This window comes from Bufo bufo, chromosome 3, assembly GCF_905171765.1.
Source record: "Bufo bufo chromosome 3, aBufBuf1.1, whole genome shotgun sequence".
NCBI classification, from domain to species: Eukaryota; Metazoa; Chordata; class Amphibia; order Anura; family Bufonidae; genus Bufo; species Bufo bufo.
The window spans coordinates 567,143,875-567,275,989 of NC_053391.1; the positions used below are offsets into that span (position 1 = coordinate 567,143,875).

At 43.2% G+C, this 132,115-nt stretch overlaps 3 protein-coding genes across 3 annotated transcripts; 1 reads left to right on the forward strand and 2 right to left on the reverse strand.

Moving 5' to 3' along the window:
- Positions 1–12,490: 12,490 nt before the first annotated feature.
- Positions 12,491–31,195, reverse strand: LOC120993692 (major intrinsic protein of lens fiber). The gene is made up of 4 exons (XM_040422168.1): positions 30,836–31,195; positions 20,593–20,757; positions 18,002–18,082; positions 12,491–12,676 (listed from the first exon to the last, which is right to left on the reverse strand). The coding sequence occupies exons 1-4, from the start codon at positions 31,193–31,195 to the stop codon at positions 12,491–12,493; spliced, it is 792 nt and encodes a 263-aa protein (XP_040278102.1).
- An 8,144-nt stretch (positions 31,196–39,339) lies between these two features.
- On the reverse strand, positions 39,340–60,604 carry LOC120993913 (aquaporin-4-like). The gene is made up of 5 exons (XM_040422377.1): positions 60,557–60,604; positions 48,387–48,734; positions 44,485–44,649; positions 43,921–44,001; positions 39,340–39,558 (listed from the first exon to the last, which is right to left on the reverse strand). The coding sequence occupies exons 1-5, from the start codon at positions 60,602–60,604 to the stop codon at positions 39,340–39,342; spliced, it is 861 nt and encodes a 286-aa protein (XP_040278311.1).
- Positions 60,605–96,940: 36,336 nt separating this feature from the next.
- SPRYD4 (SPRY domain containing 4) lies at positions 96,941–107,657 on the forward strand. The gene is made up of 2 exons (XM_040425615.1): positions 96,941–97,174; positions 105,990–107,657. Exons 1-2 carry the CDS (start codon positions 97,072–97,074, stop codon positions 106,526–106,528), a joined length of 642 nt encoding a protein of 213 aa, XP_040281549.1. The 5' UTR covers positions 96,941–97,071; the 3' UTR covers positions 106,529–107,657.
- Positions 107,658–132,115: the final 24,458 nt, after the last annotated feature.

Consider the following 132,115-nt stretch of genomic DNA (forward strand, 5'->3'; position numbering starts at 1 on the left):
ACATGCCCACGCCATGACACTACCACCACCATGCTTCACTGATGAGATGGTATGCTTAGGATCATGAGCAGTTCCTTTCCTTCTCCATACTCTTCTCTTCCCATCACTCTAGTACAAGTTGATCTTGGTCTCATCTGTCCATAGGATGTTGTTCCAGAACTGTGAAGGCTTTTTAGATGTCGTTTGGCAAACTCTAATCTGGCCTTCCTGTTTTTGAGGCTCAACAATGGTTTCCATCTAGTGGTGAACCCTCTGTATTCACTCTGGTGAAGTCTTCTCCTGATTGGTGACTTTGACACACATACACCTACCTCCTGGAGAGTGTTCTTGATCTGGCCAACTGTTGTGAAGGGTGTTTTCTTCACCAGGGAAATAATTCTTCGGTCATCCACCACAGTTGTTTTCCGTGGGCTTCCAGGTCTTTTGTTGTTGCTGAGCTCACCGATGCGTTCCTTCTTTTTAAGAATGTTCCAAACAGTTGTTTTGGCCGCGCCTAATGTTTTTGCTATCTCTCTGGTGGGTTTGTTGTGTTTTTTCAGCCTAATGATGGCTTGCTTCACTGATAGTGACAGCTCTTTGGATCTCATCTTGAGAGTTGACAGCAACAGATTCCAAATGCAAATAGCACACGTGAAATGAACTCTGGACCTTGTATCTGCTCATTGCAATTGGGATAATGAAGGAATAACACACACCTGGCCATGGAACAGCTGAGAAGCCAATTGTCCCATCATTTTTGGTCCCTTAACAAGTGGGAGGCACATATGCAAACTGTTGTAATTCCTGCACCGTTCACTTTATTTGGATGTAAATACCCTCAAATTAAAGCTGACAGTCTGCAGGTAAAGCACATCTAGTTTGTTTCATTTCAAATACATTGCGGTGGTGTATAGAGCCAAAAATCTCAGAATTGTGTCGATGTCCCAATATTTATGGACCTGACTGAATATATATATATATATACAGTATATATATATATATATGAGTGTATATGTATGTGGATATGTATATATGTGTGTGTATGTATTTATGTCTAAGTATGTGTACATATTATATATATATATATATATATATATATTTACACATGAATATACATACACATATTTATATACATATATTTACACACACATGTGCCCTAATGCATTTTGAATGGAAAAGAATCCCCTCAGAATGCATCAGTTTGCCTCCGATCAGTCTCCATTCTGCTTTGGAGGTGTACACCAGAACGGTACTTGCAGCATTTTGGTGTCCGCCTGATGAAACTGAGCCAAACGGATCCGTCCTGACACACAATGTAAGTCAATGGGGACAGATCAATTTTCTCTGGCACAATAGAAAACTGATTTGTCCCCCATTGACTTTCAATGGTGTTCTGTCACGAGGAGGTAGGGAAACGTCCACCGCTGACTGCCACCCACGCCTCTCTCTCCCTGCCTTCTTGCAAGATCCGTCCTACGTAATGGTGCACAACTGGACGACAGTCCCTAACCTGGGTAAGTGCAGGGAAGGGAAGCAACACAGACAAGCAACAGAACACACGGAACACCAAAGCAAGTTGAGGCAAGCCGAGGTCAATGCCAGGAGAGGACGTAAGTACACAAGCAATAACCAATAGGAGAGTAAACAACAAGCCGAGGTCAAGTAGCCAGGAGGTCAAGTCAAAAACCAGGAGATAAACAGGAGCGAGGTCGGGAACGAAAGCCGAGGTCAGAAATGCAGAGAACACAAACGTAGCAGGTAGGTAATACAAACTCAATAACAGGCAACAGGCTGTCTGTTAAATACCGGAGGTAATAGAGTCACATGATATGGCCAGCATCACGTGACCCATCCCTCCAGGTCTATTGTAGTCAGGGCCGGTGCAAGGATTTTTGCCAACACAAGTGAAGCTACATTTTGGTGCCCCCCCCCTCGCAGCTCACCTGGCCCTGGTCCCGTCTGCAGCAGCTGTCTTCTCCTCTGTGTGGTCCTGGTATCTTCTCTCTGCTTCAGACAATCGCTGGTTTGAAGACCGCATTTTCCACCCTCTAAGACGCACCGACCCATAAGATGCACCTAGGTTTTAGAGGAGGATAATAAGGAAAAAATATTTTCCATTGCACCTCAGGTCAGACCAGCAATCAGATCCCCAATGTTAATCAGACCCCCCAATGCCTCAGATCAGCCCCCCATGTCAGCCATCAGCCCCCCATGTCAGCCATCAGCCCCCCATGTCAGCCATCATGCCCCCATGTCAGCCATCATGCCCCCATGTCAGCCATCATGCCCCCCAATGTCAGCCATCAGCACAAATAAAAAATAAATAAAATTAACTTACCTCTCCTGCTCCTGGACACCGCCGCTTCTCACCACCAGCGCTCTCTCTTCTTCCTGGTTCTTGGCTGTCAGCTGTGAAGGCTGGGCACAGTGAGGTCACATGGTGCGCAGCCCTTTACAGCAGATACAGCAGACAGCCGAGTGGAGGAACAGGAAGTGGTGAGTACAGATCCTTCACTGCTTCCTGGTCCTCCGGTACTAATGAAGCGCTTCCAAAATGGAAGCGCTTCATTAGTATTCGCCCCATAAGACCCAGGGTCGAAAAATACAGCGTATTTCTGCCCCCCCCTCCCTGTCTCTGTGCCCTAAGACAGCCGCTTGGTCTGCCTTATTATAGCACCGGCCCTGATTATAGTTGAGCATCGAGTCATCAACCTCGGCGCTCAGTCTGCCTGCCTCCTGTCTCCTGGTGGAACGGAGGACGCCGGCCACGCTGAGGAAGTGTGCGCGGCCGGGTCCTCCCCGCCCCACCGTTGTCATGGGAGCTCGCGTCTTTGCTCCTCATCCCGGGAAGGGTGCCAGCGATGCTACCAAGAAGGCGCACGTCGCCGGGCTCTAGTAACTTGTTCAAGACGGATCCGTCATGGTTATATAAGACATAATACAAACAGATCCGTTCATGACGGATGTATGTGGTTGTATTATGTTAACGGAACAGTTTTTGCAGATCCATGACGGATCCACAAAAAACACGAGTGTGAAAGTAGCCTTAGGCACATAGTGTCGCTCTTCCTTCTATTCTAAAGTTGGGAGGTATGCTAAAGCACTGATGAAATGACACCTAAGGTGCTGTTGTTACTATAGTATCACAGTTGGCCAGGGATGTCATGTGACCACTCCTCTGAAGATGCTTGCTGTGATGCATGCTGGGATTTTTACTTTCACTTTGCAGCTACTCCACCCACACAGCCTCTCATTAATGGGAGCATGCTATGCTAAATGCAGTAGAAAAATTATATATATATATATATATATATATATATACAGTATATCTGTCATGATACAAATTCATCTTGGCTTTAGTTATTGACTGGGGCACTTTTTTTGTTTTTATACTTACGGTGGCCAACCCCTTTAAGGTCTCTGATGAAGAGCGTGATCGCAGATGCAACATGTAAAGATGTACTCTCTCCAAAACAGACAGTGTCATTGGTTATGTCTTGCAGTAATGTCCATTTCCCCAAACATGCCTTTTTGGACTCTAGTTCTGCATCAGGCTTTAGTTTCCTGATACTGCTTACCCACTCTATGTCTGGAGAAGTCCTTGGCTATGCCCTCAGTCAGTGGAACCTATCTTGTACTCTAATGATCTCATGGATCTACTGTCATGGTACCTTCTGTTACAGAGGTTAGAAGATCAGAGAGACTGACTGCACGTGAGGTTAACTGACAGTCTCTTAATTCTCAGTGTTGTGGTTTGGTAATGACCACACCTCTTGTCAGGTGCAGCCCGTGGTCATTATTTGCGTTTGATATTCTCTGCTTGGATTTGGAAGAGTTGGTGTGTGGACCTTACCTGTGTTCCTGCTCTACCATTTTCTATAAGATAAGTTGTACTGCTCTTTGTACTTGGTTGCTCCCCTGTGCTTGTTGTTACTAGGCCTCAGGGAGACGCTGGTTCGTTCACCTGGGAAGGAACCAGTAGTCTCATTCCCTGCCACTACCTAGGGCATTTCAGGGCTCCTAGGGTCTAGGTTCCGGCGTATGTATTTTCCCACCTTCAGGGATTATAAATACTGACAGGAGTCAGGGCCAGGTTTAGGGGCTTCCCAGGAAGTGGCCTTTTTCCTCTCCCTAGCCTTGAGGCCTAGTTCTGTGTCCCTCCCCTGTATTCGTGACATCTACAATTGGGGGTTCTCCCTGAATCCATTAGTTTATTATTATTGTGGTTACCTTGGCTATGACCCCATGCTCCTGTTATTGATTGGGACTCTGGGCAAGTCCTTCATTGGGGAAGGGGGGTGTCCATGCCACTCAGGCTGTCAGGCTACAGTTCACCAAAATCTGAGGTCTCAATATCTCCAGGAACTACCTCATTAATATAGCAGTTACGTTATGTGCATGCTTTTGACAAGTTGGAGTCCTCCTAGATAATATGACTGCCCCTCTGACCTATTGCCTGGCACCACTCCTCCACGTAGTTGTGTATATCCACTGTCCCTTTCAGAGACTAATGCCACATCATTTTATATAACGGAGAACCAGGAGAGAGTATTAATTTGCAAATCTGCCTCCCCTGCTGCAGTGCACCATGTAGTCATAATGACCCTCTGTAGTGTACCCTGTATTATAATGCCCCCTGTAATGCCACTAGATAAAAGACACCCGCCTGTAGGGCCCATATGTATAATGTATGGCCCATATGTATAATATATAATGTCCCCCCCCTGTATTATTAGAATATATAATACCCCCCTGCATTATTAGTATATATAATGGCCATTATATACACTAATAATACAAAGGGGGTCATTATATATAGACAGAGGGCCATTATATATTCTAACAATACAGAGCGGCCCATTATATAAACTAATAATACAGAGGGGTCATTATATACTAATAAAACAGTGGGGCCATGATATATTCTAATAATAGAGAGCGGCCATTATATATATTAATAATAAAGAAGGGGCCATTATATATACTAATAATACAGAGGGGGCCATTATATATATTCTAATAATACAGAAGGGGGCATTATATATACTAATAATACAAAGAATACAGAGGGGGCCATTATATAAACTAATTATACAGAGGGGGTCATTATATAAACTGATAATACAAGGGGGCCATTATATATACTAATAATACAGAAGAGCGCATTATTTAAACTAATAATACAGAGGGGGCAATTATATATACTAATATTACAGAAGGGGCCATTATATATACTAATAATACAGAGGGAGCCATTATATAATCACGGTAGGATCAAGACGCTAAAATATAGCTTTTATTGGTATACTAAAAAGTATAAAAAAGGGAAAAAGGGGAGAAACAAACAAACACCCATAAAAAAAACCTGTAGACAGATTCACACCTATTCTCAGAGGACTTGATTAATTGATCATGAGAAAAGGGGTGGAGAGTGATATTAAATCAAACACCACAGTAAGCAGTTTCAATATCAGTGGGCACTATAAATTTCCGACGGCACTGGTATGCAATCATGTGCACCTACGCACACCAGAAGCATTATTCTGCTGCAAACACCCAGGGAAAAAGAAAAAAGGGGGGGGGGCACGGCTTTGAGGTCCCCTGGTTACAGGGAAAGTAAGACAAAACCTCAAAAAGAAATAGGTGGATACATGATTTAATATCACTCTCCACCCCTTTTCTCATGATCAATTAATCAAGTCCTCTGAGAATAGGTGTGAATCTGTCTACAGGTTTTTTTTAGGGGTGTTTGTTTCTCCCCTTTTTACTTTTTTTTTCTACTTTTTAGTATACCAATAAAAGCTATATTTTAGCGTCTTTATCCTACCGTGATTAGTTTTCTCATAGAGACGTGTTACCTATATTACACCTTACAGTCCGTCGGGGCATTATATATACTAATATTACAGAGGGGCGCATTATATAAAATAATAATGCAGAGGAGGCCATTATATATACCAGGGATGCTTAACCTGCGGCCCTCCAGCTGTAGTAAAACTATAACTCCCACAATGCCCTTCTGTAGGATGATAGCTGTAGGCTGTTAGGGAATGATGTGAGTTATAGTTTTGCAACAGCTGGAGGGCCGTAGGTTGAGCATGCCTAATATATACTAATATTACAGAGGGGGCTATTATATATACTAATAATACAGAGGGGGCCATTATATATACTAATAATACAGAGGGGCGAATTATATTAACTAATAATACAGAGGGGGCCATTATATAAACTAATAATATAGAGGGGCGCATTATATATACTAATAATACAGAGGGGGCCATTATATATACTAATAATGTGGGAGGGGCATTATATATTCTAATAATACAGGGGGGCCATTACATATACTATCCATACAGAGGGCATTATACATATGGGCCCTATAGGCGGGTGTCTTTTATCTAGTGGCACTATAGGGGGCATTATAATACAGGGTACACTACAGAGGGTCCTTATAACTACATGGTGCACTGCAGCGGGTCTTTATAAATACTGGGGCTACCACAGGGGTATTTATAAGTATTTGGACCACTATTGGAGGCATTATAACTGCTGCAGACACTATAGGGGACTTTATTACTACGGCAAACTGTTATAGGGGTTCCTTACAGAGGGGCCTTGTTACTGCTGGTGGCACTATAGGGGGGTTTATTTATACTAGAGGCCCTATGGGGCATTATTAATATTGGGGGTGCTGTGGGGGCACTATTATTGAGCACAATATGGAGGACATTACTAATAAAGGGGTTGCCATTGGTGGTACTGCAGGGAACACTATTACCATTGAGAACAGTTTGGGAGCATATTATTATGGGGGACTATTCATATATCACTAGCACAGTATTGAAGATATCAGATGGATGACAGTGTTGAGGCACCAGGAATCTAAAAATAAATTCTGTAATAAACTTTGAAGACATGAGACACGGCTGAAGGAAGTTATCATGGTGGTCTTATCACTGAATGAAGACGTTGAGGAAAGAGTCTACATCACAGGAGATGTCACTGGATGTAAGAGGTATGTGGTGCTGTATTCTCCTGTATATTTTATAGCGATGCATGTAGTTTCCATCCAAATATCTGTTTCACAGTAGGATTGGGGGAGGGGGATTAAGAATTTGACCCACACTGCTGCAGTCTGGCCCCAGACTTCAGGTCACACTGTGTGTGTTCTGAATTCTAGGATCTCCCACCCATCTACTACACTATCTGTACTCAGAGAGTTATCACTGTGTTATCTGTGGTGTTACATAGGACTGCAGGTCACGTGTACTACATTATCTGTAAAAAAAAAAAAAGGAAGAACCAGCTGTGTGTTGGAATTGTGCAAGTTCATTGCAGTTAGTATATTACAATTTTTTTTTTGCACATTTTTGGCATTAAAACTTTATAGGTCTTAGCAAAAGATTAGACCTTCTAAATCTTCTTGACTGTCAGCTTGAGGATGAATATGTTTCTGTAGTTGTGACAACCATGTGATACCAGCAGCGGTCCGCAAATCTGCAAAATACGGATGCAGTCTGTGTGCATCCCGCACTTTTTATGTGGGCCCCATTGAAAAAATGCCTATTCTTGTGCGCAAAATGGACAAAAATAGGACATGTTCTATCATTTGCAGTTCAGCTGAAGGGATGAGGACAGCACATAGATGAAATCTGTGTGCTGTCCACATTTTTTGTGGCTCCATAGCAATGAATGATTCTATGTATTATGTTCTAGTTACTCTCAAATGCCTTTCTTCAGTTCTCTGTGTACTCTGAAAATAAACATTTGAGGGAATCAAATATCATTTGCCCTAAACATAAAGATCCTGATGGGGACATCTTTTTAAATGGGCTCTTCTGATTTGAAGTTTTCCTGCTCCTGGATACAAACTTTCCACTCTCTGGCACAGGTTTGAGGCCTTCTAGCATCTTGATTTATTATATGGCTTTTGTGTTGTCCAACCAATCTTTGTTGATTTCCACGAACCATTAAAATGAAAAGAGAAACTCATTTTCTGAAAAGTGGACACTATTGCTCTGTCAAGTGTAATTTTATTTTCCGTTTGCCACTTGATCTTCCAATTTTATGTACCACACCTCAAACAGTCATATGCAGGAAATAGGAAAATGATACAGGCTGGAGCCTGACAAACAACTACAGATAAAAAAAGGAAAAGATATAAGATACAATACAAAAACAGAGAAAACAAATCCTGCTCTGTGTCTTCTTCTTCTCTCTGTAGCATTTTTTCTGGCTATACATAAGTTGATATTGTTCTGCTATAATTCTTTTTAAGTTTTTGTGCGTTAACATTACAGACAGCAACTTTTCCAGACAACACAGGGTAAGTAGCATACTGTATAAAAATAAAGTATACAAGGAACTGGTAATCATCTTTTAGTTATTCAAGTGTTTATTGGAGGTTCCAAAAAAAGAATCAGTTAATTTAGATGAACACTGAGAAGTCCCTGTGTCCTGTGCTCATCTTATTACTACAGTTGTAGATAATATTGAGATATATACAGTACAGACCAAAAGTTTGGACACACCTTCTCATTCAAAGAGTTTTCTTTATTTTCATGACTATGAAGGCATCAAAACTATGAATTAACACATGTGGAATTATATACATAACAAACATGTGTGAAACAACTGAAAATATGTAATATTCTAGGTTCTTCAAAGTAGCCACCTTTTGCTTTGATTACTGCTTTGCACACTCTCGGCATTCTCTTGATGAGCTTCAAGAGGTAGTCCCCTGAAATGGTCTTCCAACAGTCTTGAAGGAGTTCCCAGAGATGCTTAGCACTTGTTGGCCCTTTTGCCTTCACTCTGTGGTCCAGCTCACCCCAAACCATCTCAGTTGGGTTCAGGTCCGGTGACTGTGGAGGCCAGGTCATCTGGCGCAGCACCCCATCACTCTCCTTCATGGTCAAATAGCCCTTACTTTCAAAGTTTTCCCAATTTTTCGGCTGACTGACTGACCTTCATTTCTTAAAGTAATGATGGCCACTCGTTTTTCTTTACTTAGCTGCTTTTTTTCTTGCCATAATACAAATTCTAACAGTCTATTCAGTAGGACTATCAGCTGTGTATCCACCTGACTTCTCCTCAACGCAACTGATGGCCCCAACCCCATTTATAAGGCAAGAAATCCCACTTATTAAACCTGACAGGGCACACCTGTGAAGTGAAAACCATTTCAGGGGACTACCTCTTGAAGCTCATCAAGAGAATGCCAAGAGTGTGCAAAGCAGTAATCAAAGCAAAATGTGGCTACTTTGAAGAACCTAGAATATGACATATTTTCAGTTGTTTCACACTTGTTTCTTATGTATATAATTCCACATGTGTTAATTCATAGTTTTGATGCCTTCAGTGTGAATCTACAATTTTCATAGTCATGAAAATAAAGAAAACTCTTTGAATGAGAAGATGTGTCCAAACTTTTAGTCTGTACTGTATTTATATGACTGCATATACTGTGTATGAGTATGCGTTGTATATACACTCATATATACATAAGTATATTTACATATTTATATCATATATTCACAGGGAACTAAGGGAAATTATATGATTCTTACTGATAAATATAATACTTTTTATTTCCTAAAATAACATACTGTGTGTTGAGGTCACTAGAACACATTAAGTATCAAGTATGAATTCCTTCCAGTTCCACTGATTTAGGTATTTATTTCCTGATATGTATTTTAGCACTTCCAAATGAGTCACATGTTAGTGTGAATACATAGTTCTAACACATATCTACACTACTAACACTGAAAAATCAAGTAACTTAATATTTATGCACATAGTTAATGCTGTAAACATCACATTTTACCAAAATCAAGTCAATTATTCAGATGTATAGGTAACTGTATGTATGATTCTCTGTGTGTGATGATGTGTGTCAGTCTTTCCATATGCATATTCAATTTTTTTCTGTCCCTTTGCTACTGAAATATGCAGTCTCCAAAGACAATGGAGGAAATGTATCATCCCACTACACCAGTTTTCTGGCATAGAAAAGTTGCAAATCGCAGATTTGGGACTTCTTAAACACCATTGTGCCTAAATCTACGCACAAATGGCGTTTCTACACCACCCTTACCACTTTCCAAAAACGAGGAGTGACGAGGTGGGGTGTGAGCGGGGCCATTATTCTTGGTAAATTTATCATCTTTTACACCAGTTTCTTGGCGTTAATGATGAAGGAAATCTAAGTGAGCTGTGAGAAGGTTTAGGCACACAGACTGCCAGAGGCTGTGCCTAATTTATGATGAGGGGAGTGCCTTGTCATAAATTAAGCACATCCTCTGGCTGCTCCGGTGTAAAATAATGATCTTTGGTAAATAAGTTAACAAAACCTAAAATAATTAGATTAATGAATTAATGTGAAAAATAAGTAAAATTGGAGGGGGTAATATTAGTTTTGCTTGAGTCTCTGTTGGTTTACTTTATGCCACATTTATCAAGTGTTTGATAAATTTGTCTCTTCCCTAAACCTAACATTTTTGTTTAGAAAAGCTACTCCAGTTTATCTACTCCACCCTCTCTTCTAAGCAATAACTTATTTTCTGAACAATTCCAGAAGAACCCATGTGTTTGATGTCCAATACTGGCCATTTTTCAAAAGTGGTGAGAGTGGCGTAAGATCACAAAAAGTTGTTTGTTTTTTAGTTTTTACCACCAGAAAACCAGCATGTAGGGCTTTATAAATGCCGCCCAATGTCTGTCCTATGGTACTTCTTACTGTATGAGTATAGTGTAGAACAGGCCATATGTTTGTACTCAGTAAACATGTTGTCACTGAATAAAGTACGTCCTTAAGAATTGTAGCTATAGCTATATTACAATGTTTTTTCATATGCTTTGTTTTCTGTGTGAAATCCTCAAAGAATGCCATGAGTTTTATGTCTTTTCATGTTGACTGCACCAATACATATATATATATATATATATATATATATATTAAGATGTAGCAATTTAATATTTCATATTCTAGAGATCAAAAAGTATTAAGGATTCTGACCCACTATCACCCTTAATTATTGTTTTTATTACTATCAGAGCTGTGTTAGGACAGACATAGTAACATGCAATTAAACATTTTTGGCCAATATTTCAGCAAGATTCCCATTCAGTGACATGGAGTCCCAGGCATATCTTTAAAACAGGAGTACCTTTTGTTATTTCTACATGTACTAAACATTTATGCCATTTACAGAGGTGAAGACAATGGTCTGGATGTTTAAAATGAAGCGATATATACCACAAAACAGAATTTTTTGCTAGAAAAGGTTGTATTAATGGTGTGATCAGACCCGAACAAAAGCTAGCTTAATAATAGATATATCTAGAGTGAAAATCAGTTTTAAAAGACACACCTACTTACCCAAAGATTTGTGTTTATAATCAAACCAAGTATTACTAAGTATATTAATCAAGTATAATTAAACACATTGTTAACTCATAAAAGTCCTCAAGAAGCTGAATCCTGTATGCTGAAAAAATCAGCACAGGGAAATACTTCTTACAAGATGACTATCTCAGAAAGACAGATGATTGAAGGATCTATGGAAACTGGGACACTCAACAAAACATTTCCAGTTTGACAAAGGGGAAGATTGCTGTTAACTGTTATTGAGGGTTTTGATATACAAAATAAAAAGTGCATCTTCCTTTCTGCCAAATCTTTGGTAGTTAACCCAATGTATTCCAAAATACTGGTAATTGAAAGAAGAGAAATACATATTTTTTGCAAGCTGCCCATTACTGGCATTACGCCTGGAAAGCACTAAGGTTTTCTTTGAGACTACAGGGCACACAAATTCCACACAGAGGGATATAATAAGTATAAGTTGTGTGGGAAATACCTCCATTGTTACAAGATGTCTACAGAGTATTTTTATGGAACTCATTGTGAAATAAAAGAGGTTTTGGCCCATATTTTTCCTCCACCCTCTGAAAAAACACAAAAAGAAAACATTTTCTGAAACCAGCAAAAAAGTAAAACGCAGTATAAAGAAAATAAATGTCTGAGATGTACAGCAGCATCAGAGGCGCAATTAGGAAGGTGGGTGGGAAGTTTGATGGGGGCCCTGCTGCGGCTAATTAGATATCAATAACTGGCAATAAGGGGATGCATTACTATGCAATGTTTGCCTAAGCTCTACATTTTTTTCTGACAGGGAGAAATGATCCCTTTGATTCAAGCAATAAACATCCTTCAGTGGGATATAAATGCTATATGAATTGCCCCTGAGTTGTATGGCCCCTTCAAACAACCCAACTTTCTTTACCTCCATCTCCACTTCGATGAGAAAGTCAAGCACATTAACTGTTCCTTCCTGTTTCTACTTCAACACAATACCCACAGCCCGGTAAGAAAAGAAACATCTTTCAAAGTTTAACCCTAGCCTCAACACACTTCCCATGACGGATATTACGCTAACTATGCCCAAATTGTGTGCATGTGTGATGCTTTTGTGCTGCTATGAAACTGTGCATTCTTTATTTATAGGGATTGTGTTTTTAACTCTATAGGCTCTCCCGTTGCTTCTTGCTGGCCTTCGGGTTCTGCAGGCCTTGCTCCTTTTAGGATTGAAAGTCTCTCAGAAAGCCCCCTCATTCTTGGAAAGAGAATGAAGTCATATATTAGACCTCCAAGTGCTCCACCGATGATAGGACCAACCCAATAGACCTGCAGCAGGTAAGAGGAAAAATAAATTGTGCATTTTAAACTCATTGATATCCTGATATCATCATTTCACATGAGAAAGTGTAAAATAAGATAAAAAATGACACTCCACTACACACCACAGCTTCTAGCCCCATCTCCAAGACTTTAACCCATTATGAAGGGCTGATAAAATAGCATTATTAAAATATATAGTTTATTAATCATAAATACATTAATAAAATGGTTAAAAACAGTGCAAAAGAGCAATCCATATGTGCAATGCGTTTCAAGAGTGCTCCGCATTTCCAGGGGTTACGTCTAGTGATGAGTGAAGTGAGCTTTGAATGCTACATCCGAAGTTGCTTTGCTCAAAACTTTGGATTAATACTGTACAGAGATCCGTCTCTGTACAGTGTTAAAATGTATGGGCTCAGGTGAGCCGAAGTTAGTTATTCGCGAAGTCGGTACCAGAGGTACCAGTCGGAACTGAAGTTCAAAGTTTTAAAGTGGTTTCCACTTTACCGGAATTATTCAACGAAGTCTCACGCGACTTCACGAATAACTAACTTCATCTTATTGTAGCCCGTACATTTTAATACTGTACAGAGACGGATCTCCGTACAGTATTAATCCGAAATTTTGAACGAAGTGACTTGGGATGAAGCATCCAAAACTTGCTTTGCTCACCAATAGTTACAGCCACCAATCCACCATAGGAAAATTGCTGGCTTCTCTGGTAGCCCGGAACTGTAGGAGTGCGCGTAGGCATGTACAGCATCTCCCGTACCAGCCACCTCGTATCTGCCCTGGAAACGAGCAGTGAACAGCATATAATGTGATGGAAAAATTAATCAAGCCAGCAAAGGAGACAATATGGACAATCACAATACATTAGTAAGTGCCTTGTATTAATTTTGTCTATATGATAAATGTCATTTGCTGATGCGAGACAACCCCTTTAAAGGGGTTTTCCGATAATAATTACTTTTTGTGTAATGCCCGAAGCCTGCCTCCTAAAATCGAAAATACACCTGCTCCCCACCACACCATTCCTCGGCACTGCCTCCACTGTGTCCATGTTCTGGTCCCCGGATTGTTTACATCCAGCACTCAGGGGCATAGCTATAGGGGAAGCGGCTGCCTGAACTCAGAAGGGGCCCACCCAGGAGGAAGACTAAAAGATTTTATTGGCAGGACCCCCTCAACAGTATAATACGATTACATTATATACAGTGACACATGACATGCAGTATATATTGTGGCAATGTGAACAGTGATATGTATGGTGAAGCCCTGGAAGGGGTGTATATCTCATCTAGGTGAGATAAGTAAAGTCCAGGAAGATGGAGCTGGCTTTAGCAAACCTAGTTGCTGAAGCTGTTTTCTTTATTTGTTCAGGGCTGGATTTTATTGGATTGGGATGGTAGGTTTGACAGTGGGACCTCCCAATCCACCCCCTCATTCCAGGGCATGTTTTCCTTTCACCTGAGGTGATCACTGGTGAGGCCTGCTGTAATCAGGCTCATATAAAGCACCCCCCAGTGTGTCAGTCTGGGGAGAGAGTGAACTTGGGATACAGAGACCTGTCGAGGCTCTGTGTGTGGTCTCAGTCAGGAGGACTGAGAGGCCACGAGGCTGTGTAGTCTAATCTCTTCCCTGTGGGGAACTGTGTGTGGTGCAGTGACAGCCTGGAGGCTGCTGGACGATTGGCTGAGAAAGCCGCACCTGAGACAGCGTGTGAACTGTACCATGTAGGTGAGTCAGGGAGACACGTTATTTGTATTAGTTAGAGCCTAGCCGAAAAGTGTTTATTATTTTGTGTGGATGTCACACGTGTTTAGGTGAAGCTGCGACTTCATGATGACCTGTATTGGTTGGAGTGTGTAAAATAAAGCACAGGTTTGGACAGTATATCCATGTCTGGCGAAGTAACCTGTGATGATGACCCCTGGAAGTAAAGTGATCCCTTACAATATGTTTAGAAAACATTAGAAATCCACATGATATCAGTCAAGGAGAATGAAGTGACGTACAGGGTGGGTTCACATCACGTTTTTCATCTACGTTTAGGTTCTACATCAGGAAACCTCCAGACGTACACACTAAACGTGTCCATAGGGTATTTTATTAGTCAGACAGAGGACAAAAGAGTATCCTTTTGCCCTCCGTCTGGCTGGTATGTGTCCATATACTGCAAAAAAAAAAAACAGCATGGAATAGCGTAGTAGCATGGAATAGTGTAGTAGACTGTGGTATTCCATCCTGCAGTGTCCTGTAAAAAAAAAAAGGATCTTTTTAACAGAGGCTATAATAGCCTATGGGGGAAGGATGCCTCTGTATGGTATCCATCACTGGCCTCAGTTAAACGGGCCCTTCAGAGAGCTCCTGTGACGTCACTGCCCATATATGGACAGTTGTCAGAGGATCTCCCAGGCAGAGAGAGTGCGGAGAGGAGCTGCTCCGTACAGTATTAGAATGTATTGGCTCCGATGAGCCGAAGTTATTACTTCACAAAGTCTTGCGAGACTTCGCATAATAACTTCAGAAACTGATTTATACTGTAAAAAAACATTTCCCAAACTTGGGTTTGGTTCCAAGTGATTCCAGAGTTCGGGAAATGTTTTTTTACAGTATAAATCAATTTCTGAAGTTATTATGCGAAGTCTTGCGAGACTTTGCGAAGTAATAACTTCGGCTCATCGGAGCCAATACATTCTGATACTGTACGGAGCGCTCGCTTTGTACAGTATTGAAACAAAGTTTTATGCGAATCTACTTTGGATGTTTCATCCGAAGTCGATTCGCTGATCCCTAGCTGCGACCTGAGCTATGCATCTGTTAAGACACTCAGATCATGTCTGCCAGTGTTTGCAAGAAGAGGGGGAAAGGAAGGGCCTCTGACAGGAGGGGAAGTTTAGCAGCTTGTGAGCTGCAGAACTGCCTTGGGAAACGGTTAACCTAAGGATCGTCATGTAACTCCTCTCTAATCTATGTTCACTGCTGCTGGGAGCCCGCTGCTAGGTAATACCTTTAGGCCTCATTCACACATCCCGCATTCTCGTATGATCTATACGAATGTATTACTGTACAGCGGCGGCGGCACGAAGCGCGCGGCGTCATAGCAACTAATGACGCCGTGCGCTCATGCACTCAGCAGGACGACAGGACTGGTTTTCACGGACCATGGTCCGTGAAAATCCACGTATGTGTGAATGAGGCCTTAAAGAGAGGGAGGGAAGGTGTCAGTAAAGTATCCCACTGTATGCTTATACTGTGGCATACGTTACAGCCTTCCATCATAGGTATATGTCAGGAATCCTCCTGGCGTATACCATTGAGGGAAGGCTCATAACATGATGTGAACCCCCCCAATCAACTTATTTCCTTAGGTAAGATCCTCCACAAATGAAAAGAAACCCACATAATGTCACTCCAGGAAGATATGAGGGATGAAGTGCTGAGGATGAATAGGTAATCACAGAAAGGGACATAATACATTTTCAAAAAAGACAGACAAATATATGAAATATATGAAACAATACAATTGTTAGGAGAATTTCGCCCTGAATTAAAAAGGCAAAAATGACATCAATGTCAATCTAAAGACAATGGGAAGAGTGAGATGTTGAAATTAGTTTTTAACGCATTCAATTATCCCATTCATTCCTTTTGGTTGCAAACTGTTAAGTCTGTAAATCCATTACAGAAAGGGGGCATAATTAAAAAATATACAGTGGACATTCAATGATTGCTTAATTCTGAACACAGCTACATCCCCAGTTATAAGGGTTGTGCACACTTATGCAACCACATTTTTTTTTGTTTTGTTTTGTTTTCTTCCCTCCACCTAAAAGATTTCAGTTTGTTTTTCAATTGAGTTGTACAGTTTATAGGTCACATTAAAGGTGGAAAAAGTTCTGAAATGATTTATCTTTGTCTAATTTTTTTAAATCACAGAAACCTGACATTTTAACAGGGGTGTGTAGGCTTTTTATATATACTGTATATATTTTTTATTTGGAAGCTGTAGTATTAACAAAAAATAAAAAAGAACAGACATTTTCATTTTTTTTGTACATTATTCTGGGTATATATAAAAAATAAAAACTTTTAAAATAAAAAAATGTAAAATAAAAATGACAAAAATAAAGCCCCATATATCACAGAAAAAAAGCCGCAAAAATTATTTACATAACTGATCAGAAAAAAAAGTTGCATGCACTAAAAAAATGAAAAATATGTCTTACTGGTCAGTAAGGGGGTAAATGGCCAAGTCTTGAACTGGTTAAGTGTGCACCAATGCTATTATAAAATTACTGATCTAGCTTTCTCTCCTAGGTGTTAAGCTACATGTAAGAAATCAATTCCCCCAGGAGTATATAAATGGTAGGAGTTAAGGGGGAGCACAGAATCAAACAAAACTTGCTTAGACGCATTATTCCAGTTATGTAGCAAGGGTTAAATAAATAATTCCAACGCACACAATTTTTATTATTCCCTATGTGGGACATAGTTAATTTTTTTGCGAAACTGACATATGTTTGCGGAAAGTACACAAATATCCATGTGCTTTCCGCTTCCGTTATGTCTGTTCCGCAAGAAGAAAGGACATATCCTATACTTGACCACAAAATGGGGACCACAGATCCATTAAAGTCAGTACTGTAGGTCAGCAAAAAATGCAGATGCAACACGGACGGTATCCGTATCTTGTAGATCCACAATTTTTGGACCATAAAATAGATACGATCATGTGCATGAAGCCTTAGTCTTGGCCCAGACGGTAAACGGAACCTGTTTGTATTCGTGTTGGCCAGCATGATATAGAACTGATTTATAGTACACTGCAGGGGTGGATTGGCCATAGACGTTACAGGGAAATTTTTCAGGGGTCGCCTGGGCCCTCCTCACGGCCGGCCAGTGGAAGTTTTTGGAGATGTATTCTGTGCTGCTGGCAGTATTTTGTAATGCACTGAGTTATTTGGCTCTGTTGTGCTGGTATAATTTGTCCCAATAAGGTATTACTGGCCCTGCCTTCCATCAATTTGGACTCTGGGACACTTTTAGTATTTTTTCCAGAGCCACTTTAAGTTCCCAGTCTGCCCCTGGTACACTGTGTTGTCCATTAAAGGGTACGGCCACATGTAGCATGAAATAAACACAGAAGTTTGGCATGAAAACCATGCAAATTTGTTGCAGATTTCAGCCTCTGCAGCACATTTCAAGTCACATGCGGATTTCACAGCAGAGATTTTTAAAATCTCATCCACTTTGTTGCTAGTATAAATGCCATTTACACTTAATGTGTCTGTATCTTGTAATAAACATGACAAATTATGGTCTTACCCAGTGGTTAGTGAAGTTTCTAGTGAGTACAGCTGGGGCAAATGATCTAGCAGGATTCATGCCGGCTCCAGTATAGTACAACTGTAAAGACAAAAGAATAGTTCAGCTAGGAATATGCCTTTTACAAATGACCGCTACTTATCACCATGCTAATGCAGTGTTAATAGGTTCATATTTATATCACTTAACACGACCAAGATAAAGGTTTAATCAAACTGATGCTATTATAGTGGGCTAAACCCTTCAATCCAATGACTATTCACAATAATGGGTAGCTTATTAATACTTAACGTTTAATTATATCAAAAGTTAAAATGATAGGCCCTTGGTATATAGATTAAAAAATCTGAACTGAGTGCAATTAGGATACTGCATACAGCTCTCCGCTGGCTATTGCCAATCCAGAGAGAAAAATATGGACCAAAAAATGAGGAAGGGATAGATATAATGATAGGTTGAGAAGAAAGGATGCGTAGTAAGAGGGACACACTGCTGGGTCACAAGCCCTAGAGGTCCCTTATCCTGACTCCTCAACACACTGTATAATCTATCACTAACCCTAGATGGCCCTACCTAAACATGGACTGCCCAGCTTTGTCCGAGAGATAGTAATCCTTTACTGTAGAGATTTTCTTCTGTATGGCCATACAGTATTATCGGAGGCTTTTCAATGCAGGTACATCACTTGGTGAAACAAGTGATGTACCTGCATTGAAAAGCCTCCGATAATACTGTATGGCCATACAGAAGAAAATCTCTACAGTAAAGGATTAACTATTCTTATCGTCGAAAGCTGCACCAAAGGAAATTGCGGAACAGAGTGGCAACTCCTGCGATCTTTGGAACTCCTGCGAAATTTAAACCAGCTTGCTGTATGGAGCGACTGAATAAGCCGGCAAATATTTAAAGCTCCATTGAAGCAATAGGGAGACAGCAGACGCTAGACGGTAAGCCAAATATCGATTTAAAGTTTTCTTCAATCCAAAGCTCATATCGAGCTTAAAAGGATATGCTATAAGAGACTTTTCACATTATCAGGATTCCTGTGGACACTTTATGAACATATTTCACTCCCAGTGAATACACCTACAGAATTTTCAGTGACATTCAGTTTCCCAAATTGGGATAGAGTGCTAGAAGATAATACCCCCTCTTCCCAAATAACAGCATATACTTGAAGTTTCTTGGTGTGATATATATTATTGAATTTATCGACACTATTGAGTCATATGAATATAGTGTTGATCATATCTACCACAATATGTGACTGTAATGTTGTATATTATTGCTACATTGTTCTTATAAATTTTATTACTTGTATTTTATGGGGATATAATAAATATTTTCTGCACATGTCAATTTGGTTGCCAAGTGTATGAGTGCTCGCTCATTACTCTATTACTACATTTGCCTTTAAGAGAGGGTGGGGTGATTCCCTCTATATGAGCTTGCAGCACCATACCTTAACTACTTGCTAGTGAGCCACCACAACCTACCACAACCTTTAAATGTATCGGTCACTACTTTGGCTGAATTATAGATGTCACAAATTCAGTCCAATGTATCAAGTTCTGCAAAAGGTAGCTCTCAGGTATCAAGAAAGTAGCCACACTAGTAGTATATTTATAGTAGTAATAATAATAATGCAATTTCAGTGAGAGATACGTTCATCAGGTCACATTTTTAATTTCCCCAACAGCATTGGCTTATATCATAATTTTTTTTATTTTAATAAAGCTCCTTATTTAGGCTTAGTCTACTTTCACACTAGCGTTTTGGCTTTCCGTTTGTGACATCCGTTCAGGGCTCTCAAAAGCGGTCCAAAACAGATCAGTTTTGCCGTAATGCCTTCTGAATGGAAAAGGATCCGCTCAGAATGCCTCCGTTCTGTCTCCATTCCGCTCTGGAGGCAGAAACCAAAACGCTGCCTGCCCGCCCGACAAAGCGGAGCCAAACGGATACGTCCTGGCACACAATGTAAGTCAATGGGGACAGATCCATTTTCTCTGACACAGTCTGGCATAATAGAAAACGAATCCGTCCCCCATTGACTTTCAGTGGTGTTCACAACGGATCCGTCATGGCTACAGAAGACATAATACAGCCGGATCCGTTCATGACGGATCCGCAAAAAACGCTAGTGTAAAAGTAGCCTAAGGGTATATAATGTGGTTTGCTGGATGAAAAATAGATCATAAACTTAATGTTGTATAGCAATGCATTATATCATTTATTTTTTTGTAAAATTATCTATATACCTACAAACTCATTATTCACCTCCAAGAGAGACATATACAGGGATGCACCTAGCCTTTCTGCTGCCTGAAGCGAAAACTAAAACGGCGTTCCCCCCAATGTCAATTTCTTAACCTAACCCCTTTGCCACAATGAAAGCGCTCATTGCCCATGGCCCTTCGGCTGCCCCTCTCTTGCCAGTACCTGGTGCTGCCTGAGGCGATCGCCTCAACTGGCCTCATTGGTGGTGCACCCCTGGACATATATATTGTGACTAGGTAAAGTCTGATAAAATAATTTTATTATAACAAATAGCAGTTCTAGTGCCAAATGGAAAGTTCAAGGAAACAACTTACCCCAAAAAGATGTCCCAAAGTGAGGGAGAATCCAATGGCCAAAGATACAGAGCCCAGGCGTCCATTCCTCCTCTCATCATAGGTGGCAAAAATACAAAGCACAAACTGCAAGGTGAGGAAAATCTCCACTGTTGTTGCCTGACCAAGGCTCACACCAGGATGTAGCTAGACAGAAGGCAAGAAGAAAACAATATACATTGAATCAGCTATAATAAGATGACATTGTACATACATTCCTGCATTTACAGGCTCTCCTCAGATGTGCTTTACAGCTATACATTGTGGTTTCCGTACTTATAAGGATTACTCTTACAGAATTTTTGCAGAAATCTATGTGATTGAAAATCAGTTCCATTCATCATTAAATTTAAATGAATGAGACGACTGCAGAAATTTCTGCAACAAATCTGTTAGGCCTCTTTCACACTACAGTGTGTCGATTTGAGTGTTTTGCGTTCCGTTTTTCACGGATCCGTTGTTCCGTTTTTTTGTTTCCGTTGTGTTTCCGTTCCGTTTTTCCGTATGGCATATACTGTATACAGTAATTACATAGAGAAAATTGGGCTGGGCATAACATTTTCAACAGATGGTTCCGCAAAAAACGGAACGAATACGGAAGACATACGGATGCATTTCCGTATGCATTCCATTTTTTTTGCGGACCCATTGACTTTAATGGAGCCACGGAATGTGATTTGCGGCCAAATATAGGACATGTTCTATCTTTCAACGGAACGGAAAAATGGAAATACGTAAACGGAATGCATACGGAGTACATTCCTTTTTTTTTGCGGAACCATCGAAATGAATGGTTCCGTATACGGACCGTATATGGACCGTATACGGAACGCAAAAAACGGCCCACAAAACGGAAATAAAAAACGGTGGTGTGAAAGAGGCCTTAGGCCTCATGCACACGACCGTTGTGTGCACCCGTGGCCGTTGTGCCGTTTTACGTTTTTTTTCGCGGACCCATTGACTTTCAATGGGTCCGTGGAAAAATCGGAAAATGCACCGTTTTGCAGCCGCATCCGTGATCCGTGTTTCCTGGCCGTGAAAAAAATATTTTTTTCACGGCCAATGGTTCACGGACCCATTCAAGTCAATGGGTCCGTGAAAGAACACGGATGCACACAAGATTGGCATCCGTGTCCGCGATCCGTGGCCGTAGGTTAGTTTTTATACAGACGGATCCGAAGATCCGTCTGCATAAAAGCTTTTTCAAAGCTGAGTTTTCACTTCGTGAAAACTCAGAACCGACAGTATATTCTAACACAGAAGCGTTCCCATGGTGATGGGGATGCTTCTAGTTAGAATACACTACAAACTGTGTACAAGACTGCCCCCTGCTGCCTGGCAGCACCGGATCTCTTACAGGGGGCCGTGATCAGCACAATTAACCCCTTCAGGTGCGGCACCTGAAGGGGTTAATTGTGCTGATCACGGCCCCCTGTAAGAGATCAGGGCTGCCAGGCAGCAGGGGGCAGACCCCCCCCCCTCCCCAGTTTGAATATTATTGGTGGCCAGTGCGGCCCCCCCCCCCTCTCTATTGTAATAATTCGTTGGTGGCACAGTGTGCGCCCCCCATCGGCCCCCCCTCCCTCTATAGCATTAACAACATTGGTGGCCAGTGTGCGGCCTCCCATCTCCCCCCCCCCATCATTGGTGGCAGCGGAGTTCCGATCGGAGTCCCAGTTTAATCGCTGGGGCTCCGATCGGTAACCATGGCAACCAGGACGCTACTACAGTCCTGGTTGCCATGGTTACTTAGCATCCCATCCCCCCCCCCGATCATTGGTGGCAGCGGGTTACTAGCAATAGTACAATAGTAGAAGATTCATACTTACCGGCTGCTGCGATGTTCGTGTCCGGCCGGGAGCTCCACCTACTGGTCTGTGCGGCGCATTGCTAAATGAACTGTCACTTACCAGTAGGAGGAGCTCCCGGCCGGAAGCAGACATCGCAGCTCCCAGGTAAGTATGAATCTTTTACTATTGTACTATTGCTAGTAACCCGCTGCCACCAATTATCGGGGGGGGGGGGGGGTGAGATGGGAGGCCGCACACTGGCCACCAATGTTGTTAATGCTATAGAGGGAGGGGGGGGCCGATGGGGGGCGCACACTGTGCCACCAACGATTTATTACAATAGAGGGAGGAAGGGGGGGGGCGCACACTGTGCCACCAACGATTTATTACAATAGAGGGAGAAAGGGGGGGGGGTGCCGCACTGGCCACCAATGATATTCAAACTGGGGAGGGGGGGGGGGGGTCTGCCCCCTGCTGCCTGGCAGCCCTGATCTCTTACAGGGGGATATGATAGTACAATTAACCCCTTCAGGTGCGGCACCTGAGGGGTTAATTGTGCTGATCACGGCCCCCTGTAAGAGATCGGATGCTGCTAGGCAGCAGGGGGCAGTCAGGTACACAGTTTGTAGTATATTCTAACTAGAAGCGTCCCCATCACCATGGGAACGCCTCTGTGTTAGAATATACTGTCGGAAATGAGGTTTCACGATCTAACTCATATCCGACAGTATATTCTAACATAGAGGCGTTCCCATGGTGATGGGGACGCATCAAGTTAAAATATACCATCGGATTGGAGAAAACTCCGATCTGATGGTATATTAACTCCTGACTTTACATTGAAAGTCAATGGGGGACGGATCCGTTTGAAATTGCACCATATTGTGTCAATGTCAAACGGATCCGTCCCCATTGACTTGCATTGTAATTCAGGACGGATCCGTTTGGCTCCGCACGGCCAGGCGGACACCAAAACGACTTTTTTTTCATGTCCGTGGATCCTCCAAAAATCAAGGAAGACCCACGGACGAAAAAACGGTCACGGATCACGGACCTACGGACCCCGTTTTTGCGGACCGTGAAAAAAAACGTTTGTGTGCATGAGGCCTTAGGCCTCCTGCACACGAACGTATTTTTTTGCGGTCCGCAAAAACGGGTCCCGTTTTTCCGTGATCCGTGACCGTTTTTTCGTCCGTGGGTCTTCCTTGATTTTTGGAGGATCCACGGACATGAAAAAAAAGTCGTTTTGGTGTCCGCCTGGCCGTGCGGAGCCAAACGGATCCGTCCTGAATTACAATGCAAGTCAATGGGGACGGATCCGTTTGACGTTGACACAATATGGTGCAATTTCAAACGGATCCGTCCCCATTGACTTTCAATGTAAAGTCTGGAGTCCCTTTTATACCATCAGATCGGAGTTTTCTCCAATCCGATGGTATATTTTAACTTGAAGCGTCCCCATCACCATGGGAACGCCTCTATGTTAGAATATACTGTCGGATATGAGTTAGATCGTGAAACCTCATTTCCGAAAGTATATTCTAACACAGAGGCGTTCCCATGGTGATGGGGACGCTTCTAGTTAGAATATGCTACAAACTGTGTACATGACTGCCCCCTGCTGCCTAGCAGCATCCGATCTCTTACAGGGGGCCGTGATCAGCACAATTAACCCCTGAGGTGCCGCACCTGAAGGGGTTAATTGTACTATCATATCCCCCTGTAAGAGATCAGGGCTGCCAGGCAGCAGGGGGCAGACCCCCCCCCCCCTCCCCAGTTTGAATATCGTTGGTGGCACAGTGTGCGCCCCCCCCCTCCCTCTATTGTAATAATTCGTTGGTGGCACAGTGTGCGCCCCCCCCTTCCTCCCTCTATTGTAATAAATCGTTGGTGGCACAGTGTGCGCCCCCCATTGGCCCCCCCTCCCTCTATAGCATTAACAACATTGGTGGCCAGTGTGCGGCCTCCCATCTCCCCCCCCCCTTCCCCCCCGATCATTGGTGGCAGCGGGTTACTAGCAATAGTACAATAGTAAAAGATTCATACTTACCTGGGAGCTGCGATGTTCGTGTCCGGCCGGGAGCTCCTCCTACTAGTAAGTGACAGTTCATTTAGCAATGCGCCGCACAGACCCTGTCACTTACCAGTAGGTGGAGCTCCCGGCCGGACACGAACATCGCAGCAGCAGCCAGCAGCAGGTAAGTATGAATCTTCTACTATTGTACTATTGCTAAGTAACCATGGCAACCAGGACTGTAGTAGCGTCCCGGTTGCCATGGTTACCGATCGGAGCCCCAGCGATTAAACTGGGACTCCGATCGGAACTCCGCTGCCACCAATGATGGGGGGGGGGGGAGATGGGAGGCCGCACACTGGCCACCAATGTTGTTAATGCTATAGAGGGAGGGGGGGCCGATGGGGGGCGCACACTGTGCCACCAACGAATTATTACAATAGAGGGAGGGAGGGGGGGGGCGCACACTGTGCCACCAACGAATTATTACAATAGAGGGAGGGGGGGGGGGGCCGCACTGGCCACCAATGATATTCAAACTGGGGAGGGGGGGAGGGTCTGCCCCCTGCTGCCTGGCAGCCCTGATCTCTTACAGGGGGCCGTGATCAGCACAATTAACCCCTTCAGGTGCGGCACCTGAAGGGGTTAATTGTGCTGATCACGGCCCCCTGTAAGAGATCGGGTGCTGCCAGGCAGCAGGGGGCAGTCTTGTACACAGTTTGTAGTGTATTCTAACTTAGAAGCGTCCCCATCACCATGGGAACGCTTCTGTGTTAGAATATACTGTCGGTTCTGAGTTTTCACGAAGTGAAAACTCAGCTTTGAAAAAGCTTTTATGCAGACGGATCTTCGGATCCGTCTGTATAAAAACTAACCTACGGCCACGGATCACGGACACGGATGCCAATCTTGTGTGCATCCGTGTTCTTTCACGGACCCATTGACTTGAATGGGTCCGTGAACCGTTGGCCGTGAAAAAAATAGGACAGGTCATATTTTTTTCACGGCCAGGAAACACGGCTCACGGATGCGGCTGCCAAACGGTGCATTCTCCGTTTTTTCCACGGACCCATTGAAAGTCAATGGGTCCGCGAAAAAAAACGGAAAACGGCACAACGGCCACGGATGCACACAGCGGTCGTGTGCATGAGGCCTTATGCTTATATATATATAGCCCAAGGCCTAGTTCACACTTTAGTGATTTGATCAGTGATTTCCATTAGTGATTGTGAGTAGTGTTGAGCGAACTTGTGTTTTAAGTTCGGCGTCTAAAGTTCGGGTTCGGGTTATCGAAGTATCCCGTTATGGATTCCGCTACCACGGACCATAACGGAATTTAGAATCCATAACGGGATACTTCGATAACCCGAACCCGAACTTTAGACGCCGAACTTAAAACACAAGTTCGCTCAACACTAATTGTGAGTCAAAACTAGGAATAGAAGCTACACAGGGATGATGGAAAGATTTGCCTCTCTTCTGCGTTTTTGACCCACACCTGGATTTGGCTTAAAAATTGCTGATAAAAATCACTGACCAAATCCCTGAACTAAGGTTAATTTGGAGTGGCACAGTCTTTTTGTTGCATGGCCAATTACCGCATAGCAAAACTGCTCGCTTTTTGTTCCATAGCTCTGCATTATGATTTTCGGCTGCACAGCATCTACAGGTCAAAAAAGTTAAAAGAATTTGGTTCACCCATGGAAGCTGTGCAGCCAAAAACCACAAAGAATTGAGCCCTTGAGGACAGGAAGATTTTCCATTTTCGCGTTTTTGTTTTTGACTCCCTGCCTTCCAGGAGCCATAATAACATTTTCCCATTCACATAGCCGGATGAGGGTTGGTTTTTGTGGGTCATGTTGTACCTTCTAATGGCACTATCTTATATTGAATACAAGCTAGAAATTCCAAATGGGGTGAAATTGAAAAAAAAAAATATTACATCATAGTTTTATGGGTTTCGTTTTTTAAGGTGTTCTCTTTGCAGTAAAACTGACCTGTTACCTACATTCTATGGGTCAATATGAATACAACGAGAGCGCATTTATATAGTTTTCCTTGTGTTTTAATACTTAAAAAAAAAAAAAACATAACTTTATTTTATAGTTACAATCACAGACATTAGCACCAGCTATCTGCTGTCTAAAACAGCAGAGACTCAGCAGCTATGGCGCCCGTCGTGCTCTGGAGTGGACGTGGATTTTAATGACTATATGGGCAGCGTCCTCAAGGGGTTAATTATGTTTGAAGGTGTTTATAAGTTTCTTGCTTCATATAGTATATGATTTAGCAGAAATAGAATCCTATATGTAACGTAATAAAGCTAACTTAACATTTATAACATATTCACTCTGCCCACATTACCCATAGACTTCAACAGAGAATTGAGTGCTGCAGTCTTTACGGCAGTCTATGGGAATAGCAAAAAGAGCAAAGCTTTACTCAGAGCAAGTGGCGAGCAGGAAACAGCCAAAAACGGTCATGGGCCATGGCATTTTCCAATAGATGAGGGTTCTGCAGGTCGGGCCTGTATCTTGCAGGCATTGGAATACCCCTTTAATCCTTCACGCATCAGGCCATTTTTCATGTTTTTCTCCATGCCATCCAAGAGCTATAACTACCGTATTTAAATTTTTTGTTAACATAACTACGAGTTTTTATTTTTTTGTGGGCCAAGCTGTATTTTTTTTATTTATCTTGTATTGGTAAACATAAAAAAATGATTTGTGGGTGGGGTGAAATTGAAAGAAATGCAATTCCACCATAGTTTTTTTTTGCTTTTGATTTTATGGCATTTACTGTACTTTAAAAATTACTTGAAAACCCTGTGCTGTGGGTGAGTATGATTACAGTGACACCAAATTTATATTGTTTTTATTATGCTTTACTACTTCAAAAAACCCTTTTAAAAAGTTTCTTTATATTGCCACATTCCCATAAGTTTTTCATATTTCCAATTGCAGAGCTGTTTGAGAACTTTTTTTTTTTTTGCATTTTGCATTTTTAATATTTTTATATTTCAGATATTTTCAGATGCGTCAATAATTGGTATTGGCGCATCTGAAATATTTAAATATTTATCATGTATGGTGCGTACTGTAAAAGAAAAAGTATGGCCATTGAATTTGTAATATTTTTTGTGTTTTTATAATTTTAAAAACATTTTTCTACTGTAATTTTTAATCCCCTCAGGAGACTTGAATATGACATATGCCAGACTGCCATAGTAACCAACTGGAACCCCACGATTTCACCATGGGGGCTCTAATCAGAGAACAAATAGCGACCGCAGCATCTGAGAGGTTAAATGGCTGGAATCAGAGTTAGCTCTGATCTCAGTCATTGCTTTTGGGTGTTAGCTGTGTATGGCGCAGGCTCAGCTTATAAGCCCCCTCCTTACACGAAAATGATGTACAGATACATAACTTTGAGTTAGGCCGAATGCACACGGCCGTGGAACACAGACATGAGCGGTCCGTGGTATCCTGGCCTGGCATCCTGCTGACAGCAGGAGCGCACGGCGTCATTGGTTTCTATGACGCCGTGCGCTTCATGCCGCCGCTGCACTACAGTAATACACTCATATAGATCATACGAATGTATTACTGTAGTGCAGCGGCGGCATAAAGCGCACGGCGTCATAGCAACCAATGACGCCGTGCGCTCCTGCTGTCAGCAGGATGCCAGGCCTGGATACCACGGACCGCTCATGTCCGTGTGCATTTCGGCTTTAAGCGGTAAAAGGGAGTCTGCTATCAGCGACATCGCTGTGCAGCAAAGCATAGTGCCAGACGGGCTTAGCTCATTGCATCTGTGCCATTCTTGTAGCCATCTGGGGCTCCCTTGCAGGTAGAATTGGCTTTCTTGAAATATGTAAATGATACCTTAACTGAAATGAGGATGGCGCTATTGCTCTCATTGCACAGAAGCTCTACACCATTCACTGGCCAGCCCCTCCCATGGACCACTGACAAGGCCAGGCGCGATTCTGTACCTATTGCCTGTCTGAGGTAGGGAATGGAGCTTTTGTGCAATGGGAGCATCGGTGCCACCCTCATTGCACTAAAGGCATTATTTGCACATTTATAAAAGCCAATTTTATCTGCAAGGAAGCCATGGATGACTATAAGAATGGCACAGATGATATCAGGTGAACTAAGCCTATCTGGCACTATGCTTGTTTGCATAGCTATGTCACTGATGACAGACTCTACTTTTGTGAAAGTCTTTGTATTGCAAATTCATTTAAACAGAGAGTACTCTCTTGTGTTGTCAAACCCCCTAGATAAAAAAACGGGCAATATCAATCTTTAGCGATTATTTGCACTATTAACATTCAGTCCAACAAACGGATTTCAAGGTTTGTGTAATGCTATGTTTCTGACTGTCTCTATGTATGCTGCTTGAGTCATACATAGCGTCTGTATAAAAGATATACCCTCACCTAATATTGATGGCGTATCCGAAGGAGTCACTGCAGCAGTTTCTGGCAACAAAAAAGGGACAAAATACTGCTGCATACTGGTATCCATGCCAGAAACCCAATGCTATAATCCAGGCATGGCCAACCTGCGGCTCTCCAGCTGTTGTAAAACTACAATTCCCACCATGCCCTGCTGTAGGCTGATAGATGTTGGCAGTCTGGGCATGCTGGGAGTTGTAGTTTTGCAACATCTGGAGAGCCTCAGGTTGGCCATCCCTGTTATAATTAATGGGCTTCGCTGGGCGTCAGCAGTGCTTGGCATATGCTAGATCTGGCAATTCCATTTTTCTGTTCCTATGCCAAAACATAAAACCGCAATTTCACCACACATGTGAACCTAGACTAATTGAACAGGTCCTGTTTGTGAAGTCAGTATAGGAACAAATGACTCTTATTATCAAACCACATTTAGTGCCATAAAGTATTTCTTTGCATGCAAATTACATTTTATTATTACATTAAACAATTTATGGTCAATCATATGCAGTTATTCTGATAATTGGATTCAAAGCCTGATTTCCTCACAACTGAAGCATATAAACCCACCCAAAAATATATTTTAGATTAAGAACCTCTTTGAGGGGGACATATGTAAAGGTAGATCATACTATCCATTATACGCATACCAGAGTTGATCATAAATACTATCAATAACTTCTTTATATCCATATTTTTGATGCAATTTAATATAAAGGTACCTATTGTCCTTACTTATAAGATAATAAGATATTGTGCTTCTATGTCACGTTCACAAAGATCCCTGTTGCAGAGGTGCGAGGGTTTGTTTGGCAGCGGTCCTAAATTCGAGAGCTGTGATGGATAGCTGCTCTACAAGAATAGACTCTATTCACACAATATTAATGACTTATGTCTATAATGAAACCATTGTAGATGTGTCAGATCAATTTTCATATGAAAACTGGTGAATCCTGACAGTTCCTGTTGACTTTAGTGTGGACCATCAGGGTTCTAATACTTTTGACAGCCAAACTAATGCAGGAGTCTGTTCTGTTCCTGCAGTGAAAAATATTGGAAACCCTGTCTGTGAAGGTTCTCATTTCTACATGTATTGATATATTAGTACTGATAAGTCAGAGGCACTGGACTTTTTTTGTATTTCTTTTTCCTGAATACGTCTTGCTAGTCATCTGAGTGGCTTTCTCAAATAGAATGGTTTGTACAAGAAATCTTTGGCATTAAATACTGGTGACTCATCCTTCATTGATGGAGGTAAGATGTTGATTGCATTTGCAGGACTGAAGCAATTAGGGGTGAATAAATTGTCTCGGGGAGAAGTGTTAGAGCAGCATTGTAAAGACAATGACAGTGAGGTTTGCATCTTAAACACAGAAGAGGACTGGTTCAAAGAAAGTGAGAAATACGCTATTCATGTTAAATTGGAGAAACCAAGCTTGCACAGAGGTGAAGGGGTGTAACATCTATTATCTGCCGCTTACAATGCTTCTCTAACAACTCTTCCGAGGCAGTTATGAAAATGCAATCAACATCTCGCCTCCATGACTGAAGCATTAGCCACCAGTATTTAATCCTGGAGTCTTCTCATACAAGCCATTCTAACTGAGAAACCTCCTAAAAGTCCAGTTGCTCTGCCTTATTAATAGTAATATTGGAAAGCCTGAAAAAAAAACCCAGATGGATCCCAAAGCTTTTACTTGGTTAATTAGGCAAAGAAAATCAATCAGGAGCCACTTCTCATGTATGCCAGACCCCCATACTTCAGCTTTCTGGATCTTTGTGGTTGTGAAACAGGGTGTTAGTGGGGTATTGGTTTTGGCTTTAGAGCTTCTTTCTAGAAACCAGACAAATGCCTACATTGTGCAAGGTCTGACTCCTGGACTGATTCTCTCTAATTATATAAGGAAAAAAGAACCTAGTATCAAACGATTACAAATGAACACATCACAAGTTGTTATTTACCGTGTTAAGAGCCAAGTTGCCACGGATTGCTGCAGGAGTGACACCATACAGAACGGCAGCTCCAGCCACCGCTCCAAGAAGTTGTGCTGCAATGTAAAAAATGGCACGGAAGAGGGACATCTGTGAGCCGATGAGGAAGGCAAATGTGACAGCTGGGTTGATATGAGCACCGCTGACATGGCCAACAGATTGGACCATAGTGGCCAGAATGAGACCAAATGCTAATGCTATGAGCAAAACATTAGCTGGCCCAGAGGCCCACTTTAGAGATGCGCCCAAGCCAAAGAAAACATAGAACATGGTAGCAAAGAATTCTGCAAAAACCGCTCTCCAAAAGGAGAAGGACCGAAATTCCCACATGACTGCGGGTTGTGTGTAAGGAGCAGGGAGAGAGAAATGGGGAAAGGGAAAATTTACAGAGTTGGTGGGAAATGCCCCAACTTTTTATGGAATACCCCCCCAAAACTGTACAAAAAAATTAGAATGTTGCTTTCTAAGTTTAGAACAATACAAAAAGGTTAACAAAAAATGAAAACTAACGAAGAAAAACTAAACATTAATAAACAACCTAAAAATGCCACGGACAGAGTGACTGCTCCAAACTCCCAACTGCTGTGGAAACTTCCCCCCCAACCTGTTTATAGAGTGGCGGGGGGATTTATAAGGGGCAGAGGCAGTGACATATTTAATCCCTCTATACAGATACACACCACCCCCTGACAGGAGGGGTAATGTCAAAGAACAGCTGTTTAACTCTTCCCTGGGTGCTGTCTCCTCCCTCAGGTTGGCACATGATATAAGGCCACTGCAGAGATTTGGGCTCAAATATTAGAGTAATCATGCTGCTCTTCAGTTGTGTACAATAGTGAGAACAACTATTCATAGGTACAAATATGTAATAAAACATGTATTTTGACACAAGTTTATACATTGTAACTTATAAAATCAGGGCAATTAAAGTATTCCTTCATTTATGGACATTTAGAGGGAAAATGTGAAATACACAGTAACTCTTGACTCAAAGTGTCCTGTAAGAGTCACCGTTTATTACAGAAAATGTGAGTTTTCCTTCAGTCGTGAATACAATAGATTTTCTATTAGCATAATATTAATCAAATTTTAATCTCTAGTCATCACCACCACCCCATAGTAATATATAAATGATGTTACAATATGATCTTTCCATTGCAATCCTTTTAACACCAAGGCTATATATATATTAAGAAATTAGCATGATTCAAAAGACAAGTCCCACCATACATATTTGCAGAAACAGTGAGCTTACATAGGTGTTGTTCACATGTATGAAGAATATAGCTGAAAGCAGGCAGCTAATGTGGTGCTTAGGACTTGTGCTAGAATAAAGGTATTTTATTAACGTTCAATCTGGCACCCTCTGCAGCTGATTTTGTTGCACCGGCAGTTTGTGTCTCTTCTAGGTTTTGTCACTGTGTACAATTATCTGTCTCCTTTCAGTCTGGGGGAGGCATCCTAAATCCACAGCTCCCATATGGGATTATCCCATGTGCAGTTGGGATTGTTTGCAAAGCGCTGTGCGAGCATCCTCGTGAACAAAGGCACTTGCTGTGTGTGATGTTTCATTCAACTTAGATCCCTCTGTGTACTGCAATGTCAGCATTTCCTAGATCTAAAACACAAATGGCAAACTATATAGGTACATCCATATCAATCCTGATATCTCTAAAACCATCACTTTGACCCATAATAACAAAAAAATCTCCATTGTTTACTGTTAAGAAACTATTGCAAACTAGAACGTTTTTCATTTAGTTTATTAGACAAGTCACATTGTTGTAGATAATAGGAGTTAAAACTCCCTTATTGGGTTGGAGAGCATTGTTAAAATATCAAAATGTAAAAAATGTGAAATGTTAAACTGTGGACAGATGCTATAAGATATCCCGATGTCCTAATGCAGTACACTATAAGGAGGTCCTCAACCTTTTGTATGTTGTGAGCCACATTCAACTTTCAGTGATGGTCGGGAGTAACAGGTAATTCAAAAATAGAGGAGAGAAATTTTGTCCTGAAACAAAACACATAAAATTGCAAACATTCTGATAGATATTTTAGTGTGAATTTTAACACTATATTTATACCATCTAAATCGGCACTGTTTGTGGTAAATCTAGGATAGATCTGCAACAATATCACTTGCCAGTACATATAGTCATAACTCAAGACTCCCAAGGCGAGCCACATGTGGCTCCCAAACCACTGGTTGGGGACCACTGCTATAAGGGCTCATGCACATGACCATATGTTTGGTTCGCATTTTTTGCGGATTGGATGCGGACCCAAAAAAGATAGAACATGTCCTATACTTGTCCACTTTGCGGACAAGGATAGGACATTTCTACAGGATTTAAAAAAGAAATGGCGGCATGCACTTGGTTTATATTCGTGTTTTGCGGATCCACTCTTTGCAGAGGGCAAAACGGATATGGTCGTGTGGATAACGCCTAAATGTGTATATTCAATAAACAGAAAGGTTCTAAGGAGTCCAAATTCCCACATTACTGTTATACGCAATTGCATGCATTGTACAGTGCAGAGATTAAAGCATTAAATGCTCAGTGTTCCTGAACAGTGATGGCCAGTTCGCCGTGTTCACCCGCGAACACATGCGAGCTGCCATCTTAACTGACAAGTCCGGCGAGGCACAGGTAAGTCCTTACCTGTGCCTGTGCGCGAGCCGGTCTGAAATGAAATGCGGTTACCGGGAGCAGGCAGTTCCGAGAACAGCCGCCGGGGGCCTTCATCGGGCTGTTCTCTGAACTGCCTGCACCCGGAGACCGCATTTCATTTAAGACCGGCTCAGGCACAGGTAACGACTTACCTGTGCCTCGCCAGACTTGTCAGTTAAGATGGCAGCTCGCATGTGTTCACGGGCGAACACGGCGAACTGGCCATCACTGTTCCTGAACATGTTTTGCCATGTCTAAGGCCTCATCATGGGATTGAGATACAATGACGGAATCTGCGATGGAGGCCCTGAACAGAGCCTCCGACCCAGATGTGAACAAGCCTTAAAGCATATTAGTTGATCTTTTATTCATTGTCAGTGATTTACTTCTTCTTACAATTGGTATTTTCCTGGTTTTAAAATCATATTTAAATTTTTTTTATGACAGCACAAAAAGTTGTGTTGTATTTTGATCACCAGTCATACCTATGTGTGTATTTCATGCATGTTCACACACTCTCATTGCACATTCTCACTGTTTACATCTGCATCTATTAACTCTTATTACCAGTCAATTTCATTTTCATTTAAGGTTATTCAGATAGTTGTTATTAGACTTACATTCACTTCTATGAACTCATTAATTTATTCATTTATATTATATTCGCTGTCTTTCTATTATATTCCATGTCTGTATTATGTATTTATACCCCTTATCATATACAGTACAGCGCCATGGAATGAATGGTGCTTAAATAATAAATAATAATAATTCACTGTTTGATTTGGCTCCTATTGATGATGCAGTTGTGCAATGGTGACACTCAATGGGCGAAATATACATAGTAACATAGTACATAAGGCCGAAAAAAGACATCTGTCCATCCAGTTCGGCCTGTCATCCTGCAAGTTGATCCAGAGGAAGGCAAAAAAAACCCTGTGAGGTAGAAGCCAATTTTCCTCACTTTAGGGGAATAAAAAATTCCTTCCCGACTCCAATCAGGCATTCAGAATAACTCCCTGGATCAACGACCCCTCTCTAGTAGCTATAGCCTGTAATATTATTAAGCTCCAGAAATACATCCAGGCCCCTCTTGAATTCCTTTATTATACTCACCATCACCACCTCCTCAGGCAGAGAGTTCCATAGTCTCACTGCTCTTACCGTAAAGAATCCTTTTCTATGTTTGTGTACAAACCTTCTTTCCTCCAGACGCAGAGGATGTCCCCTCGTCACAGTCACAGTCCTGGGAATAAATAGATGATGGGAGAGATCTCTGTACTGACCCCTGATATATTTATACATAGTAATTAGATCTCCCCTCAGTCGTCTTTTTTCGAACGTGAATAACCCTAATTTTGATAATCTTTCAGGGTACTGTAGTTGCCCCATTCCAGTTATTACTTTAGTTGCCCTCCTCTGGACCCTCTCCAGCTCTGCTATGTCTGCCTTGTTCACTGGAGCCCAGAACTGTACACAGTACTCCATGTGTGGTCTGACTAGTGATTTGTAAAGTGGTAGGACTATGTTCTTATCACGGGCATCTATGCCCCTTTTGATGCAACCCATTATCTTATTGGCCTTGGCAGCAGCTGCCTGACACTGGTTTTTGCAGCTTAGTTTGCTGTTTATTAAAATTCCTAGATTCTTTTCCATGTCAGTGTTACCGAGTGTTTTACCATTTAGTATGTACGGGTGACTTGCATTATTCCTTCCCATGTGCATAACTTTACATTTGTCAGTGTTAAACATTATCTGCCACTTATCTGCCCAAGCCTGCAGTCTATCCAGATCGCTCTGTAGTAGAATACTGTCCTCTTCAGTGTTAATTACTTTACACAGTTTAGTGTCATCTGCAAAAATTTATATTTTACTGTGCAAGCCTTCTACAAGATCATTAATAAATATATTGAAGAGAATAGGGCCCAATACTGACCCCTGAGGTACCCCACTAGTGACAGTGACCCAATCTGAGTGTGTACCGTTAATAACCACCCTCTGTTTTCTATCATTGAGCCAGTTACTTACCCACTTACAGACGTCCTCTCCCAGTCCGAGCATTCTCATTTTATATACTAACCTTTTATGTGGTACAGTGTCAAATGCTTTGGAGAAGTCCAGATACACGACATCCATTGATTCGCCGCAACATCCATTGATTCGCCGCATATACTAAGACTAATGTTACAAAAGCCAGTCTTAGTATAAAGTCCGTTGGCACAGGCCTCTTTCCAGGCAGTCTGTGTGCCAGGCTTTCAAATGTAGATTTAAACGCAGATTTCAACTAACATTTACGCCAGATTCTGGCATAAAATATAGTAAATCCGGCGGTTGATGGGAGGCCATGCCCCCTACTACTAAGCCCCGCCCACTTTTCTTAACACTTTCTTAACACTGCCTCATTCACACATCAGTGTTTTGGTGAGTGATTTTCTTCAGTGACTGTGAGCCAAAACCAGGATTGCAGCCTCCACAGATATAAGGTATAACACTGGGTTCAGACCTGAGCGTATTTGATATGCGCGTTTAACGGTTTAATCGGTTATGCGTTTTACAGCGCGTTTGAACGCGCTGTAAAACGCATAACCGATGCAAACCAATGCTTCCCTATGGGACTGGTTCACATTTTCGCGTTTTACAGCGCGTTCGAACGCGCTGAGAAACGCCCGAAGCATAAACAAGTTCTTGAGCTTCTTTGGGGCGTTTTGTCGCGCGTTTGCGGCCATAGGACACTGCTGTCAATCACACAAACGCGCGTTAAACGCGCATATCAAATACGCTCAGGTCTGAACCCAGTGTTAGGCCTCATGCACACGACCGTTGTGTGCATCCGTGGCCGTTGACTTTCAATGGGTCCGTGGAAAAATCGGAAAATGCACCGTTTTGCAGCCGCATCCGTGATCCGTGTTTCCTGTCCATCAAAAAAATAGGACCTGTCCTATTTTTTTGACGGACAACGGTTCACGGACCCATTCAAGTCAATAAGTCCGTGAAAGAACACGGATGCACACAAGATTGGCATCCGCGTCCGTGATCCTTGGCCGTAGGTTACTTTTTATACAGACGTGAAAACTCAAATCCGACAGTATATTCTAACACAGAGGCGTTTCCATAGTGATGGGGACGCTTCTAGTTAGAATATACTGAGAACTGTGTACATGACTGCCCCCTGCTGCCTGGCAGGTGCTGCCAGGCAGCAGGGGGCAGGCCCCCCCCCTGTAGTTAACACATTGGTGGCCAGTGGGCCCCCCTCCCTCCCCTGTAGTTAACTCTTTGTTGTCCAGTGCGGCCGACCCCCCCTCCCCTGTAGTTAACTCTTTGTTGTCCAGTGCGGCCGGCCCCCCCTCCCTCCCCTGTAGTTAACTCTTTGTTGTCCAGTGCGGCTGGCCCCCCCTCCCTCCCCTGTAGTTAACTCTTTGTTGTCCAGTGCGGCCGGCCCCCCTCCCTCCCCTGTAGTTAACTCGTTGGTGGCCAGTGGGCCCTCCCCCCTCCCTCCCCCTCCTAATTAAAATCTCCCCCCCTATCATTGGTGGCAGCGGAGAGTACCGATCGGAGTCCCAGTTTAATCGCTGGGGCTCCGATCGGTAACCATGGCAACCAGGACACTACTGCAGTCCCGGTTGCCATGGTTACTTAGCAATTTGTAGAAGCATTATACTTACCTGCGGGGCTGCGTTGTCTGTGTTCGGCCGGGAGCTCCTCCTACTGGTAAGTGACAGATCATTAAGCAATGCGCCGCACAGACCTGTCACTTACCAGTAGGAGGAGCTCCCGGCCGGAAGCAGACATCGCAGCCTCGCAGGTAAGTATAATGCTTCTACAAATTGCTAAGTAACCATGGCAACCGGGACTGCAGTAGCGTCCTGGTTGCCATGGTTACCGATCGGAGCCCCAGCGATTAAACTGGGACTCCGATCGGTACTCTCCGCTGCCACCAATGATAGGGGGGGAGATTTTAATTAGGAGGGGGAGGAAGGGGGGAGGGCCCACTGGCCACCAACGAGTTAACTACAGGGGAGTGAGGGGGGCCGGCCGCACTGGACAACAAAGAGTTAACTACAGGGGAGGGAGGGGGGCCCACTGGCCACCAATGAGTTAACTACAGGGGAGAGAGGGGGGCCCACTGGCCACCAATGAGTTAGCTACAGGGGAGGGAGGGGGGCCGTCCGCACTGGACAACAAAGAGTTAACTACAGGGGGGAGGGGGGGGCGGCCGCACTGGCCACCAATGAGTTAAAAACAGGGGGGGGGTCTGCCCCCTGCTGCCTGGCAGCACCTGCCAGGCAGCAGGGGGCAGTCATGTACACAGTTCTCAGTATATTCTAACCTGAAGCGTCCCCATCACCATGGGAACGCCTCTGTGTTAGAATATACTGTCGGATTTGAGTTTCACGATCTAACTCATAACCGACAGTATATTCTAACATAGAGGCGTTCCCATGGTGATGGGGACGCTTCAAGTTAAAATATACCATCGGATTGGAGAAAACTCTGATCCGATGGTATAAAAGGGACTCCTGACTTTACATTGAAAGTCAATGGGGGACGGATCCGTTTGCAATTGCACCATATTGTGTCAACGTCAAAAGGATCCGTCCCCATTGACTTGCATCGTAATTCAGGACGGATCCGTTTGGCTCCGCACGGCCAGGCGGACACCAAAACGACAGTTTTTTCATGTCCGTGGATCCTCCAAAAATCAAGGAAGACCCACGGACGAAAAAACGGTCACGGATCACGGACCAACGGAACCCTGTTTTGCGGACCGTGAAAAAATACGGTCATGTGCATGAGGCCTTAGGGTAAGGGAAAGATCTGCACCTGCTCTGTGTTTCTGACCTGCACCTGGTTTTGGCTCACAATCACTGATGGAAATCACTGACCGAACACTGATGTGTGAATGAGGCATTAAAAAGTGTCGAGACAAGTGAAAAGTCACAAATGATTGTGCAGTTATAGCATGCGCCATAATAGTTGCCTAAACACGTTAGTAAATAACCTTTATTGCAATGTCAAGAAGACACAAACACACTTTGTGGACACTTAAAACAATAGTTCTGTTTCTAGCAAGCATATTTCCAGATAAAATTCTCAGAATCTACCTTTATGACAGCTAATACACATTTATGGCACATCCTACAAAAAAAAATGTAATTTCTCTGAATGTCACACTTATTTTTGACCCAACAACTGAACTTATAAAAATAAGGGCTCCGTTTTAATGTCCATAAAATATTGTGCTGACGTGACGTGTGGATACAATTTTTGAAGATAAAAGAGACACATATTTGAAGGTGGCTTCAAGACAATCAGTACACCAATAAGGATACGAGTATACGGCGACATGTGTTGCGCGACATTTCATATAATGTATTTCACAGGTGTCACAATGCAACACTGGGACTGACTGCAATTGACTAGCGGTGGGCATATTGTATGTGCAACCCACTACCTACAAGGACCCATTGTAACTTTGAAGACAGACAGCAATTTCCTACTGTATAAAAGACTGATCTAATGAATCTCATAATTGCCGGCTGATTAAGAGCGGATTATTAGACATATAGGGGGTGTTCTATGCTAAACTGTATGAGCATATGTATATGGAGACACGTGCATGCTTTATGATCCAGCATACGTATATAAAATCACTTATATTCGTGAACAACCTTTAACCATGTACAAAATATATCCTGGCTCAATAAGAGTTTTCTTGTAAGTCAATCATCTTTGCTCATATTTTGTTATATGCAGGCTGCACATACTGTAAAGCCGTGTGCTGCCTTTGTATTTTCTCTAATTTTGCTCATGTTTTTGATCAATCTGTCTTGTCCTTGCTGCTGTTTGTGTGGCCATGGAAAGGGAAGAGCGAGAGACACTGGCTGCTTCAACTATTTCTATATCTTTACATGTGAGACAGGCGACCAGCTTTTCTCTTGATGCAGAGGATGCAAAGAAAAATTCATAGGAAGCACCTGCAAAGAAAGCACCCAAAATGGGACCAATCCAGTACACCTAGAGGGAATCATAAACATAGTTAATATAGTAGTATATAATATTATAATGGTGAAGGTTTTGTAAAATAGCCAAGCTCATCTGCACCATTTATGGAAGCACGTTTACTGCCAGGAGCAAGCAGAAGTCCATAGGAGAAAGAAAAAATTGAATCCAGCTTCCATGATAAATATAAAATAGCCTTTATTATTCCATCAGTATAAAATCCATGCAGTCCATAAGTCTACACATTTCAGGTTTCACATGGACCCTTACTCATGACTTGTCATGAGTAAGGGTCGGTGCAAAACCTGAAATGCATAGGCTTGGTGACTGCATGGATTTTAGGGCTCATGCACACGACAGTATTTTGCATTCAGTATACTGGCCGTTTTTTTAGTTCAGTATGCGGTACATATACTGAACCATTCATTTCAATGGTTCAGAAAAAAAAATGGTGTATACTGTATATGGCATACGGAAAAACGGAACAGAAAAATGGAAAGAAAACGGAAACACAACGGAAACAAAAAACAGAACAACGGATCCGTAAAAAACGGACCGCAAAACACGGAAAAAGCCATACTGTCGTGTGCATGAGCCCTTATACTGATGAAATAATAAAGGCTATTTTATTATTTATTTATTTATTTCAAAATCTTTTTATTGTAAGCAAGACAAAATACAGGTTGTAAACATCGCATATTGCTTTGACAGCAAATAAAGCATGAAAATGATCTAAAGTCTTGCTTGTTTTCTTTTTCTATTACATACTGTATACAATGTAGAAAGTGTCCAACAGTTAAAAACTTTCAAATTCCCTCCCCTCCCCTCCCCTCCGCCCTAACCCCCAATTCAAACATCCTTCCCCCCTCCCTCCCCCCCCCTCCCCTCCGCCCTAACCCCCAATTCAAACATCCTTCCCTCCTCCCTCCCCCAGGTGCCTCTGCTTCCATTGAGCTCCATTTGAACAATGGAATAACCTGCTCTACTTATGGATGAACACGCTATCTCCAGTAAACACTCCCTCATCAGTCCCCTCCGATGGACAGCCTACCCAGATCTCCTCTTAGGCTACTTTCACACTTGCATTCGGAGCGGATCCGTCTGGTGTCTGCACAGACGGATCCGCTCCTATAATGCAAACTATGGGATCCGTTCAAAAATTCTAAGTCTGAAAGTTAGTCAGACGGATCCGTCCAGACTTTGCATTGAAAGTCAATGGGGGACGGATCCGTTTGAAATTGCACCATATTGTGTCAACTTCAAACGGATCCGTCCCCATTGACTTACATTGTAAGTCTGGACGGATCCGTTTGGCTCCGCACGGCCAGGTGGACACCCGAATGCTGCAAGCTGCGTTCGGGTGTCTGCCTGCTGAGCGGAACGGAGGTCAAACTGTGCCAAACTGAGGCATTCTGAGCGGATCCGCATCCACTCAGAATGCAATGGGGCCGTACGGATGCGTTCGGGGCCGCTTGTGAGAGCCTTCAAACGGAACTCACAAGCGGAACCCCGAACGAAAGTGTGAAAGAAGCCTTAGTTGGGCTATTTTATTTTTATCACAGAAGCTGGATTTACATTTTTCTTTTTCATGTGTACAATTAATATGGAGTCATTGTTCTGTAGAATGCTGGGTGCTGGATTTACACTGATTTGGCAACAACAGGAAAACAGAAATTGTAAATTGTTGTTATAAACCGGTGAGTTAGGCGAGATTGGTGCTGCGTTACCAAAAAATCTCTCACTCAGCCATGCTGATAGACTAATAAAGAATATGGCAGCACGTGACATATCAGACATATAAAATTGTTTTGTGTCACTGAAGATAAACCTATTTATATAATTAAAGGAGTTGTCCAGGATTAGAAAACCATGGCTGCTTTTTACAAGAACAGTGCCGCACACAACCTGTGGAAAGGTGTGCTGTTTTTGGAAGACAGCAGCCATGTTTTTCTAAAACTGGACAACCCCTTTATTCCACTCGCATGTTTGCAAGACATCTTTGTATAAGTAATTAGAGTTTTAAAATATTGTAATTAATTCAGATATTTTTTACAATCAGGTGATGAAGCCTTATTATTCAAAACTAAGGGAGTCATTTACTATTCTGAAATACAGGGTGGGCCATTTATACGGATACACCTTAATAAAATGGGAATGGTTGGTGATATTAACTTCCTGTTTGTGGCACATTAGTATATGTGAGGGGGGAAACTTTTCAAGATGGGTGGTGACCATTGCGGCTATTTTGAAGTCGGCCATTTTGAAACCAACTTTTGTTTTTTTAATAGGAAGAGGGTCATGTGACACATCAAACTTATTGGGAATTTCACACGAAAAACAATGGTGTGCTTGGTTTTAACGTAACTTTATTCTTTCATGAGTTATTTACAAGTTTCTCTTTGTTTACAGCCATTGACATGTCGCCGAGGTTAACACATGAGGAGCGGATAGAAATTGTGTTGATGTCTGGTGAACGCAGTAACCTGGTCATTGCAGCAGATTTCAATGCAAGACACCCTACGAGACCACCCATCTCCCATGCTACAGTTAGCAAACTGCTTGCTAAGTTTCGTGAAACTGGTTCAGTGTTGGATTTGCCAAAATGTGGACGCATGAAATCTGTCTCTAATGAAGAAACATCAGTGGCTGTCCTAGCTTCATTCAGCAAGAGCCCACAGCGTAGCACTCGCCGCATGTCACTGGAGAGTGGCATTAGTCGAACATCCCTTCGGCGGATATTAGCTACTCACAAATGGCACCCTTACAAACTCCAGCTACTGCAGCATCACAACGAGGATGACCCAGATCGGCGCACTGAATTTGCAGAATGGGCAAAACAAAAATTGGAACAGGACCCTCAGTTTACGCAGAAGATTTTGTTCAGTGATGAGGCAAACTTTTATGTGAATGGGGAAGTTAACAAACAAAACCACCGCTATTGGTCTGACACTAACCCACATTGGATAGATCCCTCCAAGACTGTTGGAACAAAAAAATTGATGGTATGGTGTGGTATATGGGGTACAAAGATAGTGGGGCAATTCTACATCAATGGAAACCTCAAGGCCACTGGATATGCGAAATTGCTACATGATGATGTGTTTCCCTCTTTATGCACTGAAGCTGGCACGTTCCCTGAGTTTTTCCAGCAAGATGGTGCACCACCACATTATGGGTGTCAGGTCCGAGCATTCCTAGATGAACAGTTTCCCGGAAAGTGGATTGGTCGTCGTGGGCCAGTTGAATGGCCCCCAAGGTCTCCCGATCTGACCCCCTTAGACTTTTATCTTTGGGGTCATCTGAAGGCAATTGTCTATGCTGTGAAGATACGAGATGTGCAGCACCTGAAACTACAGATACTGGAAGCCTGTGCTAGCATTTCTCCTGCGGTGTTGCTATCAGTGTGTGAAGAGTGGGAGAAGAGGGTTGCATTGACAATCCAACACAATGGGCAGCACATTGAACACATTTTATAAGTGGTCAGAAACTTGTAAATAACTCATGAAAGAATAAACTTCCGTTAAAACCAAGCACACCATTGTTTTTCTTGCGAAATTCCCAATAAGTTTGATGTGTCACATGACCCTCTTCCTATTGAAAAAACAAAGGTTGGATTCAAAATAGCCAACTTCAAAATGGCCGCCATGGTCACCACCCATCTTGAAAAGTTTCCCCCCTCACATATACTAATGTGCCATAAACAGGAAGTTAATATCACCAACCATTCCCATTTTATTAAGGTGTATCCATATAAATGGCCCACCCTGTAGTTAGTTGTGCTGCTTTCTGCGACTTTGGCTCACTAAAGCCAGGTCTAAAATTGTTGGTGTGGCTTGCGCGGGCAGGCCCGTCTCATCCATCATTTTCTACGCCTGTTTAAGGCGTAGAAAATTAGCTAAATGTAAGACAGCTCAGAACTGGCGCTGGAAGCGCCAAAGTTATGGAGAGGCCTGCGCCTCTTCATAACTTCGGCGGGACCACCGCCAGCTATGGGCATTAATTAAGACCAGCGTCTAAAACGATAAGATCATAAGTTCAGGAAATGCTTTTTTACAGTAGAAATCCATTTATGAAGTTATTACGCAAACTCTCGCAATAACTTCGGCTCATCGGAGCCAATACATTCTAGTACTGTACGGAGCGCTCGCTCCGTACAGTATTGAAACAAAGTTTTATGTTTCATCCGAAGTCGATTCGCTCATCCATAGTGTCCATCATATGACTACATTCATAAATCTTAATGAAAGTTTAGTTTAATCAGAGCTTAGTATTGATTGAAGCTTGATGATTTGATTTTTAAGCATCTGAATTTAATTGAATATTTTCTGATATAATATATATTTTTCTTTTTATGCAATTAGTACAGTATTAACTTACCCAGTGGTGCTCCCAAATGCCAGACAGTAAAGCTGGACCAAGGGATCTAGCTGGGTTCATGCTTCCACCTGAAAAGTGTCCCTGTGTATAAAAAGAGTAGTGACACATTTATAATTATTTATTGACGGTGATGTATAAAAAAGGGCGAGGGTCCTGCAGCAAAGACAAAAATTAGGCATCTTTCATGTTTGACAACATCCAAAATCAGAGAGTGCTCCCCATGGAATACCCCGATGTTCTCACTCCTGAGTGATGCCCAACTCCCCAACATTCACCTGAGTATACCATTTGGCACAGGGTCATAGCAGGATTGTAGTTATAACATAGTGCCCTTAACATGGGCAGCTTATTATACTGTAAATGACATATCTTCTCTCAAGGTCTTCCAAAAGGCCCAGGCAAGGCACTGCTGGTGAGGTGATCTTTGGGGTTCTGCTGAAGCAAATCTTTTTCTTTTTCTAGAAATGTCTTATTTTCTACAGAACTTTGTAGTGCATGCACTTGCTATTGCTTTCTCAAGTTCCTAATTTCCGTCACAATTATGTAACCAGTTGTGCATCTTACCGCTGCCAAAGCTCCTGCTGTTAGAGAAAAGCCAATGGCAAGGCTTCCTGGCTCTGTAAAATCTCTGCGCCTTCGATCATCCACAGCAAAGACTGTGAAAGCCAACTGGAAGGTTGAGATAATTTCCATCCCCAATGCTTGTCCTGCATTTCCCTCACTACTCACCTGTGAAGACAGGACAAAGAAGTCATGAATATGAGATGACACTTTTCAAATAGTACTGTGGACAACTGACCCTTTTCTGCCTAATATTTCCAGATGAAACATTTTGGATTTTGCGCTTTTTTTCTCTCATTAACTACAGTATTTCTAGTTCCTTATTTCTCAGTTGGGCATATTCCCTTTTGTACAGTAGATTGTATTGGGTTTTGACCAAAAACAATTATGCACAAAGTGAAACAAAAAAACACAGTGTACAATTTTTCAGTATAAATATATGAAACAAGGGAACTAAAAAAACTAAAGTTGCAATGTAAAGACTCTAAGGAAACATGGATCAATTTTACATCAGAGATAACCTGGGAACGACACCTTTTACAGGACAATAAGAAGCTTGAATTGCTGAAAACTGCATATACTAAACAGTGCCCCAGACTGAAGTTGATCTAAGAACAGAATATAAAAAGTTACTAAACCTGAATATGACTTTTATATTAATCATGAATATATATGCATATAGAAAATGCAAAAACACCTTGTAACTCTTGTTACTTCCATACACAATTAGTAAATAAACAATTCAGCAGCTGTTAATCCCCTCAGGACCTTACGATTGTCCATTTTTGTGTTTTAGTTTTTTTACTCCCGGCCTTCATGAAGCCATAACTTTTTTTATTTTTCCGTTCACATACACATATGAGGGCTGAATTTTGCAGGACAAGTTTAATTTTCTAATGGCACGTTTTAATATTGCATACGATGTACTGGGAAACTGGAAAAAAATACAAATGGGATGAAATTGGAAAAATGCAATTCCATCCAAAATAATTGGGGTCAGTATGATTACAGCAATACCACATTTATATAGTTTTTCTTGTGTTTTAGTACTGAAAAAAAAAGCTTTGGAAAGTGGTTGCATCTACGGAGCGGTGTGAAGTCTCATTTTTTGTGAGGAAGTCTCTACTTTTTAATGATACCATTTGGAGTTAGAATTACTTTTTGGTCCCTTTTTATTCTAATTTTTTGGGGGGAGGTGAAGCGACAAAAAAAAAATGGTGATTCGGCTATGATTTTTTTCGATTATGGCATTCACTGTACTAGATAAATGCATTTATATTTGAATAGTATGGGCATTTTGAGATGCAACAGTGCAAATTATATTTTTTATTGTTTATTTTTATTATGGGGAAAGAGGATGATTGAATTTTTATATATTTTCTTACAGAGACCAAGGCCATTACAGAGAAGGAACAGCTTCCTCAATCTCGATGCGGGGAAGCTGCTGGGAAAGCCACCTCAGTTGTTGTTGTCACCATTGACCACGGCATCTTAAGGGTTAAATGTCTGCGATCGACTTAAAACAGCAGAAACCCGGCAGCTAAGGCACTGGCTGTGCTCAGGAGTGGGTGCCAGGGCAATGGTGCATGTGCATTTTGTGGTGCGGAGGCACGGACAGAAACACACCGCAGCTCCGGATTGCAAATCAATTCAAGTGAATGGGTCCGCATCTGTGATGCAGGAAGCACACGGTTGGTGCACGCATATCACGGACCCGCTGTTTGGGGGCCACAATATGGGCCACGGCCGGCAATGGCCGTGTGCATGAGGCCTTATTGCTAGACACCAGAGAAGCATGTTGTGGAGATGGAAGCCCCTTAATACCATTGTGTCGACTCTCTGCCAGACACTTAGGGGGTCATTTATCAAGCTGAAATACACCTAAATTACACAGATTTCAGGCGCAGATTGGGGCACAATGGTTAGTTGCGTCACAATCTGCGACTTCTCCCTGCTAACGCCAGGTCTAAAAAAGTGGGGGTGGAAGGGGATGGGCTGGCAAACCCGTCTCATTTACCATTTTCTATGCCTATTTCAGGCATAGAAAAAGCTCTACATGTAAGACAGCAAGGAAGCTGTCTTACATTTAGAAGCAGTGCTGGATACACCGAAGTTATGAAGAGGCCGGCGCCTCTTCATAACTTCGGCGGATCCAGCGCCAGAGATGGGGCTTTATTAAGAACGGCATCTAAAACTTCTTAATAAATGTGCCCCTTTTTCGCTATTATATGGAAAGAGGATAAGTTGTTTTAATAGGACAAAGTGGTCCACTCATCACAGACATTTACATAGATATATAAATGTGGTATACGTCTCTGATCTGTGCAAATCCAACTACAGAGAATCCACGGATCCTGAGAATGGAGCAGCCTGCTCTCTGCCACCAGTAGAAAAGCAGCCACACATCTGGTAACATCTGTTCAAGCATATGGAAGATATGGGGAAAGTCAGTTTCAGCTTCTGGTGCACAGACCTCTGGCAATGCAACAAAATTAGGAGTGGCACTTGTTATGTCAGTGGACTTTATACTAAGACCTGCGGATGAAATGCTGGTCTTAGTAAATTTCCTCTATAGTGTTCATGTCTATGGACATTAAATGTTTCTATTTAACAGGGGAGGTTTTCTGTTTTTACTTTAGATGTAAATGTTCTACTTTATGTCCGTTTTTGAATATTATAAAAATTATAGGATGTAGGTTATATCCATAGTTCAATTTCAGGTAGCTAGGGTGACTTTGGATGACTGTACATTTATTGTTGATACATAGGCAGGGATTTAGAGCACATACAGACTTTTACTGATTGGAGGTGTTGGCTAAATAATGCAGTATGTATGGTTAAAAGGGTTGTCTGCTTTTTACTATAGAAGATGACCTATCCTCAGGATAGGCCATCAATATAAGATTGGCGGGGGTCCGACTTCTGGCACTCCCACGATCAGCTGTTTGAAGAGAAGGCAGCACTCATACGAGCACTGCCTTTTCTGCTGTGTTTACCTGCTCGCCACAGCAACTGCTGTGGTGAGCAGGTGTAATTGCAAGTATGGCATCTTCATTCACTTCTATGGAACGGCTCTGTCTGTTCAAGTGAATACTACAGTGCCGTCCCATAGAAGTGAATGGGGACGCCATACTTGTAATTACACCTGCTCCCCACTGCAATTGTAAACAGAGCATAGAAGGCAGTGCTCGCACAAGCACTGCTTTATCTTCAAACAGCTGATCGGCGGGGGTGATGGGGGTCGGACCCCCGCCGATCTGATATTGATGGCCTATCCTGAGGATAGACATTCAATTAATAGGTGACGGCAGCATTATGAGCAGCAGAGATGACGCGTTGTTACTGAGACATGCGCAGTCAACGATTGGAGACGCCAAGCAGTATGTAGACGTTGGAGATAAGATGCTCATTGGTGGAGTAGTTTCCTTGTTAATTGAATATAGGTGTGCAAGCTTGTTGATTACCTGCGGATATGACCCCATTGGTAGTTTTCCAAGTGGGGGGTGGAGGCTTAACAGATACCTATTGTGATTGGTGATGGTGAACCAGAGGGGGTGACATGTATGGTATAAATGTTTGGAGTAAGCAATGTGTACTGAACTTGACAAAGACTACATTGTAGTCGAAACGTTGCTGTTTTTATGGGTCGTTTTTGTACTTATATCATAGATTAACAACAAATAAAGAAGTAATGGAGAATAATGCTGCAGTCATCTATTAATTGAATGTCTATCGGTGGGCTGCTGTGGATCGGGGCCCAAGGCTGGCTGATGCATATCTTCTGAATTGAGTCAAGAAGGTACGGAAGGGCTGCTCTACATATTAATTTTTACTATCCTGAGGATAGGTCATCAATAGTAAAAAGCGGAGAACACCTTTAACATTGCATGCACTAATAAACTTACCTTTGTAACAAGTTGATTGTAGACAGATGTAGGAAGGGATAAATAAAAAATGGCAGAGGCACATATTCCACCAAGACACTGAGCCACGGCAAAGGCGAGCCCATGAAGAACATCCAATTTTCGTGCACATACCAAGGCAGAAGTGATAGCTGGGTTTAATTGGGCACCACTTATTTCACCAAAACTCTGCACCAGACTAACAACTGACAGACCAGCAGCTATTGGTGAAGCCATAGATTGTGAAGTTCTGATTGCCAAGCAAGACGATCCTAGTACCACAGTTAACAGCATGAAAGTTCCCAAAAATTCTGCTAAAACCGAGCGCCAAAATCGATGCTGTCTCAATTCCTGCAAAATCCAAAGTAAGAAGTAAATTATTATTGATTCTGTAAATGCCTTTATACATATTGTGGGATGTACCTTTAATGTATCAAATTTTAAAGAGAATCTATGATGACCATGGGAAAAAAATTCATTACTGCAATGCCTAGATCAGTGATGGTAAACCTTTTAGAGACCGGGTGCCCAAACTGCAACCCAAAACCCACTTATTTACCACAAAGGGCCAACACGGCAATTTAACCTGAACATTAGTATATCTTCCATGTACTTTATCATTTAGCTATAATAGCCTGCCTACATTCAGTGCGCTGCCTGTGCTGTTCATAGTGCGCCCTGCGCTGATGATTGACAGGGAGAGTCTAAGGCATATTGGTACATCTTAGACTTTTTCCAGGGTGCTGGTGCCCACAGAGAGGGTTCTGAGTGCCACCTCTGGCACCCGTGCCATAGGTTCGCCACCACTGGCCTAGATAGTCAAAAAGGCACAGATTTAGAATATGTAATTTGTATCTTTCTACTCACTTGCATTAACCCCCCCCCCCAAAAGTTCAGTGTGTTGTATGCTAATAGCCAACGAGGACTCCTAACCTGTATGTATGTAATGGAGAGGACTCCTCAAAGCTTCAGAGCATGGACCCTTTGTGCAAACGATCATAAATCATATATACATCAAAAGGTGCAAGATAGGTAAGAGTAATAGAAGAGTACAGACACTCTTAAGGAAAGATTGCCAGAGTAGTATGGTAATAGTTATAATAAAGCCATGTCAGAAGACTGGGACCTCCAAGTTAACTCTTCTCAACTAATTTACATCCAGTTTGCACATTATTACAAGTTTTATGCAGAATGCTATAATGGACACGTTCAATAGGGGCATGTTTAGAAAGCTAATCACCAGCAGTATAATCTCTTGGTTGTGGCTTACTAGCTGGAAATCTAGTAGCACGTTCCCTTTAAAGGGGTTGTCCCATCAAGACAACGTGTTCCCTATCCACAGGATAGGGAATGTGTCTGATCAGCAGGGGTCTGACCGCTAGTGCTCCCACTGATCATGAGAATGGAGGCCCGCACTCCCCTGTTTGAATGAAGCGGTGATCAGACATACATGGTTCTGCTCCATTCGACTCTGTGGGGATGCCAGAGATAGCTGAGTCCTTGTCCTCATCTATCTTCAGCAGTCCCATAGAGTTGAATGGAGTGGTGGACATATATTTGTGTCCACCTCTCCATTCAAATGGGGAGCATGGCCCCCCGTTCTTGTGACTGTGCAAAAGGCACAGATTTAGAATATGTAATTTGTATCTTTTTACTCACTTGCATTAACCCCCCCCCCCCCCAAGGGTCAGTGCGTTGTATGCTAATAGCCACCGAGGACTCCTCAAAGCTTCAGAGCATGGACCCTTTGCGCAAACGAGTCCAAAGATAAATCATACATCTTAAAACATTCAGGTATATGCATCAAAAGGTGCAAGATAGGTAAGAGTAATGTGAAGAGTACAGACACTCTTGAGGAAAGATTGCCAGAGTGGTATGGTAATAGTTATAATAAAGCCATGTCAAATTATACCAGTGAAGAAGTTCTAATAACAGTGGGAAGGATAAAAGAGTTGTAGTTGGTCTCTCTTACCTCTTTGATCACCATCCTCTCTCATTGCCAGTGGAGCTATGGATGAACGTATACCATGAACTCTTATTTTATACAATCTGCTTCTGAAGACAGCCCTCCTCTGAGAACGTAACTCCTCCTAAAGACCCATCATACTATGCAACAAAAAAATTTTTTTTTTCTTTTATCTTCCCTTATCCTGTTTACTCTAGATGTGATAAAGCTAGAAAAAGAAGCTATGGTAAAAAAACAATAGTTGTGATGTAAATTGGATATACTGCTTTCTATACATATCGATAATTCACAAGTGAATTAAACAGTACACATTCTGTTGGACCCTGTTTGCATTATGAAGTGCGCTTGGCTGGAAATCATTAGAGAAGCCATAGTTGCTGTGGTGATCAAACCACTATTAAAATGTGAATAGCGAGGCGAGCAGTGCAGCTGTTTGGACCAGGCCCTATCCCTTCTGTTCCCTTGGTGACAATTGCGGTATTTATAATGAACCTCTTTTATCTTCAGAATGAAATAAATAGGCCAAACATGCAATAACATCAAAGGAAAATTAAATTTGGGAACAACTGTTTCTACAAATAACCTGATGTCACTGTTCTACTGCAAAATGAAACAATCTAAATCCATGTTGTCACCGATATGCTAAGTCTAGGGTTACATAACAGACTTGTACATCATATGTTGTTGCATGTAAGTGATTCCCATCATTTTTGTAAGGCTAGTTTCACATCTCTGGCATTGTTATCTAGCAGCCAGTTCCAGCAGAGAATGCTGGGAATCGGCCGGACATAAACTATAATGGAGATCCGCTGGACCCCATTACAGTTAATAGGGCCGGTGGGCATCCTGTTTGCATCCGGCAGTGCTGGTTTCGGAGAACTCTGGCAGCTGCCAGAGATGTGAAACCAGCCTATGTGAGAAAACTGTGTGCATTGAGATATCCATTCCCTATCAATACTGCTTTATGGTCCTTACATACATGAACTTTTTTTTTTTACCAGTATAAATACACCAGAATATACTCTTTTTTGTGTTTTTATGGGTTTTCTGCTCACAGTGTGCTTCATCACTGGCATGTGCTTCATAGCATTTTTCTTTACAGAAAAGGTGTCCAAATGCCAAGAGTAACCGTATGCTGCATATTTGAAAAGAAGACAGAAAGACAACAAATGGCACCTAGAAAAATGACAGTAAAAAAAAACAAAAACCCTATGTGCCCTGCCTTTTATATCTGGAGCTAGCATTTTAAGAGCTGGTAAAAATGCCATTAGAAATGCAAAGGTGCAGAAAAACACCAGCAAAAATCTGTGTCAAATTATCCTCAAGGGAAACAAACATAAAATAGTACCCAAAAGCAGGTGAGTTTTTTGGTCTATATTTTACACAAGAACCTTGAGAAAATGTGTACATATGGCCAATCAAATATAAAAAGCTGTTAAGTATAGACCTGATCAAAGCTACTAGTGGGGTTCCACACAATATTTGTATGAATTACTTTAGTTTGGGAGTGAAAATTCCATGTCTGTAGGATATGCTGAACTGAAGGACAATACAGCGCCTTGGATGAATAAACAGGATATAATGAAATTCCAGGTTATGTACTCGGTTACCTTATTATTCATTGTTGATGTTTATATTTATATTTTTGTTGCATCGCTATCTAGTGTAGAGATTTACATTTTAACGGGTGGGTCAAATTGATGGGCCAGATTATAATTGGTACAAATAGAGCTGCATCTCCTGGCTCCAAACATCCCCCCAATGCCATGGTGGAGGGCAGAATACTCTGTTATAACAATAAGTCCCCATGCACATGACCAGATTTTTTGTCTGCACCCAATCCACATTTTTTGCTGATCGGATGAAGAACTATTCACTTCTGTGGGGCCCCAAAAGATGAGGGCAGCACACCGTGTGCTGTCCACAGCCATATGTCCGTTCTGCTGCTCTGCAAAAAAAATGATAGAACATGTCCTATTCTTTTCTTTATTGTTGACAAGAATTGACATTTCTAGGATAGTGAGGGACATGCAGAACGGGAAAGTGCAGGGCACATACTGCCAGTGTTTTGCGGATCTGCGGTTTTCAAAACGGCTATGGTTGTGTGCATGGGGCCTAAAGATGTTGCATGCATTGTGATGGCATATTGATTAGATATCTCATCCAGTGTCTGTAGTGTACAGTGATCTTTTTTACTGTTTCATTCAGCAGGATTTCAAGTCCTTTCAATGTGGCCTAGTTGTCATAGCGAAGACTGGAGAGTCACCAAATAATTTATATTTAGTCATTAACTTACTGACTTTACTTTTACATTTTTGTAGATTAGCAAAGTTTTTATGGTTCAAGTTATATGGGTGTTGTGGGTATTGTAGTGCTTAATAAACTCCTATATAAATCAAAACAAACCCGCAGATAGTTACTACATCAATCTTTATTGAACAAATATAATGACATACATGATAAAAAAATCAGGAAATGCAGAGGAGTGTGGATAAAACCTCCAGGACCAAGGATAATGCAGTAATGATGTTGCAAAAAAATCACTGTTGTATGTGTAATACACCAGAAGAGAGGATATGCCAAGTGTGGCCCTACATACAAATATACTGTATAACTGTGCCACTATAATGGCATATGCAAGATCGAACATGAATGAAAAGTAGGGAACAACCAGCGTGCGAATAGATGATCACTATGATACTGGTAAAAACACAGACAACAGTGACAAGCATGAACATGTGGAAATACCAAACCTGGCTGGAGGAACGGCCCTAGTAGTACTTAATGTGGGATAAATTGTATTGGGGTATTACCAGTAATTAAAGGGGTTGTCCGAGTTATGTAAAAAAGTTAAAAATAAAACCCTGTAAATCTGATGGTCAGAAATATATTCATAATCTAAGCAAGTTTTAGGCAAAAAAGAATTATATTTACTCACTCCCCCAGTTCTGTTCTGGCCCTTCATTGACATGCAGTTGCAGAGCTGTGGGGAAGGGGGGTGTAACAACAATCTCTAAGGCCCCTTTCACACGGGCGAGAATTCCGTGCGGGTGCAATGCGTGAGGTGAACGCATTGCACCCGCACTGAATCCGAACCCATTCACGTCAATGGGCTGTGCAGATGAGCAGTGATTTTCACACATCACTTGTGCATTGCGTGAAAATCGCAGCATGTTCTATATTCTGCGTTTTTCACGCAATGCAGGCCCATAGAAATGAATGGGTCTGCGTGAAAATCGCAAGCATCCACAAGCAAGTGCGGATGCAGTGCGATTTTCACACGTGGTTGCTAGGAGATGATAGGGTTAAAAGCAAGCCCAGACCTCATTAAAGTGTATTCACTGTATTATTTTCCCTTATAACATGGTTATAAGGGAAAATAATAGCATTCTTAATACAGAATTCTTACTAAAATGTGGATTGAGGGGTTAAAAAAAAATAAAAAATTAACTCACCTTATCCAATTGATCATGCAGCTGGCATCATCTTCTTGCTTCTTCTTTCAGGATCTGCAAAAGGACCTTTGATGACGTAATCGCTCTCACCAGATTTCTATCTTTATTCAGCAGGACCTGCACTGGCGTCACCGCCAGATTTTCTTCCTGCCTTCTAACTAGCTGGTCGGTTGTACTCTGTGGTGCTTCTGGAGTTTCCAGTTTTCTACTTTCAGATAAGTCTTGTCTGTTCTTATTGTTTTGTGTTTGTTATATTCCCTGTTGACAGATACTTGAGCCTGAGACAGATACTTCCATTCGTCCATCTGGGGAGGAATGGGTTGTCTCTGGTCCTAACCTCATTCCAGGGCCTTATAGGTATATAAGGGCCTAGGTATCCAGCATATGAATATTCCTACCTTCAAGGTCTATTCATATTGATAGATAGTTAAGACCCGGATTAGGGTTGTTTAGGAGGTGACCTGTTTCTTCCCTAGTTTCCAGGCCCAGTTACTGTTCCCCTTCCCTCCCGTGTTTAGCGTGGAGTTTTTCCCCCACACTGATCGTGACAGCAGCCAGCCAATCCGCAGATAGCCTTCCCCTGTGATGTCAAAGCCCTATAAAACCCTTATCCCGCGTGGTGTCTGCCATTTTCCTGTGAGCTGAGAATATGGAGAGATGTGACAAGTGCTTATGTGCTAGGGACAGTGTTGATGAAAACAATTAATAGAAGAATATTGGAGAGGGAGAGTACACGAACAGTGCAGGGACAGTGCAGGGAGACTTATGCTGCATCAGTTTTATTTATTTATTCCTACATTTTCTTCCTACATCCGCCGTAAATGTAATTCAATATAAATAAGATTAAAGCCTTTATTATTCCGGTGCCAGTGTGACAACCTATAGCATCCAGTTGGCACCCCTTAGGAAGTGAGGTCTTAGTGATGACCATCCTCGTCTTTTGCTGGCTTTACTTCTTCCAAATCATACTTCAAAGTCTCCATGTCCTAGAGAAGTCATCAAGATGCAGAAAATGGAGGAGCTGGATGTTCCTGGTGACATATTTTCATAAATATTAATTGATGTGGAAAAGGAGGAAAAGCAGATGGCAGAAGAAGGGCTCCCACCTGTAGAGCAGGAGATTGAAGGCAAAAACAGCAATAATATGTATATTGTGCCCCCACCTAACCAGCCAAAACCCCATACCAGCTACAGCCCCTGTTTAAAGGTGCCATGCAGCTATTAACAATGAAGGACTATAGTTACATAGTTAATACGGTTGAAAAAAGACATAAGACGTGAATCCCAGAAGAAAATGAGACAGATTTCTACACGTTTTTATAAGCATTAATGTTGTTTACTTTTAAGAATTCATCGAAACCCTTTTTAAAACTGTCCGCTGTTCCTTTTGTGACCACGTCCTGAGGAAGTATATTCCACAGATTCACAGTTCTTACAGTAAAGAAGTTTTGGCGCTTCTGGAGACTAAACTTGTTCTTCTCCAGTCAAAGGCAGTGCCCCCTTGTCTTTTGAGGGCATTTTACATGGAACTTTGTCTCAGTATTTTTTGTATGTCCAATTTATATATTTGTATAGGTTAATCATGTCCCCTCTTAGACGTCTCTTCTCAAGACTAAATAAATTCAATTATTTTAATCTTTCTTCATATCTAAGACCCTCCATGCCCCTTATCAGTTCAGTCGCTCTCCTCTGTACTTTTTCCAGCTGCAGTGAATCCTTTCTGTGGACTGGTGCCAGAACTGAACTGCATATTCCAGATGAGGCCGCACCAACGCTTTGTAAAGTGGTAATATTACATCCCTGCCCCGCGAGTCCATGCCTCGTTTAATGCATAGCAATATCCTGGTAGCCTTAGAAGCAGCTGATTGACATTGTATGCTGTTATTCAATCTATGACCTACAAGGACACCTAAATCCTTCTCTACAAGTGACTCCCCTAGTGTTACTTCCCCTAGGACATATGAAGCACAGAGATTATTACTACCAAGATGAATAACTTTACATTTATCCACATTGAACCTCATTTGCCAAGTTGATGCCCAATCACTCAGTGTGTTCAAGTCAGCTTGTAGTTTATGGACATCTTCCATAGACTTCACAGTACTACACAGCCTAGTGTCATCTGCAATATAATTAATAAATAAGTTAAATAATAGGGGACCCAGCACTGAACCTTGGGTTACACCACTTATAACCTGGGACCATTCTGAATAGGAATCATTGACTACAACTCTCTGGACACGGTCCTGCAGCCAGTTTTCAATCCAATTACAGACTATACTTTCCAAACCTATATGTCTATAATTACCTGTGGAGGACCTAGATCCTTTTTTGAATATGGGCACCACATTTGCCTTGCGCCAATCACTTGGCACTGTAACAGTACCTAGAGAATCTTTAAAAATTATAAACAGGGGCACAGCAATGACTGAACTGAGCTCTTTAAGCACTCTTGGGTGTAATCCATCTGGACTGGAGCCTTGTTCACATTTACCTTATTTAACATATCTTGGACCATATCTACAGTTAGCCAGTTGAGTATATTACTGGATGTACTAACAGCCTAAGCACCACAGATATCAGCTCCTTTCTCTTTGTATATACAGAGCTAAAAAATCTATTTAGTAACTTTGCCTTTTCCTTATCTTCAGTGACTACCACCCCTTTACCATTATTTAGGGGAAATACCTGCTCAGACCTTGGTTTTTTAGCATTTATTATATATTTAAAGAATTTTGGGGGATTTGTTTTGCTCTCTTTTGCTACCTGCTGTTCGTTTTGTATTTTTGCTAATTTTATCTCCTTTTTACAGATTTTATTAAGCCCTTTGTAAACTTCAAATGCTACAGCTGACCCCTCAGATTTGTATTTTTTAAATGCCCATTTTTTACTTTTATTGCCATTTTACATTAACTGTAAGTAATGGGGGGGGGGGGGGTAATTTTAGCCATTTATACTTGTTGCCTAAAGGAATACATTTTTTAGTGCAATTACTCAATGCGGATTTAAAGCTCTCCCATGTAACCTATTATCATGTGACAGTAGCTGCTCCCAGTCTATGCCCTGAAATGCTGCCCTCAGGGAAATTAGCCTTTTTGAAATTCAGTGTCTTTGCTCTGCCTGACAGAGTTTGCTTCTTATAGTTTAGGGGAATATAATTATATTGTGGTTACTATTACCTAGTGTTTCTTCAACAGTAACATTTCCAACAAGCTCTGCATCATTAGAGATTACCATATCCAACAGAGCATTGCCCCTAATGGGAGCTTCTACAAACTGGCCCATAAAGTGGTCCTTCAGCAAGTTGAGGAATCTTCTTCCCTTTGTGGTTGAGGCAGAACTATGACCCCAGTCAATGTCTGGGAAGTTAAAATCTCCCATTATGACCACTGTACCAGCCTGTGCAGACCGCTCTATTTGGTTACACAGTTGCATTTCTACAGTATCTCCTTTGTGATGTTAGGGGGTCTATAGATTACACCAAGTATTATTTTTTCAGTGTTTATATCCCTTTGAAATTCCACCCATAAGGTTTCAACCTCCTCAACATCCTCACCCACAATTGCCTCTTTCACACTTGTCTTCAGATCACTCGTCACATACAGGCACACATAACCACCTTTTCTATTGACCCTGTCTTTCCCAAATAGTCAAAACCCTCAATATTACAGCCCAGTCATGTGAATAGTCCAACCATGTCTCAGACACACCAACTACATCTATGTGTTCTTCTAGTACCATAGCCTCCAGCTTCCCCATTTTGCTAGCTAGACTTCTGGCTTTTGTGAAAATACATTTTAAATTACTATTACCTGTAAAGTGAATATCCATGATTTTTTGGTTACCTTGGTTGATGTTTGTACATGTAACAGTGCTGTCTTCATTATTTAAATTAAAGGCAGCGGCGGGCTAATTGGCTGCGTGGTTCTTCACCACAGCATGGTTGCGACCCACCCCCAGCATGGCCGCTCCGTGTGCCCGTACCCTAAGGCAGAGTAGTCTGGATATACCTGATTTATTGCCATTCGTGACAAATTAATTCAGAACTAATCAAAATTTTGGGCTAACTTTGGCAAAGTTGCTGAATCAAATTGTTCAAATCTTCACTCATATCTATCTATAATCTATAGCAAAATACTGAAAAGTATACATACACAACATTTGTTTTTTTCCCCCCAAAATGCTACATGCTATGGGTATGACTTTTCTTTCTGCCATTTTTCCTCATAGGACTAACACTGAAGTGCCCGGGAACTGTATGTACAAAATGTTTCAAACAAAAAAGCACCGCCGAAAACACTTGTACAAACCACCATTAGTACTGCTGTATTCATATAAGAATTCACTACTTTTCTACATACTAATATCTTTGTATTCTGTGTATGTGAACACTTTGCTACCACTTTGTTTTTATGATGTTCTTTTATATGTTGTTAATTAAAAAATATTAAAAAAAAGCAGTTAAATATGATATGGTGATTTAACAAGCTTTTTTAAAACGCCCAAAAAAGTGTCAAGGAGCCCTAAGGGCTCATACACACAAGTATTTTTTTCCTTGTCCGCTCTGTTTTCTTTGAGGCTCGTATGTGGAACCATTCATTTAAATGGGGCTGCAAAAACATGAAAAAAAAACCTCAGTGTGCATTCCGTGTCCACATGGCCTTTCTGCAAAAAAGACAAAAAAAAACATGTCCTATTATTTTCCGCATCACGGACAAGGCAAGGACTGTTTTATTAGGGGCCAGCCGTTTCGTTCCGCAAAATGCGTAATGCATGCGGCTGGTATCAGTATTTAGCAGACTGCAAAAAGACAAACGGTAGTGTGCATGAGCCATAAGGTTAATTTCACATGGGAGAGTGTGGTCTGGGAAAAACGGTCCATGTGACAGCCGCGTTTCCTGACCTCACTGTATCATAGTGATTTATGATCCTGTGCTGTGACTTCCAACCTGACTGCAGGTCTACTGTCCTCACAACATCATGTGAGTAGAGTACAATAGACCCACAGCTGACAGATATTACATTATAGTGAACAGTTAGAAAAATCCTGCATGTCTTAAATTATTTGCCCCATCTCTAGGCCCCCCCCCCCCCAATTCTCTATAATTCCGATTAATATGACAGCATTTGGACTTTTTGCAGTATACAGTATCTGAAGATATGATTCAATAGGATGCCTTGTTCTACGTCCAGTCGTTCTTTTCCATTTTGTTTTTTTTATGCAGGTCACAGAAATTGAATGCAGATTTAAGCCAAACGACAGACATCAGCAAAACAACACAGGTCCAGCATTAGGATGAACCGTACAGCGAGAAAAGCTATTGTCATGTGGTCCATTATTCATTTCTGGCATGGAGACTAAATGCAGGGGAGGGAGTGTGACCAGAGCTGATGGGGGGGATTCCTAATTGTGTTCCAACAGTGTTCTGTGTTCATAATGCTGATGCATTGGGTTCTTAATAGAAAACAGCCAGAACAATCAGAAACTGCTATAAGCATTAAACTTACCTAAAAATCCCTATAAAGTCTATAACTGTGAACACATTTGTTCACAAACACTCCACCTATGTAGTGATGGGTCAGGCTTTGTTAACATTGTGGATTGTTTTCTGGTCAGTTTCCTACATTTACCTGTGAAATTCTATAATAAAGCACGTAATGTGATGACACAATATAAAGACAGGAGGAACAAGGGAATGCTGAGTATAGTGGTGCAGAGGTAACAGTGGCAAGTGGGTACTAACATCTGGGGGTCATAAATTGTGGCTTCAAACAAGAGATCAGTGACATTATATGTGGGCAATATGGAGGAAAAATTTGGCGCATTTACTAAGACTACTTTCACACTTGTGTTGTTGTTTTCCGGTATTGAGATCCAGCAGAGGATCTCAATATCAGAAAAAAAAACTGTTTCCGTTTGGTCCTCATGCATTCTGAATGGAAAGAGATCCGTTCAGGATGCTTCAGGATGTCTTCCGTTCCGGCAGAATTCTGTTTTGTGACCGGACACAAAACCGCTGCAAGCTGCGGTTTTGTGTCCGGTCATAAAAACAGAAAAAAATGCATCTGGCACTGAAAACAATGTAAGTCAATGGTGACGGATCCATTTTTTTGATTTCACACAACCGCATCCTAACGGAACGGATGCATCCTGATGTGCAAAATCAAAATGGATCAGTTTAATTTCGGTATAGAGATTCTCTGCTGGATCTCAATGCCGGAATTAACAACCCAAGTGTGAAAGTAGTCTAATACTGGCAACTAGCTGAGCAGTACGCCAAAAAACATAGCTTGAAATGTGGCATACAATGGAGCATGCTGTAATTATTTTTTAAATGCAGACATAAAAAGTTTAACTGTATAAGCATACAATAGCATGCCATCCGTGTGATAATTAACTTCAATATGCCTGTGTGCACAAGACCTACGTTGTTATCCATGGGTTACACTAAATTAAAGGGGTTTTCTGGGGAGATAACCTTTTTTGAGACACTTAAAAGGCATACCTCCCAACCGTCCCGGATCCGGCGGGACAGTCCCGGATTGCAGTGGCTGTCCCGGTACAGAGGAGGTATGTCCCTTTCTGGCAGCTGTCTCTGCGTCCAATGTATCCCTCTTTATTAATTTACAAAGTTAGGAGGTATGCAGCAGAGGAACATGTGTGTGCATGTACTGTATGGGGTTATCTGGGAATAATACATTTTTTGCAAGTGTCCCCATCCTGCCTCTGTAAACAGAAGATTCATACTTACCTGCTCCCCACCGCTCTGGTTCTCCAACGCTGCCTCCCGTATGTCCATGTTCCAGTCCCGGTGTGGTGTTTACATCCACAGCACCATTGGCATGGTCATATGCTCTACTGCAGTGTCACGGAACCATGAACCAGACGTACAACAAGAGATAAGTGAAAATAAGAAGGCTTTATTGAAAATAAAGCTGTAAAGCAAAAGTCCAAACGGATGGTGAAACCGAGCAGAGTCTTTGCGAAGCCAGAGGTCAGGAACCAGAAGGGTAGTCAGACGAAGCCAGGATCAGGAACCAGCAGGGTAGTCAGACGAAGCCAGGGTCAGGAACCAGCAGGGTAGTCAGACGAAGCCAGGATCAGGAACCAGCAGGGTAGTCAGACGAAGCCAGGATCAGGAACCAGAAGCAGCAGCAGTCTTAGAAGCATGTGAACACAAGAGGACCAAGCAAGGAACTGAAGCCACAGACCTCCTATATATATGAGCTAGGCATCCAGCTCCTCCCAGGGGAAGGAGGAGCCGCAGGGTGGAAGGCTACAAGAAACCCAGAAACCAAGATGGCCGCCAGCACATGTCAAACGAAGGAGAGCAGCAAGCAGGTAAGACCATGACAGTACCTCCCCCTCAAGGGCCCCTCCTCCGCGGAGCACAAAACGGTTTCTGAGGGAAGCGTGCGTGGAAGGCTCGGAGCAAGGCAGGAGCATGGACATCTGCGGAGGGAACCCAGGAACGCTCCTCTGGACCATAACCACGCCAATGGACCAAAAACTGCAACCGACCGCGGACCAGGCGTGAGTCCAGGATATTGCTCACCTCATATTCCTCACGATTGCCCACTTGGACCGGACGAGGCCGAGGAACCGAGGAAGTGAAACGATTACACACCAGTGGCTTCAACAGGGAGACATGAAACACGTTGGAGATCCGCATGCCAGGAGGAAGCGCAAGGGCATAGGCTACCGGGTTTACCCTGCGAAGCACTCGGAAGGGACCAACAAAGCGAGGCGCCAGCTTGGGAGTGGGCACTCGAAGGTTGAGGTTGCGGGTGGACAACCATACACGGTCTCCGACCTGGTAGGAAGGAGCAGGCGCTCGTCTGCGATCAGCCTGGAGTCTCTGGCGCTGCGCAGAGACCCCAAGGGACTTCTGGATCTGTACCCAAGAAGCACGTAGGACGGAAAGGTGATCCTCCACAGCCGGAATATCCTGGGGAGAGAATACCTCCGGTAACACGGCAGGTTGGAACCCATAATTGGCCATGAAGGGAGACGTCCCAGAGGAAGAGTTCACCGCCGTGTTCCTGGCAAACTCAGCCCAAGGCAGGAGGTCAACCCAATTGTCTTGGTGATCGGAGACATAGCAACGAAGGAATTGCTCCAAGGCCTGATTGGATCGTTCTGCGGCCCCATTGGACTGAGGGTGGTAGGCCGAGGAGAAGGAGAGATGAATCCCCAACTGGGAGCAAAAGGCGCGCCAGAACCTGGACACAAACTGACTCCCCCGATCCGACACAATCTCCTTAGGCAAACCGTGCAACCGGAAGACCTCCCTGGCAAAAATCGTGGCCAACTCTTGTGCAGAGGGTAACTTCTTGAGAGGAACACAGTGGCACATTTTGGAAAACCGATCCACAATCATGAGAATGACCGTATGGCCTCGGGATGCAGGGAGGTCCACAATGAAATCCATCCCCAGGTGTGACCATGGGCGCTCCCCGGTGGCTATGGGTTGCAGAAGGCCCAACGGAAGGTGCCGAGGGGACTTACTCTGGGCACAAACGGAGCATGCCGCTACATATGCGGCGATGTCGGAACGTAGGGAAGGCCACCAGAACAGACGTGAAACAGCCCAGGACAGCTGATTCTTTCCAGGATGCCCCGCGGTCTTGGAGTTATGGTAGGTTCGCAACAACCGAGTGCGCAACTCCTCAGGCACAAAACATCTGCCGTTGGGTCTCCCAGAGGGAGCACCAGATTGAGCCGCCAAAATCTGCTCACCCAGGGGAGAGGTCAGGCTGGTGCGAATGGCGGCCAGGATCTGATTCGGAGGTATGACCGAAGTCGGAATCGACTCCTCCCTGGACAGCTCGGAGTACTGCCGTGATAAGGCATCCGCCCTGATGTTCTTGGAACCGGGTAGGTAGGAGACCACGTAATTAAAACGTGACAAGAACAGAGCCCATCTGGCCTGACGTGGTGTCAATCTCTTGGCCTCAGAAAGGTAGGTCAGATTCTTGTGGTCCGTCAGGATGAGAACCGGAACCACCGAACCCTCGAGCAAGTGCCTCCATTCTTTAAGGGCCTGCACGATGGCCAATAACTCCCTGTCACCAATCTGATAGTTGCACTCCGCGGAAGACAGTTTCCGGGAGTAAAACCCACAAGGAAGCAGAGGACCCTCTGGTGTTCTACGCTGAGACAGAAGGGCGCCTACTCCCGTCTCAGACGCGTCCACCTCGAGGACAAAGGGCAACCCAGGGTTGGGATGCGACAGAATCGGAGCCGACACAAAGGCGGACTTTAGGGCCTCAAAAGCTCGGATGGCCTCGAGCGGCCAGACCTGGGAATTACTGCCCTTCCTGGTCAGATCCGTGAGAGGCTTGGCCAGCATGGAAAAGTCCCTGATGAATTTCCGATAATAATTGGCGAAGCCCAAAAAGCGCTGCAGGGAACGAAGACCACTGGGCTGGGGCCACTGTAAGACAGCCGAAACCTTCTCAGGATCCATGGAGAACCCCTCAGCGGAAATGATGTAACCTAAGAAGGTTACCTGGGATCGGTGAAATTCGCATTTCTCAAGCTTACCGAACAGCTTGTTCTCTCGTAACCGTTGCAACACTCGTCTGACATCCAGAATGTGGGCCTCCATGGATTCAGAATATACCAAGATGTCATCCAAATAGACTACCACACACTGCTGCAACAGGTCACGGAAAACATCGTTGATGAATTCCTGAAAGACTGCGGGCGCATTGCACAACCCAAAGGGCATAACCAAGGATTCGTAATGACCGGTCCTGGTGTTAAACGCGGTCTTCCACTCATCGCCCGCCTTGATCCTTACCAGGTTATATGCCGCCCTCAGGTCGAGTTTGGTAAAGACCGTGGCCCCTTTAAGGCGATCGAACAGCTCGGAAATCAAGGGTATCGGGTAAGCGTTCTTGATCGTGATGCGATTGAGACCCCTGTAATCGATGCAAGGCCTCAACTCACCGCCCTTCTTTTTCACAAAGAAAAATCCAGCCCCTGCCGGGGACGAAGATTTGCGAATGTGTCCGCGTGAAAGCGCCTCCCTCACGTACTCCTCCATGGCCTCATTCTCCGCTACCGACAGTGGATAGACTTTGCCACGAGGAGGAACGGCACCAGATTGTAACTCTATGGCACAATCGTATGGGCGGTGCGGAGGTAGGGCAACCGCGCGCACCTTATCGAATACATCCCGGTACTCCTCGTATTCAGGAGGCAACAGAGAGTCCGAGGAGGTACACAGCAACTTGACAGACCCATGGATGCAACTAGCCCCACACTGCGGTGACCACGAGAGGATCTCGACCGATCTCCAATCGAAAGTCGGATTATGCTTCTGGAGCCAGGGGTACCCCAAGACCACCGAGTAGTGTGGAGACGAAATAACCTGGAGGCAGACCGACTCTCTGTGAACGGCACCAATGGCTATCCCCACTGGAAGGGTCTCATGAGTCACGTGTGGCGGCAGAAGGGGTCTGCCGTCTATCGCCTCAAGAGCCAGTGGGGAACCTCGAGCCTGCAGAGGAATGGAATTGGCGGCAGCGAACACACTATCAATGAACAAACCACCAGCACCAGAGTCCACCAACGCCTGGGTCGTCACCGAGCCCCCGACCCAGGAGAGGACAACAGTGATCAGTGGTTTGTCAACACGGGAAACCGGGGACGAGGAGACTCCACCCAAGATCTGCCCCCGACAGGATCTCAGGGTACGAGCGTTTCCCGGACGGTTCGGACATGCCAACCGAAAATGCCCACCGAGACCACAGTACATGCATCGGCCCTCGCGTCTCCGGAGTGCCCTCTCCCCCTCGGACAGGCGAGCAAACCCCAGCTGCATGGGTTCACCCCCAGACAAGTCATCCCCAGGAGGCGTGGGAGGAGAGGGAGGCACGGGTGGGACAGCAAACGTAGGCACCAATCTGTTAGAAGACCTCCGCAGGTTCTCCTTAAAGGAAGGTCTCTCCCTGAGTCTGGTGTCAATCAAAATCAGGAAAGAAATAAGAGACTCGAGCTCAACTGGTAGGTCCTTAGCTGCAACCTCATCCTTCAAGGCATCCGAGAGACCATGAGAGAAAGCAGCGACCAGAGCCTCATTATTCCAGCCCACCTCTGCTGCCAGGGTACGAAACTCAATGGCGTATTCAGCTACGGATCGTGAACCCTGTCTGATGGACATAAGGAGCTTCGCAGCAGAGGCAGCACGAGCCGGCACATCGAATACCTTCCGAAGAGAAGCAACAAAACCGGAAACTCGGCAACCACCGGATTGTTGTTCTCCCATAAAGGGCTGGCCCAGGCCAAGGCCTTGTCCGAGAGCAGCGAGATCAAGAAGCCCACCTTTGATCTCTCAGTAGGAAAGGCATGTGGCAGCAACTCGAAATAAATGCCCACCTGGTTAAGGAAACCTCGGCACTGAGTTGGCTCTCCCCCAAAGCGCTGTGGAAGAGGGGCAGAACCGGTCATACCCCGAAACACCGCAGGCGCAACAACAGGTGTCGGGGTAGACTCTGGCGCAACAACCGGAGCGGCAGTAGGAGCGAGCCCAGGAGCGACAACCGACCCATCGGCAACGGGAGCGAAATGAGCCGTGCGTTCAAGCAGGATTTGCAACGCCACAGCGAACCGACCCAACAGGTGATCCTGCTGATCAAGTCTGGCAACCAGCGTGGGTAGCGAGGATGGCCCTGTACCGTCAGAATTCATGGCTTGGTCCTAATGTCACGGAACCATGAACCAGACGTACAACAAGAGATAAGTGAAAATAAGAAGGCTTTATTGAAAATAAAGCTGTAAAGCAAAAGTCCAAACGGATGGTGAAACCGAGCAGAGTCTTTGCGAAGCCAGAGGTCAGGAACCAGAAGGGTAGTCAGACGAAGCCAGGATCAGGAACCAGCAGGGTAGTCAGACGAAGCCAGGGTCAGGAACCAGCAGGGTAGTCAGACGAAGCCAGGATCAGGAACCAGCAGGGTAGTCAGACGAAGCCAGGATCAGGAACCAGAAGCAGCAGCAGTCTTAGAAGCATGTGAACACAAGAGGACCAAGCAAGGAACTGAAGCCACAGACCTCCTATATATATGAGCTAGGCATCCAGCTCCTCCCAGGGGAAGGAGGAGCCGCAGGGTGGAAGGCTACAAGAAACCCAGAAACCAAGATGGCCGCCAGCACATGTCAAACGAAGGAGAGCAGCAAGCAGGTAAGACCATGACATGCAGGCATGCCCAACATGTGGCCCTCCAGCTGTTGCAAAACTACAACTCCCAGCATGCCTGATTAGCCTACAGCTATTAGAGTATCCTGGAGACCTGCGATCCTCTGAGCATACAATACTGTTGTATTGCAGTATATTATTCCAGGCACTCAATCACCGGGAACTTCATCAAGGACAACTATTTATTGCTCAAAATTTCAATTAGACACATCAGTAATATGAAATATCCCAACATATAAAAATTAATAAAAGTAAAAAAATTTAAAATTTAAAACAATTTAAAACAAAATAGTGTTGTGTTGTCCTGACCAATCTAGTGTCAACAGTGGGATGACCCTATGAACAAAGAAGACAGGAATCCACACTAAATAAGCATCCTATCGTTGAATTAAGGTATTAAAGCTATTGATAATATTGTTGACCAGCCAAGTTTTTTACTGGGAGAGACGGGAGTCCACTACATCAAACATCCAAAATCCAGATCATATAGTGGGTATATATACCAACCAATATATGGTGATCAATATTATAAAACAATCAAAAATGATGTAAACTTAATAGTCCCTTTATACCTCTAATACATAATCATGATTTGGAGTTGATAAAGTTCCAACAGTTCATATCTCAATATGCATGATTATTAGTATAAAAATCAATGTCCGTGGTTATCCATAGAAAATCAGCGTCCGTGATCAATAGTGATAAAAAAAATAAGAAAAAGGGCTCATTCACACGGCCGTATGAATGGATCCGCACCCATTCCGCAATTTTGCGGAAGGTCAGCGGATCTGTTCATTTCTATGGGCCCTCAAAAGATGCGGACAGCACACCGTGTGCTGTCCGCATCCGTTATTCCGTACCGCGGCTCCGCAGAAAAGATAGAACATGTCCTATTCTTATCCGCAATCGCGAACAAGAATTGGCATTTTCTATTATGGTTGCGGCCATGTGCGGTCCGCAAATTGCAGAACGCACATGGCCGGTATCCCGCACATGGCCAGTATTCGGCGCTACAGCCGTCTGCTGAATGGGCCCTAATACAGATGGAGATAAAGGAATCCAATTTCATTACCACTTAAATCTCTTGATCCAGATGTAGTTAATCAATGCTCATTCACACTATATGCATACCATGTTCTTATTCAATGTGGATAATAGTATAGGCAGTAATCTGGTCTATTTCTCTTGTTATGCCTAATATATCATTCTTTGTTAAAAAAAAATGAAATGTTACCACATTGTTGGCCTCTTTATGATGCGTTGCTCCCTTAAACAGTGTTATTCTTATGAGCAGAATCCTCTGACTCCCCTTCTCGCAGCTGATGTGTGCTCTTCTCGGCGTTCCACGTGGTCGCGCTGTATTAGTCTCTGGTATGTTGCGCTGCAAACTGCCGATATTTGTAAGGTTTCAAAAACCGCATAGTCATGTGCGGTATCACACAGCAGTTGTATCGGGGGTCTCCTCTGGATTATAATGACACCAGTAGTACCAAACGCGTTTCGAAGCGACAAGCTCCTTCTTCAGTGGCTTCTACTGGTGATTAACTTATTGGTGTAATTTATACCCTAAAAAGTCTGTGGAATTGATTTCTTTCTAGTATTTTACCAAAAATTGTATGGATCTTCCCCTTGAATCGAATAGGAAGATATCCAAACATTTGAAAATAAAACCTTTTAATTTAGAAAATTTACAAAAGGTCTACTTTTTGACAAATATGTTGAGTCAAATAAATAGAGATGAGTGCAATTGTTATATGAAACTGATATAAGTATTCTCCTTCAATATAAAAGCTGGTACTTCAGCTGAGTTCAATTGTTCACGATCATCTATTTTTCCTTTTAACACATTTGTCTTCTTAGTAGGTAGACTCATTATAACCACCCCATTATAGGGCTCCCATCTGCAACATATATCAAAAAAACACATGTGCGTTTTTTTTTTCAAAAGTGTATAGTTTATCTATTCTAATACTCAAAAACTAACAATAGATCATTTCACATTATTATGGTTGAGTAATTAAATAACAAACAAATTAGGTAGGTATTCTTGACTGTCTATCTGAAAAATCTTCCTATTAAATAGGATGTCATTGTTTCTATCTCCCTTCTTTTTTATTTTATTATTCATCTTCTATTTGTCTTTTTATCTTTATTCTGTTTTTCTTTTTTCTTTCTTTTCATATTTCTTATTTTTCTAGAGGCAGTTTGTAAATGGGTAGAATGAAGAATGAAGACTGGGGGTGGGGGCCTCCCACAGAGGCGAGATCGGGGTGCTGGTAAACAGCCGGACCCCGATGTCGCGTCCATGAAGGGCATCCATCCCGGTTCTACAGGAATCCGATAAGTTCCATTTCTGCATTTAAGCCATTTGGAATCAAGGCATCAAACTAGAAGATTCTCCTGGATTCCATTCTTGACATGGATGCTATATGATCTCCACCCCTTCATTGTTTCCCTACTTTTTCAAAGGCTATAAAGGTAAGTGTTGATGGATCTTTATTGTGAAACTCTCTATAGTGTTCAGATAATGAATGTTGTTTTAGACCATTTTTTATATTATTTATATGTTCTGATATCCTTTTTTTTTGTGTGCGCTTAGTTCTGCCAATGTATTGTTTGTTACATGGGCATTGTATAATATATATTACGTCGGTCGAATTGCATGTCAAATTGTCTTTAATCTCCAAATGAAAGGAGTTTTGTGGAATGAACTTCAGTAGTTTTCTTTGAAAATGTGGTGATTCTGCAGTTTTTGCATATTCCACATCTAAAGAAACCTTTTAATTGCAACCAATATTTGTCTTCATTTTTTTTTATATGAGGGGGCAATTTTTAAGCCTAAACTAGGCGCTCTTGTATAGGTTATCTTTGGAGTGGGGGTTAAGGTAGGGCCTATTATTTTGTCTTCTAGAATGTAGTGCCAATGTTTATTTATTATGTTTTCTATCCCTTTATAATGACTATTGAAGGGAAGAATTATTCGTAAAATGTCATCCTCCTTTTTTTCAATTGTAGTTGCTGTGAAAAAATCTTTCCTCTGCATAGATCTGATCTTACCTATCAATTACTTTTGTTGGATAGTCTTTCCTTAAAAATTGTTCACTTAATTCCTCCTCTTCAAATTGGTTATCTGTGGTACAGTTCCTTTTTAATCTACTAAATTGACTGGTTGGTATGTTGCTCAGCCATCTTGGTAGATGGCAACTTGAGAAAAGTATGTAACTGTTTTTTGATATGTGTTACATACTAGACTGTTATCTTGCTTTTTAATTGTTATATCCAAGAAATCCACCTTTTGTATGAATGTATATAAGTTCTCTTCTGAACCTCGCCAAATAAAAATAATATCATCTATGTAGCGACGCCAGAGCACCAGGTTCTTCCCCAGTCCGGGAGTGATGGCCTCATCTTCCCAGTGTGCCATAAAAAGATTGTCATAACTGTGGGCGAACCTGGTGCCCATGACGGTCCCCCTAGTTTGTAAATAAAAATCTGATCCATAATAAAAATAATTATGTGAAAAAATATATTGTACCCCTTCCGCTAGGAATGCTATCTGGTCATGTATATTACCATCTTGTTTTAACCTATGTTTTAATGCATCAACACCCTGTGTGTGGTCTATAATTGTGTACAAAGAATTTACATCAATAGTCCCCAGAATCCAATGGTCCTCTACTTGTAATTTTTCTAATGTGGCTATGATATCTGTTGTATCTTTTATATATGAGGGTACATTTCTCACTATTGGTGTAACATTCTATCTATATACTGAGATAAATTTGATGAAATGGATCCAATACCTGAAATAATAGGTCGTCCGGGTGGATTTGCTGGATTTTTGTGGATTTTCAGAATACAATAAAATACTGGTATCCTCTGCTGAGTTCTCGCTATATATGTATATTCTTGTTCCAATAAGATTCCTCTATCAAGCCTCTTTTTGCAATACTTAACGAGTTCTTTTGAATAATCATGCGTGGGATCTTTTGTTAAAAGCCTATATGTGTTCTCGTCGGATAATTTTCTTTTACATTCTTTGTCAAAGTCCTCTGAATTTAACATAACAATAGCCCCTCCTTTATCGGCGGGTCGGTTATATTTTCTGATTTCTGTAACTGCTGAATAGCTTGTATCTCCTGTTTAGATAGATTGTTTTTTATATTTTTATTCCCTCATTTTCTAATATCTGACTCTACACATTTCTTAAAGGTTGCTATTTCTTGTCCAATCATTTGTTTTGGATATTTTTTTAGATTTTGGTCTTAATTCTGTATGTTTATATCTAGGGGGTCCATATCAGTTTTTATAATTGGGTTTCTCATATAATATTTTTTTAAGCAAACCTTTCTAATAAAATTTTCTACCCGAATGTAAACGTTAAATCTATCTACACCTGTAGTGGGTGAGAATTTTAAACCTTTATTTAATAACTTGTTTTGAGATTCTGTCAATTGGGTTGTACTAAAGTTAATAACCATATCTTCCATTAGTGTTGTGTCTGATGTCTCCTGTGTGTTTCTCCTTCTCCTACCTCTGCATGTCTTTTTACGTTGTTGTGTGTGTTGGCTGATCTGTGATGTTGACCCTTTTCCCGTGAGTATGTTTCCTTCCGATAATGTTGTGTATCCTGTGCATAAGTCAATTTTTGTGTTCAGATTGGTGATGTACTCCTCACATAATTCGATTTGTGATGCCTGTGTCTTAGGTTGTACCTGTGTGTTGGTGAAGGTGATCTTTAATATCCTCTCTCCATTGGTTGTGATTGTGCCTGCCAATTTTTTGGCGGGTGATGCAGTGGAGTTCTGTCTAAAAAATGTGAATTAGTAAGTGATTCAAATTGATTTGTTATAGGAATATTATATTGAATTTTTGTTTATCATTTTCTCTATAAGCAGAGCTCTCTGGTTGTATTCCCTCCATATGTTCCCTCCCCTCTTTATAAACATCTTTCCTATCGCTATATCTTAATTTTTTTGGTTTTTTTATTAATAATTTCTTGTTCTAATTTGTCTAAACTCTTGCATATATGTTGTTGCCATTGGTTAAATTCATCATTTTGTGGAAATGTATCAACTATTTCTTTAATTTTGGTGATTTGAGTCACTGTCTCCTCTAAAATTTGTGATCTCCTCTTAATTATCATTTGAACTAATATGATTGATTGTTTGTTAAAAAAAAGATCTCCATTCTCTATTAAATTCCTCATTTGTAAGATCTTGTGCTGGATTTTTAGTCAACAATAAACCTTTAGGTATCATACCACTTTCTATATATTGATTGAGTGATTTAATTTCCCATTTTTCCCTGAGTTGTCTGTATAATAAATTCTCTAAATCTCTGAATGTATCAACCATTGGTCTAGCTGAAATATCTATATTTGTAGTAAAATCCTCTTTCTCAAATGTGTACATATCCGCTTTCTTACATTTATTCTCAATACAGTTCCAGATGTCCATAATACCAAGTCGGGGAGCAACACTAAAGAGGGGTGAAAATAAAAATTACTATATATATGAATAGCGGCTCTCCCGTTTGGTCTCTGGATATAGGTGCACTGTTTTTTGGAATGCCCCTCGGTCCGTGTGAAAAGTAACTTTGTATCAATGAATTAAACAGGCACTCAATATACTTAAAAATTATGTATACTTAATAGTCCCTTTGTACCTCTAATACATAATAATGATTTGGAGTTGATAAAGTTCCAACAGTTCATATCTCAATATGCATGTTATTAGTATAAAAATCAATGTCCGTGGTAATCCATAAAAAATCTGTGTCCGTGATCAATAATGATAAAAAAAATAAGAAAATCAATGTCCGTTATCAACAGTAATACAGATGGAGATTACCACTTAAATCTCTTGATCCAGATGTAGTTAATTAATGCTCATTCACACTATATGCATGCTATGTTCTTATTCAATGTGGATAATAGTATAGGCAGTAATCTGGTCTATTTCTCTTGTTATGCCTAATATATTGTTCTTTGTTCAAAGAAAATTAAATGTTACCACATTGTTGGCCTCTTTATGATGCGTTGCTCCCTTAAACAGTGTTACTCTTATGAGCAAAATACTCAGACTCCCCTTCTCGCAGCTGATGTGTGCTCTCCTCAGCGTTCCACGTGGCGTCCCATTTGGTTGCGCTGTATTAGTCTCTGGTATGTTGCGCTGCAAACTGCCGATATTTGTAAGGTTTAAAAAACCGCATAGTCATGTGCGTTATCACACAGCAGTTATATCGGGGGTCTCCTCTGGATTATAATGACACCAGTAGTACCAAACGCGTTTTGAAGCGACAAGCTCCTTCTTCAGTGGCTCCTACTGGTGATTTACTTATTGGTGTAATTTATACCCTAAAAAGTGGGTGGAATTGATTTCTCTCTAGGATTTTACCAAAAATGGTATGGATCTTCCCCTTGAATTGAACCGGAAGATATCCAAACATTTAAAAATAAAACCTTTTCATTTAGCAAATTTACAAAAGGTCTACTTTTTGACAAATATGTTGAGTCAAATAAATAGAGATGAGTGCAATTGTTATATGAAACTGATATAAGTATTCTCCTTCAAATATTTTCTATATAGATAGTCATATAAAAGCTGGTACTTCAGCTGAGTTTAGTTGTTCACCAACTGTATTAATCTCCGGTATGTTGTGCTGCAAACTGCCGATATTTGTAAAAATAAGCCCTCATAAGGCTGTGTGAATGGAAAAATAAAAAAGTTAGGACTATGGAAAGGCGGGGAGTAAAATGAAAATGGAAAAATGGAAAATTCCAGGGTCCTTAACGGGTTAAAGTCTAGACGTGTTAGGCAAATTCTGAGTTCATATTTGGAATCAGCACGCTCATTTTACTATAAATGACATGTTTTTCTCTCAGTAGAAATCATTGTTGCGCGGAGTTACGGACACTGATTTTCTATGGATAACCACGGACATTGATTTTTATACTAATAATCATGCATATTGAGATATGAACTGTTGTAACTTTAGCAACTCCAAATCATGATTATGTATTAGAGGTACAAAGGGACTATTAAGTATACATCATTTTTTATTGTTTTATAATATTGATCACCATATATTGGTTGGTATATACAGTGGATATAAAAAGTCTACACACCCCTGTTAAAATGTCAGGTTTCTGTGATGTAAAAAATGAGACAAAGATGAATAATTTCAGAACTTTTTCCACCTTTAATGTGACCTATAAACTGTACAACTCAATTGAAAAACAAACATAATCTTTTAGGTGGAGGGAAGAAAACAAAAAAAATAAAAATAATGTGGTTTCATAAGTGTGCACACCCTCTTATAACTGGGGATGTAGCTGTGTTCAGAATTAAGCAATCACATTCAAAATCATTTTAAATAGGAATCAGCATACACCTGCCATAATTTAAATTGGCTCTGATTAACCCAAAATAAAGTTCAGCTGCTTTAGTTGGTCTTTCCTGAAGTTTTCTTAGTCACATCCCACAGCAAAAGCCATGGTCCACAGAGAGCTTCCAAAACATCAGAGGGATCTCATTGTTAAAAGGTATCAGTCAGGAGAAGGGTACAAAAGAATTTCCAAGGCATTAGATATACCATAGAACACAGTGAAGACAGTCATCATCAAGTGGAGAAAATATGGCACAACAGTGACATTGCCAAGAACTGGACGTCCCTCCAAAATTGATGAAAAGACGAGAAGAAAACTGGTCTGGGAGGCTACCAAGAGGCCTAAAGCAACATTTAAGGAGCTGCCGGAATATCTGGCAAGTGCTGGCTGTGTGGTACATGTGACAACAATCTTCATATGTCTGGGCTATGGGGTAGAGTGGCAAGACGAAAGCCTTTTCTTACGAAGAAAAACATGCAAGCCAGGCTACATTTTGCAAAAACATATCTGAAGTCTCCCAAAAGCATGTGGGAAAAGGTGTTATGGTCTGATGAAACCAAGGTGAACTTTTGGCCATAATTCCAAAAGATTTGTTTGGCGCAAAAACAACACTGCACATCACCAAAAGAACACCATACCCACTGTGAAGCATAGGTGGAGAGGCAGCATCATGCTTTGGGGGCTGTTTTTCTTCAGCTGGAACTGGGGGCCTTAGTTAAGCTAGAGGGAATTATCAACAGTTCCAAATACCAGTCAATATTTGGCACAAAACCTTCAGGGCTTCAGCTAGAAAGCTGAACATGAAGAGGAACTTCATCTTTCAGCATGACAACGACCTAAAGCATACATCCAAATCAACAAAGGAATGGGCTTCACCAGAAGAAGATTAAAGTTTTGGAATGGCCCAGCCAGAGCCCAGACCTGGTTCCGATTGAAAATCTGTGGGTGATCTGAAGAGGGCTGTGCACAGGGAGATGCCCTCGCAATCTGACAGATTTGGAGTGTTTTTGCAAAAAAGAGTGGGCAAATCTTGCCAAGTCAAAATGTACCATGCTGATAGACTCATACCCAAAAAGATTGAGTGCTGTAAGAAAATCAAAAGGTGCTTCAACAAAGTATTAGTTTAAGGGTGTGCACACTTATGCAACCATATTATTTTATTTTTATATTTTTTCTTCCCTCTACCTATAAGATTTCAGTTTGTTTTTCAATTAAGTTGTACAGTTTATAGGTCACATTGAAGGTGTAAAAAGTTCTGAAATGATTTATCTTTGTCTCATTTTTTTTACATCACAGAAACCTGACATTTTAACAGGGGTGTGTAGACATTTTATATCCACTATATACCCACTAAATGATCTGGATTTTGGATGTTTGATGTAGTGGACTCCCGTCCCATAGTATAGATTATTTTAAAAACTAAAAATTCGAAATAAATTTATATTCCCAGAAAACCTTTTTATTTTGCTTCCTATAAAATTTAAACTGTCCAACCTTTTTTTGTATAGTACATTAAGGGGAAAGATTTATCAAACTGGTGTAAAGTAGGACTGGCCTCAGTTGCTCACAGCAACCAATCAGATTCTACCTTACATTTCCCAAAGGAGCTGTGAAAAATTAAAGGTAGATTCTGATTGGTTGCTATAGACAACTAAGCCAGTTCTACTTTACACACGTTTGGTAAATCTCCCCCTAGTTTATTTCCTTATTGGGGAGTTTTATTGTTCATGTTGGTCCTTGTTACAGCACATTTAAGTCCATGTGCATGGCAATGCCATATGAATGGTAAGACACGGAAACATATGTAGGTACCCCAGTTGCTGCTGTATGATGTCTCTTTCAGGATACTTATAATGCATACCATGACTGAACTCATAAAGCCATTCAATTTATAATTTGTAAGGAACAAAACTTGTGTGTGTCATATAAAATTGCGGCATCAAAGGCACACAGAGCTACAGTATGGGCCTATAACAAGCTATGACAAGCAAGTTTTATCAATTTATTTTATTTTATTGAAATTCCAAGTTTGCGCATTCTCTACCAGGTTCCATAAAAAAGTATAGTATGCCACAAGGATGCAGTCCATGACAAGCTCTCTACAAAAAGAGAAGAGACTCCAACCTATTACCGTACCCTCCATAATAGGATAGTGTGCATTATGCTTTAGGCTAATTTCATTTTTTGACTACCTTGAACTAATATATCAAAACCACTGCAGAGATAACGTGGTCATGTTACCAATCCAAGTCTAGCTACTGTATTAGTTGCCAGTCCATAGACAATAAAATCTGAACTTTTTTTCTCTTAGTTTTGATACGAGCTGCAATCACAAGTGGCATAAAAATTAAAGCTTTACTTCAAATATGAATGTACTGTACTGTAAACTATATACCCAAATAAAGATGAATATGCTGTGTATTGTGTAGCTGTGGGAGACCACTAGGCTCTCATCAGAGAAGATAAGCGTTTCAGTACAGTGGGTAGTATGTGCTGGTCCTGTATTAAAGTGTACCTATTACCTAAAGAATTTTTTGACATGTGAATCACATGGAAGTTGTGACTGGTTGGTTCTTGGCCCTTCTCAACCACTAGAACAAGAAGGTAAAAAGGTGGAACCATGTAAATAAATTCTGCTAAGTTTGACGTACAGTACAGACCAAAAGTTTGGACACACCTTCTCATTCAAAGAGTTTTCTTTATTTTCATGACTATGAAAGCATCAAAACTATGAATTAACACATGTGAATGAGTATACTTAACAAACAATGTGAAACAACTGAAAATATGTCATATTCTAGGTTCTTCAAAGTAGCCACCTTTTGCTTTGATTACTGCTTTGCACACTCTTGGCATTCTCTTGATGAGCTTCAGAGGTAGTCCCCTGAAATGGTCTTCCAACAGTCTTGAAGGAGTTCCCAGAGATGCTTAGCCCTTGTTGGCCCTTTTGCCTTCACTCTGAGTCCAGCTCACCCCAAACCATCTCGATTGGTTCAGGTCCGGTGACTGTGGAGGCCAAGTCATCTGGCGCAGCACCCCATCACTCTCCTTCATGTCAAATAGCCCTTACTTTCAAAGTTTTCCCATTTTTTCGGCTGATTGACTGACCTTCATTTCTTAAAGTAATGATGGCCACTCGTTTTTTCTTTACTTAGCTGCTTTTTTTCTTGCCATAATACCAATTCTAACAGTCTATTCAGTAGGACTATCAGCTGTGTATCCACCTGACTTCTCCTCAACGCCACTGATGGTCCCAACCCCATTTATAAGGCAAGAAATCCCACTTATTAAACCTGACAGGGGCACACCTGGTGAAGTGAAAACCATTTCAGGGGACTACCTCTTGAAGCTCATCAAGAGAATGCCAAGAGTGTGCAAAGCAGTAATCAAAGTAAAAGGTGGCTACTTTGAAGAACCTAGAATATGACATATTTTCAGTTGTTTCACACTTGTTTGTTATGTATATAATTCTACATGTGTTAATTCATAGTTTTGATGCCTTCAGTGTGAATCTACAATTTTCATAGTCATGAAAATAAAGAAAACTCTTTGAATGAGAAGGTGTGTCCAAACTTTTGGTCTGTACTGTATGTAGTATGTAAAATAGCATTTTAAGAAATGAGCTGTAAAAGTATTTAGCAGTGAATAATTTAATAACTGACATCAGGATGGTTTCACACAAAACAGGTCTTACCTAACCAACATGCTTGATTTGTATGAAGAAGCTAAAATTTCTATGAGGTATCTAATTTCTGCAAAAGCATTTGATACTTACCGCACGACCCAAAAGCCTTGTACTGAAGCTACAGATTCAAGGACCCGTGGGCAATATTCAGGTCTATACCTGGATAAAGAACTGGTTAGGGGACAGAAAACAAAGAGTCGTAAATGGTGCATACTCAAAATGAAGTCAGCAATGGGGTACCACAAGGATCTGTGTTAAGACCAATTATTTTTATTCTTTTATTTATAACCTTGTGAATATGCTGGGTGACTTGTCTGTCATATTATCTTGGTGTAATGCAGTGGGTGTGGAACCAGTGTCACTTGAACATATTTGACTTAGTGGCCCCCATGGTCTTCACACTTTAACCTCTATACAGAGATTTGGATTCCGCTGCATGGGAACACCCAAGCCAATAGTTGCGGAGTAATCTCTATTCAAGGGAAAGCTGACCCACGAGGTCAAGAAACACTGGTGTAAAACACAAGGGATCAGGCAAAGTGGAGTCAGGGGCAGGCTGAGGTCAGGGCAGGCAGAGTTCGTGTGATCCAATAGTCTGAGGTCAGGGCGGGAAGTACAGGGTTAGGCAGAGGTCAGGTCAGGCAGTGTAGGGTGAAAATCCAGGCAGTGGAACCTATTGCTCAGGGACTCTCCCACAGAGAAAGGTGCCTCAAGTACCCCTGGGCGACAAGTCATTAGCTGGAGAAGATTAGGCTGCATGCTGGCACTTTCAGAGCCAGAGGGACTGCGAGTGAACCCTACAGGCAGCAAGAGGCAGTGCCAGCAGGCAGCAACCTGTGTGAAGAAGCAGCAATCTACTCCAGTGAACAGGAAGGAGGAGAAGAAGACCAGTGGACCACAGAAGTGGAGGAGCAGATCAGTCCCCTCCCCCTTAACCTTCTCTTTTTTGCTACCGCAGCTGAAAAATATTTTTCAGAAGTGCCAATGCATCAATATTTTCTGTAGACTCCCAAGACCTTTCTTCAGGGCCAAAACCTCTCCAATCCACCAAAAACAAGTGGTGGTGGCGCTGGCTTCCTGTGTGTGAATTAGGTCCAGTGTATCTCACCTCAGTTGCTGAAAGGGTTAGCCTCCTCTTGCTCTGTGAGCTGCTGCCAGGCTGTTTCCAATTGCAAATCAGCTCCCTGCTATATAGCTGTGCTGCTGACATCATTTCTAGCCTTGTGCAATTGGCCTCACAGATCTTGCTAGGTCTCTGTAGCTTGTTAGAGCCTGTAAAGAACTATAATCCGTTTGTCTGCCAGAAGCGGCATAGCATTTTGGCGGCCAGGGGGGGCAATTGCCTCAGGTGCCAAACTGCCAGCCATCCTGACATGACTTTACATTAACTGATGATGCAAACCCTGCATCACTAGTGCAGTTTGGAGTCTTAGAAAGTTAAAGGACCTGTGATGATGTCATCTCAGGTCCTAAACTATTTAAGAGTAAAGGAACTGCATTGACTATTGTGTAGTACCTAGGTTGGAAGGGTGCAGCTGCAGGACCTATGATGACATCATCAAAGGTTCTTCAGCCCCTGAATATAGAAGAACTGCAAAGTTTAGAAAAAAATGGTTGAGACTAGAATGGAGTGGGTAAGAAAGTTCCTCCCTCTGGAGTCAGTAAGTAAAGTGGATTATTCCCTGTTTTTTCTCTTTAACATAGTTACATAGTAACATAGTTTATAATGCACTACTTTTTTGCAGTGCAGAGGCACGGACAGAAAACCATGCAAGCACTCCGTAGTGCTTCTGTGGGGTTCCGCACTGCACCTTCCAGATTGTGGACCGCAATATGGGCACCGGCCAACAATGGTCGTGTGCGTGAGGCATAAGGGAAAGCTGAACCACCCCAGTTGCATCCAAATCATGTGTGCAGTCAATGACATACACATAGGGCTAAGTTTAAAACGCATTTGGCGCACACCCTGAATGGATCTATAGCATACAATGGGCTTCCTTGGGAAATCATTCCTTATGGAGTCACGACTGTTGCAATCAGAACTACCCAAGAGAGAAAGGCATGCAAAGGAAAGTCCTTTCATTCCCTTGTTCTCATCGCTGCCACTAGTCTACTAGGGTTGTCTGCTGACTATCATGAACTTCTATCACTCTTGCCGCTTTTCTGAAAAGTGGGCAGAGCTCAGCAGAAGGTAGTAGGGCACTGTGGCCCGAGACATTGACAGTAATTTATGAAAAAAGGCTGATGTAAATGATAACTGAAATCTATGCCAGCCCATAGTGGGCGCTAACTTTAGTTTGTGGTGCACAGACAGCACAAGATGCAACAAATTTAGGTGTGCACCTCTTAATAAATTTGGTGCTTCTAGACCAGCATACTTTCTACTAAGACTGGCGTACGGAAAAAAACGCTCTGTGGCTAGATGTTATCTGTAAATCAACAGAAATTATGAAATGCACTACAAACAGTGCATGTTTTTTGTGACATTTTTCTTCATTTTCCTTGTTGTTTTTCAAAGTGTGCTATGGGTTTGCTGTTTTTCCAGGCATTTTGCCATAGACTTCTGTGTAGGGGAAAGCCTGAAAAAGATGCACGAGAAATATGTAACAAAAAATGCCATAAAATGGCATTTATCATTTAGAGAAAGTTAATACAAGGCACTTACTAATATACTGATTGTCCATATTGCCTCCTTTGCTGGCTGGATTAATTTTTTTCATCACATTATACACTGCTTGTATCCAGGGGTTGCGACCACCCCTGGAAATGGCATTTCTCTACATGATAAATGCCATTTGCTGAAGTGAGACAACCCCTTTAACCCCTTCACGCCATCTTCCGTATATGTACAGAGGATGTTGGGTCTTTAAAGATGGCGCCCATTCCGGGGCAGAGCGAGTGCCATAGCTAGCGGGTACCTGCTCTTTTATACAGCAGACACTTGTGGCTTATGTCCGCAATCAGCGGTAATGCCGATCGCGGACATTTAATCTTTCAGATGCTGTGGTCAAGTGTGACCATGGCATCTGAGAGGCAAGAAACCCGGAAGAGCAGGCTTCAGTTACAGGAACGCCTCCCCCCTGCGGAGAATGGGGAAGGCATTTCATGTGAGTAATGAGCCTGAGCCTGTACTAAGCTTCCAGGCTCATTACTTGTATATTACAATTCCGGTCAGCAGGTGGCGGCACTGAATTGTAATATAGCTATTTCTGTATAGGATAATAGAGAAAATTCCATTACTCTAAACCAGGCATGCTCAACCTGCGGCCCTCCAGCTGTTGTAAAACTACAACTCCTACAATGCCCTGCTGTAGGCTGTTCGGGCATGCTGGGAGATGTCGTTTTGCAACAGCTGGAGGGCCGCAGGTTGAGCATGCCTGCTCTATATAAATTGCAATCTGATGATTGCATGTTGTGATCCAAAAAGTAAAAAGAAAAAAATTATGGGCATCGCATCAAAAAGTCATACACCCCCCAAAATGGTATTACCAAAAACTACAGATTGTCCTGCAAAATATGAGCCCGCTAGCTGCAATTAACCCTTTCCCTCCAGCATTGCATTAACCCCTTTATGGCTGCCACCAATATTAACCCATGAGGTACCCATGCCCTGATTTTAGATTTTGGGGTGGAATTGTGTAACTCTATTTACCCCTATTGCACTGTCCTGCAGATCCTTAACCCCTGCAGTCCCAGCCAACCCTGCATTAACCCTTGCAGGACGACTCCTACCCCTGGCCTGCATGTATGTTAACCCTTGCAGTGCCACAATTGCGTTAACCCCTTGTACCCCATAGGGACAGTGTGTAGCCAGGTGGGTGGGTTGCTGGTATTTATATGCATGTGAGTGTAATGTATAGTGTGTGGGGTGGAATTAAATTGTGTAGTGTAGTTAGGTTTGGATTGTGTTTATTGTAGTGATATTACTGTACTGTGGTGTGTGCGTCTATATGTATATATACAGTTGCAAGAAAAAGTATGTGAACCCTTTGGAATGATATGGATTTCTGCACAAATTTGTCATAAAAAGTGATCTGATCTTCATCTAGGTCACAACAATAGACAATCACAGTCTGCTTAAACTAATAACACACAAAGAATTAAATGTTACCATGTTTATATTGAACACACCATGTATACATTCACAGTGCAGGTGGAAAAAGTATGTGAACCCCTAGACTAATGACATCTCCAAGAGCTAATTGGAGTGAAGTGTCAGCTAACTGGAGTCCAATCAATGAGATGAGATTGGAGGTGTTGGTTACAGCTGCCCTGCCCTATAAAAAACACACACCAGTTCTGGGTTTGCTTTTAACAAGAAGCATTGCCTGATGTGAATGATGCCTCGCACAAAAGAGCTCTCAGAAAACCTACAATTAAGAATTGTTGACTTGCATAAAGCTGGAAAGGGTTATAAAAGTATCTTCAAAAGCCTTGCTGTTCATCAGTCCACGGTAAGACAAATTGTCTTTAAATGGAGAAAGTTCAGCACTGCTGCTACTCTCCCTAGGAGTGGCCGTCCTGTAAAGATGACTGCAAGAGCACAGCGCAGACTGCTCAATGAGGTGAAGAAGAATCCTAGAGTGTCAGCTAAAGACTTACAAAAGTCTCTGGCATATGCTAACATCCCTGTTAGTAAATCTACGATACGTAAAACACTAAGCAAGAATGGATTTCATGGGAGGATACCACAGAGGAAGCCACTGCTGTCCAAAAAAAACATTGCTGCACATTTAGAGTTTGCACAAGAGCACCTGGATGTTCCACAGCAGTACTAGCAAAATATTCTGTGGACAGATGAAACCAAAGTTGAGTTGTTTGGAAGAAACACACAACACTGTGTGGAGAAAAATAGGCACAGCACACCAACATCAAAACCTCATCTCAACTGTGAAGTATGGTGGTGGGGGCATCATGGTTTGGGGCTGCTTTGCTGTGTTAGGGCCTCGACGGATTGCTATCATCGAAGGAAAATTGAATTCCCAAGTTTATCAAGACATTTTGCAGGAGAACTTAAGGCCATCTGTCCACCAGCTGAAGCTCAACGGATATGGGTGTTGCAACAGGATAACGACCCAAAGCATAGAAGTAAATCAACAACAGAATGGCTTAAACAGAAGAAAATACACCTTCTGGAGTGGCCCAGTCAGAGTCCTGACCTCAACCCGATTGAGATGCTGTGGCATGACCTCAAGAAAGCTATTCACACCAGACATCCCAAGAATATTGCTGAACTGAAACAGTTCTGTAAAGAGGAATGGTCAAGAATTACTCCTGACCGTTGTGCACGTCTGATCTGCAACTACAGGAAACGTTTGGTTGAAGTTATTGCTGCCAAAGGAGGTTCAACCAGTTATTAAATCCAAGGGTTCACATACTTTTTCCACCTGCACTGTGAATGTTTACATGGTGGGTTCAATAAAAACATGGTAACATTTAATTCTTTGTGTGTTATTAGTTTAAGCAGACTGTGATTGTCTATTGTTGTGACTTAGATGAAGATCAGATCGCATTTTATAACAAATTTGTGCAGAAATCCATATGATTCCAAAGGGTTCACATACTTTTTCTTGCAACTGTATTTATAACCATTGATATATAGATATATATAGACATAGCGTAATAGAGTGTATTTGTATTGTGTAATAAATATTTATTTATTCATAACATAGTGTTTAGTGTTTTTAGTGACCACCGTAGTATAGTAGTAGTAAGTCGCACGTAGTTCAGTGTACTGTATAGGCAACAGAGGTAGCTAGTTAGACAATTAGCTAACTAATAGTTAGTTCATATTTTAGGTATAAATAGGCGGAGTCATCAATAGACGACTCACGCCTATTTATAAATATTAATTATTGGTATTATCCAAAATTTCAATAATTCATATTTCCCTTAACACTTATACTTCTAATTGATTTGGCACCACACAAAGAAGATGAGCATCGCATGAATTGCGATAACATTTTTGGTGTCCCTGGGTGGGCAGACAGCTTGCATAACTTCTGATTCAAACTCCACGAGAGGACTTGCGCAAAACCATCAGACGAGGTCACAAGCTGCAGCAAAGGTAAGAAGTTTTATTCTTACAATACAGTTTTTGGAGATTCATGAGTAGTGACCAGAGGTCCTCATGATGGGAATTGAGTGGGATTAACACCAATTGCATAGTAATATGTGTACTCTAATCAGGTTAGATAGCAGCCAAATATCTTTAAAACTGTGTGTTCCGTAGGATAAGTATCGCTTGGATATCTTTAACCCCTTAAGGACTCAGCCCTATTTCACCTTAAGGACTTGGCCATTTTTTGCAAATCTGACCAGTGTCACTTTAAGTGCTCATAACTTTAAAACACTTTGACTTATCCACGCCATTCTGAGATTGTTTTTTCGTCACATATTGTACTTCATGACACTGGTAAAATGAAGTCCAAAAAATAAAAAAAAATGCATAAAAATATACCTAATTTACCCAAAATTTGGAAAAATTAGCAAATTTCAAAGTTTCAGTTTCTCTACTTCTGTAATACATAGTAATACCCCCAAAAATTATGATGACTTTACATTCCCCATATGTCTACTTCATGTTTGAATTATTTTGGGAATGATATTTTATTTTTTGGGGATGTTACAAGGCTTAGAAGTTTAGAAGCAAATCTTGAAATTTTTCAGAAATTTACAAAAACCTAATTTTTAGGGACCACTACAGCTCTGAAGTCACTTTGCGAGGCTTACATAATAGAAACCGCCCAAAAATGACCCCATTCTATAAACTACACCCCTCAAGGTATTCAAAACTGATTTTACAAACTTTATTAACCTTTTAGGTGTTGCACAAGAGTTATTGACAAATGGGGATGAAATTTGAGAATTTCATTTTTTTGCCAAATTTTCCATTTTAACCCATTTTTTCCACTAACAAAGCAAGGGTTAACAGCCAAACAAGACTGTATCTTTATTGCCCTGACTCTGCCGTTTACAGAAACACCCCATATGTGGCCATAAACTACTGTACGGCCACACAGCGGGGCGTAGAGTGAAAGGTGCGCCGTATGGTTTTTGGAAGCCAGATTTTGCTGGACTGGTTTTTTGACACCATGTCCCATTTGAAGCCCCCTGATGCACCCCTAGAGTAGAAACTCCATAAAAGTGACCCCATCTAAGAAACTACACCCCTCAAGGTATTCAAAACTGATTTTACAAACTTTGTTAACCCTTTAGGTGTTGCACAAGATTTAATGGAAAATAGAGATACAATTTCAAAATTTCACTTTTTTGGCAGATTTTCCATTTTAATATTTTTTTTCCAGTTACAAAGCAAGGGTTAACAGCCAAACAAAACTCATTATTTATGGCCCTAATTCTGTAGTTTACAGAAACACCCCATATGTGGCCGTAAACTACTGTACGGCCACACAGCGGGGCGTAGAGTGAAAGGTGCGCCGTATGGTTTTTGGAAGCCAGATTTTGCTGGACTGGTTTTTTGACACCATGTCCCATTTGAAGCCCCCCTGATGCACCCCTAGAGTAGAAACTCCCAAAAAGTGACCCCATTTTAGAAACTACGGGATAGGGTGGCAGTTTTTCTGGTACTAGTTTAGGGTACATATGATTTTCGGTTGCTCTATATTACACTTTTAGTGCGGCAAGGTAACAAGAAATAGCTTTTTTGGCACGTTTTTTTTTTTTGTTATTTACAACATTCATCTGACAGGTTAGATCATGTGGTAATTTTATAGAGCAGGTTGTCACGGACGCGGTGATACCTAATATGTATACAATTTTTTTTATTTATGTAAGTTTTATACAATGACTTCATTTTTAAAACCCAAAAAATGTTTTAGTGTCTCCATAGTCTAAGAGCCATAGTTTTTTCAGTTTTTGGGCGATTATCTTGGGTAGGATCTAATTTTTTGCGGGATGAGATGACGGTTTGATTGGCACTATTTTGGGGTGCATATGACTTTTTGATCGCTTGCTATTACACTTTTTGTGACGTAAGATGACAAAAAATTGCTTTTTGTACACCGTTCTTATTTTTATTTTTTTACGGTGGTCACCTGAGGGGTTAGGTCATGTGATATTTTTATAGAGCCGGTCGATACGGACGCGGCGATACCTAATATGCATACTTTATTTTTATTTATGTAAGTTTTACACAATGATTTCATTTTTGAAACAAAAAAAAATCATGTTTTAGTGTTTCTATAGTCTAAGAGCCATAGTTTTTTCAGTTTTTCGGCGATTATCTTGGGTAGGGTATGATTTTTGCGGGATGCGATGACGGTTTGATTGGTACTATTTTGGCGTACATGCGACTTTTTTGATCACTTTTATTACCTTTTTTGTGAAGTAAGGTGGGCAAAATTTCAATATTCTCATAGTTTTTATTTTTTTATTTTTATGGCGTTCACCGTGCGGGGAAAGTAACATGACCGTTTTATAGATCAGGTCGTTACGGACGCGGCAAATACCTAATATGTGTAGTGTATTTGATTTTTTTTAATTTTTATTCAGTGATAAATGTTGTTGTTTTTTCTTAACTTTTTTCACCTTTTTTTTACATTTTTTTGACCCAGACCCACTTGGTTCTTGAAGATCCAGTGGGTCTGATGTCTGTATAATACAGTACAGAACACTATATAGAGTTCTGTACTGTATTTTACTTACACTGAACAGATCTATGCTTTTAGCATAGATCTGTTCAGCACCATGGACAGCAGGACGCCTGAGAAGGTGTCCTGTTGCTATGGGAACCTTCCCTGTCTGCCACAACTTCGCAGACGGGGAAGGGTGAGCACGGGGCTGCGGGGGGCTCTCTCCCGATGGGAGAGGGAGGGAGCTTCCTGACCGATGACAGATAACCTTTTCCATACCGCGGTCCGTACGGACCGCGGTATGGAAAGGGTTAAACGGCTGACATCTGCACAGATGTCAGCCGTTTATACCAGGGTGTCAGCAATGTGCTGGCACCCTGGTATACCCACTAGAAGCCAACGATCATTCAAGGGGAGGCGGGCGGGGGATCGCGATCCCGCCTGACGCACCGCCCCCCTGCACCTCCCACCCACATAAATCATGCAGGGGTGCAGGGGGGGTGCAAATCAGCATTTTGGGCATTTTAAAAGTTTGCGGGGATCAGAAACTGCAGAAATCGCAGGTCTGAATTGACCTGCGGTTTGCGACGATCGCCGATACGGGGGGGTCACATGACCCCCCCTGGCGTTGTGACAGGATGCCGGCTGAATGATTTCAGCCGGCATCCCGTTGCAATTAACCCCCGCGGCGCCGGAATGCCTATTTAAAGTTAGGGCGTACCGGTACGCCCTGAGTCCTTAAGGACTCGGGAAATAGGGCGTACCGGTACGCCCTGCGTCCTTAAGGGGTTGACTATATGAGTCTTGAAGGGTTGATAACGGCTGTATATCTTTAGGACTGTGTGTCACTATTAGGAAGAATAATAAGCAATTGGAAGTTATTAAGAGTTTGTATCCCTACAGAGGTGAATAGGACCAAGGGTCTTCACCAAAGGAATTGTGGGTTCGGTAGTGATTAGATATAGTAATCAGATACCGTTTGATCTGTATGTAACCACAAAACGGGGCAATTATGTTACAGGATATAATGAGGAGATGTTAACAGCGGCTCAGCAAATGCAAGAAAGCGGGGAAAAGTTCCAGAAAAAAAATTTGGAAGCATTTTGTGATACCGTGTAGCAGAGATATCCGGTATTTTCTGGAACTACACAGTATTGTGTAAAAGTTCCCCCTAGAGGCTGCACATGGAAACTGCATAAGAAGGGAAAATTTTAGTTATTAAGTTAAAATCTTTCATGTGTGGTATGCCAGAAACCGGTAGATTAAATGAAAGTTTGTGGGTAAGTGTATTGAAGGGTAATAGGCTGGTGGAAACTGAGTTATGGTGGAAATTGTGTATGGAAGTGACTGAAGTGAAGTGGAAGTTGAGAAAAATGGTCAGCATTTCTATTGCAAGATGGATGATTTTGAATCCCATAGAGAACAAAGAAGAAACCATGTGGCATCCCACCCCCCTTTCTCAAAATCTGCTGAAACCCACATTGGTTAATCTGTGTCTTGTAGTTCCACAAAAACTCCTATTTTTCCTTCTGTCAGCCCCTCCTCTGCACTCTGCTTTGGAATGTGCTCCTTTCCAACAGGAACACCTCCCACCGTGCTTTCTGTTCTATCTATCCCTTCCTTTCCATCCCCCTATTGTGCTCTAGTAAAGTCCCCTCCTAAGGAATTCAACCCCCCCCCCCTCCATAAGGGGGTTGGGGGGCTGGTAATTGGTAATGCATCTGCAAGAGCCAATTCAGGTTATAGGCTCCAGCATTGGATTAGATACAATGATCCCTGCAAATAACCTTTCCCAATTGTATGATGTATGACATCTACCACCCCCAGTAGTAACATCCAAAAGTAGTAACATCCACATCTGCCCTACCTCAACCAAGTCTGCCCCATCGTACACCTAGGCACTTAACTCATGAAGTTGCACTTCCCAGAGGTCCAAATAATGGCCCTGATGAACCAATATATCGTCTGTGGTCCCCTAGTGAGATGTCATGATGAGTAGAATTCCTAATTCAGAGGATTTACTTATGCTGTTTTGTAGAGAATTAGTTAAAATATGGAGAGTTTTCTCATGTTATTGGTGAGATTTGGAAAATGTAGTCCAATGTGGAGCTGGGGATTCTTTCTATTAAGATTGTAGCTTCAGCTGTGGGATATTGTGAAGGTGACGATACTACATTGTTGTCAGGTGAGCAATGCATAGTGAAGATCATTGAGTCTGGGAGGAAGAGTTTAGGTCATCAGTCAGTCACATTGTCTGAATATGCATTAGGAGAGAAAAGAGAGTGTGGAGAAAGTTTTAACTAGACTCCAGGAAAGTTGGGTGGATTTGAGTTTTTGAGCTTACCTTAGATATGCATCAGAAAATCTTAAGTGCTGCCTTTGTGGATGGTCTGAAGGCTCATCTGGAAAGGTCTAATATTAGCCAGGCCTGAGTGAAGTTTACTATAGCCCTTCATTTTGTTGAAATTGAATTGATCAAAGGCCTAAGGCGGGCGTGGCTGTCTATCAGTCCTCCCTACTAGAGGGGGGGAGGAAGACTTTGTACTTGCCCACTTCCTCGCCCGTGGGAGGAGCTACAGATGTTCAGCCCTTCAAGTGCAACGCCCATAGGGAATTAACAATCCAGATTCAAATGCTGGATCCCTATTATCTAAAAAATCCTTAGGTTCTCTTTCCATTGCCTCATAGCAAACTTGTTCCATGATCTCTCATGGCTAAGAATAGTATCACATGTGTAGGAGTAGATAGTAATGCAATTCCTACTCCTCTCACCAACTAATCACCGCCTTAAGGGTGTACAATCTTACATCCAACTACTCTGCTGCCTCTGGAGGGAGGGGGGGGGGAGTAGTAGTGCCTTCCCACCTCTAAAAATAAAATAAAAAATTCAAATTCACATGACTATCTCCAATTAATAACCAAATTTTTGAGTTTCTGGTAGATAATTTCAGGTTCTTGGAAGATGGATCATCTCGGACAGGATATGCTGTTCCTACTTAATCAGATGTTGTCAAGAAAGAACCACTCCTTCCAGCAATGTTAGTGCAGGAGACAGAGCTGAAGACACCCGCTGAGGTTTGTAAGGAATTTAACTTCACCCAGGATGCAGGTAGAATGAAGTGGCCAATGTAGATCAAGTACTGATGCTATTTGTTCTATTCTCACCTCCTGAGTGGGATCAAATCAGTAAGCAAAACAATGTCTGGTCATGACTAAGGAGGTCACTCCCTACATCCTTTGACTCACATGTATACATGGATGCCATAGGAGTCTGTAGAAGAGCTTCTGACAAATTTAAAGCTAAAAGTCAGATAGCTGCAGGATTTGAGTCATTAATTGCCTTGATTAGTAGTATTAACATCTCTATTGTCATCAACAGAGATTTGTGAATTACATCTCTGATGCTGCGAAGGGAATGCCGGAACAACTGAACTCTTTTTCCGGTGATGACTCTACAGAACCGACTGGTCCTTGACAGCAGAAAAAGGAGGGGTCTACAAGATCGTTGGAAGTTCCTGCTGCATCTACATTCTGGACAACACTGCCCCTGATGGAAGGATCACCAAGGATCTGAAGAAACTGATGGACTTTATCAGATCAACTGATGGGAAAAATTCTGAAATCAAACACATCATGGCCAGAACAATGTTTTGGGAACTGGTTCAGTGACTACAGTGTTTTGAGCATTTGGCTTTAACAGGGTGTTATATAGTTCTCCATTTTCAAAATTGTTTTTAAAAATGTATAATACATCCATGCCCACACTATGTATATGTGCTGTGCCCCTGTCAAAGACAAAGATTATTCCATCCTGAAGTAAATAAAACCTTGTTGATGGTTGAGGGGCTAAATAGGACAAGGTGAAGGCAAACCTGAAAGAGAGTTGAGAGGATCTGGCTGGGCATTTTCATCTTGGCGCGCAGTGCCGGCTCCCTCGCCTTCCGGTCCGCAGCGCTGGCTTCCTCCCACCGCTTGAACCCGAAGTAGATGCACACGCAGGCCGGCGGCCTTAAATCCTTCTTTATTAAAACTCCCCAGGCTCCGGGAAGGGGAGCGGAAGGTGAGGGACAGAGACTGGAGCCCAGACTTTAGCAGCGGCTCCCGGGGTAACGCTCCTCACCGCATCAATTGCCGGGGCCCCCGCAGCTCTGGAACAACTGCATACGGCGGTTCCGATTTTCTCCTGCCTCTTAGGACAGGAAACAGAACTGAAGGTAGAGGGGAGGATCCCTCTTTTAAAAGGCGGTTCTGTTTCCTGTCTGGAGGAGACGGTCTCTCCAGGGGTGCTGCCATAGGTGAAAGAGAAATGTAGAATATTTTGTGGCATAACCCCTTGGGTTGCCCGATGAATTCCCTTTTCACTATTCACGTGGTAGAGGAATAGTATGTGATCAGCAGGGGTTTGCCAGAGATAGCAGCACTCGGCTATCACCTGCAGCCCAAAAGAACTACTAAGTGGCAGCACGCATGACTGCTTTCCTATTCAAATGGGGGAGAATGAGCCACCGTTTTTGTGATTGGCAGGGGCATCAGCCGTCAGATCCCGACCGATCAGACATTTAGAATGGGGTTGCACAGCGACACTGGTCACACAACAGCTGTCGCAGCCAGGACTGCTGGGGCATCACAGTGTAGAGGTGAACACAAAGAAATGAATGGGGTTGCAGAGTAAGGCCTCTTTCACACGGGTGTTGCGGGAAAATGTGCGGGTGCGTTACGGGAACACCCGCGATTTTTCCGCGCGAGTGCAAAACATTGTAATGTGTTTTGCCCTCGCGTGAGAAAAATCGCGCATGTTTGGTACCCAAACCCGAACTTCTTCACAGAAGTTCGGGCTTGGGATCAGTGTCCTGTAGATTGTATTATTTTCCCTTATAACATGGTTTCGACACCACGTAGAGGTACGTTCCCCTGCCTGCATTGTCTCCAATGTTCGCATATCATAAAGGGCCCTACATTTTATCATCCACATACTGGACATCCATTTGAAGTAAAAGGTTTTTTTACATGAGTCCTCAAACGTCATTTATCTTATCAAATGCCCTTGTGGTCTGCTGTACGTTGGAGAGACAATGCAGGCAGTGAGGGACAGAATTAATAAACACAAATCAACCATTAGAACCAAAAATCTGTTATTATTATTACCCATACCAAGCCATTTTGAAAAATGTAGACATTCTATTGCCCAGCTGAAATGTCAGGTTCTAGAACAGGTGACTAGACCACGGTGGGGGGGAGACATTAAGAAAATTTTGTTACGGAGGGAAGCCTTTTGGATATGAGGTCATGCATTTATAAAGAAACAATTCTGTTACATGTTTACAATCTATGTATCATTTATTTTTCAGACGTTGAATATCTGAACATGCATAAGAAAACTGTCTACAATATGTAAGATAGAATATGTATTCAAGTGTTGGTTGCTTTTTGGTTTATTCACTTAATATTGATTGCACCTGTCTTTATGTGGTCACTCCCTTTATGGGATAGACCTGCTGTTCCTGTGGGTGGTGACTATAGTATAAATAGCTTGTTAAAATCACTTTTGCATATACCTGTTGATGAAGGCATATCGCCGAAACGCGTCCTGGTCATAGGACTATTTTTGTTTATGGAATAAAAAAATACTTTATTCGCATCAAGACACGACTGCTGGGATTCCTTCCTTGTAACCCGGCCGGGATTCCTTCTGACAGCAGGAGCGCACGGCGTCATTGGTTGCTATGACGCCGTGCGCTTCATGGCGCCGCTGCTGTACAGACAGTACAGTGATACACTCGTATAGATCATACGAGTGTATCACTGTACAGCAGCGGCAGCATGAAGCGCACGGCGTCATAGCAACCAATGACGCCGTGCGCTCCTGCTGTCAGAAGGAATCCCGGCGAGGTTACCACGAACCGCTCTCGGCCGCGGAACACGGCCGTGTGCATGAGGCCTAAGTCTGGGCGCTGTGGGCATTTTGAGATTTAAAAAAAAACAAAAAACACTCCTTTAAACCCCTTCAGTCCCAGCAATACATGTACAGCAGAAGGAGAGGTTTTAAATATGGCATCTACTGGCAAGAACAGTGGCTAACATTTCAAACAGCAGAGGCCTGGGACTGATGTCTACGACCGGCAATAATGCCAATCAGTCATTTAACCCTTTAGTTGCCATGGTCAAAAGTGTCAGTAGCAGCCCCCCCATGTGGCCATCGAGGGAGCCGTTCCTTTGCTCTGATTTGCTGGGTCTCTCTGAAGAGGACAAACAGCCAGAAGAAGCGCATGTAGCGCGAAACGGCCGCCGCTGTTCAATGCGTGCTCTGGATCTGTCCGCCCCCTGCCTCATGTGAATTTTGAATAATAAAGCTGTCTACTACACACGGGTGAGTGCCGCTATTTGTCTTCACTTCTATATTGAATTGCATCTCTCTGAAGAGACCCAGCGTATCAGAGCTGTAGTTCCTATGGAGACCTGCAGGTGGCAGGCCTGCATAGAATAACCGCGAATGGAGCTTAGACTGTAGTTCTATTGGCCTACAGTGTAAGCTAAAAAAAGATAAGAACATTGCATATTATAGCCGCCAAGGGAGGCAAAATAAATAAATAAATAAATAATGAAAAAAATGTTTTAACCGCCTCCGGACCGCCTAACGCAGGATCGCATTCCGGAGGCGGCAGTCTCAGGCAGAGTCACGCATCTATGCGTCATCTCGCGAGATGCGATATTTCCTGTGAACGCACGCACACAGGCGCGCGCGTTCACAGGAACTGCAGGTAAGCGAGTTGATCTACAGCCTGCCAGCGGTGATCGTTCGCTGGCAGGCTGTAGATGCGATTTTTTTTAACCCCTAACAGGTATATTAGACGCTGTTTTGATAACAGCGTCTAATATACCTGCTACCTGGTCCTCTGGTGGTCTCTTTTGCTTGGATCGACCACCAGAGGACACAGGCAGCTCAGTAATAAGTAGTACCACACTACACTACACCCCCCCCCCCCCTGTCACTTATTAACCCCTGATCACCCCATATAGACTCCCTGATCACCCCCCTGTCATTGATCACCCCCCTGTAAGGCTCCATTCAGACATTTTTTTGTCACAAGTTAGTAGAAATAGATTTTTTTTTTTGTTTGTTTTTTCTTACAAAGTCTCATATTCCACTAACTTGTGACAAAAAATTAAATCTCACATGAACTCACCATACCCCTCACGGAATCCAAATGCGTAAAAATTTTTTGACATTTATATTCCAGACTTCTTCTCACGCTTTAGGGCCCATAAATATCCCACATGTGACCCCATTTCGGAAAGCAGACACCCCAAGGTATTCGCTGAGGGGCATATTGAGTCCATGAAAGATTGAACTTTTTGTCCCAAGTTAGCGGAACGGGAGACTTTGTGAGAAAAAAAATAAAAATCAATTTCTGCTAACTTGTGCCAAAAAAAAATTATCTTCTATGAACTCGCCATGCCCCTCATTGAATACCTTGGGGTGTCTTCTTTCCAAAATGGGGTCACATGTGGGGTATTTATACTGCCCTGGCATTTTAGGGGCCCTAAAGTGTGAGAAGAAGTCTGGGATCCAAATGTCTAAAAATGCCCTCCTAAAAGGAATTTGGGCCCCTTTGCGCATCTAGGCTGCAAAAAAGTGTCACACATGTGGTATCGCCGTACTCAGGAGAAGTTGGGCAATGTGTTTTGGGGTGTCATTTTACATATACCCATGCTGGGTGAGAGAAATATCTTGGTCAAATGCCAACTTTGTATAAAAAAAATTGGAAAAGTTGTCTTTTGCCGAGATATTTCTCTCACCCAGCATGGGTATATGTAAAATGACACCCCAAAACACATTGCCCAACTTCTCCTGAGTACGGCAATACCACATGTGTGACACTTTTTTGCAGCCTAGGTGGGAAAATGGGCCCACATACCAAAGAGCACCTTTCGGATTTCACAGGACATTTTTTTTACACATTTTGATTTCAAACTACTTCTCACGCATTAGGGCCCCTAAAATGCCAGGGCCGTATAACTACCCCACAAGTGACCCCATTTTGGAAAGAAGACACCCCAAGGTATTTCGTGATGGGCATAGTGAGTTCATGGAAGTTTTTATTTTTTGTCACAAGTTAGTGGAATATGAGACTTTGTAAGGAAAAAAAATATATATCATTTTCCGCTAACTTGTGACAAAAAATAAAAAGTTCTATGAACTTACTATGCCCATCAGCGAATACCTTAGGGCAGCGGTCCCCAACCGCCGGGCCGCGGCCCAGGACCGGGCCGTGGAAGATTGTTAGCCGGGCCGCGGCGATCAGGGCAGTCTTTAACTCTGTACTAATGAAGCGCTTCCATTATGGAAGCGCTTCATTAGTACAGAAGGACCAGGGAGCGGTGAAGGATCTGTACTCACCACTTCCTGGTCCTCGGCTCGGCTATCGGCTGTGCATGGCTGCGCACAGCGTGAGGTCTCTCTGTGACCTCACACTGTGCGCCGCTATACACAGCCGACAGCAGAATGAAGAGGATCGCGATGGTGACCAGGAGCAGGAGAGGTAAGTGTTTTTTTATTTGATTTGATTTGCACTGATGGCTGACCTGGGGGACATGGGGGCTTATGGGCTGGCTGACATGGGGGGCTTATGGGCTGGCTGACATGAGGGGCTTATGGGCTGGCTGACATGGGGGGCTTATGGGCTGGCTGACATGGGGGGCTTATGAGCTGGCTGACATGGGGGGCTTATGAGCTGGCTGACATGGGGGGCTTATGGGCTGGCTGACATGGGGGGCTTATGGGCTGGCTGACATGGGGGGCTTATGGGCTGGCTGACATGGGGGGCTTATGGGCTGGCTGACATGGGGGGCTTATGAGCTGGCTGACATGGGGGGCTAATGGGGGGGGCTTATGGCTGACATGTGGGGCTAATGGGGGGCTTATGGCTGACATGAAGGGCTAATGGGGGCTTATGGCTGACATGAAGGGCTAATGGGGGCTTATGGCTGACATGAGGGGCTAATGGGGGGCTTATGGCTGACATGAAGGGCTAATGGGGGCTTATGGCTGACATGAAGGGCTAATGGGGGGCTTATGGCTGACATGAAGGGCTAATGGGGGCTTATGGCTGGCTGACATGGGGGGCTTATGGGCTGGCTGACATGGGGGGCTTATGGGCTGGCTGACATGGGGGGCTTATGGGCTGGCTGACATGGGGGGCTTATGGGCTGGCTGACATGGGGGGCTTATGGGCTGGCTGACATGGGGGGCTTATGAGCTGGCTGACATGGGGGGCTTATGGGCTGGCTGACATGGGGGGCTTATGGGCTGGCTGACATGGGGGGCTTATGAGCTGGCTGACATGAGGAGCTAATGGGGGGGCTTATGGCTGACATGGGGGGCTTATGGCTGACATGAAGGGCTAATGGGGGGCTTATGGCTGACATGAGGGGCTAATGGGGGGCTTATGGCTGACATGAAGGGCTAATGGGGGCTTATGGCTGACATGAGGGGCTAATGGGGGGCTTATGGCTGACATGAAGGGCTAATGGGGGCTTATGGCTGACATGAGGGGCTAATGGGGGGCTTATGGCTGACATGGGGGGCTTATGGCTGACATGAGGGGCTAATGGGGGGCTTATGGCTGACATGAGGGGCTAATGGGGGGCTTATGGCTGACATTGGGGGGGGGGGGGTTTATGGCTGACATTGGGGGCTGATAGATGGCTAAAGGTTTGGTGGTTGATCTGAGCCATTGGGGGTCTAATCTGAGGTCTGATTAACATTGGGGGTCTGATTGCTGGTCTGACCTGAGGTGTAATGAAATTTTTTTTTTTCTTATTGTTCTCCTCTAAAACCTAGGTGCATCTTATAGGGCAAAAAATACGGTACAGTGCAGCAGAGACCAGTGCAGCAGAGACCAGAGTCAGTTTATATAGCCATTATATAGTGTTATATATTTTAATATGCACCTTTGTATTTTGTTATGCGCGTGAATCAGTCGGTCCCGCCCACCCCCTAAGCCCCGCCCCAGAACCCAGCCCCCAACCGGTCCCTGGGAAAATTGTCTTGCATAAAACCGGTCCATGGTGCAAAAAAGGTTGGGGACCACTGCCTTAGGGTGTGTACTTTCCGAAATGGGGTTATTTGTGGGTTTTTTCTACTGTCTGGTCATTGTAGAACCTCAGGAAAAATGACAGGTGCTCAGAAAGTCAGAGCTGCTTCAAAAAGCGGAAATTCACATTTTTGTACCATAGTTTGTAAACGCTATAACTTTTACCCAAACCATATTTTTTTTACCCAAACATTTTTTTTTATCAAAGACATGTAGAACAATAAATTTAGAGAAAAATTTATATATAGATGTCGTTTTTTAAAAAAAAATTTACAACAGAAAGTGAAAAAGTTCATTTTTTTTGCAAAAATTTCGTTAAATTTCGATTAATAACAAAAAAAGTAAAAATGTCAGCAGCAATGAAATACCACCAAATGAAAGCTCTATTAGTGAGAAGAAAAGGAGGTAAAATTCATTTGGGTGGTAAGTGGCATGACCGAGCAATAAACGGTGAAAGTAGTGTAGGTCAGAAGTGTAAAAAGTGGCCTGGTCATTAAGGGTGTTAAAGCTAGGGGGGTTGAAGTGGTTAAAAATATTTAAAAAAATATAAAAATTTTAATCAAAATTAAAATACATTTTCCCCAGAGAATGAAGGGCACAGGTCAGTTTTACCACATAGGGAATGCTGTAGAGACAAAACCCATAAAACTGTGGCAGAATTACATTTGTTTCCCCACTTATTCCCTATTTGGAATGTTTTTCCGGTTCCCCACTAATGTCCCACAAAAAAAACAAGCCCCTGTATAGCTATGTGAACGGAAAAATAAAAAAAGTTACGGCTCCAAGAAAACAAGGACGGAAAATGAAAACACAAATATGAAAATTCATCCGGGACTCAAGGAGTTAAGACACAGGGTTTGATATATCAAAACTGGTGTAAAGTAGAACTGGCTTAGTTACCCATAGCAACCAATCAGATTCCACCTTTCATTTTTCAGAACTCCTCTGGAAAATGAAAGGAGGAATCTGATTGGTCGCTATGGACAAGTAAGCCAGTTTTACAGATCTCCTCACAGTGTGAAAAGACCCTTACAGAAGTAAAAAAAACTGTGCGATGGAAGAAGCCTAGCGGTTTTTTGTTCTTTACCGCCACTCATGCCGCTTGTGTGTGATCATGACCCGGACAGAATACATCGTAATCTCCTCCCAGGACCCCGGTCTTTCCCCAGAGAGCCGTAGGAAGACTCGCAGAGCCACCACCCATCATTACGTGGACTCGTCCCTTCCAAAACCGCAAGAACCTTTCCTCGGTAAAGTCAACATCACATGACGCCGAGAGGCGCAGCCCGCCGTATTCCAAGATGGCGTCGCCCACGGGGGCCATGATTGTGGCGAGCAGAGCTCTGAGGTGCCTGCGTGCTGCGGGTGTGCAGAGGAACTACGCCGCCCTCAGCTCCAGAAGAGGTGAGCACAGACTGGGGGCGGCGTGACGGGGGACTACAAGCCCCAGCTTGTCACTGCTTTGCGGACGCCTCAGCGGCTGTGTGTGACGTCACTGACGTTGTCTTTGTCCTGTGGGTGACGTCACTGACGTTGTCTTTGTCCTGTGGGTGACGCGGCTGTGGAGCGCTGCACAAGGGGGGTGACGTCACTGCTACAGGGGCACACAGCTCCCCAAATCCTGACACCCGGGGACCACACAGCTCAGAGGACCCTCCGCCTTTCGGCAGTGGCCTTGTAGCCAAGAAGCCATGTTCTGTAAATAATAAAGGCCGTGACTCCCCTCATAGGCTCTGTTCACACAGGCTTTCTCTCAGTGGTTACAGGCGTTTTCCCCCTCAGAGCCTATTATAAGGCAGGAGGTCACTGATATCCATTCAAAGACAGATCTGGCTGAAGGAAAGCCATGACCTTAGTATGAACTGAGCCTTATTGTTTGATCCTTAACCGGGACGATTTTCATTTTTGCATTACAGAAAAGGTGAAACTGAAAAAACCTGATTCCCCATAGTTTTGGTTTTGTGTTTACGGCCTTCACTATGAGCTAGAAATGATGACGACCTCTATTCAGGACGATTACGGTGATAGCACATTCCTATAGCTTCTCTGATGACTTGCTACTTTTAAAATAGTGGGGTTTTTTTCTTTGCATTGCCACATTCTGACAACCATCCATAGCCTTTTTATATTTCCTTTATTTTTTTTTTATTGGTACCATATTGGTGTGCATACAATTTTTTTTTATCCCTTTCTATTCCATTTTTTTGGGGCAGGGGAGTGCAGCGTGACAAAAAAAAAAGCAAATCAACCATTTTGATTCTGTGAGTTCACTGCACATGATAAATATTTTTATATATTAACCCCTTCCCGACCAGCCAGGTCCGTAACCCCATAAGGACCCTTGACGTACATGTACGTCATATCTGGCCATGACTTAAAGGGTTTGTGTCATGAGAAATAACTTTAGGTAGCTGACTGACTAGCGAAGGGCTAATATCAGCAGTACATAACAGTGGGCTTTATAAGTCTCTGCCTGTTGCCGTAATATGCTAATGAGCCTCTAGGTGCTACTGGGCGTTGCTTCAGCACCTAGAGGCTCGGTCTATGCACCCTTTGGCACGCCCAGGTCCAGTTGATTAACTTTCGAGTTCTCCTCATCATTCTGTAAATCCCGCGCCTGCGCTGTCCCCTTTAGTATTCAGCGCAGGCGCAATGAGTGAAGGACGCGCTCCTGCTACCAGCTTCCTTCCTTCGGCGCAGGCGCAGTGAGGAAGCCGGCAGCAGGAGCACCTCCTTCCCCTCAGAATATGGCGACACTAAAACATGATTTTGTCAAGCCATTTTTTGTCACCTTACATCACAAAAAGTGTAATACCAAGCGATCAAAAAGTCATATGCACCCTAAAATAGTACCAATCAAACCGCCATCTCATACCGAAAAAAATTAGACCCTACATAAGACAGTCGCCCAAAAAAAATTAAAATAAACTATGGTTTTCAGAATATGGAGACACTAAAAAAATCTTTTTTTTTTTCAAAACTGCTTTATTATGTAAAACTGAAACAACCAAAAAAAGTAGTCATATTTGGTAATGTCGCGTAACAACCTGGTCTATAAAAATACCACATGATCTAACCTGTGAGATGAACATTGTAAATAACAAAAAATAAAAACTGTGCCAAAACAGCTATTTTTTGTTACCTTGCCTCACAAAAAGTGTAATATAGAGCAACCAAAAATCATATGGACCCTAAAATAGTACCAACAAAACTGCCACCTTATCCCATATTTTCCAAAATGGGGTCTTTTTTGGAGTTTCTACTCTAGGGGTGCATCAGGGGTTCTTCAAATGTGACATGACAACTTAAAATTATCCCAATGAAATCTGCCCTCCAAAAACCATATGGCGTTCCTTTCCTTCTGCGCCCTGCTGTGTGCCCGTACAGCAGTTTATGACCACATATGGGGTGTTTCTGTAAACTACAGAATCAGGGTAATAAATATTGAGTTTTGTTTGGCTGTTAACCCTTGCTTTGTTACTGGAAAAAACAGATTAAAACGGAAATCTGCCAAAAATGTGAAATTCTGAAATTTCATCTACATTTTCCTTTAATTCTTGTGGAACACCTAAAGGGTTAACAAAGTTTGTAAAATCAGTTTTGAATACCTTGAGGGGTGTAGTTTCTAAAATGGGGTCATTTTTGGGCTATTTCTATTATGTAAGCCTCACAAAGTGACTTCAGACCTGAACTGGTCCTTAAAAAGTGGGTTTCGGAAATGTTCTGCTAATGCATTGGAGTGTATGAGAATAGCAATCTAATAATTGCTTGTTATAGTTCCCTATGGGAATCATAACAAAAAAAATATATATACACTGCTCAAAAAAAATAAAGGGAACACTTAAACAACACAATGTAACTCCAAGTCAATCACACTTCTGTGAAATCAAACTGTCCACTTAGGAAGCAACACTGAGTGACAATCAATTTCACATGCTGTTGTGCAAATGAGATAGACAACAAGTGGAAATTATAGGCAATTAGCAAGACACCCCCAATAAAGGAGTGGTTCTGCAGGTGGTGACCACAGACCACTTCTCAGTTCCTATGCTTCCTGGCTGATGTTTTGGTCACTTTTGAATGCTGGCGGTGCTTTCACTCTAGTGGTAGCATGAGACTGAGTCTACAACCCACACAAGTGGCTCAGGTAGTGCAGCTTATCCAGGATGGCACATCAATGCGAGCTGTGGCAAGAAGGTTTGCTTTGTCTGTCAGCGTAGTGTCCAGAGCATGGAGGCGCTACCAGGAGACAGGCCAGTACATCAGGAGACGTGGAGGAGGCCGTAGGAGGGCAACAACCCAGCAGCAGGACCGCTACCTCCGCCTTTGTGCAAGGAGGAACAGGAGGAGCACTGCCAGAGCCCTGCAAAATGACCTCCAGCAGGCCACAAATGTACATGTGTCTGCTCAAACGGTCAGAAACAGACTCCATGAGGGTGGTATGAGGGCCCGACGTCCACAGGTGGGGGTTGTGCTTACAGCCCAACACCGCGCAGGACGTTTGGCATTTGCCAGAGAACACCAAGATTGGCAAATTCGCCACTGGCGCCCTGTGCTCTTCACAGATGAAAGCAGGTTCACACTGAGCACATGTGACAGACGTGACAGAGTCTTGAGACGCCCTGGAGAACGTTCTGCTGCCTGCAACATCCTCCAGCATGACCGGTTTGGCATTGGTCAGTAATGGTGTGGGGTGGCATTTCTTTGGAGGGCCGCACAGCCCTCCATGTGCTCGCCAGAGGTAGCCTGACTGCCATTAGGTACCGAGATGAGATCCTCAGACCCCTTGTGAGACCATATGCTGGTGCGGTTGGCCCTGGGTTCCTCCTAATGCAAGACAATGCTAAACCTCATGTGGCTGGAGTGTGTCAGCAGTTCCTGCAAGACGAAGGCATTGATGCTATGGACTGGCCCGCCCGTTCCCCAGACCTGAATCCAATTGAGCACATCTGGGACATCATGTCTCGCTCTATCCACCAACGTCCCGTTGCACCACAGACTGTCCAGGAGTTGGCAGATGCTTTAGTCCAGGTCTGGGAGGAGATCCCTCAGGAGACCGTCCGCCACCTCATCAGGAACATGCACAGGCGTTGTAGGGAGGTCATACAGGCACGTGGAGGCCACACACACTACTGAGCCTCATTTTGACTTGTTTTAAGGACATTACATCAAAGTTGGATCAGCCTGTAGTGTGTTTTTCCACTTTCATTTTGAGTGTGACTCCAAATCCAGACCTCCATGGGTTAAAAAATTAGATTTCCATTTTTTTATTTTTGTGTGATTTTGTTGTCAGCACATTCAACTATGTAAAGAACAAAGTATTTCAGAAGAATATTTAAAGGGTTTCTATCACTTCATATCACATATTTAGGTGTCAGACACTAGCGATCCGCTAGTGTCTGCTCTACCGAACCATCCTAATATGATAGGTTTTGGGGCAGCCGTTTTGCTGAAATAACTTATATCTATATGCTAATGAGCCTCTAGGTGCTATGGGGGCGTCATTAGCACCTAGAGGCTCCGTCTACCTTCCTAAACTGCCGCCGCCCAGCGCGTCCCTCCAGCCCGCCCATCTCCTGCTGAATGCGATCCTCTCCGTGCGCGTCTCTGTTCTGCGCATGCGCAGTGAATGTCTGACCGCTTCCCTGCTCAGACATCTCCACTGCGCCTGCGCCGATGACATCATAGTGCTCTGAGGAACAGGCGCAGTGGAGCTGTCTGAGCAGGGAAGCGGTCAGGCATTCACTGCGCATGCGCAGAACAGAGACGCGCACGGAGAGGATCGCAGATCATCGCATTCAGCAGGAGATGGGCGGGCTGGAGGGACGCGCTGGGCGGCGGCAGTTTAGGAAGGTAGACGGAGCCTCTAGGTGCTAATGACGCCCCCATAGCACCTAGAGGCTCATTAGCATATAGATATAAGTTGTTATTTTAGCAAAACGGCTGCCCCAAAACCTATTATATTAGGATGGTTTGTTAGAGCAGACACTAGCGGATCGCTAGTGTCTGACACCTAAATATGTGATATGAAGTGATAGAAACCCTTTAATTAATTCAGATCTAGGATGTGTTATTTTTGTGTTCCCTTTATTTTTTTGAGCAGTGTATGTGTGTGTGTATGTGCTTGAGGAAGGCTCGTGACTAGAGCCGAAACGTTGCACCACTTGGGTGAATAAAGGGTTCACCTTCTTTTACTTACTGGAGTGCCGCTCTTTTTTCCGGATTTATATATATATATATATATATATATATATATTCAAAATGGCCGATTTGCTGCTTTCGGTCGCTTCATTTCCCACTAGAAATTGTATAAAAAGTGATGAAAACATCATACACACTCCAACGAAAAGTACAGATGGCCCTGCAAAAAATGAGCCCTCATACAGCTCCATACACTTAACTACAAAAAACAGTTATGGGGTTCAGAATATGGCGACGAAAAAATATCAGATTTTTTTTTTTCTAAGGTTTTTATTATTAGTATCAAAACGCAAGAAAAATTACATATACAGTCATGTGAAAAAATTAGGACACCCTTTGAAAGCATGTGGTTTTTTGTAACATTTTTAATAAATGGTTATTTCATCTCCGTTTCAACAATACAGAGAGATTAAAGTAATCCAACTAAACAAAGAAAACTGAAGAAAAGTCTTTTCAAGATCTTCTGTAAATGTCATTCTACAAAAATGGCTATTCTAACTGAGGAAAAAGATAGGACACCCTCACATGTATTCCCTCTTAAATTGGCTCAGATCTCACACAGGTATATCACACCAGGTGCACATAATTAGTAGATCGTTACTCTGCATGTTGAATGAGGCTTGCCCTATTTAAACCTCAGACATTTAGTTTGGTGTGCTCCTGACTGTTGAAGTGAGAGTGAGCACCATGGTGAGAGCAAAAGAGCTGTCAGAGGACTTCAGAAAAAAGATTGTAGCAGCCTATGAGTCTGGGAAGGGATTTAAAAAGATCTCAAAAGATTTTGAAATCAGCCATTCCACTGTCCGGAAGATAGTCTACAAGTGGAGGGCTTTCAAAACAACTGCCAACATGCCCAGGACTGGTCGCCCCAGCAAGTTCACCCCAAGAGCAGACCGCAAGATGCTAAAAGAGGTATCCAAAAACCCTAAAGTGTCATCTCGAGAACTACAGCAGGCTCTGGCTACTGTTGATGTAGAAGTACATGCCTCTACAATCAGAAAGAGACTGTACAAGTTTAACTTGCATGGGAGGTGTGCAAGGAGGAAACCTTTGCTTTCCAAGAGAAACATCGAGGCCAGACTGACATTTGCCAGCGATAAAGTTGACAAAGACCAGGACTTCTGGAATAATGTTCTTTGGACAGATGAGTCCAAAATTGAATTATTTGGACACAACAGCAGAGGACATGTTTGGCGTAAACCAAACACAGCATTCCAAGAAAAGAACCTCATACCAACTGTGAAGCATGGAGGTGGAAGTGTCATGGTTTGGGGCTGCTTTGCTGCAGCAGGACCTGGTCAGCTCACCATCATAGAATCCACGATGAATTCTACTGTGTATCAGAAGGTGCTTGAAGAACATGTGAGACCATCAGTTAGAAAATTAAAGCTGAAGCGGAACTGGACCATGCAACATGACAATGACCCAAAACATACTAGTAAATCAACCAAAGATTGGCTGAAAAAGAAGAAATGGAGAGTCCTGGAATGGCCAAGTCAAAGTCCAGATTTGAATCCCATTGAGATGCTGTGGGGTGACTTGAAAAGGGCTGTACGTGCAAGAAACCCCTCAAACATCTCACAGCTGAAAAAGTTCTGCATTGAGGAGTGGGGTAAAATTTCCTCAGACCGATGTCGAAGACTGGTAGATGGCTACAAGAACCGTCTCACTGCAGTTATTTCAGCCAAAGGAGGTAACACTCGCTATTAGGGGCAAGGGTGTCCTATCTTTTTCCTCAGTTAGAATAGGCATTTTTGTAGAATGACATTTACAGAAGATCTTGAAAAGACTTTTCTTCAGTTTTCTTTGTTTAGTCGGATTACTTTAATCTCTCTGTATTGTTGAAACGGAGATGAAATAACCATTTATTAAAAATGTTACAAAAAACCACATGCTTTCAAAGGGTGTCCTAATTTTTTCACAAGACTGTATAAAGGTATTGCTGGATTCTAACTGACCTGTAGAATGAAAGTAATTGGTCAGTTTTATCACACATCGAACATTGTAAATAAAAAAAAACTGTAAAATTGTGGCAGAATTTATTATTATTTTTTTATTCCATCCCATTTGGAATTTTCTTTCCTGCTTTCCACTGCATCATATGCAATATTAAAGTGTAACTCAATCGAAATGAAATTTTCCTATATGTTGTTGCTGCTGTGATGATAATCCATAATCACTAATTATTATGTTCACATACCACTTGTTTAATAAGATTCCGTCTATAGCAACCGCTCCTCAAAAGACTTATTTCTGACAATCTTCTCAAGATGGCCGCCGATGTCCTCACTCTGAGGCTAAGACCTCCCTCCCTAACTACCCAGAATTACTTAGGCTCATCTCACCCCAACCAATCGGCTTTCCCCACCTCAGCCGTGTTAGCCCCCCCATATCAAAATTTTTGAACAAAACATATGCAGTTGGTTAGATCTTTGTTAGATCAGGTTAGATCAATTGTTGTTTGCGTTAGATCTCACACAGAAGTAGAGATATTAACAGTTATTTGCAGGGGGGGCTAACCCGTCATCAGCCCCCCCTTATCAAAAAATGTACCAAACAATTAGCTATTTTGGAAGATATTTGTTATCCAGTATGATCAACTAGTTGTTTTGTTAGATCTCACATAATTACAGACTTATTAAGTGATTAATGAGGGGGGGGGGGGGCTAGCCCCCCCACATGCAACTTTCAGGTAAAATTTGATCCAACTAATAGGCCTTCGTTAGATCCAGTAAGATCAAGTGATTTCAACGTTAGATCTCATATAATTACAGAGATATTATGGATTTTGATAATACATAAGGGGGAGCAGAGAGAAAGCTGCAATTACTAGGTAATTCAATACCTATTGAAAAGTATTGACTAGGCAACTAAGGTAAACTTAGTGAGACCAAGCCAATTACATATAAAAAAAATATTAGAATGTTACCCTTTAAATGGTGTCGTTGGAAAGTACAACTTGGCCTGCAAAAACAAGCCCTCATACGGCTATGTGAACGGAAAAATAAAAAAGTTATGTCTTTGGGAAGGCAGGGAGCGCAAAACGGAAATGCAAAAACAAAAAAAAAACTCTGAGGTAGAAAGGGTTAATAGTTTGGATGCAGCAATACTCATTGTTTATTTTTCATTTACAGTATTTTTATAAAAATGGAAAAGGGGGTGATTTGATTTTTAATATTTCTGTGTTTTTTTATATTTAAAAACTGCAATTTTTATCCCTGTTAGAGGACTGGAATAGGTAAATTTCTGATTGCTTGCACCATAGACTTCAGTAGTGTACTATTGCAGTCTATAGGATGTTGACAGTCCTGCCATATGGCTTAACAGGCAGCTTACTATGGCCGGCCTGGGAGCCTTCACAAGGCCGTAGGCTGCCAAAGCAACTGAAAAGCCCTGCGATTTTGCCACAAGACTACAATAGGAGGATGGAAGGAGCCCGCTCCCTCTGTCTAACCCTTCAGATGCCGCCTTATAAACTGTCAAGCGATCAATGATCCCCCACAAGTTTATCTGTCCATGTAAATGAGCCCTTATTTAACCCCTTGATGAGAAATACAGTACATCATTTGGGTTAAAGGGATATCTTGTGGGCCCGCTCCATACATGGCAAGTTCCGGCTGTATAATAGCTGATGCCTGCTGGCGATGACCGGGATCAAATATATGACTCTAATCCTAGTCATTTAACCCCTGAGATGTTGTGGTGAATAGCGACTGAGGAATCTGCAGATATGAGCAGAAAACAGATCAGATGGAAGGACTAACATAAGTGTGGACATTATTTGTCACGTGGGCTGTGGACTGCTTGCATTATTTGTCACGTGGGCTGTGGACTGCTTGCATTATTTGTCACGTGGGCTGTGGACTGCTTGCATTATTTGTCACGTGGGCTGTGGACTGCTTGCATTATTTGTCACGTGGGCTGTGGACTGCTTGCATTATCCTATGTTTCATGACCTAGTTTTCAACCAGTTTTAATTGCTAGACGCTGATCTCCACTTTGGTTTCCCCTTATGCAGATATATCATTCAAACTGGATGAGAAAACTGCCCACAGTAGCCTGGACCTGTTCAAGAAGGACACAGGGGTCATCTTTCATATACTAGGCATTGACCCCTCCAAAGTCCCCCAGAATCTTGAGCGTTTCCGTGAGTGGGCGGTTGTTCTTGGAGACACACCGATTGTGAGTGGTCGGCATTACTGGGAGGTGACTGTGAAGAAGTCCAATGAGTTCCGCGTAGGTGTGGCAGATGCTGACATGTCCAGAGATGAGTGCATTGGTGTAAGCAGCCGCTCATGGGTCTTTGCATATAGCCATAAAAAATGGAATGGAATGGTGGTAAATAAAATAATCCCCATTACCAACATTGGCCACCCAAGCAAAGTAGGCCTGCTGGTGGACTATGAAGGTGGCAAACTCTGCCTTGTGGACCCCGAAAAAGGCTCCCTCATCCATACTCTCAACGCGGACTTCCGAGGCCCAATTGTGCCAGCATTTGCCTTGTGGGATGGAGAACTTCTTACCCACTCAGGCTTAGATGTCCCGGACATTCTGTGAAGCCCTAGAAAGTGTTGCCATAAAAGTGCCTATTCAGCGATCCTGGCATTAAAGGGGTTGTCTGTCTGTTTAATATTGATGACTTATCCCCAGGATTGGCGGGGTTCGGACTCCTGGCAACCCTGACGATCCTGTTTTAGGAGGTCGCAGCTAACTAAGCACAGCGCCGTCCTTTGGATAGTGGCTGTGCTTGGTATCTCAGCCCCATTCACTTGAATGGGATTGAACTGCACCTAATCCATGTGATCGATGAGCATGATGTCCCTGGCACTCACCAGAGCACCGCGGCCATTCAAACAGCTGATCAGCAGGGGTGCTGGGGGTCTTACTACTATTATTAGATATGGATGACTTAACTCGAGGAATAGGCCATCAATATGAAAATCTGGGGATAACTTCTTTAAACAGGTAAAGCTTTGTTATTGATATTCCAGGATATACGATATAAGGAACATTGTGTTTAGTCTTTGCTTTGACTTTCTAAGTATTTAGATTATGAACGGTATCCGTGTGGAGTTTGCTCTAATATTTTCAGAATGTATGGAGATATATTTTCATGTTGTGCCAAAGTGTGAAATAAGTCAGTTACACATAAATAATCGCAGCCGCAGCAAGTGAATTTCTCTTGGTGAAGACTGATTTCAAGAATAAATTATCCTCCGCATTAAATATATAGAATCAAATGAAGACTAAGTTACATTTATAAGTGTGATTTAGGTGGAAAACTTTGCGTTCCCCCAGGCCATATGCACATGGGAATTTTTTCTTTTTTTTGTGTGTAGTTTCCAGGTGCATTTAGTTGTGATTCTGCAATGAATCCATGGCCAACTGTGTTACATGCGGGCTTGGCAGCGAATTTCACCCGACCGCATTGCAAGCAGTGCAATCTGCAGTGAATACATCGACTTCAAAATCCACATCACAGGTCAATTTCCGAGGATCTCATCTCCTTAGCTTGTACTGTTTTAGGGCTTGTTCACACGGCTGTTGTGCAGCCGTTCCATTCATTGGGGGCCGCAATTTGCGGTCTCCAATGCACGGGCAACGTCCATGCGGTGTCCGGGATGGATCCAGGCCCATTCAACTTGAATGGGTCTGTGATCCGTCCGCACCACAAAAAAATAGAACATGTTCTATTTTTTTGCTGTGCGGAGGCACAGCCAGAAAGTTCTTCCGTGGGGTTCCGATCCGTGCTTCTGTTCTGCATCTCCGTGATTGCGAACCCATTCAAGGGAACGGGTCCGTATCTGTTATGCGTAGTGCACACGGGCCGGTGCCCATGTATTGTGTACCTGCCGTATGCGGGCTGCAATACGGCCACGGGCACACGACTGTGTCAACAAGCCCTTACCCTGTGTATTTTCCGCACGCAAATCCATGCATAATATGCATTGTGTGGCTGTGACCTTAGGGTATGTGCAGAGGTGGAGGAAATTTTACTTGCTGTGCAGATCCTAAGTCTGCAGCATTTCAATTTATGCTGCGGATTTTGAAATGTATAGGATGGAGTGTAACACGTGCAGATTTTTGCAGCAGATTCTTCACATATTTTTGCCACCACTGGAATATCCACCCCATGTGGCTGTGCCCTTACTGTAGCCCTGACATTTACATTCAGACCATAAGAAGGTTCGGAGCCTAAGGCTCCAGACCTGAGTCACTTTGTGCAGCAGAGACGGATGTTCTGGAGTCTTGGGGCACAAGGTTTATTGTTAAAGGGGTTATCTCATCTCATACAATGGATATGCCCCCATTGTCTGATAGGTGACAATTGAGAACAGAGCCTCGAAAGTGGTGGAGGGCGTACTGCGCATGCACAGCTGCCCTCCATTCATTTCTATGGGGCCAAGAAAAAAAAAAAAGGTGGAGCGCTGGCTTGGCTGTCTCCGTCGGGACCATAGAAGTGAATGGGAGCAGTGGCCGGTCATGCGTGGTGTGCTTCCATTCACTTCTATTGGGAGAGCGCTTGGAGGTGGCCGGACCGGAGTCCTCCAGCATTCTCTGTGGCCCTCTCCGTTCTCGATATAGGTGGGGCCCGCACCTATCAGACAGTGGGGGCATATCCTAGCGATATATGCCTTCTTTGTCTGAGATGAGACAACCCCTTTAAGGTTGGGGCTACACGGCGATCCTGACTGAAAAACTCATCACACGACCAATGATCACTGTCCAGCATTTAGTGGCATCGAAGGTCTGGCCCTCAATAGACCAGTCCTATCCTTGTCTGAGATATGGACACGAATAGGACGTTCAGTTTTTTTTGCAGGGCTGCGGAACTGAGGTACTCAGTGTGCTTGTCTACATCTTTTGCAGCTCCATTGAAGTGAATAGGTCCTCAGATCCGGACCCAAACAACGTTTGTGTACATAAGGCCTTAAAGGGGTCCTCTGGTAATAAAGACTTTCTGCAATGCTCACAGTCTGCCTTTGTAAATAGCAGATTCATACCTACCTACTCCCTGCGGCTCCGATCCTCCACGCTAGCTCCCGCATGTTCATGTTCTGGTCCCTGGACTGTTTCCATCCAGCGGTGTATGGGCATGGTCACATGCTCCACTGCAGCCAATATCTGGCCTAAGCGATGATATCACCCGTGAAGCCGGTTTTTGGCTGCAATGGAGCATGTGATCCCATGCACCTCTGGAAGTAAACAGTCCAGGGACTGGAGCATGGACATGCGGGAGCTGACGTGGCGGGGAAGAGGTAAGTGTAAATGTTGTTAATCAGTGATCACAATTACTAGACTATATTTCAAATATCTGATGAGATTGGAGGCCGCGACAGTCTTCAAAAGAGCACATTTTCAGTGGATGGACATGTGTGGTCACTCCATTGATGTAAGATTGGAAAACAACCAAATTGTCTATGAAAACCCAATTAGATGAACTTATGTCCCTGTGACTCAACCTCTAAAAAATAAATAAAAAAGTCACTGTCATTTAATGTCATGGAGACATGTCAAGTTTAATTTGGTAGGGGTCCAGGTCCTGAAGCCATCCGCTGATTTGCTAGTACAAAGGGGCAGAGCCGATAATCTGCGTGCTCTTCAGCTGCTGGTGATATTTCTGCCTCTCCTTTGAAAGACAGCTAGTCACAGACTTCCTATAAGGCTCCATTCAGACGTCCGCAAATGGGTCCGCATTCATTCTCAATGGGGCAGAACGTAATGCGGGAAACACACCATGTGCTCTCCGCATCCACATTTCCAGAGCGCAGCCCCGAACTTCCGGGCTGCGGCTCTGCAAAAAAAATAGAACGTGTCCTATTCTTATCCGGACCACAATTGCGGACACGAATAGGCAGTTCTACGGGGGGTGCTGGCCAGGTGTATTGCGGGTCCGCAATATACAACGGACGTGTAAATGGACCCTTAAAGTGACAACATGCGATGAAGGGAAGCAGCACTCGGCTCAGTATGCCTTCATACACTGGAACCCAGCCATGTAAACTCATAGCATGTTAGGAGTTTAATGCAGGCACCCTGTAGGTAAATGAAAAGGATAGATATCCCTCCCCCCCCCCCTTATTTAAAGATGTTGTCTAAACCCAGACATAAGCTCCCCCTCCCTCATTTACCATGTATGAGTGGGGCATTTCTTGCTCCCCCTTGCCCTGCAAGGACAAGGGCTGTTTGTTTACTGCCGGTGATGTACCCAGGTTTTCTCAGTAGGCTAGGTGGAGGCTTCCGCCTAGCAGTGATCCAGGTGACGTCGCCGGCACTAATAGGCGCTAAAGACTGCCCATTTGTGTCGGTGATGTTACCGGGCTCACTGCTAGGCAGAAGTCTCTACCTAGCATACCCATGTGAAGCCTGGCATGTCAGTGGTAGTAAAGAAAAAGGCCTTGCCCTGCGCAATGAAGCACAGGCCAAGGGGGAGCATCGAAGCAAGAAATGCTCCAGTCATACATGGTAAATGAGTGAAGGGAGCTTATGTCCGGGTTCAGCTCTGAACTCAGACAACCCCTTAAATTGCTGAGGTTTAGATAAAGGGTGGCTACATTTACAAATCTACAATGATATTGATTGTTTGAAATAAATATTTTGAACGTTTCCTTTTGTTTGTTGTCCATTATTTATATAGCACTGTCATATTCCACCGCACATTTGGAAGCATGTACACCTATTCCCAGTGGGGCTTACCTTCTAATTTTCCTATTTAAAGGGAGTGTTTCACCTAAACTGACCATTATAGAACATTAATACCATGATCTGCATTATAGTCCCCATATTACAAAGCTACTTACCGTATAGCTGTCCATCACTTATTTTCGCAGAAAAACACTTTCATTCAATATGTTAATTAGCTCTGAAGGTGCCCAGGGGCGGCGTTCAAGCGGCCGGTGCCCACGCCCCTCGTTGCTATTCATATGAAACCCCTCCCCTTTCACCTCTCTGGCCTGCTCTAGGTTCTTCAGAAATCCAGCGCCGTTCACAAGATTCGCCGCGCCTGCGCACTTCATTCCTCATTATGGCCAGAGGCACAAGAGCATTTAATGCGCATGTGCCGGAATGGGGAATGAAGTGCGCAGGGGTAGCGAATCCTGTGAACGGCGCTGGATTTCTGAAGAGCCTAGGGCGGGAACTGGCCCTAAAGAGCACATAGACCCTGTATACCAGGGGTGGCCAGCCTTACAGACACAAAGAGCCAGAAAAAAAAATCGTATGACTGCCAAGAGCCACAAGCTATCCGTTTACACAAATATGCGTGCACACGACAGTATTACTGCAATTGAGTTATCAAACATTTAAAAGTGCATTTAACCACCTCCGGACCGCCTAACGCAGGATTGCGTTCCGGAGGTGGCAGCGCTACGCAGAGTCACGCATATACGCGTCATCTCGCGAGACGCGAGAATTCGCTCAAAGCCGGCCCGCGCAATGCGCATCGCGGGGCGGCAAAATTAAAAGAAGCATTTCGTCAACCAGCCTGCCAGCCAATGATCGTTGCTGGCAGGCTGGTGATTTTCAAAAAATCCAATCCAAAGTCATATAACAGATCATATTAGTAAATATGAGCTGTTATATGGCTTGTCTGCTCCTGTGCTGGTCCTTTTCGTCGGTTGGATCCAGCACAGGAGCAGACTGAACTGTGAGTACACCAAACACTACACCTTAGCCCCAGACACCCCCCTGCACCCCAATTAACCCTTTGATCACCCTTTGATCGCCCCTGTCAATCACTAGTGAAAGGAAAAAAAGTGATCAGTGTAAACTGTCACTTTTTTTTTTTTCACTGGTATTGGCTTGTTAGGTTTTAGGGATAGTTTAGGCCCATTGGTTAGGTAGTTAGCGTCAGTTAGGCGCCCACCCCACCGCACCGCAGTCACTTTTATTCGCTGTTTTAGCGTATCGCTAATCAGCATTTGTACTTTTATAGTATCTGTAAGTGATCAAAACTGATCACGGTCAGATCTATAATAGTATTAGTGTCACCTTAGCTCGCCCTCCACCCAAAACGCAGTGTTTGCCCGATCAGGCCCTGATCGGTCGCTCACACGTGCGTTCACCACGCCCGCCCCACCGCAGTGACAAAAAAATATATTTTTTGATCACTGCACATTCATTTTACACGCACTGCGGCGGATAAAAAAATCAGTTTTGAAATTTTTTATCAACCGCCAGCAGCCTCCGGTACTTCGCTAGCCTCCCCTTTGTAAGACAGGTTTGCTTTTTTTCTTGGGTAGTCTCAGGGAATACCCCTAAATTTAGTAGTCCAAAATGTCAAACAGGGGGTATTCTTCTGAAGAGGCCTACAGGATTCTGACCCAGTCGGATGAGGAGTGGGAACCCTCATCTGACGAATCTAGCGGGTCAGAATATGAACCTGTGGAAAGCAGTGGCTCTCTGACCCAAAGTTCGGACGAGGAGGTGGAGGTCCCTGGCAGCACCAGGCGTACCCGGCCCCATGTCGCTAGACCACAGGTTACGCAGGATCCGCTTCAAGAGCAGCAGAGTGGGGCTGTCGCTGCCGGATCACGTGGTGAGGCATACACCAGCAGCGCAGCCCTTCCTGGACCTAGTACCAGCACTGCCGTACAACCTGGTGAAGTAGCGAGCACCAGAAGGGCAGTTGAAGCTGGTACGGTGGCACGTGCAATAGTTACCCCGTCGCAGCCACCGCACAGACAGGCCCGTAGACCCCCTAGAGTCCCTGAGGTGCTGGCAAATCCTGATTGGCAGTCACCAACTTCAGCCGCACCAGTAGTTCCCCCTTTCACCGCCCAGTCTGGAGTTCGGGTTGAGACGGCTCAAATCGGTTCGGCCCTGGGATTTTTTTAGCTGTTCTTGACTGCGGAGCTTTTGGACTTAGTCGTGGCAGAGACCAACCAGTATGCCACACAATTTATAACCGCAAACCCGGGAAGCTATTATGCCCAGCCTTTCCGGTGGAAACCAGTCCCCAAGTTCCGAACTTAAATTTTTTTTGGGCCTTCTCCTCAACATGGGCCTGACAAAAAAGCATGAATTGCGGTCATATTGGTCAACGCACCCAATTCATCACCATGCCCATGTTCTCTGCTGCTATGTCCAGGACACGATTTGAGACCATCCTCCGTTTTCTGCATTTTAGCGACAAAACCACCTCCCGTCCCAGAGGCCACCCTGCTTTTGACCGGCTCCACAAAATTCGGCCCCTCATAGACCATTTCAACCTGAAATTTGCAGATTTGTATACCCCTGAGCAAAACATCTGCGTAGACGAGTCCCTAATACATTTTACCGGGCGCCTTGGCTTCAACAATACATCCCAAGCAAGCGTGCCCGGTCTGGGGTCAAATTGTATAAAGCTCTGTGAAAGGGCCACAGGCCTATACCCACAAATTTCGGATCTATGAGGGAAAAGATCAGACCCTGGAGCCGGTCGGTTGCCCTGACTACCTGGGGAGCAGTGGGAGACAGTCTGGGACTTGGTGTCACCCTTATTCGGCAAGGGTGGTACCATCTTTATTGTGGACAATTTCTACACAAGTGTGGCCCTCTTTAGGCATTTGTTTCTAGACGGATTTGCGCCTGTGGCACCGCGGCGAACAAGTCGCGTGGGCTTCCCTCAACCGGCTTGTAACCACCCGTCTTGCAAGGGGGCAGAGGGCTGCTTGTGTAACGAAGAACTGCTCGCGGTGAAATGGAGAGACAAGCGTGACGTTTACATGCCTCTCCTCCATTCACGCAGACACGACAATCCAAATTGAAGCGAGCAACCCGTGTCATTGAAAAGCCCCTCTGTGTCCACGACTATAATGCGCTCATGGGAGGGGTGGACTTCAATGACCAGATGTTGTCTCCGTATTTAGTTTCCCGCAGAAACCAGACGCTGGTATAAGAAGGTGTCTGTATATTTGATTCCATTGGCGCTGTACAATAGTTTTTGTTCTCTACAGTAAGGCTGGGGAGAACAGGATCCTTCCTCAAATTCCAGGAAGAGATCATCGAGAACCTCCTTTACCCCAGGAGGTTCCGTGGCCCCATCCACCTGTGTAGTTAGCCGTCTACACGAGCGACATTTCCCAGTGTCGTTCCTGGTACCTCAACCCAACCGCCCCCCCCCGAAAAAAAGATGTCGTGTCTGTAGCAGGAGTGGAATAAGGCGTGACACCCGCTATTTCTGTCCTGACTGTGCTGACCACCCTGCCCTATGCTATGGAGAGTGTTTCCGAAGTACCACACACAGGTACACTAGCATAGGGATCACATCTCACCAGGACAGGCACACAGGGCTATTAGGGCCCATTCACTCACAGCTGCTGCAAACCTCTCCTTTCACCTGGGATAAAGTGCTTAACGTACTTCGCCAAATCTTTGGGCGATTTGCGCTTTGCACATTGTCCCATGGGGAAGGAGAGGTTTGTTCTATAAAGGTAAAAAACTAAACAAAAAAAAAAATACCGGTAAGTAAAAAAGTTAAACGTTCAGTTAAAAAAGTTTAAAAAAGTTTCTATGTTCTGTTCAACAGTTAATAAAGTTATTGCTTTGCGGCCTGGTTTTTTCTTTTTTGTTTTGTTTTTTTTACCTTTCAGGTGGACCAACCGATCGACTAGGCTGCAGCACTGATGTGCATTCGGACAGAAGCATTGCGCTGCTGTCAGATTACACGCAAGTCGGTGTATGCGGCGCTGCAAGACGATATTTCTCCTCTGCAGTAAAAGATACGTTTGCCGAGGAATATGAGCTGAGGAGGGTGGCGGTGTTCATATACTTTGGCAAACACTTTGTATATATAAAAAAAAAAATCACGGCAATGATTTATTCATCCACATCGATTGTTGTGAATGGAGAAATCTGGTTTGCCAGGGCATACGAGCTGAAGTGGGTATGATGTTGGGCGGAGCTCCTATGTCCTGGCAGACGCCTTTCCCTCCTTTTTCTTTTTTTGGCAGAGATTTTTTCATCCACATTGATCGATGCGAATGAAGAAAATCTGTGCCGTTCATTTTTTTCTTTCAGCCCAGAGGCTGAACGGAAAAAAAAAATCTCATTACCCGTATGCTCAATATAAGGAGAATAGCAGAAACTCCTAATGCTGGGCATACATGTAATGATTTCGGAGACCCTCAAATGGCCAGGGCAGTACAAACACCCCACAAATAACACCATTTTGGAAAGAAGACACCCCCAAGTATTCGCTGAGGGCATATTGAGTCCATGAAAGATTGACATTTTTGTCCCAAGTTAGCGGAAAGGGAGACTTTGTGAGAAACAAAATCAAATAAAATCAATTTTCGCTAACTTGTGCCAAATTTTTTTTTTTCAATGAACTCGCCATGCCCCTCATTGAATACCTTGGGGTGTCTTCTTTCCAAAATGGGGTCACATGTGGGGTATATTATACTGCCCTGGCATTTTAGGGCCCAAGCGTGAGAAGAAGTCTGGTATCCAAATGTCTAAAAATGCCCTCCTAAAAGGAATTTGGGCCCCTTTGCCCACCTAGGCTGCAAAAAAGTGTCCACATCTGGTACTCTCCGTACTCAGGAGAAGTTGAGGAATGTGTTTTGGGGTGTCTTTTTACATATACCCATGCTGGGTGAGATAAATATCTTGGTCAAATGCCAACTTTGTATAAAAAAATGGGAAGAAAAGTTGTCTTTTGCCAAGATATTTTCTCTCACCCAGCATGGGTATATGTAAAATGACACCACAAAACACATTCCCCCACCTCTCCCGAGTACGGAGATACCACATGTGTGACACTTTTTTGCAGCCTAGGTGGGCAAAGGGGCCCACATTCCAAAGAGCACCTTTCGGATTTCACAGGTCATTTACCTACTTACCCACACATTAGGGCCCCTGGAAAATGCCAGGGCAGTATAAATACCCCACAAGTGACCCCATTTTTGGAAAGAAGACACCCCAAGGTATTCCGTGAGGGGCATGGCAAGTTCCTAGAATTTTTTATTTTTGTCACAAGTTAGTGGAAAATGATGATTTTTTTTTTTTTTCCATACAAGTCTCATATTCCACTAACTTGTGAAAAAAAATAAAAACTTCCATGAACTCACTATGCCCATCAGCGAATACCTTGGGGTCTCTTCTTTCCAAAATGGGGTCACTTGTGGGGGTAGTTATACTGCCCTGGCATTCTAGGGGCCCAAATGTGTGGTAAGAGTTTGAAATCAAATTCTGTAAAAAATGACCTGTGAAATCCGAAAGGTGCTCTTTGGAATATGGGCCCCTTTGCCCACCTAGGCTGCAAAAAAGTGTCACACATCTGGTATCTCCGTACTCAGGAGAAGGTGGGGAATGTGTTTTGGGGTGTCATTTTACATATACCCATGCTGGGTGAGAGAAATATCTTGGCAAAAGACAAACTTTTCCCCATTTTTTTATACAAAGTTGGCATTTGACCAAGATATTTATCTCACCCAGCATGGGTATATGTAAAAAGACACCCCAAAACACATTCCTCAACTTCTCTGAGTACGGAGATACCGATGTGTGACACTTTTTTGCAGCCTAGGTGGGCAAAGGGGCCCACATTCCAAAGAGCACCTTTCGGATTTCACAGGTCATTTTTTACTGAATTTGATTTCAAACTCCTTACCACACATTTGGGCCCCTAGAATGCCAGGGCAGTATAACTACCCCACAAGTGACCCCATTTTGGAAAGGAAGAGACCCCAGGTATTCGCTGATGGGCATAGTGAGTTCATGGAAGTTTTTATTTTTTGTCACAAGTTAGTGGAATATGAGATTTGTATGGAAAAAAATAAAATAAAAAAATCATCATTTTCCACTAAGCTTGTGACAAAAAATAAAAAATTCTAGGAACTCGCCATAGCCCCTCACGGAATACCTTGGGGTGATCTTCTTTCCAAAATGGGGTCAGTTGTGGGGTAGTTATACTGCCCTGGCATTCTAGGGGCCCAAATGTGTGGTAAGGAGTTTGAAATCAAATTCTGTAAAAAATGACCTGTAAATCCGAAAGGTGCTCTTTGGAATATGGGCCCCTTTGCCCACCTAGGCTGCAAAAAAGTGTCACACATCTGGTATCTCCGTACTCAGGAGAAGTTGAGGAATGTGTTTTTGGGGTGTCTTTTTTACATATACCCATGGTGGGTGAGATAAATATCTTGGTCAAATGCCAACTTTGTATAAAAAAATGGGAATAGTTGTCTTTTGCCAAGATATTTCTCTCACCCAGCATGGGTATATGTAAAATGACACCCCAAAACACATTCCCCACCTTCTCCTGAGTACGGAGATACCAGATGTGTGACACTTTTTTGCAGCCTAGGTGGGCAAAGGGGCCCATATTCCAAAGAGCACCTTTCGGATTTCACAGGTCATTTTTTACAGAATTTGATTTCAAACTCCTTACCACACATTTGGGCCCCTAGAATGCCAGGGCAGTATAACTACCCCACAAGTGACCCCATTTTGGAAAGAAGAGACCCAAGGTATTCGCTTATGGGCATAGTGAGTTCATAGAACTTTTTATTTTTTGTCACAAGTTAGTGGAATATGAGACTTTGTAAGAAAAAAAAAAAAAAAAATCATCATTTTCCGCTAACTTGTGACAAAAAATAAAAAGTTCTATGAACTCACTATGCCCATCAGCGAATACCTTAGGGTGTGTACTTTCCGAAATGGGGTCATTTGTGGGGTGTTTGTACTGTCTGGGCATTGTAGAACCTCAGGAAACATGACAGTGTGCTCAGAAAGTCAGAGCTGCTTCAAAAAGCGGAAATTCACATTTTTGTACCATAGTTTGTAAACGCTATAACTTTTACCCAAACCATTTTTTTTTTTACCCAAACATTTTTTTTTTTATCAAAGACATGTAGAACAATAAATTAGAGCAAAATTTATATATGGATGTAGTTTTTTTTTGCAAAATTTGACAACTGAAAGTGAAAAATGTAATTTTTTGCAAAAAAATCGTTAAATTTCGATTAATAACAAAAAAAGTAAAAATGTCAGCAGCAAATAAATACCACCAAATGAAGGCTCTATTAGTGAGAAGAAAAGGAGGTAAAATTCATTTGGGGTGGTAAGTTGCATGGACCGAGCAATAAATGGTGAAAGTAGTGTAGGTCAGAAGTGTAAAAAGTGGCCTGGTCTTTCAGGGTGTTTAAGCACTGGGGGCTGAAGTGGTTAAACCACCTTTCCTACCTGTAGTGTAGACAGCTTTAGTGAGACTTCTGGTAATCTTTGTTTTTCACATTGTGTTTCATGATTTCTCAGATGCCCCCCTCATGCTCAGGATGACCACCAATGCTCAGATGACCGCCTTATGCTCAGATGACCGCCTTATGCTCAGATGACCGCCTTATGCTCAGATGACCGCCTTATGCTCAGATGACATCCTTATGCTCAGATGACATCCTTATGCTCAGATGACATCCTTATGCTCAGATGACCGCCCATGCTCAGATGACACCCTTATGCACAGATGACACCCTTATGCTCAGATGACCGCCTCACTAAGGGGCCTTAGGCTGAGCCGCCGCTTTTTCATGGTGGCCCAGTCTAAGAGCTGCACGGGGAGCTGCGTTCCTGCTCTAATAGCCTGGACCGGCAGGAGCACAGATCCAGGCTGTTTAACCTCTTACATGCTACTGGCAATGGCGCCCGCCGCATGCGATCGCGGGGTGCCAATGTGTGTAAAGGCTGGCTGAGGCCCTAAGCCTGCCTTGAGTGTTTTCCAGCATGCTGTGCCCCTATGGCGCAGCCTGCTTGTCAATGTCCGTATAGCACTGACATTAAAATGCAGAGCACTATAGGGATAGTGCATTGTATTTTAAAGACAATCAAAAAATTGCCTGTTATAGTCCCCTTATGGTAAAAATAAATATATATTATATAATAAAAAATTCCAATAAAAGATATGCTTTTTTTCCCTATTTAAAATATATGCTTTAAATGAAAAAAAATTGCAAAAATAAAATCTCCCCCACATGTTTGATATCGCCGTGTCCGTAACAACCAGCGCTACACAAATATCATTTAAATTATCCCTTATGGTGAACACTGTAAAAAATAAATAAATGGAAGAATTGCAGACTTCTCTGTCGGCTACAGGCTCTATCGTAGGGACGGGCTGCACCTTAATGGGGAAGAAGATGGCTAGAAGATTAGAGAAGTGTTTAAACTAGGGACTGGGGGGGGGGGGGGTAATTACGTTACAGGATGGGAAGATATAGTGCAGATAGAGACCGGGGGCAAGGTAATGGGACTGGGGGAGGAATGGAAGGAGGGACTAGAACAGTTCAGAAGGAAAGGTGTAGGGTAATAAATATACATAAACCTCTCAAATGTATGTATACTAATGCCAGAAGCCTGACTAATAAAACTGGGGAGCTGGAATTAGTGATGTGTGAGGAGGACTATGACATAGTGGGAATAACTGAGACATGGCTGGATGATAGCTATGACTGGGCAGTTAATGTACAAGGTTACAGTCTGTTTAGAAAGGATCGCAAAAAACGGAGAGGGGGAGGGGTCTGCCTTTATGTAAAGTCCTGTCTAAAGCCCACAGTCCAAGAAGATATAATTGAGGGACATGAACATGTGGAGTCACTGTGGGTAGAAATACATGGAGGCAAAAACAATTATAAATTACTAATAGGAGTTTATTATAAAGCACCTAATATACCAGAGTCCACAGAAAATATACTACTAAACGAGATAGATGAGGCGGCAAATCATAATGAGGTCATTATTATGGGGGACTTTAAGTGCCCAGATATAGACTGGGAAAACAGGTTCTTGGCAATAACCAAAGACAATTACCTTTCCCAACTGGTTCAGGACCCGACTAGAGGGACGGCCATACTGGACTTAATTTTAACCAATAGACCTGACAGAACAACAGACGTGCAGGTTGGTGGACACCTGGGAAATAGTGACCATAAAGTGATAACCTTCCAATTGTTATTTAAAAGAGCGTTTATTCAGGGAGGATCAAAAATACCAAACTTCAAAAAAGCAAAATTTAGCCAACTAAGAGAGGCCATAGGCCTAACTAACTGGAACAAAGTCCTCAAAAGAAATGCAGCCGCAAAAGGGATATTTTTAAAAGTAATCTAAAATCTAATTGTGAGAGGTACATACCTTTATGGGAATAATAGATTAAGGAACAAGAAAAAAACTATGTGGATAAATAGAAATGTAAAGAAAGCATATAAATCACTAAAACAAGAGGGTAGCGAGGAAGCACTGAAAAAACTAAGGAAAAAAATTTAATATGTAAAAAAAAACTAATAAAAGCAGCCAAACTAGAGACCGTGAGATAATTGCCAAAGAGAGCAAAACTAACCCTAAAATGTTCTTCAATTATATAAATGGTTAAAAAGTTATAAATCTGAAGGTGTTAGACCTTTACAGAGTAATGAGGGGGGAGTCGCAGAGAGCGATGAGGAGAAAGCAAAGGTATTAAATATTTTTTTTCTCCACTGTATTCACTGAAGAAAATAAACTGTCAAATGAAATGCAGAATGTAAAAGTAAATTCCCCATTAAAAGTGTCCTGTCTGACCCAGGAAGATGTACAGCGTGTGTCTTAAAAAGATTAAAATAGACAAATCGCCAGGATCGGGTAGAATACACCCCCGTATCTTAAGATAATTAATTAATGTCATAGCAAGACCCTTATTTCTGATATTTGCGGACTCTATCTGACAGGGAATGTCCCACAGGATTGGCGCATAGCAAATGTGATGCCAATATTCAAAAAAGGTCTAAAAACAGAGCCCGGAAACTATAGGCCGGTAAGTTTAACATCTGTTGTGGGTAAACTGTTGAAGGTTTTCTGAGAGATGCTATATTACGAGCATCTCAACGGAAATAAGCAATAACGCATATCAGCATGGCTTCATGAGGGATCGGTCATGGCAAACTAATTTAATCAGTTTCTATGAGGAGGTAAGTTCTAGACTTGACAGCGGCGAATCAATGGATGTTGTATATCTGGACTTCTCCAAAGCATTTGATACTGTACCACATAAAAGGTTAGTATATAAAATGAGAATGCTTGGACTGGGAGAAAACGTCTGTATGTGGGTAAGTAAACTGGCTCAATGATAGAAAACAGAGGGTGGTTATTAGTGGTACACACTCAATTGGGTCACTGTCACTAGTGGAGTACCTCAGGGTTAGTATTGGGCCCTATTCTCTTCAATATATTTATTAATGATCTTGTAGAAGGCTTACACAATAAAACATACATTTTTGCAGATGACACTAAACTGTGTAAAGTAATTAACACGGCAGAGGACAGTATACTGCTACAGAGGGATCTAGATAGATTAGAGGCTTGGGCAGAGAAGTGGCAGATTGAGGTTTAACACTGACAAATGTAAGGTTATGCACTGGGAAGGAATAATGCAAGTCACCAGTACATACTAAATGGTAAAACACTGACATGGAAAAGGACCTAGGAATTTTTGGTGAACAGCAAAACTAAGCTATAGAAACCAGGGTCAGGCAGCTGCTGCCAAGGCCAATAATATAATGGGTTGCATCAAAAAGGGGAATAGATGCCCGTGATAAGAACATAGTCCTACCACTTTACAAATCAACTAGTCAGACCACACATGAGTACTGTGTACTGTGTACAGTTCTGGGCTCCTGTGAACAAGGCAGACAGCCAGAGCTGGAGAGGGTTCAGAGGAGGGCAACTAAAGTAATCACTGGAATGGGCACCCAGAAAGATTATCAAAATTGGGGTTATTCACTTTAGAAAAAAAGACGACTTGGGGAGATCTAATAACCATGTAAATATATCAGGGGTCAGTACAGAGATCTCTCCTATCATCTATTTATTCCCAGGACTGTGAAGAGGGGACACCCCATGCGTCTGGGGAAAGAAGGTTTGTACACAAACATAGAAGAGGATTCTTTACGGTAGAGAGCAGTGAGACTATGGCACTCTCTGCCTGAGGAGGTGGTGATGGTGAGTCCACTAAAAGAGTTCAAGAGGGGCCTGGATGTATTTCTGGAGTGTAATAATATTACAGGCTATAGCTAAGTAGAGATGGATCGTTGATCCAGGGAGTTATTCTAATTGGAGTCGGGAAGGAATTTTTTTTTCCCCTTAAGTGTGGAAAATTGGCTTCTACCTCACAGGTTTTTTTTTTTTTTTGCTTCCTCTGGATAAACTTGCAGGATAACAGGTCTGAACTGGATGCACAGATGTATTTTTTCGGCCTTATAAACTTTGTTACACAAATTTGTTAATTATCCCTACGGTGAACATTGTAAAAATAAAAATTTAAATTTAAGAATTGCTAACTTTTTCTTATTCGCCTACCAAAACTTATAATGTGAAAACTCGTGGCAGTATTGCTGGTTTTTCTTATCTCCCTCCCAGAAAGAGGTTAATAAAAGTTAGTCAGAAAGTTGTGTACCCCAAAATGACACCATTAAAAAACTACAACTTATCCTGTAAACAAGCCTCATACAGCTACATAGAGTGAAAAAAATAAAAATACAATTAATAGCTCTTGGGAAGGTTGGTCTGTAAGGCCCAAAACAGGCTGGTGCCTAAGGGGTTAAATAGGCCTTAAAGGGTTTCTATCACTTCGTATCACATATTTAGGTGTCAGACACTAGCGATCCGCTAGTGTCTGCTCTGCCCAACCATCCTAATATGATAGGTTTTGGGGCAGCCGTTTCGCTAAAATAAGAACTTATATTTATATGCTAATGAGCCTCTAGGTGCTATGGGGGCGTCATTAGCACCTAGAGGCTCCGTCTACCTTCATAAACTGCCGCCGCCCAGCGCGTCCCTCCAGCTGAATGCGATCCTCCCTGTGCGCGTCTCTGTTCGGCGCATGCTCAGTGAATGTCTGACCGCTTCCCTGCACAGACATCTCCACTGCGCCTGTTCCTCGTAGCACTATGATGTCATTGGCGCAGGCGCAGTGGAGATGTCTGAGCAGGGAAGCGGTCAGACATTCACTGCGCATGCGCCAAACAGAGACGCGCACGGGGAGGATCGCATTCAGCAGGAGATGGGCGGGCTGGAGGGACGCACTGGGCGGCGGCAGTTTATGAAGGTAGACGGAGCCTCTAGGTCAGTGATGTCGAACCTTTTAGAGGCCGAGTGCCCAAACTGCAACCCAAAACCCATTATTTATCGTAAAGTGCCAACACAGCAATTTATCCTGAATACTATAGTTCAATATAGTATATATTCCATGTACTTTATCATTTAGTTATTAAAGCCTGCCTACATTCAGTGCCCTGCCTGCGCTGTTCATAGTGCGCCCTGCGCTGATGAATGGCAGGAATAGTCTAAGGCATATTGGTACACCATAGACTTTTTTCACAGTGCGGGTGCCCACAGAAAGGGCTCTGAGTGCCGCCTCTGGCACCCGTGCCATAGGTTCGCCATCACTGCTCTAGGTGCTAATGACGCCCCCATAGCACCTAGAGGCTCATTAGCACATAGATATAAGTTCTTATTTTAGCGAAACGGCTGCCCCAAAACCTATCATATTAGGATGGTTGGGCAGAGCAGACACTAGCGGATTGCTAGTGTCTGACACCTAAATATGTGATACGAAGTGATAGAAACCCTTTAAAGGGTTTCTACCACCAGATTTTCACCTATTTAGCTGTCTGACACTAGCGATCTGCTAGTGTCTGCTGTACCTAACCGTGTTCATGTATTACCTTTGTCTGCTGCGGTTAACCTTAAAAATCAACTTTTATTGATATGCAAATGAGCCTCTAGGTGCTATGGGGGCGTCTTTTCAGCACCTAGAGGCTCAGTCTACTCAACATGTTTGCCGCCCATCTCGTCCCTCCAGCCTGCCCCTCTAGTCTAGATTGACAGCCTACTTCGCTCCATCTCGGCCAAATTCTCGCGCCTGCACTGTGCGCTTCTGTATTCGGCGCAGGCGCAGTGACTGTCGGACCTCTCCCTGCGCCAAAGATGGCGGCGCAGGGAGAGGTCCGACAGTCACTGCGCCGAATACAGAAGCGCACGACACAGGCGCGAGAATTCGGCCGAGATGGAGCGAAGTAGGCTGTCAATCTAGACGAGATTGGCGGCAGACATGGTGAGTAGACGGAGCTCTAGGTGCTGAAAAGACGCCACATAGCACCTAGAGGCTCATTTGCATAGCAATAAAAGTAAGGTTAACTGCAGCAGACAAAGGTAATACAAAGAACACTGTTAGGTACAGCAGACATTAGCAGATCGCTAGTGTCAGACAGCTAAATTGGTCACAATCTGGTTGTACAAACCCTTTAAGACATGACTTGGATAATAATTAAGCCAGCATCTCATCTGCAGACAGCTGTTTTGTGGGTGATTGCCCCTCATCAGTGCAGAGCAGAGAGTACTGGTTGAGAGGCTTAGGTCAGGTTGTGTGGGGTACTGTATCTCCTTATGGAGAGCGTCTTAATCTGCATGAGGAGTCTTATATGCCCGAGAATGCTCCTCTGGAATTCTGGGAAGCATGTCCTACGTTGTTTTGTGTCACAGGGAATTTTCTGTATGTAGGTAGGGCTAGCCATACCTGCTACCATAGCCAAAGTTAGGCTACTTTCACACTAGCGTTCGGGGCTCCGCTTGTGAGCTCCGTTTGAAGGGGCTCACAAGCGGCCCCGAACGGATCCGTACTGCCCTAATGCATTCTGAGTGGATGCGGATCCGCTCCGAATGCATCAGTCTGGCAGCGTTCAGCCTCCGCTCCGCTCAGCAAGCGGACACCTGAACACTGCTTGCAGCGTTCGGGTGTCCGCCTGGCCGTGCGGAGGCAAACGGATCCGTCCAGACTTACAATGTAAGTCAATGGGGACGGATCCGTTTGAATTTGACACTATATGGCTCAATTTTCAAACGGATCCGTCCCCCTTTGACTTTCAATGTAAAGTCTGGACGGATCAGTCTGAAGCTACTTTCACACTTAGAATTTTTTCTACAATATAATGCAGACGGATCCGTTCTGAACGCTAGTGTGAAAGTAGCCTTAAAGCATATAAAACTGCTACCATAGCAATGTGCAATAAAGTACCTTCATTCCAGCATGTGTCTTCTTTCTTTTATTCACTTTTCATTTAGATGAAAAAGTGATTTTTCTGAAATGCTAATTAAGCCTCAAGGTGCCCAGATGGGCGTATTACTTTTCTCTAGTGCCCAGTAACGCCCCCCTGCAGTGCCCAGCCCGCCTTTCTTCCAAGCCCAGCACGCCTCCTAAGAAATAAATTTACTCCCGCACCCTTGCCGAACGGCGCCGCCCCTTCACTACGTCATGTAATTATTCACCCCACCATCCTTGCGTCCTCCTTTCTTGGCCTCCGAAATCCTTCGCAGCCGCAGTATCGCTGACTGCCTGCGCCTGTACGATACTCCGGCTCCTGAGGCAACAGTGCTCTGATTAAGTCACTGGGCTCGGTGCATGCCCAGTGACACTATTGAGGCTGTTGCCCTCAGGAGCAGGAGTATCATACCGGCACAGGCAGTCAGAGATACTGCGGCTGCGCGGGATTTCAGAGGCCAAGAAAAGAGGACGCAAGGATGGTGGGGTGAATAAATTACAGGACGTAGTGGAGGGGGCGGCGCCGTTCGGCAAGGGTGCGGGAGTAAATTTATTTCTTAGGAGGTGTGCTGGGCTTGGAAGAAAGGCGGGCTGGGCACTGCAGGGGGGCGTTACTGGGCACTAGAGAAGAGTAATAACGCCCGTCTGGGCACCTTGAGGCTTAAGTAGCATATCAGAAAAATCACTTTTTCATCTAAATGAAAATAGAATAAAAGAAAGAAGACACATGCTGGAATGAAGGTACTTTATTGCACATTGCTATGTTAGCAGTTTTATATGCTCAAAATAGGTGACAGATTCCCTTTAATTCCCCATTTTTGTTCCCTGTACTGCCTACTTTTACCGGTGCTTAAAATAGGGTTGCTAGGCATGGTCCGTCTATCTGTTGAAGGACGGAGGACGCAGCGTGCAGGGTCACATTACTGACAGCCAGGGACTGTAAGTAAATGATTAAAGCCAGGTCCTCCCCAGCAGCTGATAACAGTGCCTGGGCTGTGTGCACTTCTCCCTGTCCCTGCGCTTGGCAGACGCTCCCTCACTCAGCAGAGCTGGAGGATGCAGAGTGGAAGCAGCGCAGATCAGGGAACGGAGATCTGCCATCTGCTCAGTGTATAAATGAAGGCAACATGTGGTAAGAGGACCCCTTTGTGCTGCAGGAGATTAACCCTTTAGGGGGAGAGCTCTGGTTACTGACACTTTTGGGGGGCTATTGTTACTGGCTAGTGAGGGCAGGCGGGATTAGCCTCAGGGTGAGGGCAGTGGCGGCCATCTTAACTGAATAGTGAAATTGCAGTTTTATGCAGACTGGTTGCTAAGGGATGAATCTTATTAAATATGGGGTAAGTCAGTCTAATAGTAACTAATTCTAGAATATCATGTTATTAGTAACTACATATATGAAAATTTAAATTAGGGTCTAAATGTGACAGTTATCCTTTAATAGCTATCTTGGATGGTACAGCAGACCAGAAAGGTACGAATGCAGCTCTTAAAGGGGTTTTCCAGGAATAATTAACTATTTTTAATCAGCCCCTAGTCTGCATTGTTATTAAAAGATTCATACCTACCTAGTCCTTCTGGTCTTGCTTGCTGGCTCCTGTTCTTCCATTTTTCAGTCCCTGACTTGTTTTCTTCTGGCCAGGACATTGACATGGTCACCTTCACCACTGCAACCAGTGAATGGCTTCAACAGTGATATGTCATTTGGGAACATGTCACCACTGAAGCTAATCTATATTTTTTCCTGTTTCTGGGAGGTTTGATGAATAAGAAACATCTATTCTGGCATTTTTTTTGTGTGCGATAAATAATGTTATTTTATAGGACAGTTCATTATGGATGTGGCAATAAAATTATGTATAGTTTTTTTTTATATAATTTTTTTGAAAAATGAAACGTATTAGGGGAAAATGTTTACTTAAGATTTTTTGGTAAACATTTTTCTAACTCCTACTTTGGTTCTTGATCCTGTGGTTGTTTGATTGCTTTACAGTTAAAGACCATGCGGCATCACTAGTAACCGTTTTGAGAGATCTGGCACGGACATCATTTTTGTTTTCCTGTTCCTCTGACAGAATGAAAAAAAAAACGGAATTAGACTTACCGGTAATTTTGTTTCCATGAAATCACCATGACGGCCACACAGGAGGTTGACCCATGACCTCTGTATGGGCAGGAACAGTGAAGAGGTTAAATTGCCCCCTCCCACCTCCTCTCCCCAGTGTTTCAAAGATTACTGAGTGCCAGAATCATAAGCAAAATAATTCAAGGTATTACATCATACCCCGAAAGGGAGACACAAGGTATTACTTCATACCAATAAAATAAAAAAGGGAAGGGAAATATGGGCCGTCATGGTGATTTCATGGAAACAAAATTACCGGTAAGTCTAATTCTGGTTTTCCATTTCATCACCATGACTTCCACACAGGAGAATTATAAAATTATAAATTTTAGGGGAGGGGCAACCGCTTGAAGGACCTTGCGTCCATAGGAAAGGTCAGAAGACCTGGATAAGTCTAAGCGGTAATGTCTGACAAAAGTGTGTATGCTTGACCAGGTGGCCGTCCTGCATATGTCATCTAGCGAAGCTCCTGCTCTTTCTGCAAAGGTGGTGGAAACTGCTCTAGTGGAATGGGCCCGAACGTTTGCGGGTGGATCCAGGTTCTGAAGCTTGTAGGAGAGAGAGATGGTATCTTTAATCCATCGGGCAATGGAGGACCTAGAGACCTTCAAGCCCCTATTCTTTCCTGCAAACTGGATGAGAAGACTGTCAGATTTTCTAAAGTCTTTTTTGTGGCTTCCAGGTATCTCAGTACAGTGCGTCTGACATCAAGAGTATGGAAGTCACTTTCCCTCTGGTTTTTTGGTTTGTTGCAAAAGGATGGGAGGATGATTTCCTGACTTCTGTGATAGTTGGAGACTACCTTGGGCATAACTCCTGGCTCTAGTTTTAAGATGATTTTGTCGTCAGAGATAGTGAGATAAGGTTCTCTTATGGAGAGTGCTTGTATCTCTCACAGCCTCCTGGCTGAAGTAATGGCTATGAGAAATGCAGTCTTGAAGGAGAGTATTTTTATTGTGCAGTCTTCCAGGGGTTTAAAAGGAGGATGCATAAGTACGTTAAGGACTAGGTTTAGGTCCCAGGTAGGAGTACGAGATCTTAAGGAGGGCCTTAGCCTGATTGCTGCTCTGATAAACCGCTTAATCCACCTATGATCAGCGAGACTGGTGTCGAAGAAGGTACTAAGTGCAGAGATTTGCACTTTCAATGTAGAGGGAGTAAGCCCCATCTCCAGACCGTTCTGTAAGACGTCAAGGATCTTCTGGATGTTAGGTTCTATCTCAACCAGACCATGAGCAAACCTTTTCCATATTTTAAGGTATATTGCGGATGTCACTTTTTTCCAACAGTATTTCATTGTAGAAATGACTCTGTCAGAAAGACCTTGGTGTTTTAGTATGGCGACCCTCAGGATCCAGGCTGGGAGCTTGAAGAACTCTGGATGAGGGTGAAGAATAGGACCTTGGTTGTAGAATGTCCCGGATGGGTGGTAACTTCCAGGGTTCCTCAATTGCTAGTTTCCGCAGTAGGGGAAATCAGCTCTTCTTTGGTCAAAAGGGTGTGATCAGTATAACGGTCGTCCTCCCTTCCATGATTTTTGAATTATTCTCGGAATCAGGGGGAGAGGGGGAAAGGCGTATTCCAAATCAGTGATAGAGCATCGATTCTCCAGGGGTGGTCTCTTGGGTTCAGCGAACAGAATGTTCTTAGTTTTGCATTTTCTTTTGAGGCGAACAGGTCTATCGTGGGGAGGCCCCATCTCCTGGTTATCGTCTCGAACACTTCTTGTTTCAATGACCACTCTGAGTGGTCTATTTTCTGTCTGCTGAGGAAGTCTGCTTCCTGGTTCAGAGAGCCCTTCAAGTGGACTGCAGAGATAGATCTCACTTCTTTCTCTGCCCAGGAGAATATTTCTTCCGCAACGCTCTGGAGTCTTTTTGAACGTGTACCTCCCTGGTGTCTGAGGTATGAGACAGTTGTCATGTTGTCCGATAGGATCTTTACATGGCGGTTTTTTAGAAGCTCCCTGGCTGCATTCAGTCTCTTCCAGACAGCGTACAGTTCCCTGAAATTGGAAGATTGATTGGACGTTTCCTTACCCCAGGAGCCCTGGTAGTATCTGTCCTCGACCTTTGCCCCCAGCCTGATTTGCTGGCGTCCGTGAGGATTGTGATTGATGGGGATCTGCTCCATGGGACTCCCCTGGACAATTTTCTCTCCACTGTCCACCAGAATAGGGATATCTTTACGGAGCTTGGGATCCGCAACCTGTGGTCTAAATATCCCAATTTTTTGTTCCACCGATTCAGAATCCAGCTTTGCATGACACGATAATGTGCCTGAGCCCATTCTACTGAGTGGATGCAGGAAGTTAGAAGGCCCAAGAGGCTCATCGCCTCTTTTATAGAACATTCTCTTTTCAATTGGAATCTTCTTACCTTCTGTTTGAGGGCCTGGATTTTGACCTGAGGGAGAAAGGTTTTTTGGTTTTTGTGAGTCCAGGGTTACACCTAGGAAGGGCACGCTCGTGGAGGGATGTAGAACGGACTTTGACCTGTTCACTATCCAGCCCAGCTCCGCCAGACGGGACAAAAATGTTTCTAAGTGAGGTAGAAGGAGAGTCCTTGAATCGCCTATGATCAAAAAGTCGTCCAGGTATGGTACTATGTTGAGTCCCTCTTGTCTCATAGGTGACACCATTTCAATTACCAGTTTTGAAAAGAGTCTCGGAGCAGATGAGATCCCGAATGGGAGGGCTGTGAACTGGAAATGAAGGGTCCGGTTGTGTAAGTCCTGAACTGCGAATCGCAGGAATTTTTGATGGTTGGGATGGATTGGGATATGATAATATGCGCCCCCTTAAATCGACCGAGCACATGGCTGCTCCCCATATTTATTAGGGGGATAATCGACTTCAGGGATTCCATCTTGAATTTCCTGTATAGGACAAATTTGTTCAAGTGCTTCAGATTTATTATCGTGCGAAATGATCCTTCTTTCTTACTAGAAACAGAGTTGAATAGTATCCCTGTTTTAATTGGGAAACTGGGACTGGAACTACCGCTCTTTTTTCCACTAGTTCCTGGACACCCGAAAGAATGTTTTGCCTGGAATCTCTGGAGCCTACCTTTTGTGATGACGAATTTTGTTGGGGGGAATGAAGTGAACTCTATTTTGTATCCTGACCGAATGATTCCAGAGCCCAGGGATTTTTTGTTATCTTCTCCCACGGGCCGAGGAAATCTCTCAGCCTCCCCCCAACAATGGCGTCATTGCTTGTCGTCAGACTTAGTTTGGGGTTTGAAAAATAAACCCCTACCTTTACCCCCTTTAGGGTAGGCCCAGCGGCCTGATTTGCCCTTGCCCTTATAGGACCTGTTCTGGCTGGCATAAGGACGAAAGGACTGGTTCCTTCTATAGGGTCTATCTTCTGGGAAGCCCTTCTTTTTATCCACAGGATTTTGTCTAAGACAGGGCCAAACACGTATTCCCCTGAGAAGGGGATTGAGCAGAGCTTCATCTTGGAGGCTTTGTCCCCTGACCAGGACTTCATCCATAGCGCTCTACGAGCAGCATTAGATAAGCTCGCATCCCTGGCGCTGAATCTAATGGATTCAGCTGAGGAGTCAGCTAAAAACCCTGTAGCAGATTTCAGTAGTGGTAAGGACTGAAGGATTTCTTCCCTAGAAGTTCTGTTCCTTAAATGATTCTCCAGTTCATTCAGCCATAAGAACATGGATCTGGCCACGGACATGGTCGCTATATTAGTTTTGAGCCCGTACATGGATGCCTCCCATGATTTTCTTAGAAGGGCAACCGCTTTGCGTTCCATGGCATCTTTAAGCTGAGCCGCATCTTCAAATTGCAAAGCAGTCTTTTTATTTACTTTTGCCACCTGGACATCTATTTTTGGAGTTTCATCAAACAGTTTTGACTGAGATGGGTCAAAAACTAAACGGTTTTTGAATTCTTTGGATATTCCCAATCTTTTCTCTGGTTCAGACCATTCCTCCAACACCATGTCTTTTATGTTCTCATTTATGGAAATACCATTGCCCTTTTCACTCTCAGCCCCCCGAACATTCATCCTGGATGGAATGAGTCTTAGGGGCCTCCTCAATCCCCATGGTGGCACGAACCGCTTTTAATAGGTCATGCATCTCCATAGCAGAGAAATAGAATTTCCTATCACTCTCCGAAATTTCTCCTTCGGAAAGGGAGGCATCCTCTTCCCACGGTCTGGAGGAGGAAGCCTCATCCTCCATGTCCGAATCCAAAGAAAAAATATCTTTTATCCTTGGCCGTTTACGGGGTTGAGGTTGGGGATCGGGTACCCCGGACCTGGCGGCTCTCAGCTCCTCCTGAACCACTGAACGGATGCTTTTCATAAGCGAAGGCTGTTCTTGGCGGATTACGTCTGAAATACAGTCCTTGCATAACTTTTTTGCATATCCCTCAGGTAATTTTTTTTGAGCAAGTTAAACAACGGGAAGGCTTTTTAATCTTTTTCTGTGCCTCCTTAACCTGGGGATATGAAAAATAAAGATGGAGGAGAGCCGTCAGGGAAAGACATGAGGATTTATCAAGAAGTTTAACAGTTTAAGTAAATACGGGTCCCACCAGGGGAACTTACAGGAGGCAGTATGGGGGCATCAGGCTCCATAGAAACCTGCAGCTCAGGACCCGACATGCTGGGGGGTGCCAGTGGATATCTGGTACTTACTCAGACCTCAGATCGGCGTCTGCCGTGGCTTGCCCGTTTCTTATACTGCTCTGCCTCCTGTCCATGAAGGCTTCCGGGTTGGTCACATGACCGGGACCCGGAAGTGACATCATTACTCATCCTCATCGGCGTGCACGCACGCCAGCCGCTGCACTGCCCTCCCCACCGGGGGAGAGGAGCAGGCTCCGGATGAACCAGAACGAGTCCTCCCGATACCCCCAGCCCAGCATAAGCACGCGGACAGGGGAGCTCCCGCTGGAGCTAAGGTAAGAAAGACCAGGAGACCGTCCTCGGACCTCCTGGAGCTAAAGTAAA

Bases quoted from the DNA above. Each gene is read 5' to 3' on its own strand.
- LOC120993692 (XM_040422168.1), bottom strand. From the start codon at position 31,195: ATGTGGGAATTTCGGTCCTTCTCCTTTTGGAGAGCGGTTTTTGCAGAA. The intron at 20,758-30,835 runs GTAAATAACAAC...CCTTCTGTCTAG, and splicing joins GCAACTTGGCTCTTAACACG to CTACATCCTGGTGTGAGCCT. The intron at 12,677-18,001 runs GTAAGACCATAA...TACCTGCTGCAG, and splicing joins GAAACTTCACTAACCACTGG to GTCTATTGGGTTGGTCCTAT.
- LOC120993913 (XM_040422377.1), bottom strand. From the start codon at position 60,604: ATGGACATACGGGAGGCAGCGTTGGAGAACCAGAGCGGTGGGGAGCAG. The intron at 48,735-60,556 runs GTAAGTATGAAT...TGGATTTTGCAG, and splicing joins ACCAGAGCGGTGGGGAGCAG to GAATTGAGACAGCATCGATT. The intron at 44,002-44,484 runs GTAAGATGCACA...TTTTATACACAG, and splicing joins CAGCAGGAGCTTTGGCAGCG to GGACACTTTTCAGGTGGAAG.
- SPRYD4 (XM_040425615.1), top strand. From the start codon at position 97,072: ATGGCGTCGCCCACGGGGGCCATGATTGTGGCGAGCAGAGCTCTGAGG. The intron at 97,175-105,989 runs GTGAGCACAGAC...CCCCTTATGCAG, and splicing joins CGCCCTCAGCTCCAGAAGAG to ATATATCATTCAAACTGGAT.